The following is a 144,179-nucleotide window of genomic DNA, read 5'->3' on the forward strand; positions in this document are numbered from 1 at the left end:
GACCTCACTCACTGATTGGCTGACCGGGCATTTCTGAGTGGGGCTATGACATCACAGTATCAGGAGCCCATTGGAGGAACGCAAGCTGTGACGTTTCACTGCGGGGGCATGAGGATGGGTAAAGAGGACTTTTTTATTATGATCCCACCACACTGCCCCCTTGGATTTTTTACTGTTGCCCAGAATAACCCTTTAATTTCTGCCTCTCTTTCTCTCTCAAATACACACAGCCTGCTGCATCCATAGCACACTGAAGAAAAACACAATGGGGGATATTTATGAAGCATGGTGTAAAGTAGAACTGGCTCAGTTGCCCCTAGCAAACAATCAGATTCCACCTTTCATTCCTCACAGACTCATTGGAAAATGAAAGGTGAAATCTGATTGGTTGCTAGGGGCAACTGGGCCAGGTCTACTTTACACCATGTTTGATAAATCTCCCACAATGTTCTCCCAGAGAGAAAACACCACATTGAGGACAGAGTTTACTGCTAAACTACTTAAAGCGTAACCATAAAATATTTTGACCATTTAGTTTTAATTAGCTTAGGCCGTGTTAAGCAGCTTTGCTAAATTGGACTGTTTTTTCTAATACATGTAGCTGAATGTGCTCTCAGCCCTGTGTGTGCCACTGCATTATTTCTCCATTCCTGCTGGCCACGCCCCCCTGGAAATCCGTACTCTGGCTGAGCTCTGTACGGATTCTCAGCCAGCCAGCACATTACAGGCAGCTCTCACACTGTAATTCATCTCCCCAAACCCACTGTTATATGTACTGTAGGGCAGGGCTGTTTTAGCTAGGGGGCGCTGATAGCAACAACAGTACAGTCTGTACATTCATAAAAAATGTTATTTCCATAAGGCTCTGATGGGCTCTGCTATGTTAGGGAGGCAGCAGGTGTCAGGTGCATTGTACCCACAGACCCCTAGCTTCCTACTCGTACTTTCAGTGTGGAGCCGACAACACTGCATCACCACTGAGCAGGAAGTAGTGGACCCTGAGGTGTTTGCTGAGGCTCCAGTGTCAGGCTGCCAGCAAAGGTGGGTGATGGCCCCAATATTACTGATTGATGTACAGCTCCTTGCACTCTGCCAGAGTACACCACCCGCGGCAGGCTTGTCTGGACATCAATTTGTCCCCCACAAACAAATGAATATCCTGATAAGCCCCGCCCCTGGACGACAAGCTCCTGCCGCGGGTGGGGTACTCTGGCAGAATGCAAATGGGCTGTACATTATGTGTAGTATTAACTCTTTCTGCCAGTTAGAGGTCACCCAGCTTTCCCAGCACCCTAAAGCCAGTATAGTAGAGGTCACCCAGCTTTCCCAGCACCCTAAAGCCATTATAATAGAGGTCACCCAGCTTTCCCAGCACCCTATTGCCAGTATAATACAGGTCACCCAGTTTTTGCAGCACCCTATTGCCAGTATAATAGAGGTCACCCAGCTTTCTCAGCACCCTATAGCCAGTATAATAGAGGTCACTCAGCTTTCCCAGCATCTTTTACTATGTATAATGGAGGTCACCCTATCATCCTTGTGCTGCCTGATAGATATTAGACAGATATGTGATAGCAAGTAGATAGATAGATAGATAGATAGATAGATAGATAGATAGATAGATAGGAGATAGATAGTGGTCTGCTGAGGTTCTTGCTCAGACTCTCTCGCTCCCCCCTAGGCTAAACCACTAGCTACGCCCCTGGGTCTGGTGTAAGGTTGTCCTGATCTCACATCATACCCCTACATGTGTGCAGCCATTATTCTCAGCTATCACTATGCAGCCATCTTCGTAGTGATGTATACTGTACACATCCCTGCTCGTCTTGTAGAATTGTATCTTTCATAGTGACTGACTATACCAGTGTTCCTACAATTCCCATCACGTCCTGCCATATGAAGGCTAGCAGGGCATGCTGGGAGCTGTAGTTATGGAGAGGCATAGGTTGGAGAACCCTGGAGCATATAAAGTCATCCTAGCTAGTTGTCATCACAGATCGCCCATTTTCCATCAACTAATACTCCACCAGCAACCCACTGATTCATAGTAGAGCTAGCTGTGGTGTGAGGGAGAGGAGGCCACGCCCACTTTCTGTCAGCCATGAGAAAAACTCATTTTTTTGTTTGAGCCGAACAACTGGGGATATCTCAGCAACCGCACAAGATATCGGCAGCAGGTTAGGACCATCCCTAATAGGTTTATTAGGCAAAAAGCCTTTTTCTGTACTCAAAAAGATGTTTGCAGCAATGCCCCCAATCACTTCTTATCTGTGCATTATCAGGTAAAGCTGCTTCATTACAGAGAGTCCATTATAACTATAGAGGGGGGGAGGGGCCGAGGGACATGAGTGAGCAGGAAGAGCAGAGACGCAACCCTGCTGCTTGGAGACATTTTTGTGAATATAAAATGCTGGATTCAGAGGTCAGAAAGGTCACTGCTAGTCTGACAAGATATTGAGATAAGGTTGCAAGATGTTGTTTTGTATATGTTATGTATGTTTTGTGTTGTCTTTTCTCCTCTCCGTGCTCATTCACCTCCCTCGACCCCTCCCCTCTGCATAGAGCATAATGCACAGAAATGCTGCTTCTTCTGAAGTGAGGGGGATGTAGGAAAACAGCATTTTGGGTGAAGAAGGAAACTATTTTGCTTAGTAAAACCTATTATAGAGTTTCTGAAAATCGCTTGTACTATTGATATTTATTGATTTATTAATATATATTGATTACGCTTTAAGGCACCGTTTACACTGAGAAAAAACTGTGGGATTCCACGGCGAAGAGCTCAGCCATGGAATTCTGCTGTTTTTGCTCAGTGTGAACACTCAGGGCGACATGTATCATCCGGCGTACGGATGATTTTCGGCGGAAAGTGCCGATTTGCGTATTTTTTTATTCGCAAATGGCCAATTTGCGAATAAAATATTTGCATATCGGCACTTCACGCCGAGTACCCGGGGGGTCGGGGAGGGGGTGTGGAGGGGGCGTTACAGGGGGTGCGGACTCAGAGTCCGCGCGATTTATAATTTTTTCAGCGCAAAGATACGACGAAAACCTACTCCACCTTTCAGGTGGCGTAGGTTTTCGGCTGTGCGCACCGACGCGCACGGGATTTGTGTAGAGGCGGTCCGCCTCTACATAAATCTCCATAGCGCCGGAGATGCGGGGACATTTATAAGTCCGGCGTAAAAAAACGCCGGACTTCATAAATGTCCCCCTCAGTGTCCTGCAGCATCTCTAGCGGAGAGTGAGGGGATTAACAGCAGGACACTGAGAATGGAGGGATTCAATCTGAGCAAAAACTGATCTCCCCTGCGGAATTCCACAGTTTTTGTTCAGTGAGAGCTGGGCCTAAGGCTATTTTTGCTCAGTATTTTGGTCAGTGTTTTGCAACCAAAACTGTTGTTTTGAAAAAAGAGCCAATATTTGTCATTAACTGGCGGCCATCCTACTAAATTTAAAAAGTGAACATAGCCTTTCTGTGTTTTCATTTTACTTCTGGTTTTGGTTGCAAAATACTGTGTTGGAAAATACCCTAAGGTGTCTCCTCCTCCTTCTCTATATTACATATCTTCATATTACCCTGCTACTTCTACACAATCATCCAGCATCCAAGAAGAGAACAGCACAGCTCTCCCTCCACACAATGGACTCTCAGAACCAAACGCTCAGAAACAAACTGACAACATCTCTCCGACAACCCTTATCTAATAGGGCCAGTGCTTTATTACTGATATATGGAGGAAACACTTCACCCTTTCTAACTAAATGTTTGTGAGAAAGTTTTTTTCTGGTTGATATAAACAAAGTCCTTTTATAGGGGTAACTGAACTTCGCTGTGATTGGTGGGGATGCTGAAGACAGGAGAGAGTAATGTAATAGGTGTTAAAAGGAGGAAAAGACACTTGCACCTGTGATAGGACAAGGCAGAACATGTGACATACAACAGTTAACTCCAAAACTCCTTCAGTTGTGCTCATAGAAAAGACTTCAACAAAGATAGAGAGCGACACCTGGTGGGGAAACACATAGCAACACCTTCATCCCCTTCTAGTGTGATACCTGACAGAGGCATTTTACCCAGGTGGAATAAAGACTTGGAGGGACATGTATCTAGCGGCAAAAGCATATTTTTCGGCAAAAAGTGCCAATTTGTGAATAATTATATTCGCAAATGGCCGTTTTGCGAATAAAATATCCGCAAATCGACACTTTTCGCCCAGTACGCCAGGGGGGCGGAGAGGGGGTGGGGAGAGGGCAGGGAGGGGGGGGGGGCGCGGAGTCAGAGTCCACGCTATTTAGCATTATATAGTAACCCAATATAGTATCCAGCCCTCCCAATAGTGTCCTATATAGTAGCCAGTCCTCCTAATAGTCTCTTATATAGTAGCCAGCCCTCCCAATAGTCTCTTATATAGTAGCCAGCCCACTTCCAAAGTCTCTTATATAGTAGCCAGCCCTCCCAATAGTCTCTTATATAGAAGCCAGCCCTCCCCGATAGTTTTATATAGTGCCCAGCGCTCTCCCATAGTCTTATAAAGTAGCCAGCCCTCCCAATAGTCTCCTATATAGTAGCCAGCCCTCCCCAATAGTATTTTATATAGTAAACCTTCATAAATATATACAAATATTTACAAAAGGGTTCAGTTATAAGCAATAATGCACGTTGTTGTGCTTATAAGCAATAATGCACGTTGTTGTGCCGTTCTTTCCCTATGTCGGGATTGTCCAGTACAGTCCAGAACCAGTAGTGATCTATTTAAGCTGTAATTAGAAGCCACTCTACACCGTGATGGTAATGCCAATAAATTACTCTATCTATTGAAACCAGATGAGTGTGGCCGTAAGTCCAACCAGTCACGTATTTAGTGGTAGCAGTCCAAAAAGTCATAACATATGCCTCGCCCAACGCGTTTCAGTCACTAGTGAACGTGACCTCATCAGGGGCGTCGAGGCTATCAATATTTGACAGTGCAAGTTATTTCATAAAACACCTATCAAAGGAGGACTGTTAAATATATCAGGACACAGCAATATGGCTACTCACTATACCGTGATCAGAAGCAGTGGGAGGGAAGGTCTTCAGTGGCAGTGGCTACAATAGACCCTATAAAAAATAATTATGTGGCTAGCATTACAAATATGCTTTTTCCACCTTGGGATATGAGATAGAAAGTTCAGTATACTCACAGTTTTCCCTCTATGCTAATGTATTGTAGTGAGTGCCCAAAATCCCTCTGGGTATCTATCCGAGGGAAAAGAAAAAGGCCGTACAGTAGTCAGTACCCCATAGTAAGTATCCCACAAGCAACATAATTGCACCGTTATTAAGTCGCAGAGTCTGCCGGGAACTTACATGGTTGTCCTGTGTCAAGTTATCCTCCCGCGGTCCTGCAGTGGCAGATAGACGGGAGTGCTCGCGGCCGTGTACTCAGATTAAAAGGCCGCGCGGTCACGGCGCGTCTGACGTCATCGGGCCGTTTGGGAGCGCGCCAGATCGGCGCTCCTCCCCGTGCACGCCTATCGGGGAGTGATCACTCTATGTATGTAAACATAGTAGTGATGCGTCTGGAAGTCAGCGCTCCCGCGTGTCCGATATAAATGCAGTACGGAGGAGGTTGTGATCCTATGCTGCATATAATCGGCTTCTGGAGGGTATCATCTGGCAATTCTGGGCAGGTGCTAGTGCAGAGACCTATTTTGTATAAGATCATGTGTATAAGAAGCAAAGAAAGGATGGGATAATTTACCGATATTATACGGGAGTGGGTAATTAAATGAGTACAAATAAATGTAAAATATAAAGTCTACAATGATCATGTGTGGACCAGCTCAGGAGGACCGCGATGGGGAGCCCATGTGCCCCCACGTACGCGAATCTCCTCCTGGGCTGGTGGGAGGCCACCATTGCCTTAAGTGACGAACGTGAACGTTTTGGTAGCTGGGTACTTATGTGGTCGAGATTTATTGATGATATCTTTGTTTTGTGGTCAGGCTCCAAAACTGACTTTGATGACTTCATGACATGTTTGAACAAGAACCACATAGGCCTAGCGTTCACATATGAAACCCAAACTGAATCAATTACATTCCTAGATGTTAGGGTCTCGAAGACAGAACGGGGGTACCTTGAAAGTACCATTTATAGGAAAGATACAGCCACGAACAGTCTTCTCAGGTGGGAGAGTTGTCACCCGACCCCTTTAAAACGGGGGATACCTAAGGGCCAATACCTTCGCCTGAGAAGAAATTGTTCGAATGAAACTGACTTTTTTGCTCAAGCTAGGGACTTGAGACATAGGTTTAGAATGAGAGGTTACCCAGACTACACACTGAGATCAGCCTTCCAAATAGCCAAGAACAAAGAGAGGGGGGATCTCCTCACCCCAAAACCTAAATCTAACACAAAAGAACCCATTCGCATCATAGGTACATTTGATGCGGAAGCCCAACAAGTGAGGGAAATCATACACAAACACTGGGGAGTACTTACCCTTGACCCAGAAATTAGGGAGGTCATAGGTGACCACCCCCAGATCACATACAGAAAAGGACGTAGCATAGGGGATACTGTCACGACGAGTCATTTTACATCTCCCATGACACCACACACATGGCTGGACACCAAACCTTTACCCATGGGTTGTCATAAATGTGGACATTGCAAGGCCTGCTCCTTTGTGATGAAAACAAGGGTCTTTACTAGTTCCACAACTGGGGTAACATATCAAATTAAAAACTTCATTAACTGCAGCACTACAATGGTGATTTACTTAGCCATTTGCACCTGCTCTATGCAATATGTGGGGAAAACATTACGACCTTGGCGCAGAAGAATTTTAGAACACATCGGTGACATTAGGAACCAAAGGGATACCCCAGTAGCAACACATGTAGTTAAATACCATGGAGGGGACCCCACGTGCATCAGATTCATAGCCATAGACAGTTTAAAATCATCCCCTAGAGGGGGGGACATGGACAGATTATTGTTGCAACGGGAAACGAGATGGACATACACACTCCAGACTCTAGCCCCAAAAGGACTAAATGAACTATTAAACTTTGCATGCTTCATATAAAACTATTCCTAACCCCCCCCCCCCCTATACACACACGCATACAGACTACCTCATATTACCAGCTGAGGCTAGGTAGTCAGGGAAGGGCCTAGTGTACCCTTTAGGAGCTAGTGGAGCTGGTTCCCTTACATATCTTGATAGGGTACTCTAGGGCATTAGGTTAGGTTCCAGTGTGGGACCGCACTTTTTAGGGCGGCCACCCCACCTAGACCATAGGGACCTCAACCTAGGGTATACTAGGGAATTATAGAGCCCCATATGCCTACAAGTGCTTTCTTTCGGCACTTACTCACCACACTACCCAGTCATCTGCGTAAGGGGGACCAGTAGGGTCCACACATGATCATTGTAGACTTTATATTTTACATTTATTTGTACTCATTTAATTACCCACTCCCGTATAATATCGGTAAATTATCCCATCCTTTCTTTGCTTCTTATACACATGATCTTATACAAAATAGGTCTCTGCACTAGCACCTGCCCAGAATTGCCAGATGATACCCTCCAGAAGCCGATTATATGCAGCATAGGATCACAACCTCCTCCGTACTGCATTTATATCGGACACGCGGGAGCGCTGACTTCCAGACGCATCACTACTATGTTTACATACATAGAGTGATCACTCCCCGATAGGCGTGCACGGGGAGGAGCGGCGATCTGGCGCGCTCCCAAACGGCCCGATGACGTCAGACGCGCCGTGACCGCGCGGCCTTTTAATCTGAGTACACGGCCGCGAGCACTCCCGTCTATCTGCCACTGCAGGACCGCGGGAGGATAACTTGACACAGGACAACCATGTAAGTTCCCGGCAGACTCTGCGACTTAATAACGGTGCAATTATGTTGCTTGTGGGATACTTACTATGGGGTACTGACTACTGTACGGCCTTTTTCTTTTCCCTCGGATAGATACCCAGAGGGATTTTGGGCACTCACTACAATACATTAGCATAGAGGGAAAACTGTGAGTATACTGAACTTTCTATCTCATATCCCAAGGTGGAAAAAGCATATTTGTAATGCTAGCCACATAATTATTTTTTATAGGGTCTATTGTAGCCACTGCCACTGAAGACCTTCCCTCCCACTGCTTCTGATCACGGTATAGTGAGTAGCCATATTGCTGTGTCCTGATATATTTAACAGTCCTCCTTTGATAGGTGTTTTATGAAATAACTTGCACTGTCAAATATTGATAGCCTCGACGCCCCTGATGAGGTCACGATCACTAGTGACTGAAACGCGTTGGACGAGGCATATGTTATGACTTTTTGGACTGCTACCACTAAATACGTGACTGGTTGGACTTACGGCCACACTCATCTGGTTTCAATAGATAGAGTAATTTATTGGCATTACCATGACGGTGTAGAGTGGCTTCTAATTACAGCTTAAATAGATCACTACTGGTTCTGGACTGTACTGGACAATCCCGACATAGGGAAAGAACGGCACAACAACGTGCATTATTGCTTATAAGCACAACAACGTGCATTATTGCTTATAACTGAACCCTTTTGTAAATATTTGTATATATTGGTGAAGGTGTCACCTGAATAAATACCCTTGATTTAAGCATATCCTTTTTCTGTTTTTGTTAGTTATATTGCTAAGGATTATTTGGACTATTGAGTACCTAGTGTTACTGATAACACTAAACTATACATATTTTATATAGTAGCCAGCTCTCCCCAATAGTTTTATATAGAGGCCAGCCCTCTCCAATAGTGTCTTATATAGAAGCCAGTTCCTAAAATAGTCTCTTATATTGTAGCCTGTGGCCAACGAGACTATAATATGGGCAGGGGCGGGCTGGGCCGGGGGGCAGGGTGGCATCTGCCCCCCGGGCCGGTCTTCCTCAAGACAGTATGGGGCCGCACAGCTGTCACTCACTGACAGCTGGTTGAAGGTCTCAGGGCCGCCCTGCAGCTTCTAACCGCCCCAGCGCTCTTTTCTCTGACACCAAAGAGTGCTGGAGGGCCGGTCTGTGCTGCGGGCCGCCGCTGAAGCTCCACCCCCACCACGCCGTCAAGCCCCGCCCCCTCAGCAGACCCCTATGCTTTTAACTAAAGCCTATGAGGCTTAAAGTTAAAAGCAAACTGCTGCTCTTTCTCCCTCCGGCCACTAGAGGCCGCTCTGTCCCCCCCCAGCTGTCACTACTACAGCCTGGATAGAGGAGCCGGAAGACAGAGAAGATGGTGGTCTGCACTCTGCAGGGAGCCAGGTAACATCTGTACAGGGGAGACCTACACAGCATCCCCTGCAGCCCCCCCATACACAGTATCCCCTGCAGCCCCCATACACAGTATCCCCTGCAGCCCCCTCCATCCCCAGTATCCCCTGCAGCCCCCCCATACACAGTATCCCCTGCAGCCCCCTCCATCCCCAGTATCCCCTGAAATCCCCCCATACACAGCATCCCCTGCATCCCCCCTATCCCCACACACACAGCATCCCCTGCAGCCCCCCATCCCCCCACAGCATCCCCTGCAGCCCCCATCCCCCCCACACACAGTATCCCCTGAAGCTCCCCCATTCCCCCCCCCACAGCATCCCCTGCAGCCCCCCCATCCCCAAACACAGCATCCCCTGCAGCCCCCCCATCCCCAAACACAGCATCCCCTGCAGCCCCCCATCCCCACACACAGCAGCCCCCCATCCCCCCCACAGCATCCCCTGCAGCCCCCATCCCCCCCACACACAGTATCCCCTGAAGCTCCCCCATTCCCCCCCCCACAGCATCCCCTGCAGCCCCCCATCCCCAAACACAGCATCCCCTGCAGCCTCCCCATCCCCCCCACACACAGCATCCCCTGCTGACCCCCATCCCGACACACACAGCATCCCCTGCAGCCCCCCATCCCCCACAGCCCCCCATTCCCACACACACAAATAGCAGCCCCCATATCCCTCACACAAACAGAGCATCCCCTGCAGCTCCCCCATTCCCCCCACACACAGCATCCCCTGCAGCCCCCCCATCCCCCCACACACAGCATCCCCTGCAGCCTCCCCCCCACACACAGCATCCCCTGCTGACCCCCATCCCCACACACACAGCATCCCCTGCACCCCCCCCATCCCCCCCACAGCATCCCCTGCAGCTCCCCCATTCCCCCCACAGCATCCCCTGCAGCCCCCCCCCCCCCCATCCCCACTCCACAGTATCCCAGGGCCATCCACTCCCTTCCCCCCACCAACCAAGGGAAGCAGCCACACAGGATCAGAGGAGGACAAAGCAGGAACCAGGACAGATGAGAACTACAACCCCCACCATGTCCTCCTAACAGTTCATGGTGGGAGTTGTAGTTTTGCAGTCTGTGGACATTGAGGTGCAGGACTACAACCCCCATCAAGCCCTATTGGCAAATCATAAAGGGAGTTGAAGTTCTGCAACAGATTAGAGGTTGACACAGTATAGGAGGGGGGAGCAGTGGCACAGTAGTACTACATCCCCCAGCATGGTGTATAGCAGTGCTTCTCAATTCCAGTCTTCAGGCCTCACCAACAGGTCATGTTTTGAGGATATCCCGAACAAAGGACACCTGTGATAATACTTGATGCGCCGAGTATGATTATATCACCTGTGATATACTAAGGAAATCCTCAAAACATGACCTGTTGGTGAGGCCTGAGGACTGGAATTGAGAAGCACTGGTATATAGGGTAGGCTGTACAACTACATCTCCCAGCATGATCCTCTGATGCTTTGGTAGAACTACAGTATGTGTGTATGTTGCTTTGTTTACTATGATTTTTACTAATAGGGGGTGTGCACATGAGGGGAAGGAGAATTGAACTATGGCTGGCCCAGTAGAAATTGCCCATACCCACAGGGGTATTGCTTGGGGGGGAGGCATTGACAGAAAAGGTGATCATGTGGAGGGAAAAGTGAACTATGGTGAAAATACAGAAACCCCAGTTTCTCAGCATCTTGTATTGTAATCAGTATGATGGAGGTCACCCAGCTTTCTCACCATCTTATACTCAGTATGATGGAGGTCACCCAGCTTTCCCAGCATCTAGTACTTAGTATAATGAAGGTCACCCAGCTTTCCCACCACCTTATACTCAGTATGATGTGGTCACCCAGCTTTCTACCCTTCTTATACTAAGTATTATGTGGTCACCCAGCTTTCCCAGCATCTTATACTTAATATGATGTGGTCACCCAGCTTTCCCACCATCTTATACTCAGTATGATGTGGTCACCCAGCATCTTATACTCAGTATGATGTGGTCACCCAGCTTTCCCAGCATCCTATATTCAGTATGATGGAGGTCACCCAGCTTTCCCTGGATCCTATACTCAGTATGATGAAGGTCACTCAGCTTTCTGCCCATCTTATACTCCGTATGATGTGGTCACCCAGATTTCCCTGCATCTTGTACTCAGTATGATGTGGTCACCCAGCTTTCCCACCATCCCACCATGCCTCAGGGAGCTGCACAGTAAATCTATACTGTGCAGCTGAAAACCATATTAGCACAATTGTGCTAATTGGTTCCCTTTAAAGAAGCACTCCGGCCATTACCTATTATTGCGCTTCCCATATCAGTGCACGGATGGTAGATGGTACCCCCGGCCTGTACTTCTGCCAGCGGCGATGTTCCGACAGTTCGAATAATGTCTCCAGCCCTTCTGGTCATTTGTGACCAGGGAATTCCTACTGCTCTGTGGGAAGGGGCCAGAAGTCACTTTCTCAATGTAAGTCTATGGGACTATGGTTCCGTGTCAGTGCTGAGCCGTCCCATATACTTATACAGGAAAGTGACTTCCGACCCCTTCACAGTGAGTAGTAGGAATTCCCTGGTCACAAATGACTGGAAGGGCCGAATGTGTTATCCGAACTGTCAGAACAATTCCGCTGGAGGAAGTACAGGTCCGAGTGGCATCTACCTTCCTCGCACTGATGTAGGGAGCGTAATAATAGGTAAGGGCCAGAGTGGTACTTGAAGGATGGGCCGCTAGCCGGCTACTCATGGGCCACTGCTGTGTGCTTGCCACCCAGGCTAAAATTTGTCAGCCAGCCCCTGAATATGGGCAGTCTAAGCGGCCATCCGGACCACCCATATTATAATCTGCTGCAACGTCAGGGGGGCCAGATTCAACACAGCAATGGAAAAGCATGGCGGGCCAGATTTGGCCCGCGGGTCAGAGTTTGAAATCACTGGCCTAGGCTATATTACACCCGGGGTATAATTTGGCCTAGGCTATTTTACACCTGGGGGTATAGTTTGGCCTAGGCTATTTTACACCCTGGCATATAGTTTGGCCTGGGCTATTTTATACCCTGGGTTATTGTTTGGCCTAGGCTATTTTAAACACTGGGATATAGTTTAGCCTAGGCTATTTTACACCCCAGCATATAGCTTGTTCTAGGCTTTTTTACACACGGCGTATAGTTTGGCCTAGGCTATTTTACACACCGGGGTATAGTTTGGCCTAGGCTATTTTATACTCCGTGGTATACTCTAGCCTAGGCTATTTATATCCTGGGGTATATTCTGACCTACACCAAACTATACCCCGGTATAATCTGGGTGGGGGTTAACAATGTGTCAAAGGAGGCAGTCCTGTGTCAGAACTGGAGAACAATAAACTTAACTCAAGTTAGCTACCTCATAGTCCCTATTCATACCAAAGGGTTCAGGGTACAGAGTGAGTGAATCCAAAAGGCTTCAGGTCACCGTAGCAACAGTTTGATATCTCCTCCCCTCAGTGGAACCCTTGAAAAGTGTCAGATCCTACAACATGTGGAGTGAGAGTTGAAGAGATGAAGGAGCGCTTTAGTCAGAAAGATTATCCTAGAAAACGGCTAGCGGCCATTTATAACCCAGACAGAGCGACCCGTACAAAAAACTCTCTAACCTTTTGTTAGGAAATTCCATCCTCTTAAGAGAAACAGACCACTGATCTCAGGGAGACCTTGGTCTGGCCTTGGTTTTTCCCTTGACATTGCATTGACTTATTGGGCCACTTAATATGGTGGTTTTCCTACAGGAGTCACCCCTTGGCTGGGTCCTTCCTGAACGGATATCTGGCTAGTCCTGTGTTTTGAGACAGGTTATTTTTTTGCATATCCTCTTAAGGGTATATTCACACGGGCGGGCTCGCAGCGAGATTCTCGCTGCGAGCCCGGCAGGTCCTGTCAGTTCCCATAAACTACATACTTGCTGCGGTCTAAACGACCGCAGCGAGTATGTAATTATACCGCCCTTAACCCCTTCTGCTCCCGCCGGCTCCCCCGCTGTAAGCGGCATACATTACCTGTCCTTGCTGCACGGGTCCGGCGTCCTGCTCTCCCGTCCGGCCAATTAGTGTGTTGCCCAGCCGCAGCCACTGATTGGCCGGGCGGGAGAGCAGGACGCCGGACCCATGCAGCAAGGACAGGTAATGTATGCTGCTTACAGCGGGGGAGCCGGCGGGAGCAGAAGGGGTTAAGGGCGGTATAATTACATACTCGCTGCGGTCGTTTAGACCGCAGCAAGTATGTAGTTTATGGGAACTGACAGGACCTGCCGGGCTCGCAGCGAGAATCTCGCTGCGAGCCCGCCCGTGTGAATATACCCTAACAATGTCATTGAAAAAGCTGTGAGACGATATTGGCATATATCAAGTGACTTGTATACGAGATAGAAAATTATAGCACAGAAAGCCTCTAGGCTAAATGACTCACTAATGGGTCTCCACTGACCCTCCAATGCAACTGTCAGAAAAAATTAGTGAGGATATATTATTATAATAAAAGTACCTGAGTATGATAGGATAGTGATCCTCTAGTTGAGCGGGATACCCGTGTGGAAAAGAGTCCATACACTGGTGCTGCAATCCAATCTGCTGTTTATTTTAAACAATACACTCGGTACACTTCAGCTCACAGGCTGATCCACACACCCAAGCGTCCACCTGGTGTCCTGCGGACGTTTCGGAGGATAGGCTCCTCGCATGAGGAAGGAGGAGCCTATCCTCCGAAACGTCCGCAGGACACCAGGTGGACGCTTGGGTGTGTGGATCAGCCTGTGAGCTGAAGTGTACCGAGTGTATTGTTTAAAATAAACAGCAGATTGGATTGCAGCACCAGTGTATGGACTCTTTTCCACACGGGTATCCCGCTCAACTAGAGGATCACTATCCTATCATACTCAGGTACTTTTATTATAATAATATATCCTCACTAATTTTTTCTGACATATATCAAGTGAGGCACATCCAAATGTGATGGAGTTTAAATCTTTACCTTTAATGTGCAATAAATGAGCCCCGAATTCGCATGACAAGTTAGTAAAGGCTGACATAGGAAAGAGATGCAGAACAGTGAGACAATCATGTAGCAGTAAGAACGGCACGTTCCCTCTACTTCAATGCCAACAAAGTTGTAATATCGTCAAAGGCAATACCTTTACCCATCCTCATCCTGGGAAAATATAAAAGATTAAATGATACCACACTTGTGACAGATATATATATATATATATGGCCTTTGTGGCATGATATATATATTGGGGAGACAACACAGAGGATTAGAGAGCGAATAGTACAACATAAATCTTCAATTCGTTATCAAAACTTACTATTGCCCGTATCAAATCATTTCCATAAATGCAAACATGATATTTGACAGCGGAGGGGAGGAGATATATCAAACAGTTGCTATGGCCTGGATTCACTCACTCTGTACCCCTGAACCCCTTGCTATGAATAGAGACTATGAGGTAGCACACCTAAGTTAACCCCTTCACGTCAGCCATCTGTATATATATTCCTATTGCACATGCCCCGTGCAGTAGGAATGTACATATACGTTCCTGACTTGAGGGGGCTTTGTGATGAGAACGGGATCGCTGCAGGGACAGCGATCCCGCTCTCATCTGTGTACAGCACCGGAGATAATGAGGATCAGCTGCGATTCCGCAGCTGACCCCCATTAACCCCTTAGTGACCGCCGAAACGGCGGTCACTAATGGGCCGGTGCCGCCGCTGTATTTCATCTCCCCCCACCGTGAATCCACGGTGGGGGGAGATGAAATAAGTAAAAATCAGACCCCAGATCAGCCCCCTAGTGCCCCAGTCACTAACCCCCCCCCCTCCCGCGGCGGCCATCGGATCCAAGATGGCCGCCACGATCACTGTGAACAGACTAATGTCTGTTCACAGTGATCAAAAAAGAAAAATGAATGAAAGCCCCATGCTCTCCGCCACCGGAGGTAGCAGAGAGCATGGGGCAGTCATCGGGATCCCCCCTGTGGGGTCCCGGTACAAGCGATCAGCGGTATATACTATATACCGCTGATCGCTTGTGCCATGTGCCGCCGGCACTTTTTATCCCCTGTCACCATGAATGATTGGTGACAGGGGATAAAAAGTGATGTGATCTGACCACCGCACCTTGCCTCTGAACACTGCACCTTGCCTCTAACCACCCCAAATTGCCAGTGACCCCCTCCAGATTGCCCGTAACCACGCCAGATTACAGGTACCCACCTCAGATTACCTATTAGCACTTCAGTTTATCCGTAACCACAGCAGGTTGCCTGTAACCACCCCAGATTGTCTGTAACCACCCCAGATTGTCCGTAACCACCCCAGATTGTCCATAACCACCCCAGATTGTCCATAACCACCCCAGATTGTCCATAACCACCCCACGTTGCCCGTAACCACAGCAGGTTGCCTGTAACCACCCTAGATTGTCTGTAACCACAGCAGGTTGCCCGTAACCACCCCAGGTTGCCCGTAACCACACCAGGTTGCCCGTAACCACACCAGGTTGCCCGTAACCACCCCAGATTGTCCGTAACCACCACAGATTGTCCGTAACCACCACAGATTGTCCGCAACCACCCCAGATTGTCCGCAACCACCCCAGATTGTCCGCAACCACCCCAGATTGTCCGTAACCACAGCAGGTTGCCTGTAACCATACCAGATTGTCTGTAACCACAGCAGGTTGTCCGTATTCACCCCACGTTGCCCGTAACCACCCCAGGTTGCCTCTAACCACCCCAGGTTGCCTCTAACCACAGATGGTTGCCTGTAACCACCCCAGGTTGTCGTAACCACAGCAGGTTGCCTGTGACCACCCCATGTTGACCGTATCAACCCCAGATTATCCGTAACCACCCCAGATTACCCGTAACCACCTCAGACTGCCCGTAACCACCCCAGACTGCCCGTAACCACCCCAGATTACCCGTAACCACCCCAGACTGCCCGTAACCACCTCAGACTGCCCGTAACCACGTCAGACTGCCCGTAACCACCCCTAGATTACCCGGAACCACCCCAGACTGTCCGTAACCACCCCACATTACCTGTAATCTAATTTTTTTATTGTATTTTAGTAACTGCGCTATTCTAATAACTGTTACTAGCTGCGGTTTTGCTCCAGCAAATTGGCGCTCCTTCCCTTCTGAGCCCTGCTGTGTGCCCATACAGTGGTTTATGCCCACATATGGGGTACCGTTGTACTCAGGAGAACCTGCGTTACAGATTTTGGGGTACATTTTTTCTCCTGTTCCTTGTGAAATTTAGAAATTTCAAACTAAACCAACATATTTTTAGAAAAAATCAAGTTTTTCATTTTTACTGGCCAATTTTGAATACTTTCCTCTAATACCTGTGGGGCCAAAATGCTCATCCTACCCCAAGATGAATTCTTTGAGGGGTGTACTTTCCGAAATGGGGTGACTTTTGGGGGGATTCTATTCTGTAGACATTACAGGGGCGCTGCAAACGCACCTGGTGCTCAGAAACTTCTTCAGAAAAATCTGCAGAGAAAATGCTAATTGGCGCTCCTTCCCTTCTGAGCCCGGCTGTGCCCATACAGTGGTTTATGCCCACATATGGGGTACCGTTCTACTCAGGAGAACCTGCGTTACAGATTTTGGGGTGAATTTTCTCTCCTGTTCCTCATGAAATTGAGAAATTTCAAACTAAAGGAACATATTATTGGAAAAATTCGAGTTTTTCATTTTTACTGTCTACTTTTGAATACTTTCCTCTAATACCTGTGGGGTCAAAATGCTCACCACACACCAAGATGAATTCTTTGAGGGGTGCACTTTCCAAAATGGGGTGACTTATGGCGAGATTTTACTCCGCTGGCACTACAGGGGCACTGCAAACCCACCTGGCGCTCAGAAACTTCTTCAGCAAAAACTGCATTGAAAAAGCTAATTGGCGCTCCTTCCCTTCTGAGCCCTGATGTGTGCCCATACAGTGGTTTATACCGAGATATGAGGTACCTTTTTACTCAGGAGAACCTGCGTTACGAATTTTGGGGTACTTTTTTTCTCTTTTTCCTCGTGAAATTGAAAAATTTCAAACTAAACGAACATATTATTGGAAAAAATTAGAGTTTTTCATTTTTACTGTCTAATTTTGAATACTTTCCTCTAACACCTGTGAGGTCAAATTGTTCATCCTACCCGAAGATGAATTCTTTGAGGGGTGTACTTTCCAAAATGGGGTCATTTATGGGTTTTTTTCTCTCTGCTGACACTACAGGGGCTCTGCAAATGCACCTGGCGCTCGGAAACTTCTTCAGCAAAATCTGCAATGGAAAAGCTAATTGGCGCTCCTTCCCTTCTGAGCCCCGCTGTGTGCCCATGCAGTGGTTTACGCCCACATATGGGGTACCGTAGTACTCAAGAGAACCCGTGTTACAAATTTTGGGGTGCTTTTTCTCTCATGTTCCTTTTGAAAATGAGAAACTTTAATCTAAATGTATATATTATTGGAAAATTTAAATTTTTCATTTTTTTACGGCCTAATGGTGAATACTTTCCTCCAGCCCCTGTAGGGTTAAAATGCTCATTATACCCCTAGATTAATTCTTTAAGGTGTCTAGTTTCCAAAATGGGGTCACTTATGGGGGTTTCCAGTATACAAACCTCCTAAATCAACTTAAAATAAGAACTGGTCCCTAAAAAAATCAGTTTTGGAAACTTTCACGAAAATGTGGTAATTTGCTGATAAATTTCTAAGCCCCGTAACACCCTAAAAAAGTAAAATATGTTTATAAAATGAAGCCAGAATAAAGAGGACATATTGGTAATGTGACTTAGTAACTAATTTATGTAATACAACTTTCTTTTTTTAGAAGCAGAGAATTTCAAAGTTCATAAAATGCTATTTTTTTCAATTTTTCATGATATTTTGATGTTTTTCACAAAAAACACACAAAGTAGTGACCAAATTTTGCCACTAATATAAAGTGCCATATGTGACGAAAAAACAATCTCAGAATCGCTAGCATACGTTAAAGCATCACTGAGCTATAAGCGCATAAAGTGAGACAGGTCAGATTTTGAAAAATGAGCCTGGTCTTTTAGGTGCAAATAGGCTTGGTCTTGAAGGGGTTAAAGCGACTCTGTACCCACAATCTGACCCCCCAAACCACTTGTACCTTCGGATAGCTGCTTTTAATCCAAGTTCTGTCCTGGGGTCCGTTCAGCAGGTGATGCAGTTGTCATAAAAAAAAACTTTTAAACTTGCAGCCCTGTGTCAAATTGGTGTGGCCTAGAGTGTGTGTGCATTAGGCTTGCACTACCTCTCCGTCCCTCCTCCTCATCAATAGGAATGCTCCAGGCAGGTTTTCTACTATTCCTCACCAGTGTGAATACTGCACATGAGTTGGATCATTAAGGCATCGGTGCAGTGTTCAGACAAGTGACGAATAGGAAAAGTTCTGCCGGGGGCATTCCTAATAGTGAAGAGGGCAGGGAGGAGGGATGTAGAGGCGGTGCAAGGTTAGGGCACAGACACTCTAGGCCACGGCAATTTGACACAGGGCTGAAAGTTTAAAAGTTTTTTTTCTAGGACAATACCTGCATCACCTGCTGAAACGACCCCAGAACAGATCTTGGATTAAGAGCAGCTATCTACAGGTACAAGTGGTCTGGGGAGGCAGATTGTGGGTACAGAGTCACTTTAGGTGTATTGTTCCCCACTTTTGACACAGGACTGCCTCCTTTGACACTTTGTTAATCTACATTTCTTTCCACAGGCACAAAAGGATATGTGAATTTGGATGTTGCAGCCAGGGCCGCCGATAGGGCAGTACAAGTGGTACTGCCGTATGGGGCCCGGACCCTAAGAGACATGGAGGGGGGGCCCGCCGGGCCCGCCGGCCGCCGCCCCCCGTCCGCTACGATAGGGGGGCCCGCACGGCCCCCCTTGCCACTTGTTTTTGAGCACAGTGAGCGGGCGGAACATTAAAGCGATCAGAATACAGGAGCAGGACCTGTCAGCGTCCTACTCCTGTATTTGAGCACAGTGAGCGGGCGGAACATTAAAGCGATCAGAATACAGGAGCAGGACCTGTCAGCGTCCTACTCCTGTATTCCCTCCCATAGGCTGCCGACACTTCATGCCAGCAGCCTATGGGAGGCCGGGCCGTGACCTCTCCGGCAGGCGTCTCCTGCCGGAAGTCCCGTCCCTGCGGCTCGCAAGATGGAGCCCGAAGAGGAGGAAGAGCTGCTGCCTGCACAGCGCGGATTAGGTGAGTAGGATGTTTGTTTTTTTAGGGGCACCTCTGGGGGCATTATTAGCTCATGAAGGGCACCTCTGGGGGCATTATTAGTATATGGGGGCACCTCTGGGGGCATTATTAGTGTATGGGGGCACCTCTGGGGGCATTATTAGTATATGGGGGCACCTCTGGGGGCATTATTAGTGTATTGGGGCACCTCTGGGGGCATTATTAGTTCATGGGGGCCCCTCTGGGGGCATTATTAGTATCTGGGGGCACCTCTGGGGGCATTATTAGTATATGGAGGCCACCCCTGGGACATTATTAGTATATGGGGGCACCTCTGGGGGTATTATTAGCTCATGGGGGGAACCTCTGGGGGCATTATTAGTATATGGGGCACCTCTGGGGGCATTATTAGTTCATGGGGGCACCTCTGGGGGCATTATTAGTATCTGGGGGCACCTCTGGGGGCATTATTAGTATATGGAGGCCACCCCTGGGACATTATTAGTATATGGGGGCACCTCTGGGGGCATTATTAGTTCATGGGGGCCACCTCTGGGGGCATTATTAGTTCATGGGGGCACCTCTGGGGGCATTATTAGTATATGGGGGCACCTCTGGGGGCATTATTAGTTTATGGGGGCACCTCTGGGGGCATTATTAGTATATGGGGGCACCTCTGGGGGCATTATTATTATATGGAGGCCACCCCTGGGGCATTATTAGTTCATGGGGGCACCTCTGGGGGCATTATTAGTATATGGAGGCCACCCCTGGGACATTATTAGTATATGGGGGCACCTCTGGGGGCATTATTAGTTCATGGGGGCCACCTTTGGGGGCATTATTAGTTCATGGGGGCCACCTCTGGGGGCATTATTAGTTCATGGGGGCACCTCTGGGGGCATTATTAGTATATGGGGGCACCTCTGGGGGCATTATTATTATATGGAGGCCACCCCTGGGGCATTATTAGTTCATGGGGGCACCTCTGGGGGCATTATTAGTATATGGAGGCCACCCCTGGGACATTATTAGTATATGGGGGCACCTCTGGGGGCATTATTAGTTCATGGGGGCCACCTTTGGGGGCATTATTAGTTCATGGGGGCCACCTCTGGGGGCATTATTAGTTCATGGGGGCACCTCTGGGGGCATTATTAGTATATGGGGGCACCTCTGGGGGCATTATTAGTTTATGGGGGCACCTCTGGGGGCATTATTAGTATATGGGGGCACCTCTGGGGGCATTATTATTATATGGAGGCCACCCCTGGGGCATTATTAGTATATGGGAGCACCTCTGGGGGCATTATTAGTTCATGGGGGCACCTCTGGGGGCATTATTAGTATATGGGGGTACCTCTGGGGGCATTATTAGCTCATGGGGGCACCTCTGGGGGCATTATTAGTAAATGGGGGCACCTCTGGGGGCATTATTAGCTCATGGGGGCACCTCTGGGGGCATTATTAGTATATGGGGGCACCTCTGGGGGCATTATTAGTTTATGGGGGCACCTCTGGGGGCATTATTAACTCATGGGGGCATCTCTGGGGGCATTATTAGTGTATGGGGGTACCTCTAGGGGCATTATTAGTTCATGGGGGCCACCTCTGGGGGCATTATTAGTTCATGGGGGCACCTCTGGGGGCATTATTAGCTCATGGGGGTACCTCTGGGGGCATTATTAGCTCATGGGGGCCACCTCTAGGGGCATTATTAGCTCATGGGGGCACAGCAGGGAATCCTACATACAGGGGGCACAGCAGGGGATCCTACATACAGGGGGCACAGCAGGGGATCCTACACACCAAATAGCGCAGTTACTATGGGAGCCTACAGGGGGGAGAAAGGAAAGGAAGCTGCTAGAAATATGCGGAGCCTAAATTGTTTGTCTCGCAGGTTCTGAAAAGATGAAACATATCTGGAAGGAATCATCATGGAGGACTGGACTGGATGGAGAGGAAAAGGGAAAGTGATGCCTCAGATCAAAGAAGACGTCACCTGTGAGTCCCTGTATGACACTTTTCTTATTTTGTAGAACGTTATTTAGTAGGGGTGCCCCGAGGTGACAGCTACTACATTATCTGTACTCAGAGTTATCACTTTGTTATCTGTGGTGTTACATAGGACTGCAGGTGACATCTACTACATGATCTATACTCAGAGATATCACTGTGTTATCTGTGCTGTTACATAGGACTGCAGGTGAAATCTACTACATTATCTGTACTCAGAGATACCACTGTGTTATGTGTTGTTACATAGGACTGCAGGTGATATCAGGTGATTTCTCCAGGTTGCAGAAGTTCAAACTTCATCATGCCCTGGTGTGCTGGTGTCTGTATACATGTGTGCTGGTGTCTGTGTGTGAGATCAATTCTAGAGAACTGGCTCATATATCCCATTTTCCCCAGTGGCTTAAAATGTAACCTCTGTTATACAGTTATAAAATTGTAGAACCTAAATGTGAACAAGGTGCAATTCAAATAGACACTTACTTGTATAGCTGTCTCTTGTGCTCTGTATGCAGTGCATTATACTCACCCTTGCAACGTACAATTTATAGCGTGTCTACAAGCCCAGCGGGGCTCATTATGATGGAGACTAAAACTTATACAAGAGTGGGGTAGGGGTTCCCCTGTATTCAGAATGCTGTTGAGTGCTAGGCAATGCCTCGTCTAGGATTATTGAATTTTGAGGGTCTATGCAGAGCAGGATAAAGACACCTCTGCTGCACAAACAGGATCTCCTAGAAAGCGTTCTCACCGCCATGTATTCGCTATCACTGTCTTGGGTGAGCTAAACTAGTCTGCCTGGGTGGGGGGGGGGGTGATTTGTATATGCTCACTAACATGGAACAGCCTCATTATATTAGCCTTATCAACATATTTTATGTTAGTGAGCATACCGGGGGGGGGGGGGGGGGGGGGATATTGGTGAACATATACAAATCAAACAGCCCCCCAGACCCTCGAAATTCAATAACCCCAAACGGGGCATTGCCTAGTACTCAACAGCATTCTGAATACAGGGGAACCCCTACCCCACTCTTGTTTAAGTTTTAGTCTCCATCATAATGAGCCCCGCTGGGCTTGTAGACACGCTATAAATTGTACGTTGCAAGGGTGAATATAATGCACTGCATACAGAGCACAAGAGGCAGCTATACAAGTAAGTGTCTGTATGGTGACATTTAAATTGCACCTTGTTCACATTTAGGTTCTACAATTTTATAACTGTATAACAGAGGTTACATTTTAAGCCACTGGGGAAAATGGGGTATATGAGCCATTGATCTGAACCAAATTATACCTCCCAGCAAGGCGTGGGTCGAACACACAATTTTTTTTTTTATTAATGTGGGGGGCCCAGACACTTTGGTTGTATGGGGCCCCGAAATTCCTGATGGCGGCCCTGGTTGCAGCCCACACATATGTAAGATTAGAGGCTGACAATTTTTCCATTGTCTTATTTATTTCATTGTGGTATTAACACATATACTACAGTATTTTTTCTTTACCGATTGTTGCAAACGTTCTAGATGTTGCATCTTGTATCTTCCATCTTGTATCACATTATATTTCATTCAAATGGTTAATGCAGGGGCATAGCTAGGGGTTCAGCCTAGGGGGGGCAAGTGAGTCTGAGTGGGCCCCCAACCATTGTTACCCATAGGAAACCTCAGCAGGTGACAAGGATTTCTGAATAATAAAGGGTATATTCTTCTACATTTCTTATAGTGAATAAGGATAAAGAGCAGAGTAAGAGGCTTCTACATCTGGAATATACATCTGGACAACTCCCACGAAATTTTTTTTTAGCTTATTTAACACACATTACAAAGTTATATAACTTTGTAATGTGGTTAAATACCCGGTCTGGCCCCCTTCCCCCACTTTCGGACCACCGACCCCCCTGCCCGGAAGTTAAAGAATGTATACATTACCTATTACGATCGTCACGGTTCTCTTCTCCCGGGCGGCATCTCCTCGGCGTCTTCATAGAGAGTGAATGGGATGGAAAAGGCTGCTGGTGCACATGCGCACCAGCAGCCTTTTCATTGGCTGGAGCGCATCACATGGCTTCCAGCCTGCTCAGCCCTGATTGGCTGAGGTTGCTGGAAGCATGTAATGCGCTCCAGCCAATGAAAAGGCTGCCGGTGCGCAAGCGCACTGGCAGCCTTTTCCATCCCCAGGACCCGGAAGTCAGAGACATCGCTGGACGGTGGTGACGGTGAGGCGGACGGCGGGCGAATGGAGTGGCGATCGTCACCGGAGGGATGGTGAGTATGGTGTCTGTGTGTGTCTGTGTTTTTATTTTTTTTTTGGGGGGGGGGCCCGCCGGAGTTGTCCTTTAACATTAGAAAAATATACCTGCCTTCTTCCACAGGCAGCACCATTCTTGTCCTCAGTTTGTGTGTGGTATTCGACTAAAGTGAATAGAGCCAAATTGTGATACCACACACAACCTAAGAGCAGGGGTGGCGCTGTTGACTACAGGATGCTGGGAAAGCTGGGTGACCTCCATCAAACTGAATACAAGATGCTAGGAAAGCTCGGTGACCTCCATCATACTGACTACAAGACGGTGGGAAAGCTGGGTGACCCCCATTATACTGACTACTATACAAGATACTGGGAAAGCTGGATGACCTCCATGACACTACACTGACGACAAGATACTGGGAAAGCTGGGCGACCTCCATTACACACTGACTACAGCAAGGATGTCACACTCAGGCCCTCCAGCTGTTGCAAGTCAGAGCTGTGCTTATATATATATATATATATATATATATATATATATATATATATATATATATATATTTCCCTTACGTCCTCAGCAGCACGAATGGGGAAGATCCTATCTTCCTGCAATGGTAGGACAGATGGTACTAATAAAAGAAGATTGATTAAGAGCCCTATAAGAAGGCCGTACAGACCCCTCCTCCTTGTGTTTTTTTCTGTCCTCCTGTGGGACAGGTGGTAGGAGAGGGAAGCAGGCTCAGGCCTATGTTTGTGTCTGACTTTCCTTTCCAAAGATTCTTCCTTTCCACATGGTCGTGTGGAGAGGGGGAGTTTATAAAAATGTTGTTTTTCCTGCTCTGCTGTATCAGAGAGGAGATTTACTTTTTATAGTAGAGCTATCACTCAGCTTCTCTGCTGTATGAAGCCGCTGTGTGAGGGAAGCCATGAAGCTGCTGCAGTAAGTATCATGGTGCTGCCAGATCTGTGTCCTCACCTGGGTGGCTGCTGATGGTTCTTGATAGTTCAGCAAGGTAAGATATGCTGTTTTTTTTTTTTTGAGCTGGAAGCCTGGCCTGTGTGTCAGGAGGATTATTGTGTGTGTGTGTGTGTGTGTGTGTGTGTGTGTGTGTTTGTGTGTGTGTGTGTATATATATATATATATATATATATATATATATATGTATATATATGTGTGTGTGTATGTATATGTTGTATGAGGCTTTTGCGCCTCAAATGTGTCGTTTCAATATCTTTCACTTTTTTTTTAACATTGGTTGTGCAAGTCCTGTTAGACTGCTTCACTATATGAGTGACCTATATAACCATACCTCCCAACTTTTGCAAAGAGCAAAGAGGGACATGTGCGCCGCGGTCCCCATAGCCACACCCCCATAGCGACCCTCCATAGCCACGCCCCCATAGTGACCCTCCATAGCCACGCCCCCATAGCAACCCTCCATAGACACTCCCCTACAGTCACCACATGCTGCTGACTGAATAGTGCCATATATAGTATCCAATCCCCAATTATAGTGCCCCACATAGTATCCAATGCCCCCATATATGCCCCACATAGTATCCAATCCCCACATAGTGCCCCACATAGTAGCTAATGCCCCCATATAGTGCCCCACATATTATCCAATCCCCCATATAGTGCCCCACATAGTAGCCAATGCCCCCATATAGTGCCCCACATAGTAGCCAATCCCCCATATAGTGCCCACATAGTAGCCAATCCCCCCATATAGTGCCCCACATAGTAGCCAATCCCCATATAGTGCCCCACATAGTAGCCAATCCCCATATAGTGCCCCACATAGTAGCCAATCCCCCATAGAGTGCCCCATATAGTAGCCAATGCCCCCATAGAGTGCCCCACATAGTAGCCAATCCCCCATAGAGTGCCCACATAGTAGCCAATGCCCCCAAATATGCCCCACATAGTAGCCAATGCCCCCATATATGCCCCACATAGTAGCCAATCCCCCATATATGCCCCACATAGTAGCCAATCCCCCATATATGCCCCACATAGTAGCCAATCCCCCATATAGTGCCCCACATAGTAGCCAATCCCCCATATAGTGCCCCACATAGTAGCCAATGCCCCCATATAGTGCCCCACATAGTAGCCAATGCCCCCATATAGCGCCCCACAGAGTAGTCAATCCCCCCATTAGTGTGGCCCCAGCGGAAAAAAAACAGTAACTCACCTGTCCGCCGGTCCCAGCAGCTCCTCTCCCGGCAGAGCGCGCACTCCCGTCATCCTCCGGGGCGGACAGCGGGGTACAGAGACACTGACTGTGCCGGAAGTGACCTGCAGCCTCTATATGAATTACTTCCGGTACAGTCAGTGACTCTGTACTCCGCTGCCCGCCCCGGAGGATGACGGGAGTGCGCGCTGTGCCGGGAGAGGAGCTGCTGGGACCGGAGGACAGGTGAGTTACTGGTTTATTGTTTTTTTCGCTGGGGCCACATATATTGCGGGACGCGGGGGGCTGTTCCGGGACCGCGGGACAGAACCCCGAAAACGGGACTGTCCCGCGAAATCCGGGACGGTTGGGAGGTATGTATAACTATAGTGTGTATACATGAACACAGCTTTAAAGCTGCTAGTTGTGTATTTAGTACACCTGCTGTCTCCAGTACTGCTACAATGAAGCTATGAAACTATGTGTGTGTGTGTGTGTGAACACAGCCCTAGCGCTGCTAATTGTGTACACCTGTTGCCTCATTACTTTCTATAGTACTGCCATCAGATGATGCAGTGAAGCTATAAAACTGTGTGTACACAACCCTAGAGCTGCTAGTTGTGCAGTGTGCACACCTGCTGCCTGATTACTTTCTATAGTACTGCTACCAGACGATGCAGTGAAGCTCTGAAACTGTATGTGAACACAGCCCTAGAGCTGCTAATTGTGTACACCTGTTGCCTCATTACTTTCTATAGTACTGCCATCGGATGATGCAGTGAAGCTATAAGGGTACAAACACACGCAGCATATACGCAGCAGATTTGATGCTGTGTTCAGTTATTTAGATCTAATCTGCTGCGTATCGCAGCAGTAAATACGCAGCATATAAGCCGTGTGTGTTTGTACCCTTAGGGTACAAACCCACACACCGTATACACAGCAGATACGCAACAAATACGCAGCAGATTTGTTGGTACAGATTTGATGCTGTGTACAGTTATTTAGATCTAATCTGCTGCGTATCGCAGCAGTAAATATGCTGCATATACGGTGTGTGGGTTTATACCCTTAAACTGTGAGCTGCTATTTGTGCATCGTGAACACCTGCTGCCTAATTACTTTCTATAGTACTGCTACCAGATGATGCAGTGAAATTGTGTGTGTGTGTGTGTGAACACAGCCTTAGAGTTATTGTGTAGTGGTAGATACACCTCCTGTCTAATAACTTTCACTAATACTGCTAACAGATGATCGTCTGTGTGCTACTCCAGTGCTGCCATTTAAGAATGCAGTGAAGCTACTGTGTGTGAACACGGCCTTAGAATTGTTAGTTGTATACTATACACCTGCTGTCTATTTACTTTTACTATACTGCTATCAGATGATACAGTGATCATGTGGACCCAGGGCCGGCCTTTGGGGTGTGCGACCTGTGTGCTTGCACAGGGCGCATCACTCTCGTCTAGCTGGGGGGGCGCTGAGGCAGAGAGACAGCTGTGCAGCTGTCTTTCTGCCCGAGCGCTCCCCTAGCTGGCCGCCCGGCGCCCCCCTCCTGTGGTGGCTTCCCCCAGCCTCCCCTCCCCACGGGCGCCGCGTACTGTGTCCTATCAATCTTGTGACTGCTTGCGGTCACAAGATTGATAGGACAGTACGCCCCAGGCTGATGCGCGCTCCCTGGGAATTCCCCAGCAGAGCACGCATCAGTGACCTCTGCGTCAGCCGTCCGCCTTGTACTTCCGGCACAGGGAGGAAGTACCGGCCCCAGCGTGCGCTGAAGTCACTGGTGTGTGCGGTGCCGGTGACTTGCCCAGAGAGCGCGCATTGGCCGGGATGAGACGAGAGCCACGGCGGGGGAACGAGGAATAGGTTAGTTTTGTGTGTGTGTGTGTGCAATCTATAGGGGGAGACAACAAGGGGGCAAATTTCTATAGGGAGGCATCTATAAGGGGGGAATTTATAAGGGGGTAGACAACAAGGGGGTAGACAACAAGGGGGCAATCTATAAGGGGGCAATCTATAAGGGGAGACAACAAGGGGGAAATCTATTGGAGAGGCATCTGTAAGGGGGTAGACAAAATAAGGGGGCAATCAATAGGGGAGGCATCTATAAGGTGTGAGACAACAAGGGGGCAATCTATAGGGGGGCATCTATAAGGGGGAGACAACAAGGGTGCAATCAATAGGGGAGGTATCTATAAGGGGGGAGACAACATTAGACAACATTAGGGGGGCAATCTGTAAGGGGGCAATCTATAAGGGGAGACAACATAAGGGGGCAAGCTATAAGAGGGGACAACATAAGGGGGCAAGCTATAAGGGGGGACAACATAAGGGGGCTATCTATAAGGGGGACAACAAGGGGGGCGATCTATAAGAAGATACAACATAAGGGGGCCATCTGTAAGGGGGATGGACAACACAGGGGGGCCATCTATAAGGGTGACAATACGGGGGCCATCTATAAGGGGATGGACAACACGGGGGCCATTTATAAGGGGTACAACACAGAGGGGCCATCTGTAAGAGGGGCAGAGGGGACAACATGGGGGAATCTGTAAGAGGGGCAGAGAGGACAACACAGGGGGGCCATCTGTAAGAGGGGCAGAGGGGACAACATGGGGGGGCATCTGTAAGGGAGACTACAAAGAGGGGGCCATTTATAAAGGAGGGCTACAGAGAGGGGGGCTATATACCATAGGGGGACTACACAGAGGGTGGTTCGTAAGGAGATCCACATAGGGCCATATATAGGGAAGTCTAAACAAGGGGCCATCTATAAGGAGGCTACACAGGGGGGCATATACTATAAGGGGGTCACATAGAGTCAGCCTACCCACTAAATAAGGGTGTAAAGGGGCCAATACAGATGTGCAGTTAGTATAGAGATGAGGATGGTGCCAGAGTGAGGAGACTATTTGTCTGTCTGGCAGATTCTGTGGATTTGTGGCTCGGAGAAGTTCTCATAACGGCCCAGGGCAGATGGAGAAGATGAAAAGGGAAGAACTCCGATCAGAGAAAACGTCTTCTGTGAGTCACTAGATATAACTGCACTGTAATGTAAATGATGTATAGAACCTGTGTAGGGCTGGCTCTACCTCTATAGTGATCTGTGTACAGAGGATTTTATTCAGTAGTGGCGGAAGTTTTAGTCAGTATGTGGTGGTGTTGTTCAGTATCAGTGGTGGTGTTAGTCAGTATGGGGTGGTGTTGTTCAGTATCAGTGGTGGTGTTAGTCAGTATGTAGTGGTGTTATTCGGTAGCAGCAGTGGTATTGGTCAGTATGTGGTGGTGGTATTCAGTTTGCAGTGGTATTAGTCAATATGCAGTGGTATTAGTCAGTATGCGGTGGTAATATTTGTTACTTGTAATCTGGTACTGTGTTTTATTGGATTTAGTATACTGATTGGTCAGTAACAATATGATAGTGATGGTAGTGGTTGTGGTGTGGCGGTAATATTTGGGAGGGTCGGGTGATGGGTGCTGGATATTGTCTGGAGGAGTAGGAGCTTTATAACACCTTAAGGGGGTATCAGCAGACCCCGTGGGGGGGGGGGGGGGCGCCGAAAAAAATTTCGCACAGGGCGCCAATTACCTTAAGGCCGGCCCTGTGTGGACCTTCTGTGTGCTGACATTTAAGAATGCAGTGAAGCTACTGTGTGAACACTGCCTTAGAATTTTGTCATTTACTATGTACACATGCTGTTTAATTACCTTCACTAATACTGCTATCGGATGATGGTTATCATGTGGACCTTCTGTGTGCTGCTATTTAAGAATGCAGTGAAGTTATGAAGCCGCTGTGTGTGAACATTGCCTTAGAATTGTAGTGTACTGTGTAACACCTGCTGTCTGATTTCTTTCACTATACTGCTATCAGATGATGCAGTGCCCTATGAAGCTACTGTGTGTGAACACAGCCTTAGAGTTGCTAGTTGTGTACTGGATAAATCTATCTGATTACTTTCCCTAATACTACTATCAGATTATATAGTGACCATATGGAGCCATGTGTGTGAGCACATGCTTAGAGCTGCTGGATGTGTACTGGATACACCTGCTATCTGATTACCTTCCCTAATACTGCCATCAGATGATGCAGTGATTCTATGGAGTTTTTTTTTTTTGCGTTGCTCCAGTGCTGCTATTTAAGAATGCAGTAAAGCTACTGTGTGTGAACATGGCCTTAGGATTGTAGATGTGTACATCTGTGTACTATCTGATTAGTACTGTTATCAGATAATGCAGTGACTTATGAAGCTACATGCTTAGAGATGCTGGATGTGTACTGTGTATACCTGCAGTCTAATTACTCTGTAATACTGTGTACACCTGCTGTCTAGTTACACTCTGTAATACTGATATCAGATGATGCTGTGACCCTATGGAGCTTCTGTGTACTGAAGGATGCAGTAAAGCTATGAAGCTGCTATGTGTGAACACTGCCTTAGGATTGCTGGTTGCATATTCAGTGCACCTGTGTGTCTGATTCCAGGCACTCTGCACTAGTCTGTTAGTCGGCCGGTCAGTCTGGCACAATTTCCATCCTAGGATGTAGCAGGATTCTGGTAACAGAACTTCTGGAGTGGAAAAAGCTTTCTTGGCGTACAGATCCTGCAAGATTCCACTTTCAGGTGGCAGGGAATTCATTTGTGGATTGCAACTTTTTCTCAGAAGAGACAATGACTGCTTAAGATTTTACATCTGAATGATAATCTACAGGCTGAACTGGATGGAGTCCGAGGTCATGGCTCCTTCAGACGAACAAAGACCTTGTTCAAAATTCTTTTCTTAGTAATTTTCAAAAAAATAAATAAATAAAATTAATAATTGTCTATTACTATAGCTGAGCAGTATAGTTGGCTGCCCGATCCCCACAGTTTGGAGACTGGTCCTTCGTTGAAAGGGGGCAGATGGTCACTCAAATATAAAGATAGTTGGATCTGTATTGGACATTCTCATGAAAGTTCTTTTTTTTTTTCTTTTTTTTCTTATGATCAGGTCCATTATCTGCCCCAGTCTAATAAGAAGAGAAGGAACTTCTACTTTTGTTCCACATTCCGTAGGAATTCTAGTACGGAAGGTAAAGGAAAGAATCCTGCACAAGAAGGACCAGACGTCTCGGAGGCCTTGGGGATGGGGACAAGAACTTGTGACTACGTCTTTTCTGACAATTTATTTCCATAATGAGAGAGGTCTGTACCAGTGTTATATGATAGGAAAGGCTACCATATTGAATTTCACAATCTGAGGAAGGTGCTGTATGTGGGATCTATGATCTGTAGGTCCCTCCTAGAGGGATGTTATCTGACCATGTATACCTGCATATACCTGTCTGCAGCTGCCTCTGAGGAAGCTGCTGTATGTGGGATCTTTGATCTGTGGGTCCCTCCTAGAGGGATGTTATCTGACCGTGTATACCAGTATACAGCCTCCTCTGAGGAGGGTGCTGTATGTGGGATCTATGATCTGTAGGTCCCTCCTAGAGGGATGTTATCTGACCATGTATACCTGCATATACCTGTCTGCAGCTGCCTCTGAGGAAGCTGCTGTATGTGGGATCTATGATCTGTGGGTCCCTCCTAGAGGGATGTTATCTGACCGTGTATACCTGTATACAGCCTCCTCTGAGGAGGGTGCTGTATGTGGGATCTATGATCTGTAGGTCCCCCCTAGAGGGATGTTATCTGTCCATGTATACCTGCATGTACCTGTATACAGCCTCCTCTGAGGAAGCTGCTGTATGTGGGATCTATGATCTGTGGGTCCCTCCTAGAGGGATGTTATCTGACCGTGTATACCTGTATACAGCCTTCTCTGAGGAAGGTGCTGTATGTGGGATCTATGATCTGTGGGTCCCTCCTAGAGAAGGATGTTATGTGACCAGGTATACCTGCATGTACCTGTATACAGCCTCCTCTGAGAAGGCGGTTGTATGGAGGATTTATGCTCTGTAGTTCCCTCCTAGAAGAAGGATGTTATCTGACCCAGGTATACCCGCATGTACCTGTCTACAGACAAAAGCTGCATATTCCTTTACATCAAGACCCTTTGTACAAGGCAATTGGCATTCTTTTCAATTTACAGCCCTTCTGTTTGGAATCATCTTGGCTCCATCTACAGTCACCAAGCTTATGTCTATTGTACTTTGACTGTTTGAGAAAATTGAAGCTCATCATTGTTTCTGGCATGGAACAATTCCTAGGGAGGAGAATAGATCCCCAGTCTGTGACTTTCTCTTCCTCCAGAGAGATTACAGAAGTTGACACAAGTCGGGGTTCTCAGAGACAAGGATAGCTTTCCCTGCTCAATGGCAGCAGTCTCCTAATGAAGTGGGTAGAGAAAACCATTGATGCATCAAGCACACAGTGGGGCGCTTGTATGCAGGAGCAACGAGCAAAAGAGCCTTAATCCCCATCAGAGATGTTGCTGGCATCCAACATATGAAGGGAATACTAGTCCACTCCAGGACATTAATCTATGGGAAGCTATCAGTATAAGATCAAAACCGCATCTAGGATGGCGCATATCAATCTTCATAGGGGCACTAAATCAGTAGCATTACTACTGGAGGCAGAGGCATTTATAGGGGCACTAGCAGCATTACTACTTGAGGCAGAGGCATTTTGTCTGCTGGCAATCTATGCTGCGATGTAACCCTGTCGGAGGAACGGTCTCTTAACCAAAAGCTTTCTGGTAAATCGCATGGAGGATAGACCTATTCCTATTGAAGGTTCAAATTGGAAAACCTTTTTTCCTCACTCCTAAAAAGCCCAGAGTCTTGCAGAATCTCAGACAAGGTTGGGCCTTGGTCAGCCTCATTTGCCCCTATTGACCCAAGAGGACATGGTTCACAATGGTGAGCCCCCTGCCTAAGAATCTTCTGGGAACTCTCCCAGTCTCCCCAGCTACTGACTCAGAGTAGCAGAGATTACTCCCAGCGTCCCTGCCAGGTGTGGGCAGAGGCTAAAAATCTTGCAAGTAGCAAGTCTATGGATTCATGATGGCCTCTTATTATCTAAAAGCATGGTGCGCTCTCCCGATGCTAATTCCATAGGAATAATCGGGAGGCTTCTGTATACCCTTAGTTAGTTAATAACTCAAGAGGGCAGGCTTGTCCGAAGCTTGACTGCCGTCAACAAGGTGGGAATTGATATGCTGTCAAAGTGGTGACCACTCTTCTGCAGTCCAGAGCCGCAACTGTCTACAGAACCTACCTGAAGGTAAAGAAGATGTTTGAAGCCTGGTGGGTGAAGTCTCTTCCACATTTCCATTGTTACAATCCATTACTCCTGCCAACACGGGAGAGAAGGAGCTTCATCCCTTAGATGTGGGAAGGGCTTGGAGCATGTATATTGAACGGACAAACTCCTTCAGGAAATCTAACCACTTGTTTTTATCCTTTGCAGGGAAAAACAAAGGATGCAAGTCATCCAAAGCTTCTCTGTCCAGATGGATAAGGGAAGTCAACTCCATATGCTACCACGAAGCTGGATTACAAGTACCTGATGCAATCACATTCAATGAGGGCAATATCATCCACATGGGCTGAAAAAAGATTTGTACCCTTGGAACAAATATGCAGGACTGCTTCATGGTCGTCCGTCAATACCTTTGTCAAGCACTATAGACTAGATATTCACGAGTCTGCTCAGCCATTCTGTCTTCTGTAATGTAATGGCCCTCCCTAGTCTGTTTTCATAGCTTGCTATATCCCCATTCGTGCTGCTGCTGAGGACGTAAGGGAAAGGATAATTTTTTACTCACCGTAAATTTTCTTTCCTGTAGTCCGAAGCAGCAGCACAGACTTCCCGCCCTGATTTAAACAAACTATTATTTATGCAGCATACCTTGATTGTTTTAATGCCTTATTAACTAAGATTTTATTATGAATTTTAAATTTTTTTTGTCGTTAGAATTGACACAAGGAGGAGGGGTCTGTATGGCCTTCTTATAGGGCTCCTAATCAATCTTTTATTAGTACCATCTGTCCTACCATTGCAGGAAGATAGGATCTTCCCCATTCGTGCTGCTGCTTCGGACTACAGGAAAGAAAATTTACGGTGATTATCCTATATCCTATACTATGAGCAGATGATGAGAATAGTAGTTCAGTGTGGTGGTGGGCAGGCGGGCGGTGGGGGCGACGGCTGTTCGGCAGCTTACCCGTGATGAAGATGGCCCTGGTACTACTCCCCCATCATGGGAGATGGTGGGAGGAGTAGTACTGTGTATATGTGGCAGCAGCACCGAGCAGGGAGGGAGGGGGAGGTAGATGCACAGGCACCTCTTTCCCTCCCTGCTCGGTGCCTTCCTAATGTACTGATTGAATACATTTATGGAATATTTTGGGGAGCAAGGACACTTGCTCCCCAAAGTATTCCATAAATGTATTCAATCAATAAAGCACACTGTACACTACATTACTTTACATAGACATCCATAGAAACAATAAAGTCCCCTAGACTTTTACATATAGAGCACCCCCTGCTGGACACTCCATAGGAATTACACCCTGGGTTGTGACGTCACTGTATCTGAGAGAATTCTACCACTCCATGATCTACTTAATTAAGGGAAATAGCAGTATATGTGCATTTCCCATAATTAATGTACATTCAAAATTTGTCAAACTTTCCATAAGTAATAACATCTCAAAAAATGATTTTGGCCGGACTCCTCCCTTAACCCCTTAGTGACCGCCGATACGGCTTTTTACGGCAGTCACTAAGGGTCCTTATTCTGCTGCCATCAGCTTTTTACGGCGATGGCAGAGAATAAGGCTACGGGGCCGGGAAGGCCCCCACCCCATCCCCCCGGCTACCGGAGGTAGCTGAGGGGTTGGGGCAGTGTGTAGGGTCTGTCCCGGCCCCCCCCCTTACCGACGATCGCCGCTATTAACGTTATAGCGGCGGCCGTCGGTGAAGGAGATTACCGGTGCTGCCGCCGCCTTTCATCTCCCCCCGCTGTGAATCTACGACGGGGGGAGATGAAATAAGTGTCCCCCAGACCTCAGATCAGCCCCCCCTAGTAGGGCGATCACTAACCCCCCTCCCCCGGCGGCCATTATTTCCAAGATGGCCGCCGCCATCGCTGTGAACCGACATGTCGGTTCACAGCGATGGAAAAGTTAAAATGAATGAAAGCCCCATGCTCTCCGCCACCGGAGGTAGCGGAGAGCATGGGGCAGTCATCGGGGACCCCCCTGTTGGGTCCCGGTACAAGCGATCAGCGGTATATACTATATACCGCTGATCGCTTGTACCATGTGCATCCAGGCACTTTTTATCCCCTGTCACCATGAATGATTGGTGACAGGGGATAAAAAGTGATGTCACCCCCCCCTTCCCCATATACTCACCTGCTCCTGGAGCTCCTTCCTCCTCGACGTCCTGGCTGGTTATGAAGTGCGCATGCGCTTCACAACCAGCCAACTCTGAAAATTTAAAGTGACAGAGACCAATTTGGTCTCTGTCACTGAACTATGATTACTGAGATAGAAAATATCACAGTAATCATAGTAATACAGTGAAAATGAATATGTGAAGTACAAAAAGTGACAAACATACAAAAAAATAAAAACACACTTTTTATTATAGTAATAATTGCAGTTTACTCCCAAATTACCCCTAACCCCTCCCCAGATTGCCAGTGACCCCCCTCCCGATTGCCCGTAACCACCCCAAATTACATGTACCCACCCCAGATTACCTATAAGCACTTCAGTTTATCAGTAACAATCCCAGATTGTCTGTAACCCTTCCAGGTTGCACATAACCCCCCCAGGTTCCCCGTAATCATGCCAGATTACATGTAACCCCCCCAGACCGCACGTCGCCTCTGACCACCGCACGTCGCCTCTGACCACCGCACGTCGCCTCTGACCACCCCAAATTGCCAATGACCCCCTCCAGATTGCGGTGCCCATGCCAGATTACAGGTATCCACCCCAGATTGCCTATAAGAACTTCAGTTTATCCGTAACCACCCCACATTGCCCGTAACCACCCCACGTTGCCCGTAACCACCCCAGATTGTCTGTAAGCACAGCAGATTGCCTGTAACCAGCCCACGTTGCCTGTAACCAGCCCACGTTGCCGTAACCACAGCAGGTTGCCCGTGACCACCCCATGTTGTCCGTAACCACCCCTGGTTGCCTGTAACCACCCCACATTACCTGTAATCTCATTTTTTTTTTTTTATTTTAGTAACTGCGCTATTCTAATAACCATTACTAGCTGCGGTTTTGCTCCTGTAAATTGGCGCTCCTTCCCTTCTGAGCCCTGCTGTGTGCCCATACAGTGGTTTATGCCCACATATGGGGTACCGTTGTACTCAGGAGAACCTGCGTTACAGATTTTGGGGTACATTTTCTCTCCTGTTCCTCGTCAAATTGAGAAATTTCAAACTAAACCAACATATTATTGGAAAAATTCGAGTTTTTCATTTTTACTGGCCAATTTTGAATACTTTCCTCTAATACCTGTGGGGTAAAAATGGTCACCACACCCCAAGATGAATTCTTTGAGGGGTGCACTTTCCAAAATGGGGTGACTTTTGGGGGGAATCTATTCTGCTGACACTACAGGGGCTCTGCAAACGCACCTGGCACTCAGAAACTTCTTCAGAAAAATTTGCACTGAAAATGCTAATTGGCGCTCCTTCCCTTCTGAGCCCGGCTGTGTGCCCATGCAGTGGTTTATGCCCACATATGGGGTACCGTTCTACTCAGGAGAACCTGCTTTACATATATTGGGGTGACATTTCTCTCCTGTTCCTCGAGAAATTGAGAAATTTCAAACTAAAGGAACATATTATTGGAAAAAATCGAGTTTTTCATTTTTACTGTCTACTTTTGAATACTTTCCTCAAATACCTGTGGGGTCAAAATGCTCACCACACCCCAAAATAAATTCTTTGAGGGGTGCACTTTCTAAAATGGGGTGACTTATTGGGAGATTTTACTCTGCGGACACTACAGGGGCTCTGCAAACGCACCTGGCGCTCGGAAACTTCTTCAGCAAAATCTGCATTGAAAAAGCTAATTGGCGCTCCTTTCCTTCTGAGCCCTCCTGTGTGCCCATGCAGTGGTTTATGCCCACATATGGGGTACCATTGTACTCAGGAGAACCTGCGTTACAAATTTTGGGGTACTTTTTCCTCTTGTTCCTCGTGAAATTGAGAAATTTCAAAACTAAACGAACATATTATTGGAAGAATTCGAGTTTTTCATTTTTACTGTCTTCTTTTGAATACTTTCCTGTAATACCTGTGGGGTCAAAATGGTCACCACACACCAAGATGAATTCTTTGAGGGGTGTACTTTCCAAAATGGGGTGACTTATGGGGGTTTTTCTCTCTGCTGACACTACAGGGGCACTGCAAACGCACCTGGCGCTCAGAAACTTCTTCAGCAAAATTTGCATTGGAAAAGCTAATTGGCGCTCCCTTCCTTCTGAGCCCTGCTGTGTGCCCATACAGTGGTTTACGCCCACATATGGGGTACCGTTGTACTCAAGAGAACCTGCATTACAAATTTTGGGGTGCTTTTTGTCTCATATTCCTTTTGAAAATGAGAAACTTTAATCTAAACGTATATATTATTGGAAAATTAAAATTTTCTATTTTTTTACTGCCTAATTGTGAATACTTTCCTCCAGCCCCTGTAGGGTTAAAATGCTCATTATACCCCTAGATTAATTCTTTAAGGTGTGTAGTTTCCAAAATGGGGTCACTTATGGGGGTTTTCAGGATACCAGACTTCTAAATCCATTTAAAAAAAGAACTGGTCCCTAAAAAAAATCAGTTTCACGAAAATGTGATAATTTGCTGATAAATTTCTAAGCCCCATAACACCCTAAAAAAGTAAAATATGTTTACCAAATTATGCCAGAATAAAGAAGACATATTGGTAATGTGACTTAGTAACTAATTTATGTGCTACGACTTTCTTTTTTTAGAAGCAGAGAATTTCAAAGTTCATAAAATGCAAATTTTTTCATGATATTTTGATATTTTTCACAAAAAACACACAAAGTAGTGACCAAATTTTTCCACTAGCATAAAGTGCCATATGTCACGAAAAAACAATCTCAGAATCGCTAGCATACGTTAAAGCATCACTGAGCTATAAGAGCATAAAGTGAGACAGGTCAGATTTTGAAAAATTTGCCTGGTCATTAAGGCCCAAACTAGCTGCAGCACGAAGGGGTTAAAGGACAAGTGCCATGAAAAACTTTTTTTCTCAGTAATTAAAGCACATTACAAAGTTATATAACTCTGTAATGTGCTTCAATCACCTATCTGCCTCCCTTCCCTGTCTTTTCCCCCCTCCACCCCCCCACCAGGAAGTGTCCTAACTCACACAGACCTAATTACTGTCGTCACCGTCATCAAGCTCTTCTTCTCTCAGCTCCTTCTCCTGTTACAGCAGCCCCCCCCCCTCCCCTGCCTTGTCAGGTGACTCAGCTTGCTCAGCTCCTGTTGGCTGAACAACTGCAAGCCATCACTTGGACTGGGGAGGGGGGGGGGCTGCTGTAATAGGACCTAGAGCAGCCCTCCTGCTGATGACTCATCCTCACAAGAAGGAGCTGCCTGGTGACGGCAGTATTAGGTCTGTGTGAGTTAGGACACTTCCTGGTGGGGGGTGGAGGGGGGGAAAAGACAGGGAAGGGAGGCAGATAGGTAAATAAAGCATATTACAAACTTTGTAATGTGCTTTAATTACTGGGAAAAAGGTTTTCATGGTACTTGTCCTTTAAGTGGTGGATGAGGTATTTACAGTTTCCCCACTAAGTGTCAGTATTTCTTATATGCTTATCAGGGATGTCTTTAAAGAGGACCAATCACCTAAAAATCACTATCCCTATTATCAAAGGAAATCTCTCCCTAAGTCTATCTAAGAAGATACAGACTGCCTGTGCAGTCTGTATCTTATCCCTTTACCCAATTCTCTTGCTTGCTGAACGAAGGCCGGGCGCCGCCATCTTGATGACGTCACTTTGCTGGAACGCAAGTGACGTATTCAAGATGGCGTCGCCCGGCCTTCCAGCACCGAACAAGAGGATCAGGTAAAGTATAAGCTACAGACTGTAAAGGCAGTCTATTTATGAAGATACAGACTGCCTTTGCAGTCTGTATCTTATACTTTACCTGTTCCTCTTGTTTGCTGCAGCAAGGCCGGCGCCGCCATCTTGATTACGTCGCTTGCGTTCCACCGCTGGAACGCAAGTGACGTATTCAAGATGGCGCCGCCCGGCATCAGACTGCAACGGACAAGAGGATCAGGTAAAGTATAAGATACAGACTGCAAAAGCAGTCTGTATCTTCATAAATAGACAAAATGAAGATATAGACTGCTGTTGCAGTCTGTATCTTATACTATACCTGTTCCTCTTGTTCGGCCCGGCCGCCGCCATCTTGATTACGCTACTTGCGTTCCACCACTGGAACGCAAATGACGTAATCAAGATGGCGGCGGCCGGCATTGCTGCCGCTGTGGATGACGGGAGCTTCCTGTCTCGAGCCGGCTCTTTTGAAAAGAGCCGGCGCGAGACAGTGAATTAAAAAGTGAATAAAACAAAAACGCGGCCGAAAAAATAAATAAAAGTATTTACAAATGTTAATTAAATAAATAATTACATTGAATTAGAAAATAAAATTTTTTTAAATTTCTTCCGTGATTGGTTCTCTTTAAGTGGTGGATGAGGTATTTACAGTTTCCCCACTAAGTCAGCATTTCTTATATGCTTATCAGGGCCGGACATAGACTGCAGAGGGCCCCTGTTCCAAATATGTGCTTGGGGCCCCCGTTCCAAATATGTGCTTGGGCCCCCAATGACCTACCCCTTGTACTGCTACTCATCTGCTTTAAAGGCACATAACATAGATAAATTATGTTTGCCTGGGTATCTGGGACATGGAAGGCCCTACAGCATAGTCATCAGGGGGGCACTGGAGTCGTCTCTGGTGGGTCCTGATGTCTGTGCTGTACTGCAGTCGGAGCGGGTCCCAGTGTGGAACTGATGCTGGGGACACTCAAAAAAACGAGAGATGCGACATGCTGACCCTGTCCCATCCTGGACCGATCTGTTTCTGTCACCACAATTGTGAATACAATAACTACAACTCTCAGCATGCCCTACACTTCTGGAGCTCTCAGGGTATGCTAGGAGTTGTTCAGAGAGGGACAACCCTTTGAGTCCATATCTACTACAACTCCCAGCATTCCTGAGGGGTTCAGGCTGTCAGTAAATGCTGAGAGTTGTAGTATTTGCAGCTGTTGTAGTTAGGGGATCCTTGGTGCATTTTAAACTGAATACATTGTGGAAGATCGGAATCCATAGGGGGGGGATTTATCATTTATGCCACTGGCATACACAAGGGAGAAGGTGTAGCTCCTGACAGATTTACTTAGAGGTGTGCTGCTCTTACTAAATCCAACAGTGTACTTAGAGACAGGGCTTTATTTAAGACTGGTGTACTGGTACACTAGTCTTGAGAAGTTCCTCCAAAATGTTCTTTGGAGGTTCAGTGTGTGAATGTGACCCCAGAACTCCAGGGAATAGAACAAACTTTTACCATGTCAGAGAGACATGTCAGAAGTTTTTTATCGTAGCATGGTCTACTCCCTGCTCTGTCAATGAAATCAGTCATCACATAATAGAGCGGGGAGAGGACCACACTTAGTTCAGTCCTCTCCCGGCTCGTTCTCCTGACTGGTACGGGTCTCAGACCCAGACCAGTCAAAACCTTTGACATATCTCCATGACCTGACAAAGGTTTCTTATAATGACAATGACACTTTAATGCTGCTATTTGTAAGGACCTTTTTACGCTGATTATTGGCAATAAGCATTCCTAGAAAAGCTCCTGTGTAAAAGGGCCAGCGATCAGGTGATGTGTGGGAAAATATCTGCTCATTGACAATACTAATAATACTACAGTAATATGGGCCCTATACTGTGAATAGCTGTCACTTCAGTTTCTTCTTATCAGAGACTTCTTTATTGCAGCAGACAGGTTTAAGCCTTTCACTGCCTGCACAGATAATGGATTGAGCTGCAGGAAGGCAGTGTAGGGTTAAACTTTCAGCAATAAATACAGTTTCTGATAAGAAGAGACTGAGAGGTACAGAGAAAGGAGCTGAAATCCCCCCCCCACACACACATATATACACATGTCCCAGCCCTGACACTGTAGTCTCCTGCGGCTCCACAGTGACCCCCACCCCCTTCCCTTCAGCTCAGCCGGAACAAGATAGCAGAGAGCAGGACTAAAGGCCCTATTCCATGGAACGAATGTCGTTCGTATTCGTCCGATATCGGCCGCTACGGACCATAATCGTCCCGTGGAATAGAGTGCAACGATCAGCCGACATCGTTCATGTCGGCTGATCATTGCAGTCGCTTATTTTTCAACATGTTGAAAAACAAGTGACTGATACAGCAACGATCTGCTGCCGTCGCTCCGTTGAATAGGAGCATCGGCAGCAGACGCTGCTGTATCCTATGGGCTGCCCGGACAATCAGCGATCCTCTGAGCAGCCCCGCCCGCAGCGCCAGCCCCAAACGAGCGCTCGTTTGCTCCTCTTAACGACCGGTGTCGTTAAGGGGTATTAGGGTACTATTACACGGAGTGATTATTAACAACTTAACAAGATCGATTATCGTTAACCTGAAATCGTTCACCATATTACACAGAGAGATAATAGTTACGATCGTTACTATGATCGTTATTGTGATCGTTGCTATAATCGTTTAATCCTTCTGATCCCAGCAGAACAATGGACAATGTGCAATTACACTGAATGATTAGGGAAAAAATGCGGAACTTGAGTGAACGAATGTGGAATTATAGCGAACGATTAACGATAATTTTAGGTTCAGATCTAAATCAACGATCAACGGCATACGAACGATTTTTCGATCATTGCCTGCAATTACACAGAACAATTATTTAAATACGAACAATTTAACGATTTTTCGCATAATCATCCCGTGTAATAGGGCCCTTACAGACATGCTCTCTTCCATCAGCCCAGGTCGTGGGAGGAGACGCTATTACTCGGGTGCTGCTGCCTGTGCGTGCAGGGTGGGAGAAGATTATTAGAGCAGCCGGAGCTCATCACAAGCGATAGGTCCGCCACTGATGCTTAAGTATTATAATTTCTATGCACAGCTGATGGTATGGGTTAATGTCTTTTATACCATGTGTTATGTGCTGACCACTAGGAGGTGCTCTTTCTTTTTCAATTTATCCTATCCTTGCTCAAGGAGGAGTTAGCTCCTTGTGGGACGAAGCGAGTTCTGTTCAGACTACCAACAATTCTGCTAAAGCAACTACTACTTACACTGTGCAGTGCTAAACACAAGTAAGCGAGAATAGCCACCAAGGAACACCCTAGTCCATGCCAGGAACACATCAACAAAGTGCAGGACAGACTCCTGAAGAGATAGTAGCTGGTCTAAGTAGGACAAAGCAACCGTGAAAGTAAAAAGGTATACGTATCCTACTGTGCAGTGCAGATAGTCTGAAGTTAGTTTCTTGCTGTGCCAGTGTCCCAGTTGTATCCAGAGCCAGAGAGTATCTTTCAAGTCTTTTAAGCAATCCGGAGGCCAGGACACTGACCTACCACTCTGAAAGTGCAGGCATGGCTCAGACGTGTGATGGTGCTCAGAAGCCGGAGCTTTGCTACTGAAGGTAAAGGAGGAAAGGAAGTTGAGCTCCAGAGCAGGAGGTAGAGCCCTGGAAGTCCTACAAACACTAAAATCAGCAGGCAAGTGAACTCATCCATCCCCCTGCCTCCGTTTTGCCACTCTGGGGTCCCTTTCACTGTTGCCAGCTGTCGTCTTCAGCTGGAAACCAAGTATGTCACGCACCTGGCACTTCCAGCAGCAATGTCACGGCCCAGCTAAGCGATTGCCCGCTCCAGTGCCACCCAAGTCACTGATTGCCTGAGAAGGCAATCACTCAGCCGGGTTTGTGATGTTGCAGCTAGCAGAGCAGCAGGCTGCTGTGAATGGGACCGGAAGCAGCACTACAAGGCATAAGGAGGGGTGAGTTTACTTGTTTAACAAATCAAGTTTTCTTGTAGGACATGGACATCATTGGACGCTGGTGGATCAGCGGTGTAGAATGACACTTTCTCCCAGTACAGCAGTAGACATTCTAAAGGTGCAGTCCCATCAGGGAAAATGTCTTACGGCCCTATTACACCAACAGATTATGTGACAGATTGCTTTACAGCCATAAACAGGGAACAGGTCATAAAGGAAAGACTGAGATTTCTCCCCTTTTCAAATACACTTCTAGCTTTGGCTTAAAATTCTGTCAGATAATATGTTGGTGTAATAGGGCCCTTAGTCCTAGAAGGTTCTAGAAACTCAAATACAAATTGGCCAAAGTTGCGGGCCAATCTTGATATTTAAAGAGAACCGATCATCTAAATTTCACTGTCCCTAATATTAAAGTATATCTTTCCCTAAGTCTATCTATGAAGATACAGATTGCCTTTGCAATCCGCCATCTTGGAGCCGCCATCTTGATTACGTCACTTGCAATCCACCACTGGAACGCAAGTTACATCATCAAGATGGTGGCGCCCGGCCTTGCTTGCAAGTAGAAGATACAGACTGTAAAGGCAATCTGTATCTTCATGAAGTCTATTTATGAAGATAAGTCTGTATCTTATGCCTTACCTACTACTCTGTGCCGCTGCAGCAAGGCCGGCGCCGCCATCTTGATTGCGTTCCACCGCTGGAACGCAAGTTACGTCATTAAGATGGCGGCGCCGGCCTTGCTGCACAGAACAGAGTAAGTAAAGTAGAAGATACAGACTGCAAAGACAGTCTTTATCTTCATAAATAGACTTCATGAAGATACAGACTGCCTTTACAATCTGTATCTTATACTTTACCTAATCCTCTGTTCTGTGCAGCAAGGCCGGCGCCGCCATCTTGATGACGTAACTTGTGTTCCAGCAGTGGAACGTAAGGAAGTAATCAAGATGGCGGCGCCGGCCTTGCTGCACCGACATAGTAGTGTAAAGGCAGTCTGTATCTTCATAAATAGACTTCATGAAGATACAGACTGCCTTTACAGTCTTAAACTTTACCTAATCTGCTTGTTTAGTGTAGCTAGGCCGGGCGGCCGCCATCTTGAAGACGTAAATTGCGTTCCAGCGGAGGAAGGCAAGTGACGTCTTGCTGCAGCTCTGCATGACAGGAGTTTCCTGTCTCGCGACAGCTCTTTTGAAAAGAGTCGGCGCTAGGCAGGAAAGTAAAACGTCAATAATTTAAAAAACGCAGCTGTAAAATGTATTAATTATATTTACAAATGTTGTTAAATTCACAATTTACATCTAATTAGGGAATTTAAAAAAAATTCATTTTCGTCCATGATTTTAACCCTTTAAGGACAGAGCAAATTTCGATTTTTGCGTTTTCGGTTTTTCCTCCTTGTGCATAAAAGGCCATAGCACTTGCATTTTTCCACCTAGAGACCCACATGACCCCTTATTTTTTGCGTCACTAATTGTACTTTGCAATGACAGGCTGAATTTTTGCATAAAGTACACTGCGAAACCAGAAAAAAATTCAAAGTGTGATGAAATTGAAAAATAAAACGCATTTTGTTTATTTGGGGGAAATGTGTTTTTACGCCATTCGCCCTGGGGTAAAACTGACTTGTTATATATGTTCCTCAAGTCGTTACGATTAAAACGATATGTAACATGTATAACTTATATTGTATCGGATGGCCTGTAAAAAATTTAAACCATTGTCAACAAATATACGACACTTAAAACCGCTCCATTCCCAGGCTTATAGCGCTTTTATCCTTTGGTCTATGGGGCTGTGTCAGGTGTCATTTTTTGCGCCATGATGTGTTCTTTCTATCGGTACCTTGATTGCGCATATACGACTTTTTGATCGCTTTTTATTACAATTTTTCTGGATTTGATGCGACCAAAAATGCGCAATTTTGCACTTTGGGATTTTTTTTGCGCTGACGCTATTTACCGTGCGAGATCAGGAATATGAATAATTAATAGTTTGGGCGATTACGCACGCGGCGATAGCAAACATGTTTATTTATTTATTTATTTGTTTACTTTTATTTATAACCTGGGAAAAGGGGGGTGATTCAGACTTTTATTAGGGGAGGGGGATTTTTACTATTAACAACATTTTTTTTTTTAACTTTTACACTTATACTAGAAGCCCCCCTAGGGGACTTCTAGTATAAGTGCTTTGATCTCTCATTGAGATCTCTGCAGCATAGATATGCTGCAGAGATCCATGAGATAGGCACTCGTTTACTTCCGGCTGCTGCAGCCGGAAGTAAACGAGTGCCGAGCCGGGGACGGCGCCATCTTGGAGCGGTCCCCGGCCGGCTTCATTTACGGAGATCGCTCCTCCGGGATAACATCCCGGAGGAGCGATCTCCCCACTAGACACCAGGGATGACGCTGCGTCCGGTAATCGGATGCAGCTGTCAACTTTGACAGCTGCATCCGATTACTGTATTAGCGGGCACGGCGATCGGACCGTGCCCGCTAATACCTACGGTCCCGGGCTACACGCGGCACCCGGGACCGGCGCGGTTCAGAGCCGCTCTGAACTCCCTTACCGGCATCAGGGCGTAAATTTACGCCCGATGTCGTTAAGGGGTTAATGAAAAGTGTATGTGGCGTTTCTGGCACTGCCTATCCTAAAGTATTTGTCCCCGCATGGTAATTACCCATTATATCCCTCAAGCAGTAGGTAATCCCATAGTTGTACCCCATGTAGTAGCCCCCCCCCCCCAATAGTGTCCCACATACTAGCCAGGCCTACTATTAGAGCCCCACATAGTAGCCACCCCTCCCAATAGTGACCCATATAATCAGGGCCAGCGTCAGCACCCAGCTTACCTGGGCAAGTGCCAGGGCCCACAGCATCCCTAGGGGCCCAGTTCCACCAGGGCTGCTTTCTTTTCTCACAGAAACTGGCTGGAGGTAGGGAACATTCGCCTCCCTTCATGGCCAGCCGGCATCTCCTCCATGCTGTAGATCAGCCTGATCTGCACTCCCTGCACCTTTCTGTTCTGGCCCAGACTTGATTAGAGGAGGCCAGAGCAGCTCAGCTCCTGGGGCAGGTGATGGGTGAGTGTACTAGGGGGAAGGGGGGCAGTGTTTTGTGGGGTGTTTAGAGACCATGTGACTCTCCAATTGCTGCAAAACTACAACCCCAATCATGTAATGCTGGCAGGAAATCACGGTAGTTGTAGTTTGTTAACAACTGAAGAGTTACTTGTTATGTCTTTCAACATGTTAAAAGACAATGATCCCACTAGTGATGGTCTGCTGGTCCTTGCACAGTGTAATAGGAGCAGTGGCAGCAGACCGCTGCTAACTCGCATGGACTACCTATGATCTAAAGATCATCCAGGCTGCCCCACGCTGCTGTCCACGGTTCCACCGCTCTAACCCGCTCGCTGTTGGCACATGTAATAGCGCTGGCAGCGAGTGGGGAACAAGCAGACAGCAAAAGCTGACAGGTTGGCACTTGCACCACCTGCAGATAAATTGCTTAAATGCTTGTTTAGCAAACGACAATGTGATGAATAGAAAAGAAGATAAATCATTATGAAAAGTTGTCGACACAGTTGTAATTGTGTTCGTATATATACTGTGAACAATCAGTGTTTACACTAGAGACTAGAGAACGATTCACAAAGATTTTTGAGGTAAGGTCGTTTGATAACTACAGTATTTACAACAGAGGATTATTGCTTAAATTTGAACAATTTAACAATTTTTGTGCATGATAATTGGCCGTTGTAAAAGGCCGTAAACAGCGCATAATTTTCACTTATGAAGGAATGAAGGATATCAGATGCCTTTTGTGCACATACAGACACAGGCTATATGATAGTCTGTTGTACAGGCATGGAATCGTAGAAACGAAGAGTCCGCATATAAGAATAAAATGCCCTGAGATCAGCTCTATGGACTGTAGGGATCTTCCCAGGTGATGGTGCGTTTGGACACAGTTCATAGCAGACTTGGACTAATAAAAGAGCAGCTTGGCGTTTATTTGCAGCATAAACAGTCCATCAAACAGAAATACAGCAACACCGTGCTTTTAAGAACAAAACAAATAAAACGGTCTTGCCCTTTCTGGGCGCTTACTAACAGGTCTTCTCACCTATCTGACACTTTATACCGTGGCGTCTTTCGCCTGGATATCACAGGGTATATTTTAGCTCCAGCAGTGGCTGCATTCACAGCCCCCACCTGCACACTCTGCAGAGCTTTTACCCTCTGGCTTATCAGCGCTCACCTGATCCCAAAACCCAAACTGGATGGGGGGAGGGGGGGATGACAGGTCCCACTACCAAACCTACCTGCCATTCCATGATAATCAAGGCACGGTAAGGCTAGGTTCACACTGCGTTTTCAGCATCCGTTTAACGGATCCGGTTTTTTTAACGTCCAGAAAAATAGGGTCAGCAACGTTTTTTGGGCCGTTTTGGTCCGACAAAAAAAACGGATCCGTTTTTTTTATAATGGAAGTCAATGGAAAAACGGATGCACACAAATGAATCCGTTTTTTGCAATCCGTTTTTCATGCGTTTTTTGCAAAAAATGGATGCGTTAAACGGATGCTGAAAACGCAGTGTGAACCTAGCCTTCCAATAAATAAAAACTACATAGCAACCTAGGTGAGATGTACACCCCCTTGAACACTTCTCCAGCGACATGTCTACAGGACATACACATAATCAACATAGAAGCGCTTATGATTTGTGTTCTCAGTCCTAACTTACAATTATTTTTTTCACTTTTGCATTAGATTTTATGGTCAAATAAAGTTTACTATTAAGTACAAAGGGTAAGCCCTTAATGGGTCTGTCAATAAAAAGCAATGCTATGGCTCTTACAAGACTAGGAGGAAAACACCAATAAGAGAAATGAAAATCAGTCTTTAAAGGGTTAAGGTAGATAGGGGTGTGTATGGCTCCTGCCTTAGCTGGGTGGGGCCAGCACTTGTGTGGCTGCCTGTCAGTTGTATAGAGTGCTGTGCAGCCTCTAGATAAGAGGCTTGCCCTGTGCTATGCCCCCAGCTGCTGCTAGCACAGATCACCTCTATCCTGTACCCAGAGCTGTCACTGTTCCCTCTCCTTATATTGAGCTCTGCCAGCCTGCTACCCAGACACATCATGCACTTCAGCAAAATCACGGATTTCAATGTAGACCTCAGCCCCAGTGTTCTTGGAGTGTATACAGCTGGGGATGTGCTGGCAGGGAAAGTGGTGCTGGATATCAGTAAGACAGTACGAGTCTCTGCACTGGAGGTCTGTGCCAGGGGGCTGGCCACGGTGCATTGGTTGGAGACCCGCAGCATTGGCATGAATACAGTTTACAGCGACTTTACTGCTCATGAGACCTACTTGAGAAAGAGGCAGCACTTAATAAGAGGTAAGCTGGCAGTGTAAGTGTGGACTGTGCGCCATTTGCTTCCATCATCAGAGATTGCCCATTTAGTGGAGGTATGCCCTGGAAGTGCAGCAGTGAGTGTCACCTGCAAGTAGATTGTTCAGACTCCTGGCACAAAGACAAAGGTTTATAGCAACTCTTACTTTCCAGTGGCTGCGCCAGCATTTGCCTCTGGTCTGGTGCTTATTTTCCATTGCCATCATAGACATTATGATTGCTCCCAAACAATCTGACATTTCTTCAAGATTTTCCAAAATGTTTGTCATACAGTACATGCTTGGTAAAGTCAGAATGTTAATTTTTTTATACTTACTAATGTTTTATGTCTGCAGTCTATGAAGAAGAAAAACTGATCATTATCTATAATGCTATTTAAGGCCGAGTTCACACGCTTTATGACACAGGCTGTTCTGTGACCAGGTCGTGTCACAGAATGGCGGGCCCAATTTACCATAGCACACAATGGAAAGTGCGTCTTGAGCCACACTTTCCATTGTGTGAGCTGTCAGTGTTGTGTGGCAGCTATTCAATGAATAGCGGACACAAAAAACTGACATGTCAGTTTTTCGTGCGGCTGCTAGGACTCCCGGCGAGAGTGTATACTATGGGGGGAAGTTATCAAAGCAAAAAGTTGTATTTTTTGTGTAAAATGGCCAGATGCACATTAATTTATTTGCAAATGTCTGATTTGCGAATAAAACATCTGCATCGGGTCATCTTATGCCACCTTCTCCATTAGGGCGGGGAGGGGGCGGAATGGGGGGCGTGGACTCTGGGTCCACTTCATTTATCATTATTCACAACGAAAAATGATAATGTCAGAGTTGGCGTAGGTTTCCTGGCGCTCACACTGGTACGCACTGTCGGAGTTGCGGGGACATTTTTACACCCAGCACAAAAAACGCTGGACTTGATAAATGTCCCCCCTATGTGTATACACTCCGGCCGGAAATCCATTGACTGCAGTGCAACATAAATTTTCTATTAATCATGGGCGTTGTTGCAACTCGGCAACAACGGCCGTGATTAATAGAAAATTTATGTTGCGTGAACTTAGTCTAAGGTGGAGCAATATTTACTGAACTTAAATATTTAATTTATGGCATTTACTTCTCTGGTACCCCTCGTCATTACCCCTCGTGATGCCCTTGGTATTGCAGTAGCAAACTCCCCCATGATGCCCCTGGTGTTGCAGTAGTTAGCCCCCTATGATGCCCCTGGTATTGCAGTTGTTTACCCTCGCATCATGCTCCTGGTTTTACAGTTCTTAACCCACACTTCCCAAGTAGCTATTGTATTTAACCCCATTCCCAGCCAAGTTGCCCCTAGTCTGTATTAGAAAAGAATAAATAAACATCCCACTGATACTCCACAACCCGGTACTGGTCTGCAGACTGATGGTTGAGGACCCCAGTTTTGTGCCACTTTAGGCTGGGTTGACACTACGTATATTTCAGTCAGTATTGTGGTCCTCATATTGTAACCAAAAGCAGGAGTGGATTAAAAACACAGAAAGGCTCTGTTCACACAATGTTGAAATTGAGTGGATGGCCGCCATATAATGGTAAATAACGGCCATTATTTCAATATAACAGCTGTTGTTTTAAAATAACAGCAAATATTTGCCATTAAATGGCGGCCATCCACTCAATTTCAACATTGTGTGAACAGAACCTTTGTGTTTTTAATCCACTCCTGGTTTTGGTTGCAATATGAGGACTACAATACTGACTGAAATGTACGTAGTGTGAACCCAGCCTTAATATGCTCTGTATAAACATGATATGCACAAATTTTTACATCAAATTTAACACATTTCACACTATAAGCAATGTACAGTACAAGTAGATTTGATTATCTCCCCCAGTATCAAACACATGTAGTATTAATGGTATACAGAGGTAATATCTTCTGTAGTGTCTGTTAGATGGATAGGAGTGTACCCAAAACAATAGATGAAACCAAGCACAGTCCTGTAATAAACCACTAAGGGGTACATGTATCAAGGAGATTGAATTTTCGTTGGAAAGGGGCCATTTGCGAATAAATTTGTTCACAAATGGCCGTTTTGTAAATAAAATATTCGCAAATGGCCACCTTCTGCCCAGTACGCATGACTCATAATTCCTTTGTCGTAAAAATAAGCTCTCAGCTGGCGTAGGTTTTCTGCTGCACGCACACAGGATTTATGTACAGGCAGTCCGCCTCTCCATGAACCTCCGTAGTGCCGGAGCTGCGGGGAAATTTTTAAGTCCGGTGCAGAAAACGCCGGACTTAATAAATGTCCCCCTAAATCTTTCAATATCACATATGAAAGAGGAACACAGGAGCACCCTGAAGAAAAATGAAGGCTTTCCCTTAAAGGGGTTGTGCAGTTTAAAACCTTTTTCTGCCATTCTGACCCTTTGCTAAAGTTATACATACCCCCCATATGCTTCCTGTACCTGAATGGTCGTTTTCCCTGACTTTGAGCCCCCTCTCCAGCTGCACAGGAAGTCCTGTAGTTCTGAAAATCTCTCTGACTATCGTCACAATACTTTTCCCTGTCCTCCATTTTGTGCCAAACGTCACAAAAGGTGGGCGGTCCTGGCAGTGAGACAGTCTTTCCTAATTGGTCCCCTTCCTGGTGGCTAATTTACATATCTGGGCGTCTGAATTTCCATTGGCAAGAGCTGACTGCAAGTGTGGTTATGTGATCTCCCTGTATGTACATAGAAGCTTTGCTGAATTACACGTAGCAGAGCTGAGTTTCGCTACAGTGCTGCCATGTTTCTGGAGATACACTTGCTGCAGGAACATTGCAGCACAGTAGTGGAACTTAGCTCTGCTACATCAGGAAGAAGCTGTAATCCAGCAAAGCTTGTATGGACATCACCCTGCCGCCTGCGTCACCTCCCCAGTCATCAGCACACTGCCTAGCCCTCTGCAGCCCCCACTCGTCACACTGCCTACAACTTTGCAGCCCCCACTCAAGCTCTGCTGTTCTTCCTAATGTAGCAGAGCTGAGTGGGGGCTGCAAAGTTGTAGGCAGTGTGACGAGTGGGGGCTGCAGAGGGCTAGGCAGTGTGCTGATGACTGGGGAGGTGACGCAGGCGGCAGGGTGATGTCCATACAAGCTTTGCTGGATTACAGCCTCTTCCTGATGTAGCAGAGCTAAGTTCCACTACTGTGCTGCAATGTTCCTGCAGCAAGTGTATCTCCAGAAACATGGCAGCACTGTAGCGAAACTCAGCTCTGCTACGTGTAATTCAGCAAAGCTTCTATGTACATACAGGGAGATCACATAACCACACTTGCAGTCAGCTCTTGCCAATGGAAATTCAGACGCCCAGATATGTAAATTAGCCACCAGGAAGGGGACCAATTAGGAAAGACTGTCTCACTGCCAGGACCGCCCACCTTTTGTGACGTTTGGCACAAAATGGAGGACAGGGAAAAGTATTGTGACGATAGTCAGAGAGATTTTCAGAACTACAGGACTTCCTGTGCAGCTGGAGAGGGGGCTCAAAGTCAGGGAAAACGACCATTCAGGTACAGGAAGCATATGGGGGGTATGTATGCTTCCTGGGTCAGAATGGCAGAAAAATGCACAACCCCTTTAACAGTCTATCCTTTACTCCTGCCGCTTCAGGACCCCCAGGGTCTCCTGCACTGCCAACATCATGACCCGATGTAGCAGGCCAGATTAACCCCTGTCCAGATTTGGGTATAGTTTGGCCTAGGCCAGAGTATACCCCAGGGTATAAAATGGCCTAGGCCAGAGTATACCCCGGGGTATAAAATAGCCCAAGCCAAACTATACCTGGGGTGTAACATAGCCTAGGCTAGAGTATACCCATCCAGGCCAGAATATATCCATCTAATGTCAAACCAGGCCACAGTATACCCCAGGGGATAAACTCTATACCTGGGGGTGTAAAACAGTCTAGGCCAGACTTTATCTCCCTGGGCCATAATATTATTACTTCACTGGTTTTCTCACCCCTGGCCCAGGCAACAGTATATACCAGGGGATATATTTGCGTACCCAGGGGTGTAATAAAGCCTAGGCCATGCTATAAACATGGGTATAGTCTAGCCCAGGTCACAATATACCCCGGAGGAAACTCTATATTTGGGGTGTAAAATAGTCTAGGCCCGACTATATCCCTCCAAGTTATCATGTCACTGGTTTTCAAAGTTCTAGCCCAGGCTTCAGTATACCCCAGGGGATATATTTTATACCAGGGGGTGTAAAATAGCCTAGGCCAGACTATATTCCTCTAGGTCATCAATGTTACTTCACTGGTTTTCTCACTTTACCTCTAATTTCTTAAATTTGTTGAAAAGAAAAGTGCGCAGATCCTTTTTTTTTTTTTTTTTTTTTTTTTTTTTTTTAAATATCATACTCTGACACACAGCTGCTTCCAATTGTTGGGATATACAGTACAGTGTTTACATGGTAGATGGTGCTGTCCAATCAGTGCATCATCTGCACTACTTTTTTGAGTAGGAGGAGGTTTTTATAGACTGCGCAAAATTTTACGGTTGTTGAGCAGAAATCGTAATTAGATTATAAGTGCCTTGATACATCTTGCTTAATTTATTTCACAATTTATGCCTAAGGCTGGGTTCACACTGCACTTTTTGCAGTCCATTTTTTTCATCCTATGTTTGCAAACAAAAAACGGATTAAAAAACGGATCAAAATGCATCTTTTATTTACCGTACACAAAAACACGGTCAACCATGTTTTTTGTGATGGTTTTTTTTTTTATGGAAGTTAATGGTAAACTGATTAAAACGGAGGCACACAAACGCTTCCTTTTTTTATCCATTTTTCAAAAAACAGTGCGAACTCAGCCTAAAACAGCTTGGCTAAAAAAAGCTACGCTAGGGTAGGATTTTGCGCAAAGAATGAAAATTTGCACATGATAAATCTAATGAAAACTAGTTAACAGAACAACCTTCCCCCCCCCCCTTGCAAACACTGAAAAAAAGGCGCAAAATCCTTAAAGGACACCTGTCACCCCCGTGCAGGGGTGACAGGCTCCCGACCCCCTGTTAGATCCCCCTATACTTACATGATCCCGCCGGGTCCCGGAGATATCAGCTCCCGAAGCCCGGCACGCGCACTGACAGCAGAGTCAGACACCCATAGAGAATGAATGGGGAGTCCGATGCTCCGTCATTCTCTATGGGCATCGGACTCATCTCTCAGCGCACGCGCCGGGCTTCGGGCGCTGATATCTCCGGGACCCGACCGCATCAGGAAGCGGGATCACGTAAGTATAGGGGGATCTAACAGGGGTCGGGAGCCTGTCACCCCGGCACGGGGGGTGACAGGTCCTCTTTAATAAGTCTTGCACAGATATTTATGTAGTGCACAAAATCTCCTTATTAGCCAAGAAAAAAAAAAATAAAATAAAAAAATTGTGCAAACACAATGATAAATAGGGGACATTTAACAAACATGGAGGGAGATTTATTACCAATTTAAGCCATTTTTTGGGCATAGAAAAGTAGCAAAATTTTGAGCAGCCGCTTAGCTGCTCAAAATTTTGTGACTTTTCCCAGACATACACTGATCATGCCTACTTCTGTTTACGCTGAAAGTAGGCATGATTTATCATGTGCGACTATCTAAAATAGTCGCACATGTGTCGCAAACTCACTCCACACTAGAGGTGGTGAATTTCACTACCTATAATGTGGAGCCAGTATGCTCCGTGGGTCGGGTGCAGAAAGCAGTCTGCTTCTGAGCGGGAAATTTTAAATCCTGGCACAGAAGTTACAGTCTGGTCCCCAGGGACTTAACCCCCTGGGGACCAGACTGTTCTGGACCTGCAAACACACAAAAACACAAAAAAATGTAACAGCTCACCGCAATGGCAAGATACAGACATGAAAATAGTTAAAAGCAGCCCCCCCAACTGCCAAAATAAATTTCCACAAAAATAATGAGGCTCTTGGTTACCATTTGAAAATGGTGTAAACTACCCCACCACGTTACCGTGGCCTCATGAACGGGGCAGTCCTACACTGTACTATGGCCTCTCCGTGGCATAAAATACACGTATGCTCTGGGCATGCAAGATCTGTCTTATACCGGCACAAGTAATTACACCACCTGGGTGGGATAGGTGGAGTGCACGACCAAGTAGAGGCAGCCACTCCCCCATCTGGAACACAGAAAAAAAAAAGGACAAATTTGGTCAGCTCTCCTAGAATACCATTCACACTAGGCAGGAGCACGTTGCTATGGCTGAAGTTGCAAATACACAAAAACACAAAAAACAGCTCACCGCAATGGCAAGATACAGACCCACTACAGACATGAAAATAGTTAAAAGCAGCCCCCCCAACTGCTAAAAAAAAAACTTCCACAAAAATAATGGTAACTTGGTTACCATTTGAAAATGGTGTTAACTACCCCACCACGTTACGGTGGCCTCATGAACGGGGCAGTCCTACACTGTACTATGGCCTATCCATGGCATAAAATACGCCTATGCTCTGGGCATATTTTGGCACTGCCCCTGCACCAGCAAGAAAGGTGGTTAAGTGCCCCCTTCCTTGCTGGGGCAGATGCAGTGCGATCCCCATCGGGAAGGGGGTAGTTGATGCTAGGGCCTGGGGGTTGCCTGCTGAGTCTTCCTCCACAGTTGCCAGCAGTCCCAGAATGTCCCAGTAAGCCCCGCCCCCGATATGGCCGATACAGGGGGCAGGGCTTACCGTCGCGGGGGGGGGGGGGGGTGGCTTACTGGGACATGCCATGCTGAAGGTCACCCAGCTTTCCCAGGATCCTGTAAGGGTTACCTGAGTGACCTCCAGCATAGGCATGGGAGTTACAGTCTGGCTCCCAGGGACTTAACCCCTTACTTGCTGTTTGTTTTTGCTTTCTGTTTTTCAGATACCCGCATCTAGAGGATTCCGTCGGATTCGTTTGGACTACGTCGATGACCGGCGAACTTAACTGTTCAATAAAATGGTCAACAAGGGGTGTGGGGTGTTTTTATTTGAATTAAAAAAAAATTCTAGGTGTGTTGTGTTTTCTTTCCTTACTTTACAGACTTGGTAGTGGAAGTTGTCTGATAGACGGAATCCATTACTAAGTCGGGGCTTAGTGTTAGCCGGTATAAAATGGCTAACACTAACCCCCCCCCCCCCATTATTACCCCAGTAGCCAATGCCACCAGGGGTACTGGAAAAAGCCGGGTGCCAGTAGTCCCGGAGCATCAAAATTGGCGCTCCTGGACTGGGCGGCAGCAGGCTGGTAATATTAGGCTGGGGAGGGCCAAAAACAATGGCCCTTCCCACCCTGGTGTTACCAGGCTGCTGTTGTTTGGTTTTTAACCCGGCTGGTTATGAAAAGGGGGGAGGGGATCCGTTTTTTTTTAAATAAATAAATAATAAATAATTATTTATTAAAAAAAAAAAACGCATAGGATCCCCTCCCCCCCTTTTCATAACCAGCCGGGTTAAAAACCAAACAGCAGCCTAGTAACACCAGGGTGGGAAGGGCCATTTATTTTGGCCCTCCCCATCCTAATATTACCAGCCTGCTGCCACCCAGTCCAGGAGCGCCAATTTTGATGCTCCGAGATTACTGGCTACCCGGCTTTTCCCAGTACCCCTGGTGGCATTGGGTACTGGGGTAATAATGGGGGGGGTTTAGTGTTAGCCATTTTATACTGGCTAACACTAAGCCCTAACATAGTAATGGATTCCTACTATCAGACGGCTTCCACTACTAAGTCTGTAGAGAAATGAAAGACAACACAACACACCTAGAATTTTTTTTTATTGAAATAGAAACACCCCTCGTTGAACATTTTATTTAAGTCCACTGGTCATCGACGTAGTCCAAATGAATCCGATATAATCCTCTGCATACGGGTATCTGTAAAAGAAAGGGAGAAGAAAATGCTCATTACCTAGGAGGTGAACCAGGGCCAAAGAGACTATTTAGGGTAGCTTAACACGTACCGACTCGCATCGTTAATAATGTCAGTTTTTACTAGAGATAAGCGAGCCGGCCGAGGTTTGGGTTCGTATGAACCTGAACTCTCGGCTTCTGATTGCCGCTGTCTGCCCACTCCGTGGAGAGGGTGGATACAGCATGAGGACCGCCTGGAAAACTGGGATATAGCCATAGGCTGTATCCCAGTTTTCCAGGCGGTGCTCAGGCTGTATCCACCCTCTCCACGAAGAAAGAATCAGAAGCCGAGAGTTCAGGTTCATACGAACTCGAACCTCGGCCGGTTTGCTCATCTCTAGTTTTTACAGTCAGGAAATACTGGTCAGGAAGTCTTTCAGGAGACTTCATGATCTTGTGAACAGTGCCCCTTTGGTTCATTTTGGATTTGGATTTTTCTAGATGTGGTCTATTTCTGCTTTGGCATGAATAGACTGGTCTATTTAAAGTGCAATTTACTATCAGGGATAAGCCTGGTCTATTTTCTGTGGTGCTGATTTGTTTGGCTCAGAATTGTCTCTAAGGGTAGCTTCACACGTACCGACTCGCAGCGTTAATAACGCTCCGAGTCGGCTAGGTCCTGGCAGATCACTTTCACTACATACACACAGCGGTCTGAACGACTGCTGCGTGTATGTAATTCTGCCGACCGCTTAACCCCTTCAGCTGCCGTCCGGCACCCGCTTCGCTCCCGCTCTGTATACATTACCTGTCCACGCTGCACGGGGTCCCGGCGTACTGCTCTCCCGCCCGGCCAATCAGTGTGTTGCCCTGCCGCAGCCACTGATTGGCCGGGCGGGAGAGCAGGACGCCGGGACCCTGTGCAGCGAGGACAGGTAATGTATACAGAGCGGGAGCCGGGCGGCAGCTAAAGGGGTTAAGCGGCTGGCAGAATTACATACACGCATCAGTCGTTCAGACCGCTTGAAGCTACCCTAAGGGTATAAACCCACACACCGTATATGCAGCGTATTTACTGCTGCGATACGCAGCAAACTCGCAGCAGATTAGATCTAAATAACTGAACACAGCATCAAATCTGTACCAACAAATCTGCTGCGTATTTGTTGCATATCTGCTGCATATACGGTGTGTGGGTTTATACCCTTAGAGACAATTCTGAGACCATTTACAGACAATTCTGAGCCAAACAAATCAGCACCACAGAAAATAGACCAGGCTTATCCCTGATAGTAAATTGCACTTTAAATAGACCAGTCTATTCATGCCAAAGCAGAAATAGACCACATCTAGAAAAATCCAAATCCAAAATGAACCAAAGGGGCACTGTTCACAAGATCATGAAGTCTCCTGAAAGACTTCCTGATCAGTATTTCCTGACTGTAAAAACTAGACATGAGCAAACCGGCCGAGGTTCAGGTTCGTATGAACCTGAACTCTCGGCTTCTGATTCTTGCTTCGTGGAGAGGGTGGATATAGCCTGAGCACCGCTTGGAAAACTGGGATACAGTCTATGGCTGTATCCCAGTTTTCCAGGCGGTCCTCATGCTGTATCCACCCTCTCCACGGAGTGGGCAGACAGCGGCAATCAGAAGCCGAGAGTTCAGGTTCATACGAATCCAAACCTCGGCCGACTCGCTTATCTCTAGTAAAAACTGACATAGACGTGTGCATGGGCCCTAAGGGCCCTATTACACACCTAGATTTATCTGACACATCATTAAAGCCAAAGCCAGGAACAGACTATAAACAGAGAACAGGTCATAAAGAAAATACTGAGATCTCTCCTCAAATTCATTCCTGGCTTTTACTTGAAAAATCTGTCAGATAAATCTCTCTCTGGAATAGGGCCTTATGGTGCGTTTACACAGGCAGATTTATCTGACAGATTTTTGAAGCCAAAGACAGGAACAGACCATAAACAGGGAACAGGTCATAAAGGAAAGACTGAGCTTTCTCCTTTTTTCAAATCCATTCCTGACTTTGGCTTCCAAAATCTGTCAGATAAATCTGCCTGTGTAAACACACCATTAGTCTCTACTTCATATTTCCCACTCCATTTTAATCCACCCTTAGTGCATTTTCACACGTGCTATATATACTGCAAATTTTGGCAGCCAATTTAATGTTGCTGATTGATAAAAAATTATAAAACTGCAGAAAACCAGTGGGGGTTCTACCTCAGAGATTCTTACCTAACCTGAGAATAAAGGAGCTGAATTCCCTATTCAGTCTTTTCCACTTATCAGCAAAATTCAGCACAGCTTCTTCCAAGTAAATGGGGCCAGTTGCATGTCCCTGCACAACTGGGTGTCGAGGAGCATGGCTGTAAGGCTACATTCCCACACCGCTAGCAATGCATGAGGCATAAACTGTGTATTTTCCAATAGTCAGTGCAGGGGGGATATAATGAACAATCACTACTTACCTCTCCCCGTGCCTTTGCAGCACTGGCTTACCACTCAGGGACCCCTGCTGGGCTCTGGGATCATTCGGCTGGAATGTCAACACCCGGTTGATGGACTTGCCTGCTCAGCTAATCAGTAGCGAGACACAGCTGCAGTCACTGATTGGCTAATCTGGCAATCCATCAACTGTGTTACATATTTCCCCTCGAGTCGTGATGACATTGGAGCTTGGAGGGAAAATGACTCCTGGCGGTGGTCCCAGAGCCTGTGATGCAGCACTTTGCGGGCACAGGGAGAGGTAAGTTGTGATTTTTATTAAGTTGCGCCCAATGGGCCTTTGTTTTGCATACCTCAACCATTTTCCATAACTAAATTTGAAGAAGACCTATACAGAGCAGTTCCTAAAATGAATTTATATAATTTTTTCCAGGGGAAAGAGCAAAAAGTGGATGATATACCAATAGGTCAGCAACCAGTAGGCCCATTAGGCTTAAGTACACATAACATCTATGTGGAGGAAGTGGATGATGTAGTAGATCTAATAATGGGATTAGTTAATATACAGTAGGTGATGCAGACACATAAAGATAGTGTAAGTACAAGAAGAGTTGCATCTGAATTTGATGGACACCTGTCCTTTTCAACCTTATAAACTAATAAATGGCCTAATAACCCCAAATAAATTAGAATTGTCCCTTTTCCCCAGCTAAATAGGTATGGCCGCCATTCCCATTAGAGGATGCCATGATGCAATTACAAAGCCTCTGTGTCTTTTTTGATGTCACGATCTCTAGTTTTTACTAGTACCATATTTGTTTAGATTGGACATATTGATCACTATTTATAAAAAATTTTTATATATAAAATGTAATAAAAAAAATCTGCATTCCTGGCATTTTTTTTTACCGCTTTTTGGTACGATTTCAGACGATTACACATGCTACGAAATATATGTTTATTTTATTATTATTAATAAAATATGTTATTATTTATCAAATGGGAAAGGGGGTGATTTAGACTTTTATTGGGGGAGGGGCTATGGGGCATTGTTAAAAACGTTTATTTTATTCCAATTTTTTAGTCCCCCCAGGGCACTATTTCATACATATAATAGTGTGTATTTAGTAACGAAGATGCAAAAAGTATTGGTAAATAGTTGCAGGCAAGGGCTTGGTCCCCAACATATTTACAGGACATAAAAGATTTTCTGGTTCATATGGAGGAATTTGGTTGTCAGGAAGGTTTCCATCTTGCTACGATTGACGTCGAGGGCCTGTACACCTGTATCCCTCAAGATGTGAGTGTCCAGGCTGTCGGGCTGTCAGTTGGGGAAAGACATTAATGTTTGTCTAACTCTGAAAGAATTATTTCCTAGTACAATCACTGGTATCAACAAATGGCAGGCGTGGACATTGTTAAGATTTAATAGTTTTTGTATGATGTGTTTTCTTTTAAATGCTACATTGTACTTTGTTCCTTGGCAGTCTGATGTCTGACCACAATTGGCACTAAACAGATTTATAGCTTTATATGGGAACTGCAGGTAGACAACAGGTGGAGAAGGCCTCACTGTTATGAATTAGTTGTTGCATAATAGTTTGCCACTTGGAAGCCATGTTAATCCAGTGGTGTACTAAGACATATGTGACATCTTCTCTGTCACCTCCAAATTCCCCCCTAATGTAATTGGTAAATAGGTTAAAAGGTAGGTTATCTGTCTACTCATTGCATTCCCCTAATGTTAACCTGCAAACACAGCATTCTGTGTTCAGCAATATAATAAGAGAGGACTACAAAGACTACTGCATTTGCAGGCTTTTAGTATTGGAGGTAGAAAGATAAGAATTACAGATTCCAAATAAGCATCTTTTGAGCTGTTTACGTTTAACTGTAGTTGTGGACATTTTTCAGAAGCGACAGAGTCCCTTTAAAAGGAAGCATAATGTTGTGCCTCGCTACACATACTTTTTTATCAGTCACTGCAAGCCGCCACCCGCGGTTAGCCCCTTAACGACCGCGGGCGTAAGTGTACGCCCCCAAAACCCGTGCCTTAACGCAAACGGGCGTACATTTACGCCCGCGGTTTCCCCCGATCGGGGAAGATGGCCTGCTATAATGTATAGCAGGCCATCCTAGCTTGTCGGCACGGGGGGTGGTTAACCCCTTCCGTGCTGACGATCGCCGCTATTGGCTGATTAATTCAGATCAGCCAATAGCGGCGATCTGAAGCTTTCCGGGTCATCGATGACCCGGAAAAATATGGCGGTCGGTGCTGTCCGAGGATGGCACCGACCGCCATTACTGTTAAAAGTAATGGTGGCCAAGGTGCCACGTCCCGATCGCCGTGATTACGGCGATATAAGTCCCCAAAAAGTGTTAAATACCTGCTGGGGACACCTCAGCTACTTAGCTGAGGTGTCCCCAGCAGGTATTGGCACATACTCACCTGATCCCGGCGTCCCGATCGCTTCTTCCGGGTCCCGATCTCGTCTTCGTCGCGTCTTCGGATATTTCTGCCGGTCCCGGCTTCGGCTCCCATCGGCAATTTCCGTAATTCGGGACCTACTGCCCCCTAGCGGCTGATAAGTGTATATAGTACACATATCAGTAGCTATAGGGTTGAAGAAAGGTGTGTTTTTTTTTTTTTAAGTTTCCGCACCCTATCGCTGCTGAGTGCTGATCAGCATCGCAGGTAAGTGCGCCGCTGATCAGCAACTCCTCCTTTTTGGCGTAGGGTGTTTTCTTCTATATCCTACAGCCACGTTTTGCTGATAAGTACCGCACATAAGTGCAGCATTTATCAGCAACTCCTTTCTTGGCGTAGTTTTTTTTTTTTTTTTTATATACTTAAAGTTAAAAAGACACGTAAAAAACACTATTACACTATACGAAATAAAGTTTTACACTACACCACTACACATCTACATACCCCATATACTAGTCCCCGTATAAAGATGGCCCCCAGGGTGTTTTCGGTGTCGGACGCATACGTTATTATTGCCTCCGACACCGAAACAGCCAGTGAGGATGAATGGGGGGATCCTTCTTTCCTCCATTCATCCTCATCCTCATCATCCAGCGACGTGTCTGGGGGTAGCGTAGCGTACACTCCTCCCCAGACACGTCTTTTCCGCCAGTACCGTCCGAATAAGAGATGACGGTATGGCGTGAAATTCTACAAACTCTGTGAGAGTACCTCAGGATACACTTACAGATTTAGGGTACATGCACACTGCGGAATGGAGAAGGATAACCCTTTGTGCATTCCACAGCTGGCACCCGCCGGCGGACTGATGCGGGCGCGCGTCTCCGCCCGTGTCATAGACTCCATTCTATGCACTGGCGGATTCCGTTGTCCGTCCAAAGAATGAACACATTGGACAGAGAGCGGAATCCACCCGTGCATAGAATAGAGTCTATGACACGGACGGAGACGCGCGCCCGCATCAGTCCGCCGGAGGGTGCCAGCTGCGAAATGCACAAAGGGTTATCCTTCGCCATTCCGCAGTGTACACGTACCCTTAGAGTGTATGTAGGAAGGGACACCTGAATCCTTCCCCCCCCCCCCCCCTCCATCCTCAGAGTTAGTGGGAAGATCGTTCGGGAACTGATCTTCCCACTGCTGGATAAAGGTCACCACCTGTACGGGGATAACTTTTATACCAGCACCCCCTCTTCTGGTCCCTCACTGCCCGAGCTACTGTAGCTTGCGGCACGATCCGAACATATCAGAAGCAGTAATAGAGCCCTAATATTTAGCAGCCATTGAGCGGACCCAGCGCTTCTGGATATGAAGGACCCCGTATCACACCAGGACAACATTTTCCAGGTGACGTCCCCCACACTCGAAAACAGGAGACCCCAGAAGAAGTGCAGAGTGTGGCGTAACAGGGGGATCAGGAAGGACACCATTTTCCAGTGTGACGCCTGTCCTGATCACCCCGGCCTCTGCATACTGGATCGCTTCAAGGCGTACCACACGTCATTGGAGATCTACATTGTCTAAATTCTGTCCCTTATTCCTATTTCAGGGGTCATGATGATCCAGGGATTATTCTGATTGCCATTATGGAGTCAGGAAGGAATTTTTCCCAGTGATGAGGCTACTGTCGTCCGCCTCACAAGGGTTTTTCTGCCTTCCTCTGGATCAACACAGGTTGAATTTGATGGACACCTGTCATTTTCAACCTTATAAACTAATAATTGGCCTAATACCCCAAAATAAATTAGAATGGTCCCTTTTCCCCAACTAAATAGGTATGGCCGCCATTCCCATTAGAGGATGCCATGATGCAATTACAAAGCCTCTGTCCGGCCAGGACAGTAGAAACCCCCCACAAGTGACCCCATTCTGGAAACTACACCCCATAAGGAATCTAACAAGGGGGGCAGCGGGGATATGTCCCCCTGGTGACGGCCACATTTGTGCCGTGAAAATGAAAAAAATTGTATTTTTAATTTTCATGGCACATGTTCTACATATGTACCCGTCGCCAGTGGGGTCCATATGCTCATAGTTTCCAGAATGGGGTCACTTGTGGGGGGTTTCTACTGTCCTGGCAGCACAGGAGCTTTGTAAATGTGACATGGCCTCCATCCTCCATTCCAGACTCTAAATGGTGCTCTGTCCCTTTGGTGGCTTGCCCTGTGCCCATATGGCACATTATATCCACATGTGGGGTATTTTCCTACTCAGGGGAAATTACCCTACACGTTTTGCATTCATTTTCTTTTTTAACCCCTTGTGGAAATGGAAAAAAATCAAGGCTAGACCAACATTTAATGTAAAAATTTTTAAATTTTTACACTAAATGATTGATCTTGTCTTGATTTTTTTCATTTTCACAAGGGGTTAAAAGATAAAAAAAAAAAAAAAACACAATGTGTAGATCAATTTCCCCTGAGTTCAGAAATACCCCACATGTGGACATAAAGCGCCATGCGGGTGCAGGGTAAGCCTCCAAAGGGAAGGAGTGCCATTTGGCTTTTGGAGGCTGGAATGGATTTCGAGGGCCTTGTTGCATGTAAAAGGCCCCTGTGTTGCCAGGACAGTTGAAACCCCCCACAAGTGACCCCATTATGGAAACTACACCCCTCAGGGAATGTAACAAGGGGTGTAGTGAGCATATGGACCCCACTGGTGGCGGGCACAAATGTGGAACAATGTGGCGTGAAAATGAAATATTAAATTTTTTACACTATAATGTTGGTCTAGCTTAAATTTTTCATTTTCACAAGGGGTTAAAAGAGAAAAAAACACGCAATGTGTAGAGCAATTTCCCCCGAGTCCGTAAATACCTTCCATGTGGACATAAAGCGCCATGTGGGCGCAGAGCAAGCCTCCACAGGGAAGGAGCTCCATTTTGATTTTGAAGGCTGGATTTGGCCAGAATGGATGATGAATGTCATGTCGCATTTACAGAGCCCTCGTGCTGCCAAAACAGTGGAAATCCCCCACAAGTGACCCCATTCTGGAAACTACACCCCTTCAAGGAATCTAACAAGGGGTGCAGTGAGGATATGGACCCCTTGATGACGGGCACATTTGTGCCGTGAAAGTGAAAAAATGAAAATTTTCACTTTCACGTCACATTGTTCCACATTCGTGCACGTCACCAGTGGGGTCCATATGCTCACTGCACCCCTTGTTAGATTCCTTGAGGGGTGTAGTTTCCAGAATGGGGTCACTTGTGGGGGGTTTCCAGTGTTTTGGCAGCACGAGGGCTCTGTAAATGCGACATGGCCCTTGAAATCCATTCCAGTGAAATCCAGCTTCCAAAAGCCAATTGGCGCTCCTTCCCTTTGGAGGCTCGTCCTGCGCCCGCTTGGCACTTTATGTCCACATGTGGCGTACTCGGGAGAAACTGCGCTACACGTTTTTTGGGTTGTTATTCCTTTTATCCCTTTGTGAAAATGAAAAATTGAAGGCTAGATTGTTTTAGTGTAAAAAATAAGTTTTTCTTTTTTCACGCCACATTGTTCTGAAAATCTGTGAAGCACCTGTGGGGTCCAGATGCTCACCGCACCCCTAGTTACATTTCTTGAGGGGTGTAGTTTTCTAAATGGTGTCCCTTTTTAGAGGTGTTTTTTATGTTTTGGTACCCCAGAGCCTCTGCCAACCTGAAGTGGTACAGTCAAAAATGACCAAATATAACGGAGCCATTGAAATTCACTAGGCGCTCCTTTATATCTGAGGCTTGTGGTTGCGTCAAATAGCGCATTAGGGCCACATATGGGGTATTTCTATAAACTGCAGAAACGGGGCAATCAATATTGGGGTGAATTTCTCTGCTAATAGGTTTATAATTATGAAAGATATTGGATTACAATAAAATCTGCACAGAAATTTTTTTTTTTTTAAATTTCTTACATACTTAGCTTTTATTTCTGTGACTCCACTAAAGGGTTAAACTTTCTGGATGTGCTTTTGCAGAGTTTTGGGGGTGCAGTTTCTGAAATGGGGTGCTTTGTGGGGCTTTCTAACATACAGTCTCCTCAAATACACTTTAGACCTGAACAGGTCCCTAAAAATATCTGATTTTGAAATTTTACTGAAAATTTGAAAATTTGCTGCTAATGTTTTACGCTTTCTATTGTTTAAAAAAATGAAAGAGAGTTTAATAAATGCTGCCAACATAAAGTAGACATGTTGCTAATGCTATTTAATATATCATTTATGTGGCATAACCATTTTCTGTATAAGCAGAAAAGTTTCAAAGTTGGAAAAATGCAATTTTTCACGTTATTTTGGATTTTTTTCATAAAGATTTGTTATAAGTATCGACTCCATTTTACCAGAAATGTAAAGTACCATATGTCACGAGAAAACAATCTCAGAATCAGACGGATAGGTAAAAGCATCCCGAAGTTATTAATGAATAAAGTGACACAGGTCAAATTCATAAAATTTGCCTTGGTCCTTAAGGCCATTTTAGGCCCGGTCCTTAAGGGGTTAGGACACTCTAAATGATGTTGTTAAAGGGACATAATAAAACTATATCAGAAACATACATTACAGAATGCATGCTGTCTAGTCTCTGATTATTTTATGCATAAGAACTTTTATTTACCCCTCAGAGCCTGATAACAAAGTGTTTGCTGTCAGTAGTGGTTGAATAAGTATCCACATTTTTAATGTCATATGGAGCAAGCCTCTGAAAGAAACTTGCACTATAAAGGCTACAGCTTAATTGATATATATAGTATTGATACATATGCATTGGTGAAATTAGGGGGGTGGTGTGGGGGCCGCTCCCCGGCCCACAGAGGCAGGGGCCAACTGAAGTCCCCGGCGGGCGTCAGCACCTGGCAGGGCCCCCCCCTGCTCCTGAGGCGGCACGCACCCACTCACTTGTTTCAGCGCCATAACTCTTCTTTGCTTACACCTATACAGCAGTTCCCTGCTTCATTGGTGGAGCAGCAGAGCACAGGCAGCTACCCTGCTTCACCAATGTTGATTTTTTGAGCTACAAGTTGGGCCCACGGTTTCATGGACTATTCATGGTGCTCAGACGCATCAATCCGGTTGCCTATAAGCTCCATCTGCCTCCCACCAAGTGGTTCCCAAAATCCTTCCATGTCTCGCTCTTAAAGCCAGCATTTCTAGGGCATCTCTCCTTCTCCACAAGCAGTTTCGTCTGACGTCTACTGTGTCAAAGTTATCTTTGCCATGAAGACGGTTAGAGGGAGATGTTTTCTCCTGGTCTACTAAAAGGGGATTGGTCCGGAAGAGAGGTCGAACCTAAATGCAACATCTTAGATCAGGATCTCATCTCATCCACCGCTGCCGTGTTGTCATTCCTGCCCGCGGCTGTGTGTCTCCCCATGCTATTAGCCGACCGTCTGCTCCCTAGGGCTCATGCTCCTACCCCTGTCGTCAGTCTCTCCCATCTTCCTCTCGCTGATGCTCGCGGCCCTGTCTTATAGGGCGCGACCAGGGCAGGGGGCACAACGGCTCCTCTTAAATTTAAAGGGCCAGTGTGTCCTCGATTGGCTGTTGCATAGCAGCCTTCCCCCTATATATTTCAGCCCTGCCCTACTCATTTGAGCATGTGTGTGTGGTCCCAGCCCTCGCATGATTCCTGCCTGTGATTCCTGCTGCCGGTTGTTCCAACCCAAGACTGCTGTCCTGGTTCCAGCCGTGAGTCCTGCTGTGTTTTGCCTGAATTCCTACCTATGTGTCTCCAGCTGCACCTCGCCTGCTGCCAATAGCAAGCTAAGATGGGGGGAAGTGGACTGGGGGTCCCCTACCGCAGCAAGTCCAACCCAAATTGCAGTGGGCGCTGGTGAAGACAAGCAGCTCCTAGACTCTGCTGCCTGGTGCGGCTTTGTCATTGCTAGCGGTGGTACAGCAAATCCACGACTTTAGTTGTTACACATGAGCCAAGCTCCATGAGGAAGGAGACTTGAACCTCTTATACATCCACAGCAGAGAGGTGTCTCTGGATGTTTGGATGAAAGACTTCAGCCTTGAGCTGATATTCTTTGTGCTGACTGTTGTTATTGCAAATAAATTAAGTCTTCAGCTGTTCCTAAGTACAGTTTTCCATCAAATGTCATACGCACATAACTTTTTTGTACAGTGGTAAACAAAGTCCAGAACTGCACATTTTAAAATATAGCTTCTGTGCCTTATGATGTGTTTACATGACATTTGGGCTAAATATTGTTTGACCATTCAGGACTACTGTCTTGGTTCCCATTAACATCATAATGGTACTGTGAACATAACTTTAGAAAACCACAATGATAGTATCTAATACGCTATACACTGTGTTCCAAATTATTATGCAAAAAGTGTTTAGGGGTGATAAGGTAAGAATTTTTTTGTTTGCCAGTTAAACTCATTGATTGTGATGTGTCAGGGCTCTTTATATCACTGAAAGCAATTGCAGAAACCTGTGCTAATTATTGTGGCAGGTGTGTCCAATTAAAGGCAAGACCACTTAAGAATGCTGGCCCACATTATTAGGCAGCCTACATTTTAAGCCTAAATGGGATAGAAAAAGGATCTGTCGGCTGCTGAGAAGCAACAAATTGTGGAGTGTTTAGGTCAAGGCATGACTACAATCAACATTGCCAAGATACTTTATTGTGATCATTGCATTGCATCAAGAAGTATGTAGCCGATTCCCAGCACACACATGTTCGTGCTGATAAGGAAAGATTGCGGACTCTTTCCAACAGGCAACTACATCAGGTTAAAAGAGCAACGGCAAAAATGCCTTGTCATAGCAGCAGACAAGTTTTTGAAGCTGCTGATGCTCCAATTTCCCCTGAAGAACAAGATGCAAGGTCCTTTAGAGGTTTGCAGTTGTGCGTAAGCCATCCTGTCGACCTCCTCTATCCACTGCACACAAGCAGAAACGGCTCCAGTGGGCCAAACAATACTTCAAAACTGTTTTGTTCACCAATGAGTGCTGTGCAACACTCGATGGTCCAGATGCATGGAGTAGAGGGGGGCTGGTTTATGGACACCCCATGCAAGCACGGCTACGGCGCCAACAAGGAGGAGGTGGAGTAATGTTTTGGGCTGAAATTATGGGGAGAGAGCTTGTCGGCCCCTTTAGGGTCCCTGAAAGGGTAAAGATGAACTCCATAATGTATGTGGAGTTTCTCAAACAGCACCTACTTCCATGGTTCAAGAAGAAGAACCGTTCGAGGGGGGGCGTGGCGAACCGCTGATGAGAGCAGCAGCCTAGGAATGGAGCTCCCAGCCACCCAGCTACATTTGCAGCCAGAACTGCGGCTACAGGCGGCGAATTGCCTCCTTACATGGAGAGGAAGACCAGGGGGACCCCCAGACCACCCTGTGAGTGCCCCGACACGGACCCCTGCTTCCCCGGTACCTCGCGCGTGGAGTGGTGGGGCCGCATCCCGGGCTCCCTGACACGTGGCAGACGGATCTCCTTTCCCCTGGCGGGAGGCGCTGCGACTCGTGCCCGAAGCCTGTCCCATGCCCGCTGCTCACAGGGACCGGTGAGGAGAAGAATTCGCCGCTGGAGCTCGTTTCTGAAGCCGGCCGGGGACCGCTCCAAGATGGCACCGTCCCCGGCTCGGCACTCGTTTACTTCCGGCTGCAGCAGCCGGAAGTAAACGAGTGCCTATCTCATGGATCTCTGCAGCATATCTATGCTGCAGAGATCTCTATGAGAGATCAGAGCACTTATACTAGAAGTCCCCTAGGGGGGCTTCTAGTATAAGTGTAAAAGTAAAAAAAAAGTGTCATTATTAATAAAAAGCCCCCTCCCCTAATAAAAGTCTGAATCACCCCCCTTTCACCAGGTTATTAATAAAAGTAAATAAATAAATAAACATGTTTGGTATCGCCGCATGCGTAATCGCCCGAACTATTAATTAATCACATTCCTGATCTCGTACGGTAAACTGCGTAAGCGCTAAAAAATCCCAAAGTGCAAAATTTTTGCATTTTTGGTCGCATCAAATCCAGAAAAATGTTAATAAAAAGCGATCAAAAAGTCGTATATGCGCAATCAAGGTACCGATAGAAAGAACATGTCATGGCGCAAAAAATGACACCTGACACAGCCCCATAGACCAAAGGATAAAAGCGCTATAAGCCTGGGAATGGAGCGATTTTAACCCCTTAAGGACAGAGCCTGAAATGGCCTTAATGACAGAGACAAATTTTATGAATATGACCAGTGTCACTTTATTCATTAATAACTTCGGGATGCTTTTACCTATCCGGCTGATTCTGAGATTGTTTTCTCGTGACATATTGTACTTTACATTTCTGGTAAATTGGAGTCGATAATCATAACAAATCTTTATGTAAAAAACCCAAATATTGTGAAAAAATGTGAAAAACTGCATTTTTCCAACTTTGAAACTTTTTTGCGTATACAGAAAGTGGTTATACCACATAAATTATATATTAAATAGCATTAGCAACATGTCTACTTTATGTTGGCGGCATTTATTAAATGATCTTTAATTTTTTTTAGACAATAGGAAGCTTAAAACATTAGCAGCAAATTTCCAAATTTTCAGTAAAATTTCAAAATCAGATATTTTTAGGGACCTGTTCAGGTTTAAAGTGTATTTGAGGGGCCTGTATGTTAGAAAGCCCCACAAAGCACCCCATTTCAGAAACTGCACCCCCCACACTCTGCAAAAGCATATCCATAAAGTGTTTTAACCCTTTAGGGGAGTCACAGAAATAAAAGCTAAGTGTGTAAGAAATTTGAAAATTTTAATTTTCTGTGCAGAGATTTTATTGTAATCCAATATTTTTCATAATTATAAACCTATTACCAGAGAAATGCACCCCAATAATTATTGCCCCGTTTCTGCAGTTTATAGAAATACCCCATATGTGGCCCTATTGCGCTATTTGACGCAACCACAAGCCTCAGATACAAAGGAGCGCCTAGTGAATTTCAACGCCTCCGTTATATTTGGTCATTTCTGACTGTACCACTTCAGGTTGGCAGAGGCTCTGGGGTGCCAAAACCTAAAAAACACCCCTAAAGGGACACCATTTAGAAAACTACACCCCTCAAGGAATGTAACAAGGGGTGCGGTGAGCATTTGGACCCCACAGGTGCTTCACAGATTTTCCGAACAATATGGCGTGAAAAAAGAAAAATGTATTTTTTACACTAAAACGTTGTTCTAGCCTTCAATTTTTCATTTTCTTAAAGGGATAAGAGGAAAAAAAAGACACAAATGTGTAGCGCAGTTTCTCCCGAGTACGGAAATACCCCACATGTGGCGATAAAGTGCCAAGGGGGCGCAGGACGAGCCTCCAAAGGGAAGGAGCGCCAATTGGCTTTTGGAAGCTGGATTTCACTGGAAAGGATTTCAAGGGCCATGTCGCATTTACAGAGCCCTCGTGCTGCCAAGACACTGGAAACCCCCCACAAGTAACCCCATTCTGGAAACTACACCCCTCAAGGAATCTAACAAGGGGCACAGTGAGCATATGGACCCCACTGGTGACGGGCACAAATGTGGAACAATGTGACGTAAAAGTAAAAAATTTCATTTTTTCACTTTCATGGCACAAATGTGCCCGTCATCAAGGGGTCCATATCCTCACTGCACCCCTTGTTAGATTCCTTGAGGGGTGCAGTTTCCAGAATGGGGTCACTTGTGGGGGGTTTCCAGTGTTTTGGCAGCACGAGGGCTCTGTAAATGCGACATGGCGTTCATCATCCATTCTAGCCAAATCCAACCTCCAAAATCCAAATGGCGCTCCTTCCCTTTGGAGGCTTGCCCTGCGCCCACATGGCGCTTTATGTCCACATGTGGGGTATTTACGGACTCGGGGGAAATTGCTCTACACATATTGTGTGTTTTTTTCTCTTTTAACCCCTTGTGAAAATGATAAATTCAAGGCTAAACCAACATTATAGTGTAAAAAATGTAATATTTCATTTTCACGCCACATTGTTCCACATTTGTGCCCGTCACCAGTGGGGTCCATATGCTCACTACACCCCTTGTTTCATTCCTTGAGGGGTGTAGTTTCCATAATGGGGTCACTTGTGGGGGGGTTCAACTGTCTTGGCAACACAGAGGCCTTTTGAATGCAACATGGCCCCTTAAAATCCATTCCATCCAAATCCAGCCTTCAAAAACGCAATGGCGCTCCTTCCCTTCGGAGGCTTACCCTGCACCCGAATGGCGCTTTATGTACACAAGTGGGGTATTTCCGTACTCAGGGGAAATTGCTCTACACATTTAGTGTTTTTTTTTATCTTTTAGCCCCTTGTGAAAATGAAAAAATCATGACAAGATTAATGATTTAGAGTAAAAATTTTACAAAAATTACACTAAATGTTGGTCTAGCCTTGATTTTTTCCATTTCCACAAGGGGTTAAAAAAGAAAATTAACAAAAAACGTGTAGGGTAGTTTCCCCTGATTACGAAAATACCCCATATGTGGGCATAATGTGCCATATGGGCACAGGGCAAGCCACCAAAGGGACAGAGCGCCATTTAGAGGCTGGAATGGAGGATGGAGGCCATGTCGCAATTACAAAGCTCCTGTGCTGCCAGGTCAGTAGATACCCCCGACAAGTGACCCCATTCTGGAAACTACACCCCATAAGGAATCTAACAAGGGGTGAAGTGAGCATATGGACCCCACTGGTGACAGGCACTTACGTAGAACATGTGCCGAGAAAATAAAAAATACCATTTTTTTCATTTTCACGTCCCAAATGTGGCCGTCACCAGGGGGCCATATCCCCGCTGCCCCCCTTGTTAGATTCCTTATGGGGTGTAGTTTCCAGAATGGGGTCACTTGTGGGGGGTTTCTACTGTCCTGGCCGCACAGAGGCTTTGTAATTGCATCATGGCATCCTCTAATGGGAATGGCGGCCATACCTATTTAGCTGGTAAAAAGGGACAATTCTAATTTATTTGGGGGTATTAGGCCAATTATTAGTTTATAAGGTTGGAAATGACAGGTGTCCATCAAACTCAACCTGTGTTGATCCAGAGGAAGGCAAAAACCCCTCGTGAGGCAGACGACAGTAGCCTCATTACAGGGAAAAATTCCTTCCCGACTCCATAATGGCGATCAGAATAATCCCTGGACCAACGTGACCCCTGAAATAGGAATAAGGGACAGAATTTAGATAATGTAGAACCCCGATGACGTGTGGTGCGCCTTGGAGCGATCCAGTATGCAGAGGCCGGGGTGATCAGGACAGGCGTCACACTGGAAATGGTGTCCTTCCTGATTCCCCTGTTACGCCACACTCTGCACTTCTTCTGGGGTCTCCTGTTCTCCAGTGTGGGGGACGTCACCTGGAGAATGTTGCCCTGGTGCGATACGGGGTCCTTCATATCCAGAAGCGCTGGGTCCGCTCCATGGCTGCTAAATATTAGGGCGCTATTACTACTTCTGATATGTTCGGATCGTGCCGCAAGCTACAGGGCAGCGAGGGACCGGAAGAGGGGGCGCTGGTATAAAGGTTATCCCCGTACAGGTGGTAACCTTTATCCAGCAGTGGGAAGATCAGTTCCCGGACGATCTTCCCACTTGTTCCGAGGATGGGGGGGGAGGGGGCATCTGGGGCTGGATTCGGGTGTTCCTTCCTACATACACTCTAAGGGTACATGCACACTGCGGAATCGCGACAGATAACCCTTCGTGCATTCTGCAGCTGGCACCCGCCGGCGGACTGATGCAGGCGCACGTCTCCGTCCGTGTCATAGACTCCATTCTATGCACAGGCGGATTCCGCTCTCCGTCCAACGTGTTCATTCTTTGGATGGACGACGGAATCCGCCCGTGCATAACATGGAGTCTATGACACGGGTGGAGACGCGCGCCTCCATTAGTCCGCCGGCGGGTGCCAGCTGCGGAATGCATGAAGGGTTATCCTTCACCATTCCGCAGTGTGCATGTACCCTAAATCTGTAAGTGTACCCTGAGGTACGCTCACACAGTTTGTAGAATTTCACACCATACCGTCATCTCTTATTGGGACGGTACTGGCGGAAAAGACGTGTCTGGGGGGCAGCGTACGCTACGCTACCCCCCAGACATGTCACTGGATGATGAGGATGAATGGAGGAAAGAAGGATCCCCCCATTCATCCTCACTGGCTGTTTCGGTGTCGGAGGCAATAATAACGTATCCCTCTGACACCGAAAACACCCTGGGGGTCATCTTTATATGGGGACTAGTATATGGGGTATGTAGTGGTGTAGTGTCAAACTTTATTCAATGTAGTGTGGTGTAATGTAGTGTTTTTTTACGTGTTTTTTTTACAGTAAGTATAAAAAAAACCTACGCCAACAAAGGAGTTGCTGATAAATGCCGCACTTATGTGCGGCACTTATAAGCAGACCGTGGCAGTAGAATATAGAAAAAAAACACCCTACGCCAAAAAGGAGGAGTTGCTGATTAGCAGCGCACTTTCGTGCGATGCTGATCAACACTCAGCGGCGATAGGGTGCGGAAAATAGAAGAAAAAAAATTTGGGAAAAAAAATTTTTTTTTTCTATATTCTGAATATCCCTGTAGCTGCTGATAAGTGTATTACACATATCAGCCGCTAGGGGGCAGCAGAGCGCAAAATCCGGAAAATGACGAGGCTGGAGCCGAAAATAGCCGAAAGAAGACGACGAGGACCGCCGGAAAGACCCGAAGACCGAACGGAATGACGGAGGACGCCGCGAACCCGGAAGCCGCCGATCAGGAGCCCGGGACAGGTGAGTAATGTACAAATACCTGCTCTGGACCCCTCCGCTACCTAGCTGAGGGGTCCAGGGCAGGTATTTACTATTTTGTGGGACTCTGATCGCCGTGCCACCGGCCCGATCGCCGTGAACGGCCGGCCGGCCGTTCACGGCGATCGGGCCGGTGGCACGGCGATCAACATTACTTTTTACAGTAATGGCGGTCGGTGCCGTCCTCGGACAGCACCGACCGCCATTTTTTTCCGGGTCATCGGGTCACCGATGACCCGGAAAGGTTCCGATCAGCGCTATTGGCTGATCTGAATTGATCAGCCTATAGCAGCGATCGTAAGCACGGGGGGTGTTAACCACCCCCCGTGCCGAGAAGCTATGATGGCCTGCTATGATTTATAGCAGGCCATCTTCCCCGACCGCTGTGTGTGAACACGCAGCGATCAGGGAAACATCGGGCGTAAATTTACGCCCTGATGCGCTAAGTACCAGGGCGCCAGGGCGTAAGTTTACGCCCGATGTCGTTAAGGGGTTAAAGAACGTATATTTGTAAACAATAGTTTTAATTTTTTACAGGCCATCAGATACAAGAAAAGTTATACATGTTACATATCGTTTTAATCGTAACGACTTGTGGAACATATATAACAAGTCAGTTTTACCCCAGGGCGAACGGTGTAAAAACACATATCCACTAAAAACACAAAATGTGGGTTTTTTTTTCAATTTCACACATTGAACTTTTTCCTGCTTTCGCAGTGTACTTTATGCAAAAATTCAGCCTGTCATTTCAAAGTACAATTAGTGGCGCAAAAAATAAGGGCTTATGTGGGTTTCTAGGTGAAAAAATGCAACTGCTATAGCCTTTTATGCACAAGGAGGAAAAAACAAAATCGCAAAAATCAAAATTGCCCCGGTCCTTAAAGGGATATTATTTGCATAATAATTTGGAACCCAGTGTATTTAAGCATTTGTTTTGTCCGTGTCATGCCCAAACTTTTGTTACACATCCAGCCCTGTACTGGAATAAACAGATGTGTCCTCATCGTGGAATGCAGCACCACATGACTGAGAACTGGGAGTCGAAAGAGTACCTTAAAAAAAACAGCTTTTATCGTAATCTCATAATTTTTATGTAGGAAGACTTTAAGAAAGTTTCAAACATCTGCTAAATAGAGGAGCAGCCGATGGAGCCCTGGATGTAGTGGGAGCTTTTCACAGTGGAATGATATCACAGGAATGTGCTCTTAAGTTGCCAATTCTTCCTCTTTATTGGTCTCTTGAGACGTTCTGCAGAAGGAAAAACTGCTGAAGGTCAGCAAAACATGTTTACTGTGAGGGGCCTCTTTACTAGAAGCCATAATATGACATGCATAGCTTTGTCCAACATAGGAAGTAGTGGAAATATTACTGTTTTAACATGGTCCCTCAGAGTTTCTTATGCAACCTGAGGTATAACTAAAGGCTTATGGGCCTAAATGCAAAAGGGACCCTCCTGCTAACCGGACAGGGTAGTTGTTAGAGCATCCATCCAACATCTAGCAGGTATTGTTTACACGTCCAATTTTATTTAACCAGACATATGCATGATGACTGCCTGGCATCAGAGGATTTCCTTAGCAGTTGTGCTGCCCAGTGTACCAGAGCTTCAGATACCTTTTATAGCATCCTCATCATTATAAAAAAAAATACACGTGTAAAACATACATATAAATACATTTATTACAAACATAATATATACCAAATGCACACAAAATTGCACTGAAGACTTACAAACAAAGCTTATCAGAGCTAGTGCACTTTTAAAGGGGTTGTCCAGCGAAAATATTTTTCTTTCAAATCATCTGGTTACAGAACGTTATACAGATTTTTTTATTTACTTCTATGAGTCTTCCCATACTTATCAACTGCTGTATGTCGTGCAGGAAATGTTTTCTTTTCAGTCTGACACAATGCTCTCTGTTGACATCTATGTCCGAGACAAGAGCAGTCCAGAGCAATAGCAAATCCCCATAGAAAACCTCTCCTGCAAAGATGTCAGCAGAGAGTACTGCGTCAGACTGAAAGGAAGTCTAGTTATCTCACCTATAGTAGAGGGAGGAGAGTGTGAGTTCGACTGCTGGGGTGCACTTCCAAAGAGGTTAACCTGAAAATGTTCCTTTACCCCAAGGAAAGAAGAGAATAAAAAGAAGGAAGGTGTTGGTCCTCTAGTTAGAAGTGTAAATTGGTATAATGAATAAAGGATAGGATATAGTATATCAGGTGTATAAATTAATAGATTTTACATTTATTTATAAGATACTGTCAGCAAATATTGTAGAGAACAAGTAAAAGATAAGTAAAAATATAAGTAAAAATATACAGTTTAGAGATCTCTAATTAAAAGACAAGATGCATGAAAATACATAAAAGAAAAATCAAAAAGCATGAAAATTCATAAAAATAAAAATCAAAAAACAAAATTAAGTATTAAAAATAAAACCATATGCAATGGAATGTTGTTAAGTTCAGACGATCGAGTTCTTATGTTAGTCCTTTATACAATGAAATGATAGATTGATCTCTACAGAGATCTAGAGATAGATTGATCTCTATAGAGATCTACAAGTGATCTCTATAAGTCTCTACAAGAGATCAATCTATCATTTCATTGTATAAAGGACTAACATAAGAACTCGATCGTCTGAACTTTACAACATTACATTGCATATGGTTTTATTTTTAATAATTTTGTTTTTTGATTTTTATTTTTATGAATTTTCATGCTTTTTGATTTTTCTTATGTATTTTCATGCATCTTGTCTTTTAATTAGAGATCTCTAAACTGTATATTTTTACTTATATTTTTACTTATCTTTTACTTGTTCTCTACAATATTTGCTGACAGTATCTTATAAATAAATGTAAAATCTATTAATTTATACACCTGATATACTATATCTTATACACCTGATATACTATATCCTATCTTTTATTCATTATACCAATTTACACTTCTAACTAGAGGACCAACACCTTCCTTCTTTTTAGTTATCTCACCTAACTGCCTCTGCCCCACAGTGTTGGGTGACCCATCTTCTGGGGTAGTACGAGTCCCAGGTCTCTGCTCTGGGTGGAGCTGGCTTGTCAGTAGAAAGTGGCTGAACTTGCACTGTGCTCTACTGTAGGTCAGTCTTGAGCTAGTCAGTCCCTTTTGTAAGGTGTTCGAATGTCCCTTTTTTGGTAGTAGGCAAGGGTGAGATCTCCCTTGCCTCCGGTTACCCTAGGAGTCTAATCTAGGACCCCATGAAGGTTGGGAAGCTAGTGAAGGACCAACTATTTACACAACCTGCCTGGCCTGCAGCCAAGGCACTAAATAAGGTCTACCGTATTTTCCAGTATATAAGGCATCTGGGCGTATAAGATGACCCCTGACTTTTAAGAAGATTGTAGGGGTTTGCCTTATATGCTGGAAAATGTTAACCCCTGCCTGACCGCAGTAAGGTTTAATAGCTGGAGCCCTTCGGCGGTCAGGCAGGGGTTAACTGCAGCTTAAGGGGAAAAAAATAATAATAAACTCACCTGTGACCCGTTCCCGGCAGCCGTGCGTCTCCTGTCCCATTCCCTTCGCAGGCAGTGTGACGTACACTTCCTGCACTAAAAATACCTAAAGCTCTCCTGGACAGCCGAGCGTCTGATTGGAGAAGCTCAGAGATGCTCAGCTGCCGAGAGAGCTTCAGGAGAATGACAGAGGCTTTGCGGACTTCGGCTGCGCGGCTGCCATTTTTGAGCTCCCCCACCATATTAGGGGACCATACCCGGCGTATAAGACGACCCCCAACTTCTGAGAAGATTTTTCAGGGGTTAAAAAGTCGTCTTATACGCCGGAAAATATGGTAAAAGGAAGCTGTCACTATAAGGGAAGTTGTTACTAGAGAAAAGGAGTGTAATGGTGCGTTACCCAATTTTATCTGACAGATTTTGGAAGCTAAAGCCAGGAATGGATTTGAAAAGAGGAGAAATCTCAGTCTTTCCTTTATTACCTGTTCCAGGTTTATAGTCTGTTCCTGGTTTTGGCTTCAAAGATCTGTCAGATAAATCTGCCTGTGTAAACGCACCATTAGTGTAGCTAGACCTAAGTATTATCTGCAGCTGTGCTGTAAAAGTGTGACATCTAGTGGTTGTAGTAAGGAACGGTCAACCCTCATACAATAATAAACCCCAGCTGCTGCAGAACCTCATACACTCCAGCTGCTTCAGAACCTAGCATAGAGGGGCTGAGAGCTGGATCCAGACATAAAGGATGAGGCTATGTGCAAGGTGGCAGCCTGCCCCCCCCCCCCCTCCAGACAGCCAACAATTGTTGGCCAGATAACCCCCCCATAATCGTCTACAGCCTCCCCACCCAAACAATTATCAACCTCAGCAGGGGCATAGTTAGTATTTCATGGGCCCTGGTACAAGAGGTCAACTTGCCCCAACCCCCCGCCCCCCCCCCCCCCAATCAAGTGACAACATGCCACATTGGGACTCTTTCGGTAGAGCCTGCATGTCGTTGGGACTGGCTAATAGAGGGGCTTCCTCTGCTTAGGCAATCACATGATCTAGTTCCACATAAACTAGCAAAAGGACCAGCGCTCTGAAGCAGCTGCTGCAGTTCATCTTTGAAGGCAAAATGTACAGCTAAAGTTCAGCTTTGTTACTACCTATGCAGCCTGTAAGGGTTACATTAAGGATGTCATTGGTATATACACTAGTTAGCTATGCAGCAAGTCATGGTGACATAACTATATATGCAGGACTTTGTTACACCAATACTAGTAGAAAGATCAGTGCTCTGAAGCAGCTGCTGCAGAACTTCTTTGAGTGCAGAACTGTAAGGTGACTTTCTGTAGCTCTTTACCGCCTGTCAGAGCCCCCTCAAGCTCATGACACTCACCCTCCAGGGTCACCTCCCTGCCAGCCTTCTTTAATGCCTGCACAGCCTCATCGTGAGTGGCATCTATTCCCCTGCATCCTGGTCTTTTGGACTTCTGTAGGTGCCATGGGAGCTTATTGTTTAGCTCCAGGGGTGTAGCTAGGGGTTTAGCTTAGAGGGGGTGAGTGAGTCTGAGTGGGCCCCCTACCCATTATATTACCCATAACGAACCTCAGCAGATGACAATGTTTTGTCCCCTGCTGTTCCCCCATATAATAACAATAATGCCCTCTGCTGTGCCACTATATAGTAATAATGCTTCTTGCTGTGCCCCCATTTAAAAGTAATGGCCATGTTGTGCCCTCCATATAATAACAATGCTTCCTGCTGTGCCCCCATTTAGTAATAATGCCCCCTGCTGTGCCCTCATATAGAAATAATGCCCCTGTTGTGTCCTCCATATAGTAATGCCCCCTCCTGTGCACCATAGTAATAATGCCCCTGCTGTGCCCCTATATAGTAGTATTGTCCTTTGCTGTGCCCGCCATATAGTAATAATGTCCCCTGCTGTGCCCTCATATAGAAATATTGCCTCTTGCTGTGTCCCCATAGTAATAATGCTTCCTGCTGTGTCCCCATAGTAATAATGCCTCCTGCTGTGCCCTCATAGTTATAATGTGCCCCCATAGTAATAATATTCCCTGCTGTGCCTCCATATAGTAATAATGTCCCTGTGCTCTGCCCCTATAGTGATTATGCCCCCCTTTGTCCCCCATAGTTATGTCTCACTTTTGAGTTCGTATAGAGCAGCGGTCATACCTTGGGCAAGTGGCATTGTGGGAATCTGACCACAGAAACATTACAAAAAATGTGTGCCCAGCTTTACAAGGTGTAAATACATGTAACAAGAAACAAGTACCGCTAAAGAGGAAGAGAGGACCCTGTCCGCTTACAATCTGCAAGGGAGGTGGTAAGCAAAATAGTAATGATAAAGATACACCATGTAAATACTCTTGAGTCACTGCAAAATATGGCATTCTTATTAAAGTATTTAACATAAATAATATGAATCTTTTTTTAAAAAATGTCTGTGCCAAAACAATACAATACCTGTCCCACATAATGGCATCAATTAATTCTCGTTTGGGCAGTGGAGTAGTATGCAATGGGTGACATGTAGTTACTCACAGTTTGACATCTTTTCGGCTAGCCCCCTCAAGGTGGTAAAAGGCTAAGGGAAACCAATAATCCCACAGTAAATGCTTACTGTATAAGAAAAATGAAAAGACGCTTGATGCTAGATGTTTCCTGTTTCAATGACAATATCTACGTTGACCCTGACTATCCCTCTCCCAAAACAAAAGGCTATTAGAACAAAACACCAAGGAACAGTGGTGCTATGAACAAAATCTTCACAGCTCCTGCTTGGAAAACAAGAAAAACGGTAATTATTGTAGGTTGTAAATAAATAAAGCCAACTAGTGGCCTTACAGTGGCATAACTTTTAACATGTCAATTCTTTGAACGGAGAGCGGAGGCGCAAGAGAAATCCCATTGAAACGATGGAACAGGTGGAATTTTAAGCAGCGTCCATGGCGCGGGCTCCGCTTGAAATCCCGCCACCTATGCTCAATGTGAACGAGTTCTTAAACGTTTTTATAAAGGTAATTTTTAAAAATGTTCTATTTTTCTATGTATACTATAAAATAATCCTGAAATCTCACCGTTTTCATTCTAACCTTAGACTTCCTGTTGTGCCTGTACAGAATTGCAGCAGCATGTAACACCAGTAGATAGTGGAGACAATGTCAGCTCCCTGTGGAATGACCTCTTCAAAGGTCACAGAGCACGCTTAATAATGTTTCACATTTATCTCAAGGGGGTACAGACTCTATTGTCTATTGTTGTCTTTGTCTATGGGGCTTGTTGTAAAGCATGTTGCTAATTGCTGTTAAGAACAGCCCAGGCAAGATGACATCCCCCATAACAATGTACAAAAAGTGAAATATAAAAATGACTTGTACAAAAATAGAAAAAGTTTAAAAGAACAATTCTTGAATCTAACTTTAATCAGTAAAAGAAAATGTAGATGACACATGCCCTTTAAGGCCACAAGAATTACAGATGTAAAATTAAAGTGTGTGGGAATTAAGAGCATTTTTAAATTCAATGGGGAAAACTTTTAGGGTCCCAAAAATTGTATCTGAACAAAGCCTATTAGTTTTAGGCTATGTTCCTCACTGGGTCACGGAACGGCCGGTCTCCGCCCGGATCATCCCGGCCGGTACTTAAGTGCCGGCCGGATGATCTTTCCAGCCGCAGATGCGCGCATCAGAACCTCCCACAGCACACAATGAAGCAAGTGGCCAGAGCCGCTCGCTTCATTGTGTGAACTGACTGGGTTTCTGACATGTCATGGGTGAGCTGACATGTCAGTTATTTGCGGGTCCGCATGGGATTCCGGCCGGAGTGTATACGATGTGTATACGCTTTGACCGGGATCCCATAGAAGAACAGGCAATGTTCCACACTGATGGCAACAACGTACGTACTTTTACGTAGCCTGTGAACATAGCCTAAGGGTGGTATTACACGGGCTGATGGGGGCCCGATAATACCTGTAAACGAGCAGCGATCTGCTAGATCGTTGCTTGTTTACTTGGCCTATTACACGGCCTGATAATCGTTAAACAAGGGCTGCAGGGACATCGTTACCGATGTCCTTGCAGCCTTTGTTTAAACTGTATACATACCTAATCCATGGTCCAGGGTTCCTCTTCTTCTTAACTTCTCCCCATGTCCGCGCACTTCAGCTTCACAGCGGCTTGTTTCTGCTGACAGGCCGCTCGGCCAATCATTGGCTGTGGCGGTTCCGGCCTGTGATTGGCCGAGGGGCCTGTCAGCTGACACAGGCCGCTGAGAAGCCGGAGTGCACGGGACCCGGTAAGAAGCTCTGAGGAAGAGGAACCCTGGACCATGGATTAGGTATGTATTCTTCTTTGCTAATCGTCAGCGTCGGCCGCGCACCACTATTACACGTAGCGGTGCACGGTCGGCGCCCGACGATTATAGGTCTGAACTTATATCCACGATCAGCCAATGACAACGATCATCGGCTGATCGGTGTCTTTAGTACACGGAACGATAATGGGCCGATTCGGCCGATTATCGTTCCGTGTAATAGTACCCTAATTATCTGTAGGTTCCACGCCTAGGTTTGGCAAAAAATACCAGTGTAAAATACTGAACAAAATAAAGCCATGTGAAAGTGACCTTCTGGTCCAGGAAACGAAGAAATGAATAATACACAATAGGAAATTCCGACATCTCCCAGTTTCCCTTTTTGTTCTATATGTAAAGTCTATCCACCTAAGTAGGAGTTGGGTGAGGTCATTACTAATATTTTACTGTATGCTAATGAGGGGACATATGTGACTTGGAACCAGTTAGACTTTCTGTAGTACTACAGTTATCCACTAGATGGAAGGGTTCCCCCATTTTAGGCTGGGTTCCATGGATCTTGCTACAAACCTAATCGTGTGAATTGACCGATTTGTGTCTAAGGTGTTGATAACGTTCTTTTTATAACTTCTTTTCAGAAAGCACACTATTATGTGTCTTTTCAGTGCTACTTAGCATTAAAGGGGTTATCCAGTGCTACAAAAACATGGCCACTTTCCCCCTACTGTTGTCTTCAGTTTGGGTGGGGTTTTGAAACTCAGTTCCATTGAAATAAATGGAGCTAAATTGCAAACTGCATGTGAACTGGAGACAACAGTAGGGGGAAAGTGGCCATGTTTTTGTAGCGCTGGATAACCCCTTTAATATAATTGCATATGTTCTAGTGTTACCATAAACCACAAAAAAAGCCATACTTTTTATTCTCGCTTTGTTTGATAAAGGGGTCTTCCCACCTCATAAACTGATGGCATGTTGATAGGATATGCAATCACTTCATGATTGTGGTGTTTGGGAACCCACAGATCCAGGGAATGAAGGGGCTGCAGCACCAACTTAGCACTGTGACTCCTTCGCTGCTTTTCCCTGCACCGTGGTAACTGGACAGCCTAAATGCTTTTCTGCTTGTAAGGTTCTGTATGAATAAAATAAAGAGAGGATGTAAGTCTATGCCCCAATGTAAACTTCAAAGTTCTTTAGTGTTATGATAGATTAGCTTTGTAAATCGTCCAGACAGGGTGTGGAGATAGTGGGAGATATAGTCTGATATTGTGTCAGGATTACTGACACACTTTGCTTACTTTAAGGTGGTTAATTTCCACATCACCATACGTTTATTTTCTCACAGATTAGTAAAGCAGTGTGGATAGGATGTTTGTGTGTGTGTGAAGCCGCTGAGAAGCCGGAGTGCACGGGACCCGGTAAAAAGCTCTGAGGAAGAGGAACCCTGGACCATGGATTAGGTATGTATTCTTCTTTGCTAATCGTCAGCGTCGGCCGCGCACCACTATTACACGTAGCGGTGCACGGTCGGCGCCCGACGATTATAGGTCTGAACTTATATCCACGATCAGCCGATGACAACGATCATCGGCTGATCGGTGTCTTTAGTACTAGGAACGATAATGGGCCGATTATCGTTCCGTGTAATAGTACCCTAATTATGTGTAGGTTCCACGCCTAGGTTTGGGGGGGCAGCACCTCAATAATGATCCTATACTGTCAGGTGCTGTTTATGCTAGATATCTGAATGCTATGACAAAAAGAGAAGAAAGAAAAGCCTAGTGGTGTCAGCACACCGTTATCAAGAATAGAAATAGAACAGCATGTTGCTGTTGTAATAAAGATTTTTTTTTATATAACGTCGTACTTAGACCAATATGCTATTCTTCTCTTTTTGATATATCTCCCAAACTGTCACAGACTTCATATTCATCTAATTAATAAATCTGGCATATCTGAAGACTGTCTAGTCTAGGTTCAGACCCTGTACATGTTGTATTCAATTCATACCTAATATGGCACAAGGCACATCCAAAGCAACACGTCTCAGAGCCCCAAACCCCACCACTTCCATTGACTTCAGTAAGCAGAAAAACCTACCTATAAACCTATCAGTGTCTGTCAACACTGGTTAGTAGTTTCAAAAGAAGATATTGGGGAAATGTATAATTTGCCTTATTTATTTTATGCCTGTAAGTAAAGTACTTGTGTGCAATCAGTTTATCAAACAGTAGCATGATGTTTAGTGAATTAGTAGGTATATGCTTAACTAGGTTTATGAGTAACAGGAGCATGAATTTCACTGCTGACTGTAAGGGCCCTATTACACAGGACGATTATTGTGCGAAAAATCGTTAAATCGTTCATATTTAAACAATAATTGTTCTCTGTAATTGCAGGCAACGATTGAAAAATTGTTCATATGTCGTTGATCATTGATTTAGATCTGAACCTATCGGCCGATAATCGTTCCATGGAATAGGGCCTTAAAATTATTGTTAATCGTTCGTTGTAATTCAACATTCTTTCGATCAAGTTCTGCGTTTTTTCACTAATTATTCAGTGTAATTGCACATTGCCCATTGTTTTGCTGGGATCAGAAGGAGGAAGGGTCCGTTTACACACACAGATTATCTGACAGATATCTGCCAGATTTTTGCAGCCAAATCCAGAAATGGATTTGAAAAAAAGAGAAATCTCAGTCTTTCCTTTATGACCTGTTCCCTGTTTATAGTCCATTCCTAGCTTTGGCTGCAAAAATCTGGCAGATATCTGTCAGCTAATCTGTGTGTGTAAACGGACCCTAAACGATCATAATAACGATCGTAACTAACGATTATCGTTCTGTGTAATATGGTGAACGATTTCAGGATAATGATAAACAAACTCTTTTGCGATTGTTTATCGTAAGTCGTTATTAGTTAAAAATCGCTCTGTGTAATAGGACCCTAAGTGTGCTCCGAATGGAAGTCACATTAGGCAAACATTTGTGACTTTCTGTAAATTATCCTTTATGGCCAAATTACACATAAAGAACACTCATGTATAAAGAAAGGAAACAATTCATATATGCCTAATACATTAGCCTCATTGTATGTATTAAGCCATCTGTCAATAACATTCAGCATTTTGGTTTGTTGGACGTGAAACTAAAAAATCATAGTCTATGAGCCGGCTGTCCTCCCTCTACTGGCCAGTGCTATTTCTGACCCCACCTGTTACATCCCAATGTCTGCGCTGGACAAATCAAGGTGTAGTAAGAGGTAAAAATGTTGTGTGTGTATATATAGCAACAAGCCTGGCTCAGGTTATTTACTGATCAATAATAGAAGAAAGGAAAACCAGCATTGCACTCATGCCATGCAGTACTCTGTTAGTGATTGGCTGAGTGGGCTATCGCTGCCAAGATGCGTTAGACTCGGAAGTGGCGATGGCTGCAGTCAAGATGCCGCAGGAGGACACCAGGGGAGCATGGGAAGGTGAGATTTTTATTATGTTTGATATAAGGGCAGCACTATAGAAATAGTTTTAAACTGCTGGATGGACCCTTCAAACCCTGCAACTGGACACCATGTGAGTTATTTTTATAATTAGGGACTTTTATTTGTCCAAAGTGGTGAACAACCTGGTTTAAAAATAGTATCACACATCTGTATCACATACCTTTTTCTTAACGTAGCTGCCCACTAACTATACAAGGTTTCTTTGGCTTGGCAGTGTTAACAGTTTAATAACTTAAGTCATTACATATTATGTAATATAATTAATCAGCTGATAAAACACTTGATAGAAGATTACCTGCCACAACCTCTTGAAAATTATGGAAGGCTGGAAAATCTTACGGTATAACAATGAAAACAGCATTCCTGAACAAATTGTTCATCTTATTAACCACATTATTTGTATATGAAGCCATTCCGGCTCCTTTTAATGGTCACGTCTTTTAAACAAACTTTGCATAGCTTAAAAGGGAACCAATCGCCTTATTTTGGCCTATAAAGCTAAAAATCCTTGCTAATAAAGCTCTATGCACTGCCAGGCCAGGTATCTGGTAAAAACCTACTTATATTATGCCCCAGATAACGTCACACTCATTCTCTGAACCGAGAATGAGTTCAAGGCTATCTGGGGCATGTGCAGTACAGGAAACAGGCAGCAGGGACTGAAAGCTGTGGTACTGCGTATTTCCAACTAACTGAAGACTATAGGGTGGCCCCTCTGTGATGAACAAGGCTTCTGCAATGGGAATAATGCCCAGACAGGTGTGATTACAGCGGTGGTCTGCCCACAGCTGTGACTACTTAGGAAAGCAATACTGCCCTGATACCTAGATAAAAAAGAAGATTGGCAAAATAATCAAAGTAATAAAAGTAAGGCTTTTCTCGAATAGCTGTCCTGGTCAAACGGACCAAATATATGTTAGGAGCCAGAGGATAGTGCTTTATTAGAATAGATTTTTAGCTGTATAGGCCAAAATAAGGTGATTGTTTCCCTTTAATATTACATTGCAATGTAAGGAACTTTGTAATATATTTTATCAGAGAAAAGTGATCTCCTCTCTGATTGTGGATCACACTATTAGGATCCTCCCTCAAGGTGCCATCTTGGCTTCTATCACTCTTGTTGACAGCTATGCACCATTCATTACAGTTCTTTCCTCTACTGATCCTATTATAAAGGAATTTGGTGCCTAGGTTATTGTTTAGATCCATTGTACAAGAGATCCATTACATCATTATGGCTTCACAACACCATTTCTGAATGTTATCATATCCTGTGACATATCGATAGATTTTTGTGGAACATACTTTCACTCAGTTTCCTTTTGACAACTTGCAATCTGCATAATGTTTCTTTGCAGAGTTGATGATGCTGTAAAAAAAATATACATTGTACAAAAAAAACTAATGATAAGGCATACACATACAGGCTGCGTTCACACTACGTATATTTCAGTCAGTATATGTATATTTCAGTCAGTATTGCAACCAAAACCAGGAGTGGATTAAAAACACAGAAAGGATCTGTTCACACAATGGTGAAATTGAGTGGATGGCCGCCATTTAATGGCAAATATTTGCTGTTATTTTAGAACAACGGCTGTTATATTGAAATAATGGCAGTTATTTACTGTTATATGGCGGCCATCCACTCAAATTTAACATTGTGTGAAATATACTGACTGAAATATACGTAGTGTGAACCCAGCCACAATGAGTAAATGTAAGTGACCAGTTGCCATGTATGTGTGATCAACAATTATTGAGAACAGATGTATCTAAAGGTGAAGGAGCAGGCATTGATGGCATAATGCTACAGAGGCAAGAAAAGGCCATCAGTACAGAGCTACAGAGATGAGGAATGGCAACAAATTGATTTACAATACAGGGGACTAAGGGGTATGATATTCTGTCTGTGAAGCTACTTTTCTACAAAAAAAAAATTAAAATAAAAAAATGTGACATCGTGGTTACATAAGGAGGTTAGTTGGTTGTGTGATACTATATTCCTTGGCAGCGGACTGCTGTACTTTGCAGTATGAGGTAACTGCCAGTGGTTTTCCATGAAAGGTATGTACAGTAAGATGTTATCTATATATAGAGCAACTCTGACTCTTCTGTAGTGTGGTCTGCAATTGTGGAAAGCAGTAGGGTCGCGTGATTGTAGCCTGAGTTCACATCTGTGTTTAAAGGGGTTATTTAGTGCTAGAAAAACATGGCCACTTTCTTACAGAGACAGCCCCAATCTTGTCTCCAACTTGGGCAGGGTTTTGCTGCTTAGCTCCATTGAAGTGAATGGAGCTTAATTGCAAATTGCACCTGAACTGGAGAGAAGAGTCGTGTTGTATCTGAAAGAAAGTGGCCATGTTTTTGTAGCACTGGATAACCCCTTTAGGCTCAGTTTTAAAAAGCTCTGTCACAAAATCCATTTATTTATCGGGGCCTGAGCATTAAGTCAATGGGATCTGTTGGCATCCATTGTGCAACAAACTGTCAAGCTCCATTTTTGTGTACCAAATAAACAAGGCCCCAAATAGAGCCTCCTTGGTATAATAAAGTATTGTATAATAGTTACAAAACATTAGTTGGATGCATGAGGGACCAATACACCTTGCAGTCAGGGCCGTATTAACAGCTACTGCTGCCCTAGGCACTAAACCTGAAGACTCCCCATCTTGGGGAGAGTGGTTTCGGCCACATGCATTTCTCTCCATGTTGAAATATTGTCTGAATCGCATTTTCATGTTTTTTAACGGCTTAAAACATAAATTTCCACATTAAATGACTGATTAGAGCCGTCTCCATATTGTCTGACGGAATTCCCGGAACAGGATTGGTAGTTAATAGCTCCAGGCGTCACATTTACCACTGCCATACCAGACCTAAACATACATCCCCCACGGCCCCTCAAAAAGTCAATGGATTTACTGGCAAATCTGATCAGGAGATGGAAGACTAAAAAAATAAAAACAAAAAAAAAAGGTTTTTTTTTCTCCTGCTCCCTGGTGCTGCCCCCCTGCAAGGTGCTGCCCTAGGCACCGGACCATGGGTGCCTAGTGTTAAATACAGCCCTGCTTGCAGTATAAGATAATGTTACCACATTGATTTAGCCCTGAGTTTCTTAGGTATGTGCTGATTTTAGTGGCAGAAACTGGAAGTGGTGTATACATAATACATTAGACTGCTGGATCTGATCTGCATGATATGAAACACACTGGAAAAATTAAGGATCTGATCTGAATGTCCACATCAAAAATTCTAGTGCAGGTAGGTCTCCATTTGATCCATTGTACAAGGGATCAATCAGAGCTTCCTAACACCATTCATTAAGGTAAGAACATTGTGTAATATATAAATAGGTTTCTGTGGGGCAAGCATATGCTAAGACAGTGTCCCAGATTTATCTCTCTGTCTGAGAGAAATATTGGACGCATTCATGTCTTAGACAAATGGCATTTCATTTCTCAATATTGAATGTGATTGGTGGTTATTTGTGTAAATCTGGACCAATGCCTTTTTGACAACTTGAAACCTTGACAACTGGGTGACACGAGTAAATCCGGCTGCGCTGAAATACCAACAGAACTAGTGAAGTGCTGTGTTCTCTACAGATACTGACTTTCATTCTAATGGTAAAAAGCCAGCAAAACATTTTAATGGTAGCTTCAGACGTACCGGATTCGCCGCTACGAGTTTGCAGTGAAATCCACTGTGAATCCTGGTACAGTGAACTTCAATAGGGTTACATACCCGCACAGGAATTTTCATTCCTCTGCGAGTATATAACCCAACCCTTTTAATCCCCCGCAGCCCGCAGCATACATTACCTGCTCAGTGCCGTGGCTGCATGTGGAGCTCCCGGCTCCCGTCGGTCCCGCTCCGCCAATCAGCACACGCCAGCACTGATTGGCTGAGCGGGACTGACTGGAATCAGGAGCCTTACATGCAGCAGCTGCGCCAAGCAGGTAATGTATGCTGCAGGGGGTTAGGGGCCGGGTTACATACTCGCAGCAGAATGAAAATTTCCCCCGGCGGTATGTAACCCTATTGAAGTTCACTGTACCAGGATTCATAGCGGATTTCACTGCAAACTCGAGGTGTCAAATCCGCTGCGAATCAGGTCCGTCTGAAGCTACTCTAAAATACAAAGTGGCTAAAGTGTATTGTATAGTATCTGCAAAGCTGTTATACTAAAAAAGTGTTCTCACTGCAGTCCTTGGCAGGAGACTGCTGCATTTTACAGTGAGATATATTACCCCATTGGCTGAGCACTAGTGTTCTATGGTAGGTATGTGCTGCTATTAGTGCCAGAGAGTGGAAATGGTGCATGTGTAATATGTGCCAGAGAGTGGTGTATGTGTAATGTGTGGGACTGCTGGATGTGAAATGCATGTTCTGGAATGCACTAGAATGAAGGTTAACCATTCTAAATTTCCACATCAGAAAGGCTAGTGTAATTACACAACAATAATTACCTTTATTATGAGACAGCCATTTGGCACAGCTTCAGTTACAATGTAATATAGTGTGTCATTGTATGGCTATATATAGCATTCAAGGAAATGCTGTCCGCAACCTTAAGTCATCTCAGGTTGGGGTTATAACAAAGAGACAAAATAAAAACAGTTTCAGAAGCTGTGTCATGACCTTGTGACATTTTATAGCTAAAACTGTATAAACCATGGAGATGGAAAGCGCCTTTGTTGTTTTATGGAGGTCTCCGGTCAGTATTGATAATTAGACATGCTGCTGAGCCATCAAAACTGCTGACAGCCCCAAAAAGATGTCTGGTTTAAGTCATAGCTTTAGGCTTGGTCAGCTTACATGGCCAAGAAAACTGCTGTTAAACACAAAGCTGGTATAGAACACCATTTTCATTAGTTTTTATGAATCTTAGCCAGTAACTGGAGTACATTGTACCAGGACTGTTCTATTTGGCCATTAGGGCAGTTCCTGTGGCCCAAGGCCAGAAAGTATTCCCCACCCTGAATTAGATACTCTAAGGTTTATGTTCAGGGTCTTCCAAATGAAGAGGAATAATTGGTATAAATACTACTCACAGGCATTGCATTGGTAATAGGCCATCACCCATGGCGCCCAGACCACTTTTCAATAACTCTTGCACTGTACTTATTTAGTGTCTGTTTTATTGTTAATTATCAGTTCATTAACAAAAAGCAATTGTGTAAATTAACCCCATGCAAGGGAATAAACTGATGAACATACAGTAAAATGAGTATATAACAGGTGGTTCACAGAAAAAGAAACACTGAGATAAACATTTTAAGGGGGTAGTGCCGCTTCAGTCAAGTTGGGATCATCAGTGTATTAAAGTTGTAAGGTCTGGGGGGGGGGGGGGGGGGGGGAGTCGGGTCCACTATGTGGTGTGTGGTGTTCCATTCGGCTGTGGAAAAACTTATTCTCAGGAAGACAAATGGAGTAGAGCAGTGGTGGACATATTACTTATGCAGCCGGTTCAGCTACACAGGGGCCCAGGCCAACAAAGCCTTTCAGGCTCAAACTCTGAGCCTCAGCCTAGCAGGCCCCTCCACTGCCCCAGGCCCCGCCACATATGTGGTATGTATTGTCCATCCACCCATGTACCAGGCGCCTGATCAGATGTCCTGGCACATGCAGCCTGCCAGCACCAAGACGCCAGCAGCCGCGGCCTGCCCTGCATACCGCACTATTACATATGTGACCCACAGACGGCAACAGCGGCGCCACACTCCTGCCCTGCCTCGGGAAGTTGTACATTGGCGATCCCAACATCAAGCATTGTGATGACCTGGAGGACCACTGGGGGTCAGGTTGGGAATTGTGTGTGGGGATGGGGGTCAACCAGGATAAGTAGTGTGTGGAGATGGGGGGAGGGGCAGCCAGGAATGGGGTGGCATGGTTTACTTATAGGGAGGCCCAGGCAAAGTGTTTGCACAGGGGCCCTATGCAGTCTGTGTCTGCCCCTGGAGTAGAGATTATGAGGGAGTTTAATCAAACATGGTGTAAAGTGAAACTGGCTCAGCTGTCTCTAGCAACCAATCAGATTCCACCTTTCATTTTCCAAAGAGTCTGGGAGGAATGAAAGGTGGACTCAGTGAGCCAGTTTCACTTTACACCAGGTTTGATAATCCCCTAGTAAGGAGGGAGCTGACGTATACACGATCCAGGGTTACCAAACCTCAGTGTATCTATTAAGGCAATCCGTGTGTGGTTTCAATTTTTTCATAGAACATTATTAGATTTAACCTGTCAATCACTGCTTGTTTAGTGTGGGTGATCTCCATTTTTGCATGTCAGTTCTTTAGGCAGATGGCGGATTTTGTTTGAGAATATCATTTGAGTCTATGATACGGGCGGAACTTGAAACAAAGTTCCTCCGCTTAATATTTCGCTGCATATTGCATAATGTGAACATACCCTCAGAATTTCTATTAGAGACTTCAGAGCTGCCCAGATAAAGACTCCCAGTGTGGAAGAACACAGGTCTGTGGAAGTTGCAGCCAAGAGATAGCATTACCATGATGCCAAGTGCAATGAACTAAAAAGCGGGTGGTGGGGTACAGGAAAGGAGGGAGGTAAGAAGGTGAAAACCTTGGAGTTGCACCATCAAAGAGGGAAAACAACCCACCTCCATATCAAGGACCTGTTTTAGTAGAAATGTCAGTGGAAGGTAGGAGAGTCTACAAACAAGAGCCATGGGGGGAGAAAAGTGGAATCTGATTGGTTTCTATGGGGAACTGAGCCAGTTTCACTTTACACCATGTTTGATAAATCTCCCCCATGGTGACCACATCTTAAGGTGATCGTTATTGCCTAATGGTGCGTTTACACAGACAGATTTATCTAACAGATTTTTGAAGCCAAAACCAGGAACAGACTATAAACAGGGAACAGGTCATAAAGGAAAGACTGAGAGTTCTCCTCTTTCCAAATCCATTCCTGGCTTTGGCTTCTGAAATCTGTCAGATAAATCTCTGTGTAAACGCACCATAAGGCTTCTGCTGACAACTACTCTGCGTTGTGAAGCTGTTAGATCTCAGCATGCCACTCGGTCATTATCAGTTTGTGAGAAGAGTGCCAGTGGCATCGAATAACCGACTGAGCTACAGCTAACCCATAGCTCCTGGGAGAATGGAAAAAAGTACAATTTGTGGGGCTTGGGTGGACTTTTCCCCCTTGATTTTATGGTGTGTGTCAAGAAAGAGGCCAAGCTGGCACACTGCCACCAACATGAAGCATGGTGCTATATGTATAATTAAGCAAGGAAAAAATCAATCACCAGTAGCTTTGGTAATGAAGTAGCAACAAACTGTAAACTCAGGGAAACACAAAGCAGGTCATGAGATTAAAATGTAGGAGGAAGAACTTGGCATATACAGCAGGTACTACCCATAGCTCCTCAGAATGAGTTCAACCTGTTTTTATAAGCTCATAGATGGTTATCATTTATATGCACAAAGAGCGGTATGTGCTGGTTATACATGGTACTGATCCTGCCCTTAGCTGTAACAGCAAGAACCATTTCTAGTATGGCTTCAAAATAGTAAGAACACAGCTGGATCACAGAGAGGTCTGCAGTAAATAACCTGTCACAATGGCCTTGTTGCCTGCTGCATAGCTGTGACACTGAGCAGCAGTGTAATAAAGCATTTACACAGAGAGATTTATCTGACAGATTTTGGAAGCCAAAGCCAGGAATGGATTTGGGAAGAGGGAGATATCTCAATCTTTCCTTTATGATCTGTTCCTGGCTTTGGCTTAAAAAATCTGTCAGATAAATCTCTGTGTAAACGCACCATTAAGCGCTGTATTAAAAGAGTTGTCCATGATCAACAACCCTTTTTTGATAAACCGAAACAATAACCTATTACAGGTGATGGGACACCCCCTATAATCAGCTGCAAACCTGGAAACAGGTGCTATATAACATTATACTTAGAGATGAGCAAATCGCTCATCTAAAACAAAGCAAAGTGCTTTGTTTGATCTGTGGCCCGCTCCGATGGCCCCCCAACCTTCCTTGGATTTCAACATGCATATTGTTTTTTGTTGTTGTTGTTTTCAGGGGAGATAAGTTGCTGTCAGAGGTGTCTGACAGTAGATTACCCCCAGCTCTCAATTTAAAACACCTGCGCTCCCAAGTCAAGCTAGCAAGTGTGTCCTCCGCCCTGGAGGACCAAGCATGTAGCTGCATTAGGGTATGTGCACACTACTTAAAACAGACAGAAACTCAGTCGCATAATCTGCGGACTGCGGTGGGCGCGTGTCTCCGCCCGTGTCATATAATCAAGTTCATTCTTTGGACAGAGGAAGGAATCTGCCTGTGCATAGAATGAAGTCTATGACACGGGTGGAGACGCGCGCGCAGTCTACGAGCGGCGGATTATGCGATGGAGTTTCCGTCATTTTTCAGGAGTGTGCACATACCCTGACACAGTCAGCCAATCGCTCATTTAAATGAAGCCAAGCTCTTTGTTTGATCTGTGCTCCGCTCATCAAGCCGCCGGCCTTTCAGCACTGCTGCGCCCCCTTCTGCTCCAATCCGGCTGCCGGGGAAAAGCTGGATCCAATTCCTGGAAAACATGTCCGAGTTTCCCAGGATTGGATCCAGCTTTTTCCCAGAACCCGTGTTGGAGTGGAGCAGAGATCAAACAAAGAGCTTGGCTTCATTTAGATGAGCGATTGGCTGACTGTGTAAGGGTGCGTGCACAGTATGGAAATCCTGCATATGACCCGCGGCGTATTCAGTCGCTCGTACCCGCACGCGGCGGCGCACATCTCCGCCTGTGCCATAAACACTATTTTATGCACAGGCGGATTCCACATTCCGCCGAAAGAAGTACAAAGTGACATGTCACTTCTTGTGGAATCCGCCCGTGCATAGAATAGTGTCTATGGCACGGGCAGAGATGCGCGCCGCCGTGCGCGGGTAAGAGCGACGGAATCCACCGCGGGTTATATGCGTGAATTCCGTAGTGTGCACGCACCCTTATGCAGCGACATGCTGGGTCCTCCAGGGCGGAGGACAAACTTGCTAGCATGACTTGGCAACGCATGTGTTTTTTATTGAGAGCTAGGGGTAATCTACTGTCAGACACCTCTGACAGCAACTTATGTCTTCTGAGAACAACAACAACAACAACAACAAAACAACGTGCATGTTCAAATCGAAGGAAGGTTGGAAGGCCATCATACAAATTAGCTGACTGAAAAAGGTAAGCTCCGACAAAAATAATACTTATAGCCATTTACAACTATGTTATAGCATTAAGAACAATTGTGGTGTTGACCAAGTATAAAGCTGACATGTTTAAAAGATAAATTGTTTAAATGTTTACTGTAATATACCAAAATGTTTATATGAGCCAAGTTATGTAAAGTAGACACCCACCCCAGATTCTGCCTGTATTAGACATCAGGGATAAAGTAGGTGGCGAAGACTGCTGCAGTTGTGGCATGGAGGAGCAGCCCAAGGTCAGGGAGAGACAACCATAGCTATTAATATAAGAGTGGCCCCAGGTCAGAAAGACCCCTGCATGACTACTTATCTTAGAGCGGTCCCAGGTCAGATAGATCCCCACATGACTATTAATCTTAGAGCAGTCAGGGAGACCCCCCACATGACTATTAATCTTAGAGCAGTCAGGGAGACCCCCCACATGACTATTAATCTTAGAGCAGTCGGGGGGGGGGGGGCCCCCCCCCCCCCCCCACATGGCTATTGATCTTAGAGTGGCCCCAGGTCGGGGAGACCCCCGCATGGCCACTGATTGAAATAATGGAGTCACAACTTGAGATGCAGCTTGCAGTAGGTTTTATCAATGACAAACCTTGTTGTAGAATGATTGCATCTCATATTAAGAATGTTCCTTGTTGTCCAGTCACAGCCCAGCTTTCATATATTAATAAGCCTTGGTAACATGACAGCTTAGCTGTGAGCATCTTACTGTAAGATATATGAGAAGAGTGGCACAATGTGGCATGAGAGTGATGTGCTGGCAGAGAGGCTGCCCATGGCATCCACATGTGGCTGGGAGCGTAGACTTGTTTACTTTCTTGTTCTTAGAAATCCATCCAGTGGGAATTGCAGGATTTGGCTGATTCCATGGACTATGAATGAATAAGGGCTTCCTACTGGATTAACCCTTTGCTGCAGATAGTGTGTAGGGAAAGCTTCAGGCCTGCGCACTGTGGGACTGTACATAGGGTCTGCTGTTAGATATGAGGTGTTGTATATACTGTACATAGGGTCTGCTGTTAGATATGAGGTGTTGTATATACTGCACATAGGGTCTGCTGTTAGATATGAGGTGTTGTATATACTGTACAGAGGGGCTGCTGTTAGATATGAGGTGTTGTATATACTGTACAGAGGGGCTGCTGTTAGATATGAGGTGTTGTATATACTGTACATAGGGGCTGCTGTTAGATATGAGGTGTTGTATATACTGTACATAGGGTCTGCTGTTAGATATGAGGTGTTGTATATACTGCACATAGGGTCTGCTGTTAGATATGAGGTGTTGTATATACTGTACAGAGGGGCTGCTGTTAGATATGAGGTGTTGTATATACTGTACAGAGGGGCTGCTGTTAGATATGAGGTGTTGTATATACTGTACATAGGGGCTGCTGTTAGATATGAGGTGTTGTATATACTGTACATAGGGGCTGCTGTTAGATATGAGGTGTTGTATATACTGTACATAGGGGTTGATGTTAGATGTGAGGATTTGTATATACTGTACAGAGGGGCTGCTGTTCTAAGGGCTTCCTACTGGATTAACCCTTTGCTGCAGATAGTGTGTAGGGAAAGCTTCAGGCCTGCGCACTGTGGGACTGTACATAGGGTCTGCTGTTAGATATGAGGTGTTGTATATACTGTACATAGGGTCTGCTGTTAGATATGAGGTGTTGTATATACTGTACAGAGGGGCTGCTGTTAGATATGAGGTGTTGTATATACTGTACAGAGGGGCTGCTGTTAGATATGAGGTGTTGTATATACTGTACAGAGGGGCTGCTGTTAGATATGAGGTGTTGTATATACTGTACAGAGGGGCTGCTGTTAGATATGAGGTGTTGTATATACTGTACATAGGGGCTGCTGTTAGATATGAGGTGTTGTATATACTGTACATAGGGTCTGCTGTTAGATATGAGGTGTTGTATATACTGCACATAGGGTCTGCTGTTAGATATGAGGTGTTGTATATACTGTACAGAGGGGCTGCTGTTAGATATGAGGTGTTGTATATACTGTACAGAGGGGCTGCTGTTAGATATGAGGTGTTGTATATACTGTACATAGGGGCTGCTGTTAGATATGAGGTGTTGTATATACTGTACATAGGGGCTGCTGTTAGATATGAGGTGTTGTATATACTGTACATAGGGGTTGATGTTAGATGTGAGGATTTGTATATACTGTACAGAGGGGCTGCTGTTAGATATGAGGTGTTGTATATACTGTACAGAGGGGCTGCTGTTAGATATGAGGTGTTGTATATACTGTACATACGGGCTGCTGTTAGATATAAGGTCTATATACTGTACATAGGGGCTGCTGTTACATGTGAGGTGTTGTATATACTGTACATAGGGGCTGCTGTTAGATATAAGGTCTATATACTGTACATAAGGTCTGTTAGATATGAGGTCTATACATTGTACACAGGGGCTGCTGTTAGATATGAGGTGTAAATACTGTAGAGGCTGGCCGGGTGACAGTGGCCTCCGGGTGCCGACCCCTCAGCCCGCAGGCAGCCAGCAGGGTGTGTGCGTGCTCGGCTTGTTTTGCAAGAAAACTTTTAGCTCGCCCCATACAGCAGGCCCAGTCTGCGAGCTCCCATTGGCTGGGACAGTGTTGTTGATCCTCTGTGGACACGCCCCTCGGTGTTCACTATAAGTAGCAGTCTTCGCTGCCGTGCGGGAGCGCTCTCTCACCTACGTGACTACCAGAAGCGGTAACGGCAACAGGATGATCTTTGACAAAGTGAAGAAGTTCGTTGTGCTCCTTGACTGCCCGGAAGAAGACGGTCCTCCGGTGTTCAGCAGCGGGGACACGGTGTCCGGGAAGGTGCTGATCGAACTTGTCAGTGAATGTAAGGTGGAGTCGGTGAAGTTACATGCGGAGGGCTACGCCAAGGTGCACTGGACCGAGTCCCGCAGCGCCGGCTCCAGCACGGCTTACACCCAGAACTACAGCGATGAGGTGGAGTACATGAACCTGAAGGAGACGCTGCTGCAGACAGGTGAGGCTGCTGTCCCCGCCATAGCCGCCTGCCGGGTCCTGTGACCGGAGCTGCTGTCCGCCCGAGCTGTCCCTACTGGCAGCTGTGTCCTGGGATGCTCCCACCCTCTGCTGCCCTACATCTGGCACCTCCCGGCTGGTGCTCCTCGGTCCCCTTCCGGCTGGTGCTCCTCTGTCCCCTCCCGGCTGGTGCTCCTCGGTCCCCTCCCGGCTGGTGCTCCTCGGTCCCCTCCCGGCTGGTGCTCCTCGGTCCCCTGTGCTGTGTAGGTGACTGCAGTCTATTGTCTTCTGTTATCAGCTCTTCCAGGCTACAGGTGGCTGACTGCAATCTTCTGCAATGGGATTACTGACATGGAGTTGTATAAGGACTCTTTACCAGCAATATCATTCATATGTCCTATTTCCTGTACTTATGTGTAATGCAGTGTAAGCCAGTAACTGTGTATGTGGTGTAAGCATGTCTGCTCTACCTGTGGCTTCCTGTAGAGCTGCTGCTATGGCTGTCCCACAGAGACAGGATTCATTTTCCTTTCTATACTGTGGTTTCCTGTCACTGAGCACACTGAAGTGTTTAAAGGCCAACCATGTGACTGACCACAAATTTAAAGGGACCCTCCACTGTCACCCTAAACAGGAAGTGAGGCTGGGAAGGAAATGCTGCCAGTTCTCATCTATTTGTCTGTCTTTGTTTCTCTGTGTAGATAACGGCACCCTTAATGTACTACCAGCAGGAAAACACGAGTTTCCCTTCACCTTTCAGTTGCCAGAGTAAGTATATGTTTACAGTCTTTGATGCCACAAACTTCCTATTAACTGGCTATGGTGCCAGCTTGGCATTTATTACAAGAAACTTGCACTAGATTGGTAAAGGAGACCTCAATAGGGTTATAAATCATGACCTGCCTTAACCATTCACCTTCAGGAATACTTATGGCCCTATTCCACGGAACGATTATCGTTCGTTTTCAGACGATATCGACCGCTACGGACGATAATCGTTCCGTGGAATAGAGTGCAACGATCAGCCGACATCGTTCATGTCGGCTGATCGTTGCAGTCGTTTGTTTTTCAACATGTTGAAAAACAAGCGACTGATATAGCAGCGATCTGCTGCCGTCGCTCCGTTGAATAGGAGCATCGGCAGCAGACGCTGCTATATCCTATGGGCTGCCCGGACGATCAGCGATCCTCCGAGCAGCCGCCCCTCCCGCACTCACCTGCTCGCTGCCGCCGCGTTGAATAGCGGCGGCAGCGAGGAGCAAACGAGCGCTAATAGCGCTCGTTTGCTCCTCTAAAACGACCCGTGGAATAGGGCCATTAGGCTTGGTTCACACAGCGTTTTTTGCAATCTGTTTAACATATACATTTTGTGGAAAAAAATGATGCAATTGTGTGTCATCGGTTTGGATCCATTTTTCAATTGACTTCCATTATTGAATAAAAGGATGGAAATGGATGCTTTTTTTTTTTTTACGGACACAAGTAGTGTCTACTACATTTTTCTGTGTGTTAAAAGTAACCTATTAAAAAACGGATTCGCTGAATGGATTGCAAAGACCCGGTGTAAACCCAGCCTTAGGCTGCATGAACCCCAACAGCAGCTTGTGACTATAGCAGGGTTTCCTTTTGGATACAGATGTTCAGAGGGGGCCACACTAGACTAGAAATGTGTGTTGGTTGGTGCACTCTTTTAGGTAGCAAGAGTGAAAACTGAGGTGATGTCAATACCTTTATGCAGATGTTGGCAGTTCACAGCATGTCTCTCTATATTCGCTAATACAATATCTTGGTCATGTCTTACAGGAACTTGGTGACCTCCTTTGAAGGAAAGCATGGATGCATTCGCTACTGGGTCAAAGCAAAACTGCACCGTCCATGGTCAACAGTCAAAAAAACAAAGAAGGAATTTACAGTGATTGAACCCATTGATATCAACACTCCTGACCTACTGGTAAGATAAAGGCATCCATGTGACCAATTTGAACACTAAAAGCTTATATGCTTTCATTTTTAACTTGATACAAATCTTAGCCAGGTTTTCAGAGACCTTGGGGGGGGGGGGGGAGTACCAGGGTGGTGATACTGGCGCAGTGGTAAAGTGTTTTTTTTTTTTTCCTCCAGACCTTAAAAAAACCCTTTAACTTATATATTCTGTAGTAACTGTTAAGTGTAACAACTGAACTGATGTAAACCCTCTTCTTCAGGCACCTCAGGCCGGCACTAAAGAGAAGATTGCACATGCCTGGTATTGCAACCTGGGGCAAGTCTCAGTCACTGCCAAGATTGACCGGAAGGGATATACTCCAGGTCTGTATTGTTAGTTTGTTTTTAGATGACTGTTGCATAGTTTTATCAGCCTCATATCCTTAAAAGTTTTTTGTCTTGGGTCACTGCCTGCACTGGTGACATAAGGGTTTTATTCAGATTGCAGCAGATCATTGGGTTACCAACAGCAGGGCACCCTGTTTGCTTTATTTGGGGAGTCTACAGCAAATTCTTATAGTGTTCCTGTCATAAAAACCTTTCAACTTTCACAGACAGGCCTAAAGTTTTGATCAGTCTGGGTCTGAGTGTTCAGACCTGTTACATGCGGGGAGAGGACCACACTGCAGCATGTCCGCTCTGTGTGAGACAAGACTCGGGCTCCATAAACTTAAGGCCCTATTCCACCAACAGATCTGACGACAGATTATCTGCCAAAGATTTGAAGCCAAACCCAGGAACAGACTATAATCAGAGATCAGGTCATAAAGGAAAGACTGGATTTCTCCTCTTTCCAAATCCACTCCTGGGTTTGGCTTCAAATCTTTTGCAGATAATCTGTCGTCAGATCTGTTGGTGGAATAGGGCCTTTACATTATGAGCATAACTCATTAACATGACACTGAGCCAGGAGAGGACCCCACTTTGCAGTCTTCTCCTAGTCAATACAGTTCCGAGCACTCAGACTGATCAAAACTTTTGGCATGTCTCTGTGACCTGTCAGTTGTATGACACGTACGCTTTAATTAGAATTATAATATGTGAACCTAGTTTTTCTGTTCTTCTACAGGTGAAGTAATCCCAATTTTTGCAGAGATTGACAATTGTACCAGCAGAACAGTAATGCCTAAAGCAGCCATAATACAGTCTCAGACCTTTATTGCACGTGGTACATTGAAGCAGAAGAAATCTGTAGTAGCTACATTGGCTGGGGATGCTGTACTTGCAGGAAAGCGAGAGAATTGGCATGGGAGAGCTTTGAAAATCCCTCCTCTTGGACCCTCCATAATACAGTGTAGAATCATTCGAGTGGAATACTCTCTAAAGGTAAAATTTCATGACAATCACTTAAAATTACTATAGTTTCTTGTGGTTGGTTGAGGTAGATGCATTTTATAAAGATTTTTTTTTTTAAATTATACTTTTTTTTTTTTAGGTATGTGTAGAAATTCCAGGTTCCTCGAAATTGCTCTTAGAGCTGCCATTGGTCATTGGAACCATTCCACTCCATCCTTTTGGGAGCCGGACTTCCAGTATTGGTAGTCAATACAGTGTTAATTTAGACTGGAGGTACATGGCAGCGCCAGAGCAACCAGAACGTAAGTATTTAACCAACCCCATGAGGTTATAGGAGGGGAGGCTGTAGCACAGGTTCTGAAGGAGTCCTATTTCTTGTCTTATAGCTCCTCCTGAATACTCGTCCATTGTGTCGGAAGAGGATGCTGAAAATCGCCTAGCTCCTCCACGCCGTGCTAGCATGGGATGTATTCTAGAAGGGCCATACTATGCCTACATCCAGGAATTCAGAAACAGACCTCCTCCTCTCTATTCAGAGGTAAGAATAGACACTGTAAGGATATGTTTCCTAGTAGGTGTAACACTGTATTGTACTACTTTTAATAGATGCTTATTTAAAACCAGAGTCAACCTACTGTATGTATGACTACCCACTCGTTGCTACATGCTTCAGAATCATTGGGTGCATCTAGAGCACTTACTACTGAAGGTTAACCGTGCCACCCAGGTATCAGATCTAGAGATGAGTAAATTTATTGTATTAAAGAAGCGCTTTGTTAGCTTGGCAGACTGCTGCCTCTAAACTCTGTGCTCCTCCAAATGCTTGGAAAAGCTGGATCCCAGTTTTCCAGGACTGGATTCAGATTTTCCAGGCACAGTTTAGAGGCAGCAGGCTAATATGCCGACTGCCGAGCTAACAAAGTGCTTTGTTCCTTTAAGGGTATAAACCCACACACCGTATAAGCAGCGTATTTACTGCTGCGATACGCAGCAAATACGCAGCAAACACGCAGCAAAAACGCAGCAGATTAGATCTAAATAACTGAACACAGCATCAAATCTGTACCAACAAATCTGCTGCGTATTTGCTGCGTATTTGTTGCGTATCTGCTGTGTATACGGTGTGTGGGTTTGTACCCTAATACTGTAAATTCGCTCATCTCTAATCAGATCCTTACAAATCTCACATTAATGTCAAGCCTTTTTTTAAATTTTAAAGTCTGTGCTAGGCTGTGTCTGTTACTTGTTCTTGTGTCTTGATAGAAAACTTATATTTACTTATAACCACCCCCTCCCCGGGCCATAGCTCAAAAATACCCCCAGGCCGGAGTACTTCTTTAAGATCACCGACATATTTACTTTACTTTTTGGACACGTGTTTGGATGTGTAATTCAAAATGGTATGAATAAAAACAAGTTCTCTCACAAAGATGGCCCTTCTACAGCTCAGTCAATTTAAAAATAAAAATGCCACGGGCATTAGAATGCTGACGTAAATTGATTTGTTTATTTTGCAGGCAAGCAGTAACTTTCTCTGCTCAAATCCTTCAAATTAAACAGATTCTAGACAGAAACCCAATGCACCCCATTGAAGCCAGTGGGATCTCTTTTGGTTTCAATCTGCATCAATGTCCATTAACTACTGGACTGGCTGGCTTAGTTTTGTGTCACCTTAATAGACTCTTGAACTGCGTTCCAGCAATGTCCCAAACTTCTGTCTCTGCAGCAAGCAATTTGACTGTTTAGTATTCATGCTATAACCCTCCTTTTTTTTTCTTTTATAGGTTGATCCTAATCCACCCACTCCAGATATACGTCCTCGTTGCATGACCTGTTGAAGGATGATGATTAGTTGTGTCTACATTTCACTAAAAAGCAGATTCTTGCAAGGAAAGACTGCCCAAAGAAGAGTCCATAAGGACTGTTGTCATTGCATCTCTCGCTGGGATGGGACTGAAGGCTATGATTCAGGAGTAAGGAAGGTCTTTTTGAGTCTGAGATCTTTATATAATACCCAGATATTTTGTGGGTAGACTTCCTGAAGTGAATCACGGAAACTGGAGAGAAAGGAACGGCTGCACATCCCATCTATGGCTGATACTAATGCCGCTAGGCCTATATTAAAAATCAACACCAGAGTGTCTGTATATGATTTGATCAAGCCATAATAGCCCCGTGTACCACCGTGCAGGTCCTCTGGTTCACACGGGTCCCTACGCTGACCGCCACCCCCGCAAAGCGTGCAAGTGCAGGAAAGGGGGTCCATGGAATGGCCCTGCAACCCCCATGTCACAGGACCAAAAACAAATAGCCCCACCAGACCCCGGCCAGCACCACCGGCGGGGGAGGCTGCCCCCAAACGACACAAGTATGGATATGGATCCTGAAGTGAATAACTTACAGGGGTGAGACAAAGCTGGGTGATGTAATAACTAATAGTTCTCTAATCCACTGGAGAATGTGTAAGATTCTGATTTCTTGCACTGTTTTTGGTCTCAAGGCTGGTTTTTATCCAATAGATAAAGCTTTAATCCAAAAGCTGTTGCCAGACCTATCTATGGGATTGGATAAACTAGACTAATGGTGCAAAGAATGCCAGAAACCTGTATGGGAATTTTGTCTGGTAAAATTGTATATTATGCAATATTTTATAAACTAGACAATAGCTGAGACAATCTGATTAAACCAAAATCTTTTACAACAAAACTGTATACTTGGAGTGCTATGGCCATTGGGCCATTTCTTGCAGCCAGACTGTTGCTGCACTTGTTTACTTTATTTCGTATATATTGTAAATGCACGTTATACCATTTGAGGCTGGCAAATGTTCTCTGTTCTGTATAAGATACAGTATATATAATCTGTGAAATGCCTTAAAGTGTATGTTCACCATAAATGTGCTGACTTTGTCAAACACACTTTTTTAAGTTCTTCGAATAAGTAAAGTCAATAGAAATTTCTGTAATATAAAACTTTTTTGTATGTGAAGCACAAATGTATTTTATTGAAATGTGACCATTTTTACAGTATTATTAGGATGGAAAATGTGGTCAGAGTAAATTTTTAAACATGGTGCTAAAGTGCCTTTAACCATATAGAGCCCCCCCTCCTCCAATACAGCCAGTGGTTAAATAACACAACATTGCCTTATTGTATAAAATTCTGTCCTGCATTACCTGGCTATGTTGTGGTACTTTAGCATGGGTCTATCATTTAAATGACTAAATGTATCATTCCTCATCGTTAAGTGTGCAAAATCAAAAGGTTTTATGCTTGTGTGCACATTACAAAAACTTGCTATGGTATTGCACTTTTTCTTACTATTTCCATATAAGACTGATATGCCTTATTTTCATTGATTTACTGCTTTATGAGCCAGAAAAATGATTTGTATGTATTTGTATTGACCAATTTTTGTTTTTTATAAATAAAACTTTTTGTATTACTATAAAATTGCTTCTACTTTTAATTTTATATTGGTTAGAAAAAGTCTCGACAATCTTCAGCTTCCAGGTCTGCATAATCGTGTATAATCTGCCTCCTGTAATCTGCACATGTATGGCTAGTGTGCAGTGGTCCAGCATTGGTCACTTTCTGTACAAGTGACTTCCTGCTGCCAGAAAAGATCATGGTATCTAGAAAGTTTTGTAACTCTTATGGTTTTGTAGGTTTACCAAGTGTACTATTCTAAGACAACATTGTAAAACAAAGATCTATTTTTATATGCAAAACCTGTACACAAGACAAGGGATAAAACTTCTTGTAAAATACCCCACAAATGAGGATTGCAGGACCAATACAAAAATGTAAAGTCCAGACTAATGTACAACATAAATCATATGTAATGCACTGCTCAAAAAAAAAAATAAAGGTAACACTTAAACAACACAATATACCTCCGAGTAAATCAAACAACAAGAAACACTGAAAATGGATTTCACATGCAATCAGCGAGACACACAATAAAGGAGTGGTTCTGCAGGTGGGGACCACACACCACTTCTCAGTACCTATGCTTTCTGACTGATGTTTTGGTCACTTTTGAATGTTGGTGGTGCTGTCACACTTAGTAGCATGAGAGGGACTCTACAACCCACAAGTGGCTCAGGTAGTGCAGCTCATCCAGGATGGTACATCAATGCGAGCTGTGACAAGAAGGTTTGCTGTGTCAGAGGAGCTACCAGGAGACGTGGAGGAGGGCAACAGCCCTGCAGCAGGAGCGCTGTCTCCGCCTTTGTGCAAGGAGGAACGCTTCTAGAGCCCTGCAAAATGACCTCCAGCAGGCCACAAATGTGCATGTGTGCACAAACAGTTAGAAACCAACTGTGAGGATGGTATGAGGGCCCGACATCCACAGATGGGGGTTGTGCTAAAGGATGCCTGACATGTACCAGAGAACACTAGGATTGGCAAATGGCACTGGGGCCCTGTGCTCTTTACAGATGAACAGTTTCACACTGAGCACACATCACAAAGTCTAGAGACGCTGTGGAGAGTGATCTGCCTGTAACATCCTTCCGCATGACTGGTTTGGCAATGGGTCAGTAATGGTGTGGGGTGGCATTTCTTTGGAGGGTCACACAGCCTTCTATGTGCTCACCAGCGGTAGCCTGACTGCCATTAGATACCGAGATGAGATACTCAAACCCCTTGTGAGACCATATGCTGTTGCGGTTGGCCCTGGGTTCCTCCTAATGCAGGACAATGGTAGACCTCATGTGACTGGAGTGTGTCAGCAGTTCCTGCAAGATGAAGGCATTGGAGCTATGAACTGGCCCACCCGTTCCCCAGACCTGAATCCGATTGAGCACATCTGGGACATCATGTCTCGCTCCATCCACCCACGTCACGTTGGACCACAGATTGTCCAGGAGTTGGTGGATGCTTTAGTCCAGGTCTGGGAGGAGACCACCGCAACCTCATCAGGAGCATGCCCAGGCGCTGTAGGGAGGTCATACAGGGACGTGGAGGACACACAAAATACTGAGCCTCATTTTGATTTGTTTTAATTACATCAAAGTTGGATCAGCCTGTAGTGTGTTATTCCACTTTAATTTGTGTGTAACTCCAAATCCAGGCCTCCATTGGTTAATAAATTTGATATCCATTGATGATTTTTGTGTGATTTTGTTGTCAGCACATTCAACTTTGTACAGAACAAAGTATTCAATGAGAATATTTCATTCATTCATGTCTAGGATGATTTATTTGAGTGCCAATAACTGTCAAAGATGGGCTAAATGTAAATCTTTACTGCACACATAGCACAATAGAGCCAGGGCTGCCTCTGGGCAGTATTGGTGGTACTAGTGGCAAGGGCCTTTTGCTGCATTGGGGGCCCGTTGACACCACCCACCTACTACATGAGTACTACTGGGGGGTGGGCTTTGTTAGCTGTCTTCATGGCGGCACATAAACACAGAGAAAACAGGAGTATATGTATATGCCCTAGGTGCTGATGCTCTGTGCAGCCAAGGCGTGTATACAGTGTGTATGTATATATATATATATATATATATATATATATATGCGATGCCCTGACCCGTGAGGGTCACTTCGCAGTGCAGATGTGAGCGGCCAGGAACCGGGGCAGCTGCAGGGTATAGGATTGTCACAGTACAGGGCCTGAGGATGGCACAGCTGAGGGACCGGTCTGCAGATACTGCGGTATACTTGCTACTGGGTATGCGATTTTTCGCTGTACCTAGTCAGGGCACCAGTAAACGGACACCAATGCCAGGGTTCAGTAACAGCGGTGGTTACACTTTTATTGTTACTGAGGTAACTGGTAGCAACAGTCTCTTCCGGATGCAACCGGGTATATAGCAGACTTATATAGACAGAGCTAAGGTGGTGCTGCATAGGCTGAGGTGAAACGTGCCGGATGATGGGAGTAGTAGTGAGAGAAGAATAGAGATGCTGGGTGGACTTAGAGTACTTGCGGTATGAATCTTGACTTGATGAGATGAATAACAGGAACAACACCCAGATGAGAAGATACTCCAGACACTTGAGCAGACGGACAGCCAGGTTCTGTTACAGCAGAGCACCAGCCTCTCTTCTGAAGGTTAAGAGAGACACACAGGAACACAACTTGTCTCCTGAAGGTGGAGAACAAGACTGAGGTAGAACAGGAAGTCATATGGTAACCCCTGGCCAAAGCTCGAGAGGCCATTGGAGGAACCATGGTTACAGGGCTTGGTCACGTGATCCTCAGCCTTTGCATACCACTGCACAGAGTTAAACACATGTACAATATACAGGAACCTGAGAATAATAGGGACTATATAGTAACAGTTGCAGTGCAAATAGTTTCCAGAACAGGCATGGCTGTAATAGCAAAAATAAACTGACAGTGAGAAACAGACAGCGTGTTCTGGGACACTGCATACCTCCCTAGCAAGTTTTGAACCGACCTCGGCGAATCTCGAGGGGTAGCAAACATGAATAGACTGGACAATTAGACAACAGGACTGAATGATGATTGTGAATGCTGAAGTGTGTGTTTTCCACGCTCAAGGCACAGGTGACAAAGTGAAACTAAGAAGAGAGAAAACCCTGGTGGCAGGACTTCACCTAGGGGTGCCTAACGTACTCTGGTTACAGGTAGTTAGTGCGTGAACCATCTGACATGGAAGCCAGGACAACGTAACTGCTGGCGGGGGACCCTCAATATTCCAGCCAGTTGGACAGTAGGTTTTCAATATAAAGTGTTACCCTACTGGAGAAAGAGAACTGTGAAGACCTGTGTACTGCCTTGGGTGTCTGTGTGAAGTGACTTGGACACCTGGAAGAGAAAGAATAAAATAACAAAAGCAAACATGTATGGGGAGCTCCCTTTCATACCGGTCAATCATACAACACAATTACTCAATAGGCCAAACACACGAAAAGGTATCCAAGGTGCAATATGTATGAACCAGTGTGAATGTTAAGTATGACTATGTGTAGCAACTACGGTGTGTAGGGACAAGACAGAGGTGAACAGACACTGGAAACAAAAGGAAAGGAAATACAAAAGACAACAAATACTGCGAGGTCTGGAGGAGGATTGGCTCACATAACTTAGAAGACATCTGAAGAAAACTGGCTCAAATAATCTTTCCAGCTGTAGATATAATACTGTAATGAGAAATACAAGACTTGTTAAGAAAATACACTCCTGCAAAACTATACTTTCTCTGAGAGGTATATAAACTGACTTCTCTTACTCAGAGGAAGAGCTATTTGACTCTGACACAAAAATATAGATAGATACTGTTTCTTTTTCAAAAGAGGCACTCTACTCTGAGGCTATCTCTGTGACCTTGTGCTTACTCAGAGGAGGAACATACATGAATAACCTTGATTCTACTGGAGTATGATACTAACAAAACACAGTTATCACTGAACTCAAGGAGAACAGTGAAAAAAATTCCAATGAAGTACTCAATCAAGAGTCTCCACTGATGCCCCTAAAAATTTAAATATGCAAAACAGGAGACCGTGGAGCCTCGGTTGCGAGTCTCAAAATACGGGATAGCCAGATATCTCTCGCCTGTTGCCACGGGGTGCCTCCATGATAGGGAGAGCACCACACCACCCTGATAAATAGCCCCTTAAGTCCCACTCGGTTGCGAGTATTGGAACATAAATAGGGAAACACCAGGGTGGCCCCTTTTGTCAATGTCTAACTCAAGGTGCGAATATTGCGATCATGACAAGGGCTTGCCAAGGCAGGCTTCCATCCACAGACAGCCGTTTCGGGGTTTTTGCCCCTCGTCAGTGTGGAGTAGGATTCTGGCTAGATGGGGCAATAGCAAATCGACCAACAAAACACAGTTATCACTGAACTCAAGGAGAACAGTGAAAAAAATTCCAATGAAGTACTCAATCAAGAGTCTCCACTGATGCCCCTAAAAATTTAAATATGCAAAACAGGAGTCCGTGGAGCCTCGGTTGCGAGTCTCAAAACACGGGATAGCCAGATATCTCTCGCCTGTTGCCACGGGGTGCCTCCATGATAGGGAGAGCACCACACCACCCTGATAAATAGCCCCTTAAGTCCCACTCGGGACTTCTCCTTGAGTTCAGTGATAACTGTGTTTTGTTGGTCGATTTGCTATTGCCCCATCTAGCCAGAATCCTACTCCACACTGATGAGGGGCAAAAACCCCGAAACGGCTGTCTGTGGATGGAAGCCTGCCTTGGCAAGCCCTTGTCATGATCGCAATACTCGCACCTTGAGTTAGACATTGACAAAAGGGGCCACCCTGGTGTTTCCCTATTTATGTTCCAATACTCGCAACTGAGTGGGACTTAAGGGGCTATTTATCAGGGTGGTGTGGTGCTCTCCCTATCATGGAGGCACCCTGTGGCAACAGGTGAGCTATCCCGTGTTTTGAGACTCGCAACCGAGGCTCCACGGACTCCTGTTTTGCATATTTAAATTTTTAGGGGCATCAGTGGAGACTCTTGATTGAGTACTTCATTGGAATTTTTTTTCACTGTTCTCCTTGAGTTCAGTGATAACTGTGTTTTGTTGGTCGATTTGCTATTGCCCCATCTAGCCAGAATCCTACTCCACACTGACGAGGGGCAAAAACCCCGAAACGGCTGTCTGTGGATGGAAGCCTGCCTTGGCAAGCCCTTGTCATGATCGCAATACTCGCACCTTGAGTTAGACATTGACAAAAGGGGCCACCCTGGTGTTTCCCTATTTATGTTCCAATACTCGCAACCGAGTGGGACTTAAGGGGCTATTTATCAGGGTGGTGTTGTGCTCTCCCTATCATGGAGGCACCCCGTGGCAACAGGCGAGAGATATCTAGCTATCCCGTGTTTTGAGACTCGCAACCGAGGCTCCACGGACTCCTGTTTTGCATATTTAAATTTTTAGGGGCATCAGTGGAGACTCTTGATTGAGTACTTCATTGGAATTTTTTTCACTGTTCTCCTTGAGTTCAGTGATAACTGTGTTTTGTTGGTCGATTTGCTATTGCCCCATCTAGCCAGAATCCTACTCCACACTGACGAGGGGCAAAAACCCCGAAACGGCTGTCTGTGGATGGAAGCCTGCCTTGGCAAGCCCTTGTCATGATCGCAATACTCGCACCTTGAGTTAGACATTGACAAAAGGGGCCACCCTGGTGTTTCCCTATTTATGTTCCAATACTCGCAACCGAGTGGGACTTAAGGGGCTATTTATCAGGGTGGTGTTGTGCTCTCCCTATCATGGAGGCACCCCGTGGCAACAGGCGAGAGATATCTGGCTATCCCGTGTTTTGAGACTCGCAACCGAGGCTCCACGGACTCCTGTTTTGCATATTTAAATTTTTAGGGGCATCAGTGGAGACTCTTGATTGAGTACTTCATTGGAATTTTTTTCACTGTTCTCCTTGAGTTCAGTGATAACTGTGTTTTGTTGGTCGATTTGCTATTGCCCCATCTAGCCAGAATCCTACTCCACACTGACGAGGGGCAAAAACCCCGAAACGGCTGTCTGTGGATGGAAGCCTGCCTTGGCAAGCCCTTGTCATGATCGCAATACTCGCACCTTGAGTTAGACATTGACAAAAGGGGCCACCCTGGTGTTTCCCTATTTATGTTCCAATACTCGCAACCGAGTGGGACTTAAGGGGCTATTTATCAGGGTGGTGTGGTGCTCTCCCTGTCATGGAGGCACCCCGTGGCAACAGGCGAGGGATATCTGGCTATCCCGTGTTTTGAGACTCGCAACCGAGGCTCCACGGACTCCTGTTTTGGAGTATGATACTAGAAATAAGTGCAATACTGAAATAAGTGCAATGACAACCTGTTGATACCACATAATTGGACAAAAGTGCTTTAGGAAGGAATGGGTTAAGTGTCTCTGTTAGGTAGAGTCTCTTTTAGGCAATTGAAACCATCGTCCATGTAAAAGGCTCTGGGACAGGCACTAGAGTACAGTTTGGAATGTTAAGTGTCCATCAGCTCATGGCTGGTTAGTACAGAAAACTTGGTCAGGAGGACCAGGCACGAACCTTTAACGTTGCATAGCAAAACTTTGAACAGCAACAGTCAAAACAACAAAAAACAAAACAGTTTAAGTACTTATTGGGAAGAGGCAGGAGGAACCTCATTAGGCCCCTTCTCGTTCTTCTGCTTCTTCTTCTCCCAGGGGTAATAGAAGCGTGGCGGGCCTGGAGCAGAAGCATCGCTGGGGCCAGTAGTGACCACGATGCTAGGCGTTACCGTGGTGATAGGGGAAATGATGGGGGCCACGTGGTAGGTCACGGAGGTAGTCGAGCAGGCAGCTTTAGCCACAGCAGCAGAAGCAGCAGAGCAGGCTGCGGTGGTAGTGGACTCCGCAGCTCTGGAGGTAGCTTTTAGGGAGCCTAGGGACTTGAAATCGTGCCAGTCCTCGTCCCAATCTTCTGAAGGGGTTGGCAGAAAGGGCCTCTGTACAGCCTTTATAGGCCGGGTAACGGCAGCCGCCCATGGACCTTTTTGGGCTCCCACCAGGGTGTACTCCACGATTTCCCCGGGGGTGAGGTTATTCAGATAGGCCGGCTGGTACTCCCTCATGACAGCCCGGCGATTGACAAGTACCAGTAGGCCAGTATAAGAGTCCATCACTAAGCCGTATCCCCGACATTTGTCGAACTTGCCCCTCCTTCCGTGACCGTGCCCCTCCTTCTTTCCAGGGGGACTTCACCTGGTTTGGGCCGCTCTAATTTTCGAATGAACAGCCGCTCGGAGGTAGCGTCAGACTCCACAAAGGGGGTATAAGGGTGATCCCATAGAGGGGCATAGTTGGGGTATGGCACGGCTGGGTGCGCTTCCGGCGCTAGGCTGGCCTTGATGGAGCTAGCACCACTGGCAGGACAAGTAGTAGGTGGCTGCTGGGCAGTAGTGGAGATGGAAGATGCGGTGGTAGCCATCGCAGGTGCAGTTTTAGTAATAGGCGGCAGCCGGACCAGCGCCTGTCGGACCTCCTCGGCTAACTTAAGGATGGCTGGCTCATCCCGAAACACCCACTGGGGTAAGGGAGGTGACTCAGGTCCCGGGAGCCGCCAGGGGCTTGTGAAGCAGGAGGTCTTGGGGCTTCTTCCCTTGCTAGGGACAGGGACAGGGGCCCATGGAGTGTCAGTACTCACTCTCAAATCGCAGTCGGGCAAGGGGATCCCCCAGTAGAGAAGGCCAAGTCCGAGTCGCTGGAGCGGCCTAGCTCCGGTGTGAGGCTGGGGTTCGGAGAAGAGTCCTCGCTCTGTTGGCCGAGATCCGGGCTGGAGGCTCGGCTGGGACCGGCAGTGTCTGATGAGTCGGCTGGAGTCGTCGTCGGACGGGAGTGGGACCAGCAGGCAGGCCGGATCCAGTTCGGGCAGGCTTGCAGGCCGCATGGGCAGAATAGCGGTGGCAGCCACACACGCACCGTCCTCGCGGGTCGCCATCTTGCTACTCTCTGACCGGATCTTGTAGCAGGAAGAGGAGGAGCAGAGGGCTGGAGGATCAGGTTCCATAGTCTGCCCGGCAACAGTGACGTCATCCGGCCTAGGCAGCCAATCAGGAGCAGTCAATGTAAAGTCTATGGCGCCGGGCGATTCCCGCGCTTTGGCGGCATGGCGGTTAACCCCCTCCTCTCCGGGGTATGGCGCAGCCAGAAATTGAAGAAGACGGTGGACATCTTGCGTACTGTTTAGGGCCCGAAATACTTCAATCACCCCCATAGTAATCGGCAAAGTCTCTGGAGGGGGGGTAACGGTACAGTTCTGGCCACTTAAAACAGTCTGTATCCTGTTCGTGACGCCAAAATTTGTGATGCCCTGACCCGTGAGGGTCACTTCGCAGTGCAGATGTTGTGAGCGGGCAGGAACCGGGGCAGCTGCAGGGTATAGGATTGTCACAGTACAGGGCCTGAGGATGGCACAGCTGAGGGACCGGTCTGCAGATACTGCGGTATACTTGCTACTGGGCATGCGATTCTTCGCTGTACCTAGTCAGGGCACCAGTAAACGGACACCAATGCCAGGGTTCAGTAACAGCGATGGTTACACTTTTATTGTAACTGAGGTAACTGGTAGCAACAGTCTCTTCCGGATGCAACCGGGTATATAGCAGACTTATATAGACAGAGCTAAGGTGGTGCTGCATAGGCTGAGGTGAAACGTGCCGGATGATGGGAGTAGTAGTGAGTGAAGAATAGAGATGCTGGGTGGACTTAGAGTACTTGCGGTATGAATCTTGACTTGATGAGGAGATGAATAACAGGAACGACACCCAGATGAGAAGATACTCCAGGCACTTGAGCAGACGGACAGCCAGGTTCGGTTACAGCAGAGCACCAGCCTCTCTTCTGAAGGTGAAGAGAGATACACAGGAACACAACTTGTCTCCTGAAGGTGGAGAACAAGACTGAGGTAGAACAGGAAGTCACATGGTAACCCCTGGCCAAAGACGGCCATTGGAGGAACCATGGTTACAGGGCTTGGTCACGTGATCCTCAGCCTTTGCATACCACTGCACAGAGTTAAACACATGTACAATATACAGGAACCTGAGAATAATAGGGACTATATAGTAACAGTTGCAGTGCAAATAGTTTCAAGAACAGGCATGGCTGTAATAGCAAAAATAAACTGACAGTGAGAAACAGACAGCGTGTTCTGGGACACTGCATATATATATATATATATATATATATATATATATATATATATATATATATATATACAGTGATGCCTTGGATTACGAGCATAATTCGTTCCGGGACTGTGCTTGTAATCCAAATTATCTCTTAAACCAAAGCAAATTTTCCCATAAGAAATCACTGATGTGCAGACAATTGGTTCCACGCCTCAATCATAATCATTTTATATTCTGAATAATATGTAAAACAGAAGAAACAAACCTTCAGAAACAGCAGATTATGTGATATTATAAGTTACTGTACAGTAATGGAGAGGATGGGAAACACAAGGGAGGACAGAAGTGCATCTACTATGATTTGGAAGGTGTGAGAGACTTCCTGGGTCAGAGTACAGTTCTGTTAACCCCGCTATGCAGACCATGCCCCTCCTCCACTCGTGCTCCTACCCAGTGCAGGGAGCTCTTAAACCAAAACAATGCTCTTAAACCAAGTCACAATTTTGAAAAACTGCGAGCTATTAAATCAAAATGCTCTTAAACCAAATTACTCTTAAACCAAGGTACCACTGTATATATATATATATATATATATATATATATATACACACACACACACACACACACACACACATCACTAGCTGTTGTGATGGCAGATCCCTCTGTACAGTGTTCTGCTATTAGAGTCTGGGCTGTCGGCCCAATAGGCATAAAGGGCAGGAAGCTGAGACCATTGGCTTCCTGACATATTAATCACTAAGCACAGAGCCCAATTTGAGCCATGTGCTTGGTGCTGAGGGCTGTATAATTACAGGAAGATTCCCTCCTGCAGTCAGCTGGTAACTGTCATTCCAAGGAGCAGTGACCTGGAGAAGAGGAGCAGGAGGGGAGGACATGACCTGGGCCCCCAGCAATATTCTCAGTACAGTAAAGGCCCCCCCCCCCTTTAGATGCTAGCAGTAACATAATGTCTTGCAGGCATTAGATTGCTATGGTCTGTGATCTGCTAGATTTCTGGGATCAGACACATCATGTCCTCTAGAGATGAGCGAGTACTAAAATGCTCGGGTGCTCGATATTCGAGACAAATATTTCTTGATGCTCAGGTGCTCATTTCCAGTAACAAACCCCATTGAAGTCAATGGGAAACGCAAGCATTTTTGCAGGGGATCCAAGCTCTGCACAGGGAAGGTTGCGTGAAAACCTGGAAGCTTCAGAAAATGATAGAAACAACACGTAAATGGACAGGAAACAGCAGGGGCAGCATGCATGGACGCCTCTAGGGCTGGCTAATCGCAACAATACGCCAAATTATGGGCTCCCGGCTCTCTCCCCAATGTTCCTGTACCTCCTCCCTCGCTTGTCTATCAGGGTCAAAGTACAGCCTTGGACACACTGATGCAGTAGCTGTACTTCGCTGATCCCTGTCTCTATCACCACGGGCACAGGACACAGCACAGTGAGGATAGGTATAGCTGAACTACAGATCCCAGCCAAGAGAATGCCAGCAACAGGACAAATTGGCTACTGACAGCAGATTTGGGGGTAGTCGTATAGAGTATGTGTGTAACTGGTGCTTTTTTTAAGGCACCACATGCACAGGACACAACACAGTGAGGATAGGTATAGCTGAACTACAGATCCCAGCCAGCCAAGGTAATGTCAGCAACAGAACAAATTGACTACTGACAGCTGCACTATAAGTCCAAGCCAGCAGCCAAAAGTAGCAAAAAAAATTAATAAAAAAAAAAAAAAAAAAAAAAAAAAATATATATATATAGATATATGTATATATATATATATATATCTTCTGGACTGCTGGGTTCTTCGTGTCAGATTCCTGCCTAACCGCACACTAATTCCCTGCCTAACACTCTCCCTGACAGACAGCAGCTCTCTCCCTATGCTCATCCAGCCTATGTCTGAAGCGAGCATCGCGGGATCTGATCCTTATATGCCCAGGTCATGTGATCTGGCCAGCCAATCGCTGCTATCGACATATAGGGTTCTCACGTGATGCTACGAGCTCCCAAAGACTCTCCTGCATGATGATTGGCTGAAAAAAAGCTCGAGTATCGCAAGATGCTTGTCTGAGTAACAAGCACCATCGAGTACCTCGAATGAGTATCAAGCTCGGACGAGCATGTTCATCTCTAATGTCCTCCCAGTTTACTTCAGCTCTAGGTCAGTTCATGTTAAAGTAAAAAAAATGAAAAACCTAAAAGAAAAAGAAAACCATACCCTTGTATCTTCAGGGGCATCTTCTTCAACATGGACAAACTGCAACATTGCCTGAGCTCTAGCACCCTTATAATAATGACTCAAGATTAGAGATGAGCGAACCTGGAGCATGCTCGAGTCCATCCGAACCCGATCGTGCGGCATTTGATTAGCGGTGGCTGCTGAAGTTGGATAAAGCTCTAAGGTTGTCTGGAAAACATGGATACAGCCAATGACTATATCCAGATAGCCTTAGGGCTTTATCCAAGTTCAGCAGCCACCGCTAATTAAATGCCGATCGTTCGGGTTCAGTTGGACTCGAACCCGAACCCGGTTCACTCATCTCTACTCAAGATTGAAACCTTCACCCATTAATGACCAAGCGATTTTGCATTTCTTTTTCTCCTCGCCTTTTATTTCATCTACAGAGTCATATAAGGTTTGTTTTGTTGCTGTACCAATTGTATTTTGTAATGACATCCTTCATTTTACCATAAAATATACTACAACACAAAAAAGTCTTTGAGGTTAAAATGAGAAAATAGGTAAGTTTACTAAGGCTAGGTTCACACTGCGTTTTCAGCATCCGTTTAACGAATCCGTTTTTTTTAACAGTCAAAAAAGTAGTGTCAACAGTACTTTACTGTGCATATAAAAAAACGCATCCGTTTGGATCTGTTTTTTTTTTTTTTTATAATGAAAGTCAATGGGAAAACAGATCAAAAACGGATGCACACAAATCCATCCGTTTTTTGCTATCAGTTTTTTGCAAAAAAATGGATCCGTTAAACGGATGCTGAAAACGCAGTGTGAACCTAGCCTAATTTTGTGATGTTTCATTTACAATTGCCATACACCTCCAATAACTGACGGCTGGCTTGGCTGTCAGTCTCCCGTCCGCCTCTTATCCTACCAAATGCAGAAATCCTGATCAGGAGGCCTCAAAAGGCTTCAGGAAAGCATCAGGATTTCCTGACAGTAATCAGTTTTTACCTTCAGGAAACCATCAGGAAATGCCTTCAGGATTTCCTGATCGTCATATAGAGTATTATGCCACCGTATCCCCTTTGTGTACCGTGCCACCCTCTACCGCGTGTGCTGTGCCACCCTCTCCCCCCGTGTACTGTGCCACCCTCTACCCTCGTGTACTATGTCATCCACCAATCTCTTGCAGAGCTACAACTTCCATTATGTGATGTAGTCCTGCATATTGCCTCACACCATGATGGGAGATGTAGTCTTGCATATTGCTACACAACATGCTAGGGGATGGAGTTGTACTGTGCCACACCACGACGCACCCCTCCAAACTGTGCCAACCTCTAATCTGTTGTACTTCTGCAACCTGCATGGCCACAAGCTGCAAAATTACAACTCCCATCATGTCAGCAGACCATGATGGGAGTAGTAGTTCTAGGGAGTAATCTCACATATCCTATCTTAATCTTGTCCTCTTGTTCTTCTTCTGATGCTGCTAAGATGGAAGGTGGGGGGCTGCTAAGGTCCGGGGGAGGAGAGCAGAGGTTGTTTGGGGCAGGGGATGGGGTGCTCGGGCACCAGGCAGCCCTATGCCTAGGTCGGTGGGTGGCTGGTGTCAGGGTCCCCCAGGCAGCGGGTCATGTTAGGCTGATGTTCGGGGGCCGTCGGGCATCTGGCACCCCTGTGCAGGAGTCCAGCTATGTTTAGGTCTGAGGATCGGGCAGCCCTGTATCCAGGCACCGGGCAGAGCGCTGTTGTGGTTCGGGGGGGCGGTCTGTGATCAGGTCAGCGGGGGGTGCCAGGCACGGATAGAGTGGTGTATAGGTCTCCAGTGGGGGCGGAAGGCTCGGGGGGCGGTGCGAAGATCTGGTCGTTGGGCACCACTGTGGGGTCCGGGTGCCGGCTCGGAGGGGAAGGGAAAGCAGTTGATTGGGCGGCAGTGGCTGGGGTCTGGGCAGAGCTATCTTGCGGTCTGTAGGGCAGGGATTGGGCAGCGGGCAGCCCTGTGCAGGGGTCCCATTGTGTGGCGGGGTGGTGTGGGTAGTGCTCGGGCAGCACTGTGCCAATTTGGAATCCCGGGCACTTTCCTGATGTACATCGGAAAAGTGCCCATGATTCTGGCGCTCCCATAGACTTCTATTGGGGGAGGGGATCTAAAAAATCCTGACCTATTTTCCGGAAGGGATACCCTTCAGGAAAAATCCTAAAGGGTGTCTTTCACTAATGTAAGCCTATGGGTCCGGAAATCCGAACAGATTTTCTGAACGTGTGAAGGGGGCCTTAGTGTTCCTGTGTTCTCTATAGGAGGGGTTAATCCCAGCGAGAGCGCTCTGACTGCGGCTTATCTCCGAACAAACAGGTCGGCCATGATTTTTCCATCTGGTCTGACCCCTATCACCACCAACATCATCTGTCAGTTGATGTTAAGGACGGCTCCATACACAGAAAGCTGCAGGTTACATCTAAAATGTATGGACCATAAAGCATAAAATATTTTAACCATTTAGTTTTAGTTATCTTAGGTCATGATAAGAATTTTTTGCAATATAAATTAATAAGCTAAAATGAACAGTTTTTTTTTAAATACATGAAGCTGAACGTCCTGTCAGCCCTCTGTCTGCCTCTGTGATACTTGTGCAATCCAGCTGGACATGCCCCTCCCTGGAGATCCGTACAGAGTAGCAGATAGGTGCAGGACACAGACAGAAACAAAACCTCCTCCCCCACCTCCTAGCAGCACGTTCTTCCCTCTCCACTCACAGAGGTCACTTAGCAGAGTTGAGGGTGTTGTGTGTGAGGAGCAGCGCAGGGGAGGAGCTGGATGGAGGGACAAGCACCCAATGCTTAACCCAGGAGGGACATCCCAGCCATGACTTCAATGTACTGCATGAGGGAGAGTGGGTGAGGGGAGGACCACAAGTCCCAGCACAACACAGCTGTAGTCCTTCCATAGTACATATAACATTCTGCAGCAGGTGCCCCCACCTCCATGTGTGTGATACCATCTTCTGGGGCTCTGTATCTAATCTTACTGTGAGATACTGTATGTTGGGGCTGTATCTAATCCCACTGTATGTGTGATACCATCTGCTGGGGCTCTATCTGATCCCACTGTATGTGATATCATCTGATGGGGCTCCGTATATAATCTTACTGTGAGATACTGTATGTTGGGGCTTTATTTGATCCCACTGTGTGTGATATCATCTGCTGGGGCTCTGTATCTAATCTTACTGTGAGATACTGTATGTTGGGGCTGTATCTAATCCCGCTGTGTGTGATATCATCTGATGGGGCTCTGTATATAATCTTACTGTGAGATACTGTACCAGACCTGATACCACCATACAGGGCCGATTCTAGGCTCTATGCTGCCTGAGGCGAAAATTGAAACTGCGCCCCTTCCCCCGCAAACACAACTATATACCAGCAGTGAACATTGCATATATAACTACATACCAACAGTGCATACAGAACTATATAACAGAAGTGCATACACTAAGGGTATGTTCACACTGAGTAAAACAGGTGGAATTCCGCGGTGGAACTCTCCGCCGCAGGATCCCGCCTGTCTCACTGTCCCATAGCCCGTCTATGGGAGAGCGCGCGCTCCTCCGCAGCCGCCGCTCTCCGCTCAAAGAAGTAACATGATACTGCAGCGGCGGCTGCAGAGGAGCATGTATAAGTGCCAGTCTTAATGGTGGTGACATATGGGGAGCCAAGTGTTAGAGACCCCCAAATAGTATAGGTCTCAGACTGCCTAATACTGCCAGCTTCAGACCCTCAATAATACTGTTAGCCTCAGAGACCACCTTAACCATATCATCATACTACTCCCCCCTTCATCCTCCATCATCATACTACTCCCCCCACCTTTATCCACCAGACCCTCCATCATCATACTACGACCCACTTTATCATCCTCCTGCCCTTCCATCATCATAGTATAACCCCCCTCATCCTCCTGCCCTTCCATCATCATAGTATAACCCCCCTCATCCTCCTGCCCTTCCATCATCATAGTATAACCCCCCTCATCCTCCTACCCTTCCATCATCATAGTATAACCCCCCTCATCCTCCTGCCCTTCCATCATCATAGTATAACCCCCCTCATCCTCCTGCCCTTCCATCATCATAGTATAACCCCCCTCATCCTCCTACCCTTCCATCATCATAGTATAACCCCCCTCATCCTCCTACCCTTCCATCATCATAGTATAACCCCCCTCATCCTCCTGCCCTTCAATCATCATAGTACTACCCCTCTCATCCTCCTGCCCTTCCATCATCATAGTATAACCCCCCTCATCCTCCTGCCCTTCCATCATAGTATAACCCCCCTCATCCTCCTGCCCTTCCATCATCATACTACAACCCCTCTCATCCTCCTGCCTTCCATCATCATAGTACTACCCCTCTCATCCTCCTTCCTCCTCCATCCTCATAGTACTACCCCTCTCATCCTCCTGCCCTTCCATCATCATACTACAACTACCCCTCTCATCCTCCTGCCCTTCCATCATCATAGTATAACCCCCCTCATCCTCCTGCCCTTCCATCATCATACTACAACCCCTCTCATCCTCCTGCCTTCCATCATCATAGTACTACCCCTCTCATCCTCCTTCCTCCTCCATCCTCATAGTACTACCCCTCTCATCCTCCTGCCCTTCCATCATCATACTACAACTACCCCTCTCATCCTCCTGCCCTTCCATCATCATAGTATAACCCCTCTCATCCTCCTGCCCTTCCATCATCATACTACAACTACCCCTCTCATCCTCCTGCCCTTCCATCATCATAGTATAACCCCTCTCATCCTTCTGCCCTTCCATCATCATAGTACAACCCCCCTCATCCTCCTGCCCTTCCATCATCATACTACAACCCCTCTCATCCTCCTGCCTTCCATCATCATAGTACTACCCCTCTCATCCTCCTGCCGTTCCATCATCATACTACAACTACCCCTCTCATCCTTCTGCCCTTCCATCATCATAGTATAACCCCTCTCATCCTCCTGTCCCTCCATCATCATACTACAACTACCCCTCTCATCCTTCTGCCCTTTCATCATCATAGTATAACCCCTCTCATCCTCCTGCCCTTCCATCATCATACTACAACCCCTCTCATCCTCCTGCCTTCCATCATCATAGTACTACCCCTCTCATCCTCCTTCCTCCTCCATCCTCATAGTACTACCCCTCTCATCCTCCTGCCCTTCCATCATCATACTACAACTACCCCTCTCATCCTCCTGCCCTTCCATCATCATAGTATAACCCCTCTCATCCTCCTGCCCTTCCATCATCATACTACAACTACCCCTCTCATCCTCCTGCCCTTCCATCATCATAGTATAACCCCTCTCATCCTCCTGCCCTTCCATCATCATACTACAACTACCCCTCTCATCCTTCTGCCCTTTCATCATCATACTACAACCCCTCTCATCCTCCTGTCCCTCCATCATCATACTACTACCCCTCTCATCCTTCTGCCCTTCCATCATCATAGTACTACCCCTCTCATCCTTCTGCCCTTTCATCATCATACTACTTCTCCCTTCATCCTCCTCCTGTGCCTTCATCATCATACCACTAGCCCCTTCATCTGTATTTAAAACAAAAAAAGCCATACTCACCTCACCAGTCTGGACCCTCTAGTCTTCCAGGGACTCCTCTCCCGCTCTGCATGGGTGACATCACTCGCGCTCGGCAGGGGGCGGGGCTTCCCGCGGCAGGGGGCGGAGCTTCCCGGGACATGGTTTTGCCGGGGCTGTCTCGTCAGAATCAGGACAGTCCCGGCAAAACCTGAGGGCCCCCACCTGCTCCCCTCCTCACCATCCACCGCTTCTCCTTTCCCTCGGTGACAGGAGAAGACGCCACACAGGCCCCTTCCCCAGGCCAGGTCACAGCGCCATACACGCTCTCTGTTGTACAGCATTGTGACCTGGCCTGGGGGAGGGGCCTGTCACCCAGCGGATGCCGTACAGGGGAGAGGATTATAGTGTGAGTGGGGGCGTCCTCTCCTGTCACCGAGGGCCCCGAGTCTGGCGGCAGTGCATCCCTAGAAGCTGCAGAGCCGAAGCTTCTAGGGATGCGAAAAGGGGGACACCTGAGCGGGCGGCGGGAGTCAAATGACAGGGCAGAAGTTGCCGCCCCTAAAGGGACCCCAGAATGTGCCGCCTGAGGCGGAATACTCATTCCGCCTCATGGCAGAAGCGGCCCTGCCACCATACTGTGGATGGATAACAGCACCATACCAGACCTGATACCACTATACTGTGACTGGATAACACCGCCATACTAGACCTGACCAATGCCACCATACTGTGACTGGATAACACTGACATACCAGACCTGATACCATCATACTGTGGCTGGATAACAACACCATACCAGACCTGATACCACCATACTGTGACTGGATAACACCACCATACCAGACCTGATACCGCCATACTGTGACTTGATAACACCACAATACCAGACCTGAACAATACCGCCATACTGTGACTGTGTGGTGTCCCACCATGGGTGTAGCTATTGGTTACACCCTTCGAAAAAGCCTGTACTTATTGTGTAAAGGTAATGAAGGTAATGATAGAGTTTCGCCACTTGGTTTCGCTGTATTAGATGTATGTATTCAGATGCTGCACGGCTGAAGTGTATAAAGGGTTATTGTCTGTATGTCACATGGATCTGTGAACCTATAGGAATCTGTTCTTCTTCTCTCCTATTATCTCTCTCTCTTTACTTTTTCTATTGCACTCTTCACCCACTCACAGCGCACTTTAGACACGCTGAAGAAGGAAGCCACATGGGTAGAAGAGGTGCATACCTCATTCGTTTTGGACATTGTGGAGGAAGGACGCAAGCTAGATAGCTCTCTACTGTGGTCCTCTTTGGGCCCTGGCCCTCTGCCAGGTCCCTTACTCTGGTCAGTCTTAGCTAGAACCCTGTATGGGTAGGAAGCAAGACACAGCTAACAGTTTCTACTCAGTAATGGTACACAACACTGCAGTGTTAAAGGAGTAATGCGGCGCTAAGAAATTATTCACAGAATAACACACATTATAAAGTTATACAACTTTGTAATGTATGTTATGTCTGTGAATCGCCCCCTTCCTGTGTCCCACCACCCCCGCACGTGTACCCGGTAGTGTTGGTGCATTATACATACCTGATCCGTGTCGCGCATGTCCGCCATCTTGTGCCAGAATGTCATCTTCGGCCGAACCGTTCCGACCGTCCCTAGTGCCGGCCGGCTTCTGCAGCGTCATCAGATGCTCAGCCGCGATTGGCTGAGCATAACTGTTCTCAGCCAATTGCGGCTGAGCGGCTGACGCGTCATCAGCTGCTAAGCCGCGATTGGCTGAGCACAGTTATGCTCAGCCAATCGCGGCTGAGCATCTGATGACGCTGCAGAAGGCAGCCGGCACTAGGGACGGTTGGAGCGCTTCGGCCGTCCATCCGAACATGACGTCCTGGCACAAGATGGCGGACATGCGCGACACGGATCAGGCATGTATAATGCATCAACACTTCTGGGTACACGTGGGGGGGGGGTGGGACACGGGAAGGGGGCGATTCACAGACATAACATACATTACAAAGTTGTATAACTTTGTAATGTGTGTTATTCTGTGAATAATTGTTTACCGCCGAACTATCCCTTCAAACTCTTACATGGAAGGACAAGTCAGAGACAACCTCAACCCACGCTGTGGACTAGGAGAGTCACAGAGCAGAACAGTATCCACAGACAGCAGTAAGCTAGGAACTGATCTAGATAGAGCAACGTTGCTAAGGCCTATGAACTCTATCTCGCAGCGCGGTTGTCAGCAGGGAACCCCCAGCATTCCGCTTATCCCAGGTAACAAGGTCTGGGGCCTGTGTCACCCTATAGGACAGGTCCCCTCAAATCTAGTGGGCATAAGGTGGTGCGAAGACCCAAAGGTCTATACACGGGCACAGGTATTCTCTTCTTCTAAATATTCTTCTACCTCATCCTCCAACATCCCGGCAGACCACAGTACTACTTGGGTTGAGACTCTCACAACATAGCCCTCTCTGTTACTCTGATTCTTTGTATCTCTCAAACACGCTTCACTACATACCTATCGCAGATCTGGTTGCTTTATTGTCAAGTTTTCGCCTACAAGTATTTTCAAGTGCTTTATCAAGGGAGACGTTACTGTCAAGGCAAAGCTGTATAACTATACTAACTGTACTAACTATACTAACTGTATAAGTACCTTTCAAGTAAAAACAAGTTTATTTATGGTAAAGAAACTCTGTGATTCTTCATCCTACACTGACGCAGCATAAACCGCAACCTTGGGACACTTCCCCTTTCTGTGGGTGGCAGTTCCGATAGTCCAGGAGGATCACTACACCACTCTGGCCATCCCTGACTACACTAACCCAAGGGACCCAGTAGCAGCCAGGCAGGACACTGACCACAGGGGGAAAAGGTACAACCGTCCTTCTAAAATAAAAGCAGGAATGCAAGCACACCTGCATGCCTACCCGGCACTGGCGTCACAAGATAACACCTTAAGGTCTGGTTGTATCTCAGCCAACCACCACGGGAGTGGCGTCACACAGTACCATCTAGCAGGTGATCGGCCAATCCTCCGACACAACCAGGGGCTCACACCAATAATATCACATATTCAGCTGTTTGTAAATGTTTGTTTCATTTGTTTTACATGTTATTTAGAATAAGATATCATTATTTTTGGGGTGTGGAACCAATTGTCTGCATTTCAATGATTTCATATGGGATTTGGATTACAAGCATGGCCCCGGAACGAGTTATGCTCGTAATCCAAGGCACCACTGTATATATATTAAAAATTGGGGAAAACCCCCCATTAATTAGAAAAAAAAAATTAACAAATTCCACCAAGGAAGGAAAAAAAAAGTTACAAACTAAACTATCCCTGTACACAATGAAAGAAATTCTGTGTATGTTTTTCATATATATATATATATATATATATATATATATATATATATATATATTTATATATATATATATGTTTAAAAACTTATATACAGTGGTGCAGTGTCCCAGAACATGCAGACTACTACTCCTATTATGGCCATTTCTATTGCTGTGCCCATGCCTGTTCTGGTAAGGGTTTGCACTGCAACTGCTGCTGGTTTTCCCCTAGTATTCTCTGGTAATGTGCATTCTCATGTGTATTCTCATGTATTCCTGTGTATTATTGCATTGTACAGTGGTATGCAAGGCTGTTGATCACGTGACCTGTAACCATGGTTCCTCCAATGGCCGACTAGCTTTGGCCAGGAACAACCATGTGACCTCCCACTTCCTCCTAACAAGTTAGTCTTCCCCCTGCTTCCAAGCAAGGAGGATGTGTGTCGTCCCTCTCCTGCCTCAGAGGAGTTGGACTTCTTCTCTGCAGCTCCCACTTCACCACTAGAAGTGTGGATCAGGTGCTCTGCTATATTCAAGTCTTCGGCTGTACCTGCCTGCTCAAGTGTCCGGAGTCTTCTCTATCATCTGGGTGTCATTCCGTTATCTCTCCTCATCGCTGCAAGGATTCACAGCAAGTATTACTCTCAAGCTAATCCACCCAGCAACGCTATTTCTCTCATACTCCTACTCCCATCATCCGGCACGTATTCTCACAGCCTATGCAGCACCACTCCTGCTTTATTTGTCAAAGCCTGCTATATACCCGGTTGCATCCGGAGAGACTGTTGCTACTAGTTACCTCATCTATAATAAAACCGCTGTTACTGAACCCTGGCATTGGTGTCCACTAACTGGTGCCCTGACTAAGTGCAGCGAAGAATCGCATGCCCATCATCACCCGCAGATTCCACAGACCGGCCCTACAGCTGTGCCGCCCTCAGGCCTATACCGTGACAAGTATAACCCCTGCAGCTGCCCCGGTTATTGCCCGCTCATAACACCAGCACTGCGGAAGTGGCCCCCAGGGTACCTTGGTTTAAGAGTAACTTGGACCATAGAACGGGGGCGTCCGGTGCGTCAGGATGTAGGACGCACGGCTCCTTGCTCCTTTCCTCCCTCCCCGAACTCCTCCCGCATCTCCTCTCGCTTCCTCGGACATGCCTGGCTGGATTACCTGAAGGTCCCCGCGGTTAGCCTGTCTACGTACATGCTGGTTTGGGGAGTGCAGCTCCTGAAGAAGAACGTTGAGCTGATGGGCTGTTGGAATGGCGTCGGGTGTCACCCGGACACTGAGAGTATTGCTGAGAAGCCTGTCTCTCCTGGGCGTTGTCTGCTGGCGCTGCCGATTAGTACGGCCGGACAGGCTTTACACAGGACAGTCGCATGGATCACGTGACCCTAGCAGGCTTAAGAAGGACCCCGGCTCCATGTTGTGTGGTGGTGCACACACGCTAGGAAGCGTTCTCTCCCTCTGCGCCTTGCCTGGCCCTGGACTATGTGAGTTCTGACGGCATCAGCCGGACACGTTATCTGACAGTTATTGAGGCATGATTTGCCGGGTGGTGGTTGTGGTTCTCGGGGCGGGGGTCCGGGGGGAGGGGGCGGCCCGGTGTAAGCGGGCTCTTCCCTTTCCCCGGGGCCCCGGCCGGAGGAATAATGGCCGGCTTATTCTGGAGTATGAGATGCCCTCCCCTGGGTTAAATGAGCAGCCTGAATTTTATTTTTTTTTTTTTATATATATGGTTTTTGCAGCCAAGGGGAGCGTAGGAAGCCTGAAGACTAGGGGGCCGGCTGTATGAACTTTATATGCCCCTGCTTTTCTTGGACTGTGTGGCTCCTGGGGTAAGACTTAGTTGCTGTTATAAGACGCTCCAGCTGGACGCTGTGCTGCTGCTATGTACTAAGCCTATCCGTTTGTCTTTGTTTTTGATCTCAAGAGACGTGCTTTAAGTCAGTGCTGCCTTAGGTCCCTGTTGTGCTGCTCAAACTGGATACAAATCTTGGTGCATCTTCCCCTATAACCCCTCGGTTGGCACCTTGTGAGTAATAATCAACTATGCTGGTTTTATACTAAGGCAACTCTCTCATTGTCCGTAAACATTTCAACCACCCCTTCCTTCTGTATCTCTCAGATAGGACAGGAGGAAAGTGGATTGATTGGGCATCAGCATGGCCCCTAAACCAGCGCAAAAGAAAACTGGGGGCAGCTCATCCCCCAAAATGGACAAGTTCTTAAATTCCCCCGTTGGTGGAGGGAAATCTCGGAACCATCCACTTGCATCCCCACTGATTGAAAAAAAACGTTGGAGCGGTCTCTGGGCTCAATACCCTGCGAGAGGATGAGGAGGAGACACGGGAGGTTTTGGAGCAGGGTGCTGAGGCATCTAAAGTTACGCTGGATAAGATCTTTGCTGAAATTAGATCCTGCAATAAGGCGGTGTCGGACTTGTCCCTAACGGTTGGGGCTCTCTCCTCTGATATTGGCCTTTTGAGAGGGGGCATGATTAAAATGAGAGAAAAAGTTATGGATTGTGAAAAAGCTATTCCCCCTTTGGAGAAAGGGGTTTTGGACTTGCAGAAAAAGGTTAATGATATCTCGCAGCAGTTGCTGTCTACGCAAGACAAGGTTAACGAAATGGAAGACCGTTCCAGGCGGTCAAATGTTAGAATATTGGGCCTGCCTGAGGGGGTTGAGGGGGATGACTCCATTAAGTTTTGCACATCCTGGCTGGAGGATTCATTTGGCAAAGAGGTTTTTTCAAAATTTTTTGCTCTGGAAAGAGCGCATAGAATACCCTTTAGGCCATTGCCTCCCGGTAATCCTCCCAGGACTATGATCATAAAGACTATTTGTTCGGGGGACAGGGACGTAATACTTAAGCTGGCCAGACAAAAACAAATATCTTATAATGGTGGGAAAATCTCACTTTTTCCAGATTTCTCCAGGGCTACACAGGAAAAGAGAATGTCTTTTCGGGATATAAAAAAAAGATTGCACCAGGCGAATATTTCTTTTTCTTTAATTTTTCCGGCCAAACTTAGAATAATTCATAAGGATGTCACACATTTTTTTTCTAATTCTGGAGATGCTCTTAAATGGTTGGACAGTGAGGGTTATTGATCCTCTATAATATATGACTGTGAGGCGGGTGGAGGTTCGGGGGAGGAGGGGTAGTGGGGAGTTGATATACATACAGACTGTGATGAGTTGTTCTGGCTCTAAGGAGTGCGGAGGGACATTCAGAGGGTTGGGGTTGTGGGGGGAGGGGAGAGGAGAACGAGAGGGGCTTGGGGTGTTCTTTTTTTTTTTGTTTGTTTGTTTGTTAGAGTGGTAGATGGCTGAAGCACTTAAAAGTTTTTTTTTTGGAATGTGAGGGGTACGGGGGATAGGGTCAAGAGGAGGGCGATCTTTGATGTAGTTCAGAAACATTTACCTTGTATTGTGGCTTTAGTCCAGACTCACTGTACCTCAGACTCCTTGTTGAGGATGAATTGAAGGTGGGCCTCCCATTCCTATCATGCAGTTTTTTCTAGTTATGCGCGGGGAGTCTCTGTATATATACATAGGAAAATTCCATTCAGGTTAATCGCTAAGAGGATAGATTCCGGCGGTAGGTATATTTTCCTACATGCGATAATATACAATACTGAGTTGGTGATCGCCTTCCTCTATGTCCCACCCCCCTTCTCTTCCCAGATCCTAGTTGATTTGGTGGAGTTTTTGTTAACAAGAGAGGATTTTCCTTTTATTATTTTTGGGGATTTTAATTGTGTTTTGGACAGAGTGAAAGATCGTAGGGGGCAACCCTTGAAGCATATATCTGGAAGAACTCCTTTGGATAAATTTGTAGAAGAGAGTGGGTGGTGTGATATTTGGAGATGCCTAAGGGGGGATGAGATTGTTTTTTCCTGTTTTAGTACATCCCACATGTCTGCTTCTCATATCGATCTTGCCTTTTGTAATAAGGATATGTTAAAAAGGATTCGTGGACTGACCTATGAGACCCGCTCACTTTCTGACCATTCCCCTTTGGTTGGTATTATAGGGGATTTGGGTGAAAGCAGTGGTGTGATTAGGCTGTTCAAATTTAACTCATACTGGTTATCTCTTTTAGACCAGAAAGATAAGATAAAAGAAGAATTGCGTGCATTCTGGGAAGTCAATAAGAGTTCAGCCCACCCTCATTCTGTCTGGGAGTCAATGAAGGCCTTTTTTAAGAGGTGTTCTTTTTAGGGAGGTCTGCTATAAAAGGAAATCGTTTGTTAAACGAGAGCTGGAGTTAAAGGATGCTGTTTGTAAAATGGAACAGGAGTTTGGCTTGGACCCCTCCCGTAAGAATGGTGAAGCTCTGAGGGTGGCGCAAGCAGAACTCTCCTCGTATTTGGCTAATAAGGCGCAACATGTTGTTTTTTTTAAGGGACAAAAAAATTTAATTGAGGCAGGAAGGCCTGGGAAATATCTGGCAGCGAGTATAAAAGCTCAGCAGAGTAGATCCCCTATTGTTGCGCTTTATGATAAGAACAACGTGTTGTGTAATAGACCCGAGGACATCAAGCAGATTATCCACGAGTATTTTTCTGTATTATATAAGAAAGAGGTGTCTATATCCCATAATGTAGTTGATAAATTTCTTAGTAATCTGCCAATCCCTAAACTAGATCCAGCCCTTAAGGTGAGGCTGAATGCTCCTATTAACATAGAGGAAATGAAAGCAGCTTTAGAGAGCTTTAAAGGACAATCTGCCCCTGGTTCGGATGGTATCCCCTTCGAAGTATATAAAGAGTTTTCCGAGGTGCTTCTTCCAGGACTCTTAGAGACAATTAATGAATCCTTAAAATGTGGTTCCCTCCCTCCTACGCTAAGAGAAGCGTCAATAGTTTTAATCGAGAAAAAGCAGAAAGACCCCCCCATAGGATAGAATCTTATCGTCCAATATCACTTTTTAATTTGTGATTGTAAAATATTCTCGAAGGTTCTTGCTCGGCGTTTGGCAGAGGTCGCCCCAGGTCTTGTTGGAACCGAACAGGCGGGCTTTGTCCCGGGCAGAGTGATTTATGACAATATCACTAGTACCTTCGCGAATATTCAGGTGGAAAGTGAGGCCCCCCGCTCCATCCTCTCGTTAGATGCCCAGAAGGCGTTCGATAGGGTGGAGTGGGGGTTCCTCTGGAAGGTGATGGAGGCCTTCGACTTGGGGCATGAGTTTGGTGATTGGGTTAGATTATTGTACTCTTCCCCAATGGCGAGGGTTTCTTATAATAACAATTATACGGATTGGTTTGCCCTTGAAAAGGGAACAAGGCAGGGGTGCCCGTTATCTCCATTATTATTTGTGTTTTTCATAGAACCACTGGCGACAATATTGAGAGAGTCAACTGAGGTGGAGGGATTCGGATTGAAGGGTATAGATGAGAAAATACTTTTGTATGCCGATGACATTCTGCTTTTCATTCGAGGGCGGGAACGTGCTGTTGAACGTGTAATAAATATTGTCTCTGAGTATGGTACAATTTCTGGTTTACATATTAACTGGGGCAAATCTGCCCTATTGCAACTGGGAGAAAGTGATAGATTATTGCTGAACTCGGTGTGTGTCTTACAATCGGATGAGTCTATGGACTATTTGGGGATTAAGATCCATCCAAAAATCGAGAAGTTTACTCAGTATAATCTTGCCCCTCTGGTAAAGAGAATTAAAACTAAGATAGGTTATTGGAGTAGGCTGCCGATATCTATGGTAGATAGAATGGCTATTACCAAAATGACCCTTCTTCCACAAATTTTGTATTTGTTGTACGCCTCCCCAGTTTGAATACCCGAATCTTGGTTTCTTAGACTTACACGCCTTCTTAATTGTTTTATATGGGGTAGAAAGAGGCCTAGAACGAAATACGAGGTTTGGACTCAAATGGAAGGAGAGGGGGGTATGGCCTTACCCCATTTACAATTTTATTTCTTGGCCTTAAATGCTCGGGTCCTCAAAAAGTGGGAATCTTCTCCTATTATACAGTATATTTTGGGGAAGTTGGGTGATCGTTTTGATGACTGTTTTGTTGGTTTAGTGGCAGCATTTGGTGGTATGAAAGTGTTGACACATGGGGATTTATATATTAAGGTTTGGCATGCAATTAAAAGGGTATGTAAAATTAAGGGGAAGTGGTTGTTTTTTTCTCCTATCTGGGAGAATGTCTATTTAAAAGAATTTCACAAGTTGGAGGATACACATTTTTGGGTCACAAGGGGGGTTAAGTATATTCCTCAGTTAGTAGAAAATAATATGATTCTTTCTTTTACTGAGTTTCAGGAGAGATATGCACTAACAGAGTCACAAAAATTATGGTATCTCCAGTTATTGCATGCGTTTAGAGCTACTGGGGAGAAAGTTGAGTGGAATGTAGTGACACATAAAGTTATTGATTATATAAGAGATCCTCCTCAGAGTAGGAGACACATTGGGGTGATCTATAGGATGTTAGTAAGTGAAAGACAGGGAATTGCACTTGAGAGGTCCAGAGAAAAATGGGAGTTAAGAATAGGAATTATCTTAGATGAGGTTTGGAATTATGCAGTCTCTAATATACCAGGTAGTTCTGTTAATCCGGGCCATAGACTTATTCAGCTTATGTTTTTATATAGATTATGGGTGCCTTCACACCTACCGTATCGCAGTAGAAAATCCGCTGCGGATCCGCAGCAGATCCGCAGCAGATTTAACTAAATGAATAAACACAGCATTAAATACGCACTTACAAATCTGCTGCAGATCCGCAGCGGATTTGACAGTGCGTATTTAATGCTGTATTCATTCATTTAGATAAATCTGCTGCGGATCCGCAGCGGATTTTCTACTGCGATACGGTAGGTGTGAAGGCACCCTATATCTTTCTCCTTTGGATCTGTTTCGAAGGAAGTGTAGAACTGACTCCAAATGCCCTAGATGTCATCTTGAAGAGGCAGATTTTTTTTCATTTATTTTGGGAGTGTTCCTGTCTGCAGGTCTTTTGGGGTAATATTATTGAGTTTTTTCATAAATGTAAAATTTTGATCTCGGAGCCAGATACTCCCAGTCTACTACTTGGTGCATTCCCTCCTGATGGGAAAAACGGTTCTCTTCTGAATAAACTTATAGCCTTGGCAAAAGTGGTGATAGCCAGGAAATGGTTTGCGGCCAGCTCTACAGGAGTGGAAGGGGTTGGCTAATAATGTTAAGAAATTTGAAGAATGTAAAGCAAAAGGGTGCTCCCTAAAGGCTGTTAAGAAACATCATGGTATTTGGAGTAGCTGGAGAAGTGTTGATTAATGTTATAGGTGTTCTTTTTTTTTTTTTTTTTTTTTTTTTGTTCTTCCTCTCGTTCTCCTCTCTTGTCGGGTGGGGGTGGGAGATGTTTTTTTTTTTTTTGTTTATCCTTGGTATATCTGTTGTTGTTCCTTTTTTGGAAATGTTCTTATCTGGATAATGGCTGTATTTTGAATTTTGGATTTAAAATAAAAAATTAAGAAAAAAGAAAAAAAGTAACTTGGATCAAGAGCGTTTTTTGTTTAAGAGCTCACAGTTTTACAAAATGTGACTTGGTTTAAGAGCATTGCTTTGGTTTAAGAGCTCCCTTTACTGGGTGGAAGGTGGAACGAGAGAGGGGCATGGCCTGCATAGCGTGATCTACAGCACTTTACTGAACCAGGAAGTCTCCCTCACCTTCCAAATCATAGCAGATCCACCTCAGGCTGGGGCTTGCATCAGGGGACAATCTCTGTGGGGGTAATCTCTTCATAGCTGTAACCCCTTTCTCCCCGGACAGAGAGTGCTGCTATACTGTGCCCACATATGTCCTGCTCATTCCTTCATGCTCCCTGCATTCAGCTATACACACTGCTGCTATAATGTGCCTGCAGTCACAGTTATTATACATCACACACCATATTGTTATACTGTACAGTAACTTATAATATCACATATCCAGCGTTTTCTTAATCTTTGTTTCATATGTTTTACATGTTATTCAGAAAAAAAAATCATTATTTTTGGGGTGAGGAACCAATTGTGTGCATTTCAACTTCTTATGGAAAATTTTGCTTTGGTTTAAGAGTGGATTTGGATTACAAGCAAAGTCCTGGTATGAATTATGCTCATAATCCAAGGCACCACTGTATATGTTTAATAACGTTTCTAGACTTACAGTTGATGCATTGACAAATTGGATATTGTTGTCCAATATATAGGATGTATGAAAGTCTTCATTGGTGTAAAAAATGTGCATATATTGTTAATAACCAAAGTGTTATTTTAAAAGCATCCCAAAGTTATGACTAGATAAAGAGACACATGTCAGATTTGCATCATTAAAGCAGAAGTCCCCTGAAAATAAAAAAGCACCTGCAGGTAGGCATAGGAGCATAACAAAGAATGTATACTTTCCCATCCCCATGCCTCCTGCAGCTCTGCCTTAGCAATCTATGACAGCTGCCGACCTCCTGCAGCTCCTGCTGCTGCAGTGTCTTACACCCAGCTGATGGATTGGCCGCTCAGCCACTCACTGGCTGGTAGAGCTGGCAATACATCAGCGGGTCTGTGTTATTGCAGGAGCCAGGATGTGAAGTACAAGTAAGCAGGGAGAAAATGACATCCAGCAGCTCTAAGGGAGTTTCACTACAGGGGCACAAGAATGGTTAGTATGTTCCCACACTCCCCTTCCTTCAGGTGTTTTTTTTTTTTGCTGGACTTTAACCCTGAATGGGTTAAAGTCACTGGGAGTAATGCAAATTGCATAAAAAGTCAGCTTTGTTGTTTTTGTTTTGAGACAACCTCTGGCAGCTGCAAGCAGGCTGAAAGGGGCTGAGAGCACTCTTACAGAGATAGGAATACCCCTTTAAACAATGGCAAACCAATAAATTGTTTTCTAGATGCCAGTTTTGCTCAAACACATGGCTACTAGCGTGGTACTAATAAAAAAAGAATGTCAAAGGTCACTACTGCTTCACTTGAAACACGGATGGGGCCGGCCAGCTGTTGCAAAACTACAATTATAATTTCATGATTAGATGCGCTTTCCTAGACACTGCCTTCACTATTCCCATCACTAAGTGTACCAGGGAGAACAAAAAAGCATTATTGGTAGAGATGAGCGAACCCCGAGCATGCTCGAGTTCATCCGAACCCGAACGTTCGGCATTTGATTAGCGGTGGCTGCTAAAGTTGGATAAAGCACTAAGGCTATATGGAAATCATGGATATAGTCATTGGCTGTTTCCATGTTTTCCAGACAACCTTAGAGCTTTATCCAACTTCAGCAGCCGCCACTAATCAAATGCCGAACGTTCAGGTTCGGATGAACTCGAGCATGCTCGAGGTTTGCTCATCTCTAGTTATTGGGATAAAAAATTATTTTATTTAGTAAAATGAAGACAAGAGACAAAAAATAAAGTAGCTAACACAAAAACATATAAAAAAAGAAAAAAAGTAGGACCAGAACCTTACACACAATAAAAGATAAGGGACTCACATGACATATGTATCTTATTAGATTCAGTATATATATATATATAGGCAGAGGCAGGAAAAGACAAACGGCATATATCCCTGTATAACTGGGAATAAATAAATGGCTTAGCATCAGTATTGCACTCATATCTGGGCTAAAAGAGAGTAATAGTTCTTAAAAAACTCTTGTATATACCAAGTGGATGAACAAAAAAGGATTAAATAGCAAAAGCCCAAATCAAACCTTGAGACAATAAGGTAAATGATCCCAATAGGGGAAGCACTGCCAATGCCTAACCTGCACTATTCGGCTCTGTTCCCACAATGTTTTTTCTTGTCAGTTTATAATTTTTTTTCAATGACGGACGTCATATTGAGTACAAAATAACGTCCGTTATTTTTAGTCAAAAATAACGTCTGTTATTTTGCAGTTTGGCCGCCTGTCTGTGCAATAATGGCTGTTGGTACATTATTCTAGTTAAGGTGGACTGATTGGTGTTTGGATGTGTCTTTAAAGGGGTATTCCCCCCAAGAGCTAAAAAAATGTAATGCTCCCAAACTTAGCTCGCCTTACTCGCCAAGTCGCCCTGAGTATTTTGAGCCATCTCCCATCTTTCTAGCTGCTGCCGTTCCTGAGTTACACGCTTTTTTTAAAGATGGTCTATAATCAAGATAGGAAACTACATTTCCCATCATGCAATGCTTCTGCCTGATGATGGTGAAGTAGCTGAGCTGAGATGGTGATGATGGTGAAGTAGCTGAGCTGAGATGGTGATGATGGTGAAGTAGCTGAGCTGAGATTGACGGGGTTAAAAGCAGTAACCCGGCCCATTGAAGAGAGGATACGTGATGCCGTCTCGGAGGGTGCGGGCCAGGAGCAGGGAGTGTGTCGGGTTGGACTGAGGTTTGGTGGTTCCATGCAAACGGTGGGGGTGGATGCATCTAGATAACAGCAAAACTGTGCAGAATCCATAATAACTTTATATTGGGAAGATGGAAAGCTAGGGGTGGGCAACGTATTAATGCAAAAATAATTTTGGGGGGAATACCCCTTTAATTGAAAAGTCCATTGAATTTAATAGTAAAAACAGTGAAAAAAGAAAAACTGTGTATAAACAACTAAAAAATAATTGACGCAATCATTATTTTGATGTCCGTGCAAACAGCAGCCGTCATTTTGTACACTGTGTGCATTTGACATCCCTCATTCCATTTACTTCAATGCATTGTACTGAAGTCAATTAAAGAGTGGCAATAACAGACGCCTATCGGTGTTTAGTCTCTAAAAAAAAAAAAAAAAAGACTAAACACATGTTTTTTTGCATCTGGCTGTTCTCTTTTGTTCTCATGTTGTTGTTGTTTTTTTTTCTTTTTTTTATATAGAGACTAGACACAAGAAGTCCAGTGTTTTCCAGGCCATCTGAGCGCTCACAGAGAGAATGCAGTCATGTAAATGATGGACACGTTGAGCCGTGACTTTTTTTAAACCAGCACAAGACTAAAAATCTGCCTTCAGGAGACTGGACCTGGATTTCTGGGAAGTATAGCTTTGTTTTCCAGCATGAGAACTAAAAATAATGAATGTAAATTGCAAATTTGCTTTATATCACATATACTGTTGATTTAGTTTTTGAAAGTTATAACAACAGTGACACTTTGAAGCTAAGCACTGATAAAGAGACACCAATCTGACAGTGAAATGTGAAACCACTATAGAATTATGCTTATATAGATTCTGTCCATGCTTAGATTCCATCATCCTCTCCATCAGTCACAGCCCACACAGCTCTGGGAGTCGGGTCGTGACATCACAATTTTATCCAGGAAGTAAAGCTTTGATGCAGTAGTAAGTGCAGGGAAAAACAACACTTTATAAGCATTTTCCGTAATAAGTGTACAGTATATTAGTAATTTGCAGAACTTTTGGGGGGCAATACAATACATAAATGAAAATTTTCGCCAGACTTCTCCTTTAATCTTAGATATGAGGGACTACTTTTGTATGGACGTTTTAAATTCAATTTTTACCTAGAATATTGAAGAAGGATCAGCTCTAAATCAGCAGTCACAGACTGAGAGTACCCCCACCCTCCTCCCTTATGTAAGTCATTACAGTCAGTGGCAGAGTAAATGTACCATAGTCTTGAACTGTTTACTCCTTCCCCATGATACCTATGGCAGTACAGAGGTAGCATTCACAGTCATTTTTCATAAAAATCTTTAACTTTAACATTATTTATCCTGTACTTTGGTGCAGCACTGTGCACAATAGTATTTTTTCTAAATTACTTCTATTTTGAACTTGGTAACTTAACAGCGGTGCCATTGTACCCATGGATCTCCATCTCCATAGCACCAGTGTCCGGTATGAGACCCAGCGCTGTAGAATCACATTACACTGGGTCTCACACTGGAGATGGGTGCTATAGAGATGGCGATTTGTCTCCTTATGCACAGTTAAAGTAATTAGTCACCAAATTCAAAATGGAAGTAATTTAGAAAAATGAGTATTGTGCAACGTGCTGCGGGATTTTTCCTAAATCTCTACACTTTAAATAGTTCTGATACTTAAGTTTTTTTCTTTGAAAGACTATGTTCACACTGAGTAAAAAAAAAAAAGAGAAAAGGCAGCAACAAATTAAAGCTGAAGCCAATGGAATGCATTAAAGTCAATGGAATGAGGGCCGTCTAATGCACACAGTGAATTAAATGATGGACGTCAAAAAATAATCATAACAATTGTTTGCAGATGCCATTTGCAAACAGATGTTATTTTTTAGTTGTGCACACATAGTTGTTTTTTTCCTCGCTATCCTTTCTCTGCCTTTACTATTAAAATCTATGGACTTTTTAATTAAAGACAGACCCAAAGGGCAATCAGTCCACCTGACCTAGAATAATATACCAACAGCCGTCATTGTAATGACAGGCAGCTTAACCGAGAAAAGACTTGCTTTGTCTGGGAAGTTGGAGAAGAGCCAGGAAATGACTTTACTCCTTGGACCCATCTATAAGTGCCTTTATGCATTCAGCAAAGAATTTTAGTAACTCTGTGGGTCCCCCAACATCTGGGACCTAGAGCATCTGCTATAGCTTTTATTCTGCCCCTCTTGTAACACTATTGTCCCTCATGAACACAAGTCAAATTAGTCATCTACATAGCTTGAGAGACTGATCAAAAGGAAAGTGCTGTCTATAGCTTTCAACTCAGTTGTAGCTTCTGACAAATTAAGAAATTGTTTATTTTCCTTTTCAGATTTTTTTTTATATCTTTTCACCATTTTTTTTTAGTTTGTTAGCTTTTATGTACAGTCTTCACATAAATATGATATGAGAATGCCACAGTGAAATGACATAGCTTATACAGTTTACTAGGTTGTGAATTCTTGGTCTGTTTGGCACAGATTCAGGTTGATCAGTTTCACAGCTGTGTGTTTACAACCTCCTACTTGTTTTTCACTCTTACTGCTGTCACCTCTAACCCTCCCCCTTCACCAGCTGTAAAGTCATGACCTGTTGATGAAGTAGGGTTACATTCTAAGATGTTGGCAGGGTCAACTGAACAAACTGGCCTGTGCTAGACCCAAAGGAATTAACCTGGACTGCAGTCAACTAGTGCCCTAGACATATGGGGGAGGGTTGTTTGGAAAATACTGTAGTCCCATTATAAGAATTCTAGGAAGCTTCTTGTAGCTCAGGGACATCTACTGCACTGCTATTCCCAAGAAGCATTTAACTTTCCCCTAAAACAGCAAAATGATTGTAAACATAGCTAGAATCCAAGGAAATAAAAGATAGATAGATAGATAGATAGATAGATAGATAGATAGATAGATAGTCAGAAAGATAATTCAGCAGCACTCCATGGATGCAGTGGTGCCAGCGGATCTTGCCTTGACCAAACGCTGGAGTAAATATAGGAAGAGATAATCCACAGCACTCGTTGGTAGTGAAAAAAGCTTGTGAATTTATTCCATGTGAAAAATATTCATTCCAAACAAAGTGTGATCACAAAGCAAGGTGCAGCATACAAAAGAAAAACCGGAGCAAAGTTTCAGCAAACAACCTTCGCCATTTTCAAGCACGGTCAGTGAACATGTGAATCAGCTTTAAATACAAGTGAAACAAAAAAGCAATACATTGGTATTGGTTTGCAGTAGTGTCAATCAAGTGTCCTTTTTGCAGGTGAAAATTAACTCTATTGTGTCCTGGTGAGTCCATGTGAATCCACAGTAAGGAGTAGATATACATAAAAACACTACTCATATCCCCTCAAGTGAATAGCAAACGTGATAAAGGGGCTTGTAAATGATGAAGTCATTCCATACAGAAAATTACTGTTAAATAAATCATACACAGCATCCGGAAAGTCCTCATAGTGTATAAGACAAGACCTGGGCTCAGATCATCAACTGAGTAAGATGGTAATGAATGCATGAATAGAACACTCCTGTTAGACCGCTGATAACACACAAACGCATAGTGTGAACAGATACAGATGTGTGGCTGTGCTTTGCTTTGCTGTACCTAGTCGGGCATCAATGGAACGGCTCCATCACTGAAGTCACTCCTCTGGTCGGCAATCCACTCGCTCGAACCGCATGGGGGGAAACCGCCTGCAGTGTGCACCAGTGTCATCCCAACACCTGTACTTAGCCCCTCCGGGCGTTACAGCAGCGTCGCTTTGCCACTAGTCTGAACAGTGATTCTCTATTACAACAGTGCACTACGGGAATTAAAGCACTCCAGAGGGATGATTTACTCAAAAAGAGGGATAAGAAGCCACCCAATAGAATCTCATTCGTTAGTACATATAATCATTTCTCTTCCAACATCTACCGGATCATAAAAAAAACACTGGCACATAGTCAGAGATAGTTACACCAATGTGGAAGAATTCCAGACTCTGCCACTGCCTTCTTATAGGAGGAGTGGAAATTTGAAGGATCGTCTTGTTACTGCAGATATAACAAGCAAACAAAAAGACACACAAAAATATCTTAGTGTAAAAAGAACAGGTTCTTTTCCCTGCCTTAACTGTATCTACTGCAGACATATTATCAACAGACATATCAACCACTATCTAACATGTATTTCTGACTGGGTGATCTACATTTTGTTATGTCCATGCAGCAAATTTTATGTGGGAAAGACTGCACTTGAATTTAGGACACGCATGAACCAGCACAGACACCCTATACGCAAGGGTCGACTTGACTTACCTGTCTCGTGTCACTTTGTACAGGCGGGCCATAAAGAGAGCGATCTCAAGTGTATCCTGATTGATCGTGTTGCTCAACCTAAGAGGGGGGGGGGGCAACAGACAACTTATTCTAAAAAAAAGGGAATTGTCATGGATTCATGAATTGCAGGCATTGGGTATAAAGTTCATCCGAATATGTTTAAATAGGAAATATACAGTTTGTCCACTTTCTTACTGGATACACAGTGTCAATGTGTGATGAGAAAAATTTTTTTTTTGTGAACATGGTAATCATCTATGACTTGTTATTTTCAATATTTACTATATGTATGATAAACTGAAATTATGTTATAAACTTACCTTTTGTATCTTTTATCCTTAGAAATTAATTCAACACGGCTGGATAATTCCTCAATATGTAAGACGGACCTAGTAACTTATCCTTACTTATCTCCATGACCGCTGTAACTTAAACCTATGTTCCTCTTCAGACTAGTGGCAAAGCGACGCTGCTGTAACGCCCGGAGGGGCTAAGTACGGGTGTTGGGATGACGCTGGTGCACACTGCAGGCGGTTTCCCCCCATGCGGTTCGAGCGAGTGGATTGCCGACCAGAGGAGTGACTTCAGTGATGGAGCCGTTCCATTGGTGCCCGACTAGGTACAGCAAAGCACAGCCACAAATCTGTATCTGTTCACACTATGTGTTTGTGTGTTATCAACGGTCTAACAGGAGTGTTCTATTCATGCATTCATTACCATCTTACTCAGCTGATGATCTGAGCCCAGGTCTTGTCTTATACATAATGAGGACTTTCCGGATGCCGTGTATGATTTATTTAACAGTAATTTTCTGTATGGAATTACTTCATCATTTACAAGCCCCTTTATCACGTTTGCTATTCACTTGAGGGCATATGAGTAGTGTTTTTATGTATATCTACTCCTTACTGTGGATTCACATGGACTCACCAGGACACAATAGAGTTAATTTTCACCTGCAAAAAAGACACTTGATGGACACTGCTGCAAACCAATAGAATGTCTTGCTTTTTTGTTTCACTTGTATTTAAAGCTGATTTACATGTTCACTGACCGTGCTTGAAAATGGCGAAGGTTGTTCGCTGAAACTTTGCTCCGGTTTTTCTTTTGTATGCTGCACCTTGCTTTATGATCACACTTTGTTTGGAATGAATATTTTTCACATGGAATAAATTCACAAGCTTTTTTCACTACCAACGAGTGCTGTGGATTATCTCTTCCTAGACAGATAGATACACTCACCGGCCACTTTATTAGGTACACCTGTCCAACTGCACGTTACCACTTAATTTCTAATCAGCCAATCACATGGCGGCAATTCAGTGCATTTAGGCATGTAGACATGGTCAAGACAATCTCCTGCAGTTCAAACCGAGCATCAGTATGGGGAAGAAAGGTGATTTGAGTGCCTTTGAATGTGGCATGGTTGTTGGTGCCAGAAGGGCTGGTCTGAGTATTTCAGAAACTGCTGATCTACTGGGATTTTCTCGCACAAACATCTCTAGGGTTTACAGAGAATGGTCCGAAAAAGAAAAAACATCCAGTGAGCGGCAGTTCTGTGGGCGGAAATGCCTTGTTGATGCCAGAGGTCAGAGGAGAATGGGCAGACTGGTTCGAGCTGATAGAAAGGCAACAGTGACTCAAATAGCCAACCGTTACAACCAAGGTAGGCAGAAGAGCATCTCTGAACGCACAGTACGTCCAACTTTGAGGCAGATGGGCTACAGCAGCAGAAGACCACACCGGGTGCCACTCCTTTCAGCTAAGAACAGGAAACTGAGGCTAAAATTTGCACAAGCTCATCGAAATTGGACAGTAGAAGATTGGAAAAATGTTGCCTGGTCTGATGAGTCTCGATTTCTGCTTGAAAATGACAATGAGTTCACTGTACTCAAATGGCCTCCACAGTCACCAGATCTCAATCCAATAGAGCATCTTTGGGATGTGGTGGAACGGGAGATTCGCATCATGGATGTGCAGCCGACAAATCTGCGGCAACTGTGTGATGCCATCATGTCAATATGGACCAAAATCTCTGAGGAATGCTTCCAGCACCTTGTTGAATCTATGCCACGAAGAATTGAGGCAGTTCTGAAGGCAAAAGGGGGTCCAACCCGTTACTAGCATGGTGTACCTAATAAAGTGGCCGGTGAGTGTAGATAGAATTAAAATACACTGCAGCGCCTCCAGATAAGACAACGCAAAAAAAACCTGTAGTTTACTCCATCAAATGCTGAATAAGGTGTGTTCTATCCAATGCCAACGCATCTAGTTAGTGAATAGGCCACAAACAAGATTCCAAGCCTGTGTGCACCCATATTCTTGAAAAAAATGTTTTTCATGTTGTGCTTCGAACATTGGACATAGATAGATAGATAGATAGATAGATAGATAGATAGATAGATAATGGATATATATATATAGATAGATAGATAGATAGATAGATAGATAGATAGATAGATTCTGTATTGTGAAACTAAATGTAAATGTCACGTACACACTTACTAGCACGTGACGTGGATGCCACTGCAAGGGGTTAATCTATTTCCACTCACTCAATCTTGCACTCACCTACCCTTCAGGTGGCAAATTGAGCATAAATCACACCCCAACACAGTCCCAGCACCTCAACACACACGCTGCCACCACCTTTCAAATTAAGTGTGAAAGGACACTGTCAACTCACAACACCACTCACTGGCACTCACAGGGTTAAAACACTACATCCAAAGGCTATGGATTCTTAGAGCATACAAGGACAAAACTTAAAGTTTTAAGCTTTAATAGACAAAAGGTACAGTGCTTACAAAAATAAAGGTAAATAAGATGACATACATACACGCCATAACAGTATAAAATAAAAGGGAGAAATAAGCAGAAACTATCTAAGACTTACAATAGTTGTTACCTTCCTAGGGGGTAGGAGAAATCATGGATCGCAGCTCAGTCAGACTGACCCATTACACTGCCACCAAGTCTTTTGCTGTTGCCACCATATTTTTATACAGTCAAAACTCAGCTTAGATTTCATGGCCGCCCATCAGGTGATTAGGATAATGAGTTGTCCCTAATTGGCTGATTAGGTGATAATGGGGAAGGACCAGGGACACATCATTGCATATGTCCTTTAATTGAACCATCGTCCTATGGTTGGGGGGTGTTGTGCTTGAGTGGATCTATCCATTCTTTGAAGTAGATAAGAACTCCAGGTTTCCTGAGACCCTCAATAAACCAGGCCTGGTGTTTCCTGACCAGAGACCCTCAATAAAGTGCTCAGAGTTTATGATATTTGGACAAGCTAAGGTATAGTGGGTGGAATACACATAACAGTCTATAGTGTTTTACCTTCATAACCACATATAATATAACTACACACTCATGAATAGGGACAGGGTTGTCCATATTCATCACAGTAAACAAAAACAAAACTGCTAAATATCACATATTGTGCATGTAAAACAATACAACTAAAAATCCTTATAATGCATCAGGCACTTACCTACCCACAGTCATGCAGTGGTCTCTGTACCTCAGACAATATGAGCGAGGTGGTTGTCAGGGATGCCCAGACGTCACTAGTGGCAGTCAGACAGCCAATCAGGATTTGGCGTGGGTGTGTGACAGCAGCTGTCCCCAAAAGCTCAGGAGCATCAGGCCAATCACAAGGGCCACTGGGGTACACCTTCCCTGCAAATATGTATGCTATAATACAGCCAGACAGCTGCTTTTAGAGCAGGACAGGGGTCGGTAACTTAGGCAACAAACTGTCAACAATTAGAGGGAAGATGAAGGAATATCAGGAGAAGGAGGCAAGTTTGCTAACTTAATGTTTTTAAAAAATATTTAACTTGATGAATCCTACAATTATAATTATATTAGTTGAGATGCCTTAAAATCATATTTTCATAATTCCACAACGTATATGCATATTAACAACACAAAAATTACTTTGGAGATGTTAGAGTTATTGGCATTGTCGTCACTCCACAACTACCGGACAGATGGTAATTTTATTTAAAGGGGTTGGGTCTATGGAAGGTTTATCATAACACAAAAGCAGTTTGGAGTTGGTGGAAGAAATGTTTAGTCGAAATGTTGAGTCTAGTCTAGTGCATACACAATCTAGCTCCACCATAAATTACCCTTGTCATGCACTACCTTCCATACTTGGTCAGTACAAGACAGAAAAAGTTTTAAGGTTTCCAATTCCAGGAGTGTGTGACCAATTCTTTAATCTTTATTTCTTCTTCATAAGTAAAATCCCCTAATATATACAAGAGTCAATGCATTGTGACTACTCCTAGGGATCTTATTCATGGTCATACTACCATTACACCTTGTGCTCCATATAAAGGGGTAGTGATCACTTGTAGTGTAGTGATGTGGGAAGCTTATAACAATACCTGCAGTACTGACTTCCTTGCATTCTGTGTTTGTGTCCAGCTATCATTTACAGGTCATGGGGTAACTAAAGTCACTGGTGTAGAGCAGATAGTATAATTTATGGCCACTCCGTAAAATCTTCCATCCATACAAATCTGCTGACTGAGCAATAAACTCATTTAGCCTTAAGGCAGTAACAGGCCTGGTTTTATTACACATTGCTACATAGTTGATTCCATGGAAGGTTTGTTATTTTCTTAAACTTTATAGATTGGCTAGCAATTGATTTTTCCCTTCTGTCTATTAAAATAAACCATTTTATACGATGTGTATACGATCCGGCCGAGATCCCATTGAAGTAGAGGCAGTGTTCACAGGCGCATAAAGTACGGCTGTTGTTGCCGATGGCAACAACGGCCATACTTTTAAA

General features: G+C 45.3%; 1 protein-coding gene across 2 annotated transcripts; it reads left to right on the forward strand.

Moving 5' to 3' along the window:
- The first annotated feature begins 48,117 nt into the window (after positions 1 to 48,117).
- Positions 48,118 to 104,338, forward strand: ARRDC2 (arrestin domain containing 2). 2 transcript variants are annotated; one of them, XM_069962519.1, is made up of 8 exons: positions 48,118 to 48,477; positions 98,308 to 98,374; positions 99,410 to 99,557; positions 99,811 to 99,913; positions 100,659 to 100,915; positions 101,025 to 101,187; positions 101,272 to 101,423; positions 102,670 to 104,338. In XM_069962519.1, the coding sequence occupies exons 1-8, from the start codon at positions 48,219 to 48,221 to the stop codon at positions 102,721 to 102,723; spliced, it is 1,203 nt and encodes a 400-aa protein (XP_069818620.1). In that variant the 5' UTR covers positions 48,118 to 48,218; the 3' UTR covers positions 102,724 to 104,338. The 2 variants fall into 2 exon arrangements, with proteins under 2 accessions (XP_069818620.1, XP_069818619.1); XM_069962518.1 differs by lacking the exon at positions 48,118 to 48,477 and adding an exon at positions 97,231 to 97,607.
- The last annotated feature ends 39,841 nt before the right edge of the window (positions 104,339 to 144,179 follow it).

The sequence above is a fragment of the Dendropsophus ebraccatus genome, chromosome 3 (genome assembly GCF_027789765.1).
Source record: "Dendropsophus ebraccatus isolate aDenEbr1 chromosome 3, aDenEbr1.pat, whole genome shotgun sequence".
NCBI classification, from domain to species: domain Eukaryota; kingdom Metazoa; phylum Chordata; class Amphibia; order Anura; family Hylidae; genus Dendropsophus; species Dendropsophus ebraccatus.

Bases quoted from the DNA above. Each gene is read 5' to 3' on its own strand.
- ARRDC2 (XM_069962518.1), top strand. From the start codon at position 97,334: ATGATCTTTGACAAAGTGAAGAAGTTCGTTGTGCTCCTTGACTGCCCG. The intron at 98,375-99,409 runs GTAAGTATATGT...CATGTCTTACAG, and splicing joins TTCACCTTTCAGTTGCCAGA to GAACTTGGTGACCTCCTTTG. The intron at 101,424-102,669 runs GTAAGAATAGAC...TTTCTTTTATAG, and splicing joins CTCCTCCTCTCTATTCAGAG to GTTGATCCTAATCCACCCAC.